This window comes from Lethenteron reissneri, chromosome 23 (assembly GCF_015708825.2).
Source record: "Lethenteron reissneri isolate LAM-NWPU_2019-01 chromosome 23, ASM1570882v1, whole genome shotgun sequence".
Classification (NCBI taxonomy): Eukaryota; Metazoa; Chordata; class Hyperoartia; order Petromyzontiformes; family Petromyzontidae; genus Lethenteron; species Lethenteron reissneri.
The window spans coordinates 19,332,801-19,476,979 of NC_083801.1; the positions used below are offsets into that span (position 1 = coordinate 19,332,801).

Sequence of the window (144,179 nt, forward strand, 5' to 3'; positions counted from 1 at the left end):
CTGATTAATTTTTTCTCACATCCTCTTACAGTTTTCCCTTCTCATGAAATGTCTTCACTCGCAACTTCTTCTGCCCTGTAATGTGCCTCATGCGGCATTCCCTGAATTAAAAAATATAATTTTTCTCCACGAGTGTCCCCGGTGACACATTTCCCTCTGATTATAATTTTTGATTAGCTCGGTTAACTTTGTGCACGTGACTTGTTTCATTCGTTTTTATCTTGAGCTGGGATTTTCCATCCTTTTCTGTTAAGATTCTTCAATGATTTCCTGCTAATAACATACTAAGAAGAAGAAGGTTAGTATCACATCGCAGCGTTAATGCAAATTGCATCTCACACTGCTGAGGAATCAGAGCCGGTGCCAACAGTTGCCCAAGATCTGCAGTCCTCTATATAGTAAGGTGTTTTCAGCCAGTGTTTTTTGTACATGCGAGATGAAACCAGGGTGCCCGGAGAAAGCCACACGTGTGAGGAGACAACGATCTACCCCATACTTTGCCTCACCGCCCTCTCCTGGTGAGCCAGGGTATGGCACCTTGGCGCCCACGGGAATGGCGTCTCCCAACATTTGTGCGATCCACAAACATTCGCATCCGCGGTTGTGGATTGCAGGTGCGTGCGCCACCACTCGTCCGGCAAATCCTCATCCTTCAAATGATCCTCAAATCACTTCCTATGGTTCATTTACATTGGCACTTGCAACGACCACGTGTTCAGAAGATCTGAGATTGCCAAACTTGTTTTTTTTTTCCCATTCACGGTCACGGTGTTATTTTTCCCAATCCGGTCAATACCCTTCGAATGTCAACGCCAACCGCCTTGGTAAGAGCGAATATCTCTTTTTTTTTGCCCGACTCTTTCGTTATTTGTTTGTTGATACTTTCTGTGTGCAATCTCGTGCGTGTTTGTCTCGCTCGCAAAGGTAAGCCTGATTCCCTTCACAATTATACAAAAGGAAAATATAACAGACCAGATGAGAACCTCTCTACTCGCTCTCCTCCAGTGGGCATTGATCTTAAGAGCATTCATTAGGGTATTTAACCCCCCCCCACCCCTTTCCCCTTCTTCTGCAGGGGTATCAGAGCTTGGGAAGACACCCAGGGAGTTGTCGAGTTTATTGAAACGTGCGATCTAGACAGGTTTCCACTGCACTGTAATCCGTGATGTGTGTTGTGCTGGTGTCAAGCTCCTTTCATATCCTCTGTGTTGTGTACCTGAATCGTCTTGTGAATAATAACCTTTGAATTAAAAAAATTGAATAACTGTGAACATAATCAAAGGAATAGGAACAATTATTGGATGAAATCAGTGGAGCTATGTATTACATGTATGTAGAAATGTGAAATTCCTCAGCTGTGGAATGATGTCTTTTTACTGGACATCTGTGAAAAAGAGCTTCATAGCTCATCGGATTCCTCCAATCTAAACAAAGATTTTGATTCTCATTTAGATGCAAGGAGACAAACACTAATTTTAAGATGTACACACCCATTCGCTCTTATGGCGAATACACATATATATCTCAATTATTCTCAAAAATCAAAAATTCTAGGAGTAATGGTCAACTTAGGGGCCAACCGATCACCCGAAGAAAAAGAAAACTGCTACCGCACGCATACCAGTGTGTTCCTGTAAAGACAAATTAATATCAAATACCATTGTGCCAGGCTTTTGGAGACGTACGAATAGACATTTGACTCAACGGGCACTGACACAGTCATCCAGGCTCTCACGAACCAACGTCTTGATAATACATTTACAAACTTGAAGCGTAGCTATTCTCATCTTGCAGCGGTTCACTGGCAAACAAAGAAACAACAACGTTCATTCGACGTCAGCATATTGATCCCAAATAACATCACTCCCTGTGACAATTCTCACGGGCATTGCAAACGTTGATCTTTCGCACCTCCTAAAAATATTCCGGCTTGATTGTTTTTGTTGCGGGCGGTTTATAAATGTGTTTTTTTTTCTGACCTTATCTAAAGGTTTGAGATGCGTTGGCGTGGCCTGGTAAATAAACAGAAATTGCTGCTTCCAGAGTATTGCGAAATAACCCTTTGGCATTTGGATTGTAAAAAACAATCAAATGCGAGACGAGGTAACTCACACTTTCAGAAATTGTTTTGTTTAAATTCAACATGTGGTTCAAGAGGTAAGTAAACAACAAAAGAGAGAGGTTGACTGTGGATTAGAATCCATGAGCAACTACCCATCGATGTCACCTGAAATTGAAATTTGTCAAGATCTGGCACTGTTGCAGCCTTTCCAATTGTGATAGAATAGCTCAATAAACAATTGACTACGCCAATATATGATATGAAAACTACATTGTTGTAAGTTTATCCTGCAGAGAGCTTATATATTCAAACAGGGATTATATATATGTGTGTATCCAAATTTTCTTTAGCCGCACATTATCTACAAAAAGGTTTATATCAAATGAAATGTCTTCATCTCCAGTTGTAAAATGTGGAAATTTAAATCCTGCACATGTAGGTAAATTTACATATATATAAATTCACGATAACACAAGCGGTCGTCATCAGGTTCATCCCCTGATGATGACCGCTTGTGTTGCGATCGAAACGTCGTAGTTTTTTGTTATTTCATTTTAACCTATCTACGTGACTTTACCGAAAGACCCAAAGAATACGAATTCCTGCAGTCACTAAAGTCAAGATTCGACTTTCACATAGTTCGAGCACCAGATAAACACGAATAAATATATAAATGAATATTATTTTTTATGTTATGGTCGTGGACGTCAGCCCAAATAGCCACCGAACCACGTGACACCCTTCAAGCACGTGGAGGGCAACCAGCACGCCCAGAACGCCCCGACGGACTTCACAGCTGGGAACGATCGTGAGCCGTGGTCTCCTGCTCCCCACTTAAAGAGCATGTGCTCTTCAAGAAACGCATGCTTGATGCACAAGCTACACACTTGCGTGGTGAAAAGATCCGCAATTGGTAACGATTCTGAGTTGGAATGTTATTTATAAACGACATTTTTCGTGATGTAATAATAATAATGATGACCATTATCATCGGTCATGGGCAAGGTGCTCCTGAACAACAGTAACTCTCAGGCCTCCCTCCCCAAGTCTCTATCACATCGCGTGATATTGGTCAGTTATAATCCACCTAGCACCTCTACACGGAATTATTGCATGGCTCTATCACGTCAGTGGATATCGACGGATGACACATTGTAACACGGCAATGTTATGGAAATTTTAATCAGAATCGTAATATTTATACTGTAGGAATCCATCCAATGAGCTATAAAGTTCCTTTTTTACAGATGTCCAGTAGGTGGGGGGTAAGTAAGTTACACCAACAAACAGCACAACAACATGATAGAGTGCAAAGTACAAGAAAGGTAAACAATACAAGAAAGGTAAACTGATAATTTCGATTTAAAGCTTTCGTGACTGTAGGGATTCATATTCTTGGTTCTTTCGGTAAAGTCACGTAGAAGGAAATAATAAAATAAAAATAAAAATATTAAACAATAAAAACATTTCTTGCTGTGGATTTCACACCTGATGATGATTGTTTGTGTTGCAATCGAAACGTCGTGAGAATTTTTATTGTTTTATATATTTCTTATTTTATTATTTCCCTTCTACGTGACTTTACCGAAAGAACCAATAATATAATGATAATTTCATGACATTTCAATGAGATTCAGCGCAAAATATCAAATGCCAATTCCGTAACTGGAAATACTGCTGCTATTACCACAAATCATCGCATTTATCCACGATGAGTTTCTTATGTCCCATCCTTCCTCCGCATTGTAAACACTGAAATAAAATTTTAACCTCCCCCTTGCGTTGCTGAACAAGAACGGGACGTCAAGAATGTTTTCAATTTGTTGGTACACTTTTTGAAATGTATGGTATTTAGTATTCTGTTAAAAAAAAGGGTTGGGCCGACACACATGACTGCCTTTCAATAACCAGTTGGCGCATACGAGTCTGTGAATCTTTGCAGTCCACTTTTTGACGACACCATAGGCTGGATTCTTTTGACATCAGCCCAATGAACGAAGGGTCGTTAAAACCCACGCCGTTTAACAAGAACTGTTTAACAATACATGAATAATCTGAATGCCTCTCTTTAATGTTTACTTCATAGATGTTTGTGGCCTTCCATGTTTTGTACGAGGACATTTGTTTCCCTGATCCGTACCGCGAATAAGCTAGAGGCACCAATCGAACATAACTCTCTTTTCATTCTTGAAATTCTCCAGGTGAGTGGGCTAAGAACTCCCCCGAAAGGGAATGTACCTTGACTACTCGCCTGGAGAAACTCGTAAATGTGCCTCGATTTTTAAACCAAGATAGCGCTCCCTGCTGGTTTGTGGAATGAATATTCACTCAGAACATCTCGGTCATAAAACAGAATGAAGGCCACGTGTCTCCAACACAACTTCTTGCAGACACCGTTCGATTTGGAGCATGGGATCAAGTTACGCAACGATCAGCGGCTAAACCAGAAAAGTCATCTGCTCCAATGTCTTGTGGGCTGTACTGCGCGTTGTTCGGTGTGATGTCCGACGTTTCACCCCATGTGCTGGGCCATGCCACGAAGGCAACATGATGCAGGTGTGATACTGTGGAGTTCCATTGCACTATATTATTCCTTAGAAGTGACTTTAAAATATATATTTTCAGAGGCCACCAACCGAGGAGATGGAGTGCTGAAATCAGCTTGTGCACAGGTGCTAGGCGACGTATTACATCGGAGAACTGTGAGAAATGGTGGTGGCTTAGGGAGGACTTCATCCAGCAGTGGATTGACCATGGATGATTATGATATATCTCTCTTTTGCATAACTTTTGAAAGAAAAAACCTGCCAAAATTTACAACCGTATGTTGAGTTTGGTATCCATTCGATGGCATGGAGGAGTTGCTTAAAGATAGTGTCTTTATCGTTGTCTTCCCTGTCACGTGTGAAAACACGACATATCATCTCCCCAGCGCCGATCGTCCGCCGATCTTTTTTTTTTGGCATCTGGGAAGAAATAAATTTTGTGTGCTGCCCGTATATCTCTTGAACCCAACTTTGCAGCCCTCTTTTCTCAGAAGTTCTACAACCATTTCCTGTAGTCTATTCGATTGGTCGCTATAATTGGGAAGTTAATCTGAGATGGTTAATCGTTTCTTCACTTTACACGTATGCCTTTATTTCTGACATGTATCTTTTTGAAAAATAGCTTCTAAAATTGCATAGCGCTCAAAAAAGCCTAATCATATCACTCAAAGCCAGAAAGAAACGAAGCTATCAACTGGTTTGACCTATATAAATTTTTATTTTAAAAAGCACATTTTTTTAGTATTCATTTCGTGTGCTATTTTGTTCACAGAGATGCAGCAACCACTCACCTGCCTGAGTGTCAATTATGCCTGCGACTTTGAAGATGCATCAAGCACATCTGTGTAATGCTGGGACTGGAAGAACCAATTTGAGATTATGAAAGCAGGCGCGTGTCACTACACGTGGATGTTGGCCTGGGGTTATTTGCTATGTCTAATACGATTGCCCCTCTCACCGCACTCAAACGAAAACAAACTCAAAACATTGATAAATAACATTGTGGCCTTAAAACGAAAAGTATACCGGTGACGTTCTGAGCAATGTCCCTTCTTCATTGCACGTAAATAGAGGGCCTCTGCATTCACATTTGAAAGAAAGTGGTTTAAAAAAAATAGGGCCAGGAAATGGTAGTACAGGAATGGATAATTGAATATCTGTGTTATCCCATTGTACGTGTGGGTTTTCACAAGGTACTCCAATTACAATCAGTTTGCTAAACAAGCAAACATAATTTTTGGATGAGCACAACTGAAAAACACAGCGGGACACTTATGCATATGTAGAACTGATGCAATTGAGTAATAATAAAAATTACGAAACCCAAGAGGTGAGTGATAGCTGCATGCACAGTAATTCAATAACAAGTGATAATTTATAAGTATTCTATTTTTGTTTTTGCTAACACTTTACAATTTATTCCAACGTGCGCTTGAAACGTAATCGCATTTTCGTTTAGCAGACACCCCCGTGGACTTGACGGTGTGAGTCTGGGCTAAATTGCAAACGCTCGTCTTGCGTGAAAGGAAACACAGCTCCATGCGAGCTTGCATGTCACAGCAGCACACGGCCAGTACAGAGGCTGCCCCAGGGACAGCTGGGACATGGCCAGTGCTGCACGTTTGGAGAGAATAAACAACTCCTTTCATGAGCATATGTGCACTCGTAACGGCACCACTTTTGCTGGGAATAGCATTTCTTTCATTCCATTTCGAACTTCCTAATGTGATAAAAAAAATGTAAAAAAAATAACTAAGTGGGAAAACTGTCAGTCTCAGGGGACAAATGCTATTCAGGTTTTTTTCGTGTGTAATTTTAGTACCCGTTTTAACGTCGGATGCTATATACAGTAGGGGCATGCAGATAGATGGAGATAGTCGAGTTAAAAGCACATGTGAAATGTCTTCTTGTGAACGTTGTTTAGTTTTATGTCCACAAGCCATTGGAGAAGAAGAAGAAAAAAAACCGAGATTCATATTTGGCAGTTGCTCCTTAAAGGGAATTGATCATTCTAAGAAATATATATGCATAAACGCTACCGGATATAAATATAAGTGCGTGATGTCAGACCTTGGACGTTTTACGGTACAGCACAGCTGTTGTGAAACCGCACTGAGACCGTGTATAATCTACGACGAGGAGGGGAGGCTGCTCACTCACGCTACTATCTGTGTCTCATAAAGGACATGGACCAGCAACTTGGTGCATCCAAAACTCAAGTTGTCTCGCTGACAATTGCGGTAAAATGTTATTAAAATAGAAACGTACAAAGAAGTAATTTAAACCATGTAATGGAATTACATCACCCGTATGATACGGATTGAAATGTACAAAATGATCGTCAGAGATTTGGAAACGTATATTTTAGAGGTAAGAATATACGTAACTTGTATTATTATTATTGATGCTTGTGCTTTTGTTATAACAAATGAAGTTTGTTTTATATTGTTCTTAAATTATTATTTTAACCCTGATTTGTTTTTATTAGGAATGTTTAGTGCTAACGGATATTCAAATTATTCACAGCAATCACCTACGAAACGTTTTGCGATCATTTTTCAGCATGTGTTTTTGCTCAAATCTCAGAGCAATTCCCCAACATCCTGACTATATATAGTAAGGAGACTCAAAGGGCATGCTTGCTCAACAAAGATTTGTTTTGTGAATTTCCATGGAAACTATGCTGTAGGCATCCAATGCAGTCCAATGAACTCCTTGGTAACTTGTCAATGCATGTGTTTTGCATATTGCAGGCATCTTAATTTGTTTTTCGTTGGCTACATTTGTTTGTATATTATGTGTTACATTAGCGTACTCTGTAAGTGTCCTGCGTCGTTTAACATCTTTAGTAAATTACTTATGTTTTGTAAAATGTACGTTCAGTGTGAGTGTGTGTGCGTAAGTGTACATTATATTAGAAACCTGATTTTGAGATTGGAGCCACAGTCTGTCTCATTAAAATACCACACGTCTATATTTATACCTGAAATTATACCGCGTAACTTTATTCATTAACACCTCACTCCTCCTACCTGCCAGTCTCTCGGAGGGCTTCCACTCCGCAGAGGTGAGGCAGGAAGAGAAAGTGCGAGGTGATAATGGATATCACACCGTTAGTGTGCGCAATAAAGTTGCGGGTGAAATCCGCTCTGTGTGTCGGTGGCGGGGCAATTTAGCCGCACCGATCTCTTCTGTCACCCCAAAAATCAACGAAGTCACGCGACCTGCAAGGAGACTCGTGCGCATCTGCACAATCAGATTATTCTTTTTGTTTGGAGTTTTAAAATTTGACGGAGGCATTAAACCCCACCCGACTAAACTACGCGTGTAAAGCAGACACTCTCTACTTAGCGTCTTCCTAATCAGGAGCCTTGATGAGTGGGGAGCAGAATGAGAGAGTGGCTGGAAGGAAGCTCGTCGCTTGCTACCTCGGGGTGCTTGGGTTTCGTCCCAGACGAAGCCCATAGACGACATCGTTCGGCCTACATCGGACACCACCAGCAGCAGCAGCAGCCGACAGACGCCATAAAATCGAGGGAGAATCCGAGCGGCCCAATTCAGTTCCCTCTGGAGGCTCCCAGCAGCTAGAGCGAAACGTCGGACATCATGCGGTACAACCCGAAAAGACATCAGCAAAGTGCTCCCAGTGTTGCATTGACCTCCCCCATCACCACCACCACCACCCATTCCTCACTCTGTCAGCCAGTGCCCTCCCACCACACGCCCATCGTGGGTGCATTCGGGCAGCAGGTGTTCCTTGGCTTTCCCTCGGTGTGACCCACACAGATGAGGCGGTGACCTGTGCGCGCATGCATGTGCGAGGGTGCCTGGCTACGCCGGAGCTCTCAATGGCCCTTCGCAGTGCGGGCTGAATGGTCCCCCACCACTCGTCCCGGTCCCCTTTGCCAGCGTCACGTGAAAGCCCAAGTTACCACGGCGACACAGGCACTCTGAGCTCATGAGGATTCACTGCAGCCAGACAGCAAGCGATGCTAAATATTTATTTTTGGTGCTGTTGTTTTATTGCTTCAAGACAATGTGTTTTTGTTTGTTTGGCACGCGCTAACACTGAAGGCGTGGAAATGCTTGTACACGTGTTTGTGTGTGTGTGTGCCCCGCCTGTTGACATGGTGTGGATGATATGTACGTATATTTTATGCAATCTCCCATCAATGCATGCTCATATATGAACTACCGTATAAAAGTTATACCGTTATCAAACGCCGATGCTAACATTCATATCAATTAGACAATTACAGATCTTACGTTAGTAATAGTGGGCTTTTTTTTCCAACTCAGTTATGCTTTTTGACTTTTTTTTTTGCCCAGTACAATGTAACAGGTATCTGGTCGGGTGAGTGTGGCTGTTTGCAGATGGAGAGGTTTATGGCATTTGGTTGTATTCAATGGGCATGACAAAACCGAATTATGTTTAACTCTCGGTGAATATGCTGCTCAGTGTGGTGCACAATGCATGAGAGACATAAAGCCCCTCGGTTCTCAAACACATGCTAATGTGCCTCCCCCACACCAATTCAACAGTTGGCTCTTTCCATCACCGCCCATCCCCCAAATATTTGCTATGCTCATAGCACACAGGGCCACACACACCCACATCTCATCGACAAAAAGAAAGACAACGATTCCCCGTATAGCCTTAACACTGTTGGGACAAGTGCTGGTAGCGAGCACCTATGAACGCCAGAAACGACACCGCACCCGGCCGCCTTTGTCTCCCTAGTGGCGATGTTTACACATTGTACCAGGTACACATTTGAGGCTGGGTCCACATTGGCGGGGGCCCAGGACCGGTTCAGATAATCGTCACTGGTCTTGGCCGTGAGTGGGAATAGAACTCGGGTCGCCAGGTTCGCAGCACGCTAACCACTACACTACCGCTCCCCTAGACACAAACACATGTCCTCCCTCCACGCAGATCATATGCCATCACTCAGTATTCAAACCTCACATATATGCTTCATTTATTTCAATAGCGATCATGAGCCACTCTCAGCTAAAAGAATGCACATCTCAGCTAAAAGAATGCACATCAGTTTCGAATACGTATTTTGCTGAGATGTCCTCATGTTGATAGTCACCGTTCGTTCTCGAATTACCATAAATTCGTACTTGTTCACACCTATCAATGCTCAATATCATAATAAAGAAATGTCACATTCGGTAGTGTTGCGCTTCATCATCATTTATTAAATATAATTCAAAGAAATCACCTGGCTTCTGCTCACCATGTTGATCAATCAGTGCCATGTAATTAATCAAGTGAGGACCAGCTGAGTTCCATTAAATGCGTGCAATTTCGCTTATTACCAATTCCCCCCCTGCCCGTCTCAGTGCCCACCCTTCGCATATCTCACCTGCCCTTAAATAACAACCAACGACCTTCATTCAGAAGAGCGCGTTGTTGCTCATTTACTTCTGTTTCAGCAGAACCAATTTTTGCGAATTAGTGTAAACTTTTATATTTTTTATTTTGCTTCCATCCTGAATGTGACCCTCAACTGCTTGAAAGTCACTATTTTATATTATTTTCATCATCATCATTAGATCTTCTCACGTTGTCACCTAACTCTTATGGTCCTGCGATTCCATAATCCATCTTGCTCCTGCACATCAGATAATTTGATCGCTCCATCTCCACGATGATTGTTCTGTTTGGCTTGTTCCCTCTTGTAACCACCAGTCCTGCCCTAAGCCCGCTTACTTTTTTTTGTTTTAACAGTCAAAACGACGTTCCTCAATGTGCGTTCGTTCCCCTGTGCACGTTTTCCTTTTTCGTTCGCAGTATTATTTTCGGCACGCTTCTCGCCACGCTTGCGCAATTTTCAGTTTGTTGTTTGTTATCGTGTCCTCATCAGTGCTCACGTTTCCAATCAATGTCCAAGCGGCAAATATATGCAAGGATTGAAACCTTTAGGCATATTTACTGTCACGATCAAATTCAGTATTCCAAAACCATTCAAACCTACTCTTACTCGCCTTCTCAATTCATCAGAGATGGGAGGACAAAATGATGTTGTACAGATGGTCTTGCGTGTCGGCGCTCAGTGGATTCTGACACCATTGGATCATGAGAGGTGACGATAGCCTGAGGTCATCACCCAGCAGTGGATTGAGCATGACTCTTGTGGATGATGATGATGAACAGTCATTGCCACTAACAGGCCTTACTTTATATTCTTGGTTCTTTCGGTGAAGTCACGTATAAGGGAAAAAATAAAGTAATATAAATATGAAACAATAAAAATTATCACGACGTTTCTACTGCAACACAAGCAATCATCATCAGGTGTGAAATCCACAGCAAGAATTTTCTTGCTGTAGTTTCCACCATCAGGTGTGAAATCCACAGCAAGAATTTTCTTGGTGTAGTTTTCAAACCTGATGACGATTGCTTGTGTTGCAGTCGAAACGTCGTGAGAATTTTTATTGTTTTATATTTTTATTATTTTATTATTTCCCTTCTACGTGACTTTACCGAAAGAACCAAGAATATGAATCCCTGCAGTCACGAAAGTTTTAAATCAAAATTAGACCTTACTTTGTGATATATAGGGCCAGTTCCTGCCACATTAAATAATTGTATAACACCACAATGTCCTTTAATTTCCAAACACCTTTCTGTAAATTCAGCAAATTAAATAAAAAAAGAGTATGTTATTCAAAAATATATAATATGCTGACATTCACTAGCAAAACACTATGTTTTCATCTTGCACGCCTTTACCTTTGCACAAGGAATGACCTTGAGGATGTATATTTAATGTCGTGTAAGCATCTACATTCAAATGATAGATGCAAACTGCTACGGTACATAGCCATTAACAAGAAAGGTACACATGTTCCATTGTATTTATGATGTGCACTGCATACGATAGCTGCCATTCAGTACTTTCTCATGAAAACCGCATAACTTATTAATATCAGATCTATGAACAAATAACATTTTATCATTATCAACACGTAATATTGGAGGGGAGCGTTGAAGTCGTGGTGGCTGCACCCCACTATGAACGTCACGGTATTTAGTTTGATGCCTGGCCCACAGCTCATATCATTGCCGAGTGATATCTGAATCGGTCTTTGCACCCATAAATTCACCGGCCCTCACAAATCAGTGCGGTGAGGTTTGATCAACCTTGCCAACACAAAATGGGGAGCCTTCATTCACAAGTGGTTTGACAAAAAACTAAAAAAATATATATATAATGAAACATCTCATTGATTGATACCTCTCATTGTTCGTTTTAAACTGAGCTTATTTAACCGTATTTATTAGACTTATTTCGTAGTATTTCAATAACTTATTTTGTTTGCTTAATATTTGATTTTTAAACGGTCTTCGTATTCAGTGCAGAGTGAAAAACTGCACCATCAATTCGCGAGTGTCAATGTGTGACGGGGCTTCATTGTGCTGCTCCCTGCTGTCAGCCTTCGTGGATGTGGCTCGTGCAGCCCACTTAGTCCATGGCGCTGAGAAGAAATAGGTCATCGCCTAAGGCAGAGTTCTTCAGTGCAAGGCCCGCAGGCCACTGGCGGCCCCTGGTGGCCTCTAGTGCGGCCCCTGACATGCGGCCCCCGACAACACACAACGAGTGAAAACACCACCACCCCCATCATCATCATCATCGTGTTGCTGTCAAACACCCCCAGTGGTTTCACAAGTGTGGCGGCCCTCACACATCCCTGCTGACGTCTTGTCGGTGAAAGTGTCTTCCCTCTTAAAATGAGTGAAGAACACTGACCAAAGGTGACAGAACTGGAATAGTAGAGGTTTATTTCAATGCCCAATATCTGTGTATGTGTGTTGGACTTATTTCGCACCGTACGTAACCAACCGTGCTAATCAGAGGTGCAGGGGGAAGGACAACAACTAAACACAAAAAGCAGTTCTAAAGAAGTGAGTTTTCTGTGTAGATTTTGAATGGGAGCAAATCATTTGGTAACTTTTTCATTGGACACGGTTACCGCATAATTCACTGTTGTTGACCAGACTACGAAATTGGAACCGCTAAAGTAATTCCACCTCGTGTGGCACTGACAAGTTCGATATCTGACCGAGAGCTCTAACTTCTCTATTGTCTGTAGCTGTGCACTCTGACGCATAATCTGTATGATCAAGCACTTTCATAATATTTGTAATTGCGGCACCCGTACAAATGCAGATTATTAAATTGAACGAATTGACTATTTTAGTGGCAGTTCTGGCAGACAGCTGAGTTGGTAAAGCAGTCACGTGCTCTGAAAGAAATTTAAACCCGAGAGATTTAAACAATTGCTTTGAGGATGGAAAAACGTGGATTGCTTAATTACTTCTTCGAGAGGTTATGCCCCTTTTAAAATGAGGCTTCTTAACCCCTACCCTTCACCAGAGTGTCTAGTGTTACCGTTACTGCCAAAGTATAATAATACTGTATAATTGACAAAGTAGCACATTTAATAAGACTGTTCTGAATTGCAGTTAGGTTCCACATTCAGACTGCAATTGTTACATGTGCGTGCCGAAGACGTTGTAATTCAAATAAATTCCACCAGGCGGCGTAAGCCAACTAATGGGGCATTTAAAAATAATATCACCTACTTTAACCCAGTCAAGCCTCACAGAGTCAGTCTCGTGCAGTGTTCTTTACTCGTTTTCAGAGTGGGTAGAGGGGGTCACTTTCACCGATAAGACATCATCATTGTGAGGGCCGCCACACATGTGAAACCATTGGGGGTGATAATTGTTTTTTTTACCCTTCTATCTGGCAACAAAACTGACACCATTTTTACGAGGAGTCATGTTTGCATAGACCACAATACCTGCAGTCGTAATGCAAACAAAAAACATAACTCTGACAATGTATGCACTGTCCTTGAAGTTGATTGGTCCACACCCGAGACAGCTTTCCTTAGAGCCTAGCCTCACATGGTGTTGGACCAGATGACGCCAAAAGGCGCACAACTCAAAGACAATGCACCATCAGAGTATGAGAGTATACCATTGGGGGTGTTTGACAGCAGCACGATGATGATGATGGGGGTGGTGTTGTCACTCTTTGTGTTGTCGGGGGCCGCACTGGAGGCCACCAGGGGCCCCCCAGTGGCCCAGGGGCCTTGCAATGAAGACCAACTGGTTTAAATTACTACTTTTTTTTCCAGGAGGCTCCTGCCAAACCCTCACAATAGGGTGCGATTATTGCTCTAAATACTCTACGGTATATCCCAATGAAGACATTTTCGTTTTTTTTTCTTTCTAATTAGCAAATTTAGACCATGTCAGCAGCCTGCTGTTGCGAATCACGTCACGGGATCTCTGACGTCAGCTTGTGAAATAGACAGCGCGTAACTTTAATATGGTTAATACAAACAAAATATTTGACAAAGATCACCCGTGTAGCCTTAACAGGTTGTTGGGGCAAGTGCTGTTAGCGAGTAGCACCCAAGGAAGGCCGGCACGGCACGCGAGAGGGTGGGTGGCCAGAACCACTCCCGGCCGCCTTTGTCTCCCCGGTGGCGATGTTTACACACCGCACCAGGTACTCATTTGAGGCTGAGTCGACCTCGGGGAGGAGGCCCAGGACCGGTTCAGATAATCGTCACTTGGTGTTTGCCGTGAGCAGGAATCGAACTCGCCGTGGGCCGGAGTTCATAGCGCAGTGCGCAACTTGAATGGTTAATTTCATACACATACAGATCGTCCATTGATTCATCATAGTAATCATCAGCCATGGTTAATCCACCGCTGGATGAAGGCCTCCCCAAGCCACCGTCACCTCTCAACGTGTGTAATACTGGTAGGAACCACCTGGTTCCACCAGCCCACAGGGGATTATTGTGTCCGTCCGTCGTGCATCTAAAAATGGGAGGGGTGGGGCTGGGTCAAGAGAGGAGGGTGGGGAGGGGCTGGGTGGGGAGGGGAGGGTGGGCTGGGTGGGGGGTAGGAGGGGTGGGGCTGGGTGGGGAGGGGCTGGTCACCCGGTGGTGCCCTTATAAAACTCAACGTTTAACCTACTCACGCCGGCTTGTGCCCGCCCTCACAGTCGGGCATATTTGCGGAATACACCACGCCGCCGTTGACCCTGGCCATTGACCGAGCAACCCCGCAGGAATTTGTTTTATACTGAGAAAAAAAGTTAACATTTGTGATTGTTTTTTTCTAAATAGTTGTCAACGTGGGGTGTGATCGTATTATCAATATCTACGAAGTAATTGATCCGATTTCCATATAAACAAATGCCAACAATTTGTTTCCAAAAGGAGTTAAATAAATGCATACACTTAACATAAACACATTTATTTTCTTGATGTGAATAATACCAATGTAGATTTGCTACATTATTCAGGACACGCCAAGTTAACCCTGAAACGTGCACGGCGACCCCCAGCGGCGGCGTGCAGGAACTGCTAAAAGAGAAACATTTGGTTCAACACGGAGTCGTCGGCTTTCGAGACCAAAAGCATCCAAAACAATGTCAGATTATACATTTTGAGGATTTACTCTCCAACACACCGGTGTGCTGCACTAGTAACGAATTGGCATGTTCTCTTTACGTGACAAACCTTACTAATTGGTTGTGTCGGATGGTGGCGGGTTTAACGACATATTTACACGATGGAACCCAAAAAAAAATCCTCTATTAAAGATAAACATTTACTAACCCGTACGGGGGCATTGTTAACGAGTCGCTGAACAGAACACTATTCGTAACCTTTCCCCATTCATAACCTTAGCAGAGACATTCTGCGACATTTGTAAGTGCACTTAATTTACGTCTTAGAATGCCGCAAAGCATTGTTGGCGCACCTTCCAAACCAACAACACGCCTAGCAAAATACAATTACTTGTCGATGGGATTACAACACCGATTATAGCATCGGATCCAAGCTCCAGTAATTACAATAATGCCCAATTCTTTGCCCAGAGAATTAAGGCCTCGCCTGAGTCTCGAGACGTTTTCTTCTGCATGGGGTTCTTGCGGATGCCGATGTTTGGGCCAATTGCAAACGTTTTTGTTGTTGATTTGGCCAAATTTGTTAATGCAATAATCAAATTCTAAAAACCGTTATTGTAGAGTCAAGAAGTCTGTGTCACATAATGTTCTAATTTGTGGTCAGATTTTGTTTCCACCCCCCCTTCCCCCCCCACCAAGTTTATAGAGATGTGTATAGTCACATATTTCATTACAAGTTGCGGTATAAATCTATTGACTGGCTTGGTCAAGAACTGCATATATATTTAAACAATCTTTATATCCAGTACGGTATATCCCGAGCGTAAGCTGTATGGTTGGACTTTTAATTGACGTATATTTATACATTTAGTAGACCTATAAACGTTCCCCGAAAGCCAACTAGTGCCTGTAATGGACCACTATCAGTAGTCGGCATATGTTTTAAATAAGGCCATATTATATAACCGTTTGTGCAAGTCAACGTTTCACTTTGCTTGAGCATAGAGGAACACACCCGTATCAAATTATGTGTAGGTTTGGATGCCAATAAAATAACTATACTGGATGTGTAGCATGGTACATGTGCAGAGAGTTCTGTGAAATGCGTTCTAACTGGTAAACAATCATTTGATTGGAGATCAGAGGATGGCCTGGCTCCCGCCATAGGCACATGGAATTTGCACGAGTAGCTAATTATCTCCAACTGATTACTACTTGCTCAAGAGGAAAGCCAATTGAGTCTTTGCATAAATGAGCCGATGGTGATGCTCATCTGCGTTGGTGGCAGTGAACCTAAAGTCAAGGTTAAGAGGTCATCACAACCAACGATGTTGATGCCCCCGAATCTCGGCATCAACTTCCTTCCTTCTGATATATCTTGCAGCTCTTTCAAAGGCCACACCAGGGCCGGGGCTAGGCGGGTGCTGGGGCGGACCCTGTACCACTGAATGTCCCATTGGTGCCACCCAAGGTCACTCTCCGTGAGCAGTGAATCAATGTTACGATGCCCCCACTGACCCCCCCCCCTCCCAAAAAAAAAAACAACCCCCAGCTCAAATGGGCCCCCTCAAATTCGAGAGGACCTGGAGTCACGTCTGACCCACACGCGTCCTTTGAGGTCTGCTCTCACTATATCACATTGCCACCATCCGTCTTTAGATCTTCCCCCTTATCCACAGACCTCTGGGGTGCCTCTCCAATGCCCGTCTCCACAACATCAGAATCTTCAGTCGACAATCATTACGAGCCACGCTCTATTCCAAACTTTCGAGTTGTTTACCCAACTCTGGCATTGCATTCCTAGCGTCTTCTGAAATCAGCTGTATTCAAAGGTCAGAAACCTATTTGGTAATATCCAGTAATAGAAATGTCACATTCCCGTAGCAGTGCCCAGTGTGTTCATGATGCCTACTAAATATTGTCGATGTATTCCAGAATAACTTCCTTTATTGTACGCAACCAGTTGTGTCCCTCCGACAGATGTCTCCAACTGTTTGGCGGATTTGTTGTACGCAATCTTTGTTTTGACAAAGTTCATTTCCGTTAGTAGTTTGCGTATTGTATGTAAATTGCAAATGCAACCCGCAATAGTCACTGATCGTGGATTCTGCGAGTTCCCACGCACGTCCGTTTGGTGGTGGTGGTGGTGGTGGCGAGAATGATGATGGCATTGCGAAGTTGACTCACACGCTACTCTTGTGCACACACCACCCGCCTCCCCCCCACGAGTGTGCGTCCATTGTCTCACACCCACACAACGACAACAAAAATACAAAGATCCCCCGTTTAGCCTTAACAGACTTTTGGGGCAAGTGCTGTTTGCGAAAACCAATGAAGGTCAACGCAGTACACCACGAGGCTGGTGTGGCCAGTACCAATGCTGGCCGCCTTTGTCTCCCCAATGCTGATGTTTACACGCCGCATCAGGTATTCGTTTGAGGCTGAAATCGACCTAAGGGAGGCCCAGAACTCACCGGTCCAGATAATCGTCACTGCTTTTGTCCGTGAGCGCGAATCGAACTCGTATAGCCGAGTTGGTAGCGTAGTGGGCTAACCACTGCGCCACCGCTCCCTCCTCCACAAAAAGACAAAGATCCCCCGTATAGCCGGTTGGGGAAAGTGCTGTTAGCGAGTAGCACCTATGAAGACCGGCACAGCACACGAGGGGGTGACCAGCATCACGCCCTACCGCCTTTGTCTCCTTCGTGGCGATGTTTACACACTGCCCCAGGTACTCATTTGAGGCTGAGTCGACCTAGGGAATGCCCAGGACTGGTTCAGATAATCGTCACTGGTGTTGGCCGTGAGCGGGAATCGACCCCCCCCACCCACACACATAAAGACACACACACACACGTGCACTCTTTTGGCGGTAATTCACAATAATTCAGGCGGTATGACCACAGCTATAAAAGTGCGTGTGCATGTAAGTTCACGTCCAGCAACAACACGCGACTTAAAAAAAACCCGCTAGGGCTGGGATGAGAACAACATTTGGCAAATACAAACTCATCTAAACCCGTCCTCAATAACTAATGCATCTAACGCGTATGATGCATTCTCCAGATTATAATACGCAAGTTTTATTTTCAAGCAGAAGTTATGGTTTTGGGTTTTATAATCCGGTCGGTGTGTGTGTGTGACCAGGTTTGTTTCCTGTTACAGTATATCGGAGTGTGCGTCTTACTTTCCAGAGCGTCTTATATTCCGGAAAAATACGGAATATATCGCACTCTGTATCATCTTACGAACGGCATGACTACTGCGAAAATAAATTATCCAGAGAAAAACTGGTCGCCTGGTAATATATCCGCAAACCTTTACGCAGATCGCTTCCCCGCATTTTGCGAATTATTTAGATGGCAATATAATTATACGGCAACGGATCGATGGCATATCTAAACTCACTATCATCATCAACCACTGGTCAATCCACTGCTGGACGAAGGTCGTAGTCCATGCCAACCATTATACCCCTCCACGTGATCCGAGGTCGTTGTCCTCATCTCCACTGTCGTTAGCATCGACCAATGGCCACAGTCAGCATACGGGTGGCTGTGGACTAAATATATGCACGCACACAAGATGGACCCATTTAGCCTGGGTATCATAGGCTGTTCGGAGCAAGTGATATTGGTGAGCTCCCTATTAAGGTCCGCACAGTAGTGATGCGACCAGGCAGAACTCTGCACGCATCTGCTATGTCCATTTCTGTTCATGACCACACCGCCACAGCAGCCGAGAAGCGATGAGTCAGAATCAGAATGTGTATTTATACTGGAGGAATCCGGTGAGCTGCAAAGCTCTTTTGCACAGAGGTCAAGTAGGTTTTGCGCAAATGTCAAATTGTTGTCTTGCAGAGTCCATGTTACATGGAAGGTCACTTCCAAACAAATGTCATTACTACAACTAATAGTAATGGCGTTTGGGTTTATTTGTGGATTGACGCTCACTGGTTTGAGATCGCTATACGGAGCCACAGGTCTCGTTCATTCATACTCGAGGGCGGAGTTAACAGACATCAACAAACACACGCACACATCTCTGCCGAGAGCAGTGTGGTTCTTATAACCTCCACCACAGCCTTGCACCGCTTCGGTTCTTTTTTTTTACATATATAATGTTAATAAATACATCGGGTTTGATGAAACAAAGTAAGTTGTACTGACGTGCCAGTGCCTAATTTGTGTTTCGATGGTTTTACCTTCGAAAAAAATCTGGCCGCGTCTCGCACCCCCAGAAAGGGCATCTCGCTGCAGAGAGATGCCCCAGGTGAAGGACCACCGGTTTAGACGACAGCAGGGAGTTGACACGCAGTTACACGTACACATCTGGCTTAGTTAGGAGAGGGGGGGTGTGGTAATAGCTCTAAGGTACAGAACTCTGTGTGTTCCTTGCGCTCAATCACTCTTCTGTCCGCACAACTTTTATTGTTCCGTTCTACCGCGCTTTCCAATTTCAACCGTGCATTACGTGAAATGTGTTTACATGTACAAGTCCTCTCTTGAGAGCCCAGTTCACGCGCGCGTATCCCACTCTCGATTAGCACGCTTGGCTGCGTACGGCGCGAACAAAGTTCTACGTGCACAGTGTCTGTACGAATACACCCCCACATACACACTGGATCGTGGCGAGGGTTCACACACACGCGGAGGGGTTCGCTGACCAACACCATTCCCGGACGCCTTTGTCTCGCCAACTGCTGAGTTATACACCCGCACCATGTACTCATTTAAGGCTGAGTTGAACTAGGAGAGGCCCGGAACCCGTTCAGATATTCGTCACCGATGTTAGCCTGACAGACCCAGGTGTTATGGGTTAAGTCACTGGGATGACTGACAGAGGCCGATGTTAACGCAATTCCCGTACGGCGAAGTCAATCTCTTCTCCAGCCCGTGTCGTTCCAGTTTAGCCGCCTCGATCCGGCCAAACAGAAGTTGTTTGGGCACGCGGTGGCTGAGCATGCGGGCTACATGACCCAGCCAAAGGAGCCTCGCCTACCGTAGGAGCTGGCTGACACACACGCTGACGAGTGATGGGGGCTCATACACACACTCGTGGTAGGGGCTCACTCACACACTCGTGGTAGGGGCTCACTCACACACTCGTGGTAGGGGCTCACACACACAGTAGTGGTAGGGGCTCACACACACACTCGTGGTAGGGGCTCACACACACACTCGTGGTAGGGGCTCACACACACACACACTCGTGGTAGGGGCTCACACACACACACTAGTGGTAGGGGCTCACACACACACTCGTGGTAGGGGCTCACACACACACACACTCGTGGTAGGGGCTCACACACACACACTAGTGGTAGGGGCTCACACACACACTCGTGGTAGGGGCTCACACACACACTCGTGGTAGGGGCTCACACACACACACTCGTGGTAGGGGCTCACACACACACTCGTGGTAGGGGCTCACACACACACTCGTGGTAGGGGCTCACACACACACTAGTGGTAGGGGCTCACACACACACTCGTGGTAGGGGCTCACACACACACTCGTGGTAGGGGCTCACACACACACTCGTGGTAGGGGCTCACACACACAGTAGTGGTAGGGGCTCACACACACACTAGTGGTAGGGGCTCACACACACAGTAGTGGTAGGGGCTCACACACACACTCGTGGTAGGGGCTCACACACACACTCGTGGTAGGGGCTCACACACACACACTAGTGGTAGGGGCTCACACACACACTCGTGGTAGGGGCTCACACACACACACTCGTGGTAGGGGCTCACACACACACTCGTGGTAGGGGCTCACACACACACTCGTGGTAGGGGCTCACACACACACACTAGTGGTAGGGGCTCACACACACACTCGTGGTAGGGGCTCACACACACACTCGTGGTAGGGGCTCACACACACACACTAGTGGTAGGGGCTCACACACACACTCGTGGTAGGGGCTCACACACACACTCGTGGTAGGGGCTCACACACACACTCGTGGTAGGGGCTCACACACACAGACTAGTGGTAGGGGCTCACACACACACTCGTGGTAGGGGCTCACACACACACTCGTGGTAGGGGCTCACACACACAGACTAGTGGTAGGGGCTCACACACACACTAGTGGTAGGGGCTCACACACACACTAGTGGTAGGGGCTCATTCACACACTCGTGGTAGGGGCTCACACACACAGACTAGTGGTAGGGGCTCACACACACACTAGTGGTAGGGGCTCACACACACACTAGTGGTAGGGGCTCACACACACACTCGTGGTAGGGGCTCACACACACAGACTAGTGGTAGGGGCTCACACACACACTCGTGGTAGGGGCTCACACACACACTAGTGGTAGGGGCTCATTCACACACTCGTGGTAGGGGCTCACACACACACTAGTGGTAGGGGCTCACACACACACAGTAGTGGTAGGGGCTCACACACACACACTCGTGGTAGGGGCTCACACACACAGACTAGTGGTAGGGGCTCACACACACACTCGTGGTAGGGGCTCACACACACACACTAGTGGTAGGGGCTCACACACACACACTAGTGGTAGGGGCTCACACACACACTAGTGGTAGGGGCTCACACACACACACTAGTGGTAGGGGCTCACACACACACTAGTGGTAGGGGTTCACACTCACACACTAGTGGTAGGGGCTCACACTTACACACTAGTGGTAGGGGCTCACACACACACTCGTGGTAGGGGCTCACACACACACACTAGTGGTAGGGGCTCACACACACATTAGTGGTAGGGGCTCACACACACACACTAGTGGTAGGGGCTCACACACACACTAGTGGTAGGGGCTCACACTTACACACTAGTGGTAGGGGCTCACACACACACTCGTGGTAGGGGCTCACACACACACACTAGTGGTAGGGGCTCACACACACATTAGTGGTAAGGGTTCACACACACACTAGTGGCAGGGGCTCACACACACACTCGTGGTAGGGGCTCACACACACACTCGTGGTAAGGGTTCACACACGCACACTAGTGGTAGGGGCTCACACACACATTAGTGGTAAGGGTTCACACACGCACACTAGTGGTAGGGGCTCACACACACACTAGTGGCAGGGGCTCACACACACACACTAGTGGTAAGGGTTCACACACACACACTAGTGGCAGGGGCTCACACACACACTCGTGGTAGGGGCTCACACACACACTAACGTTTGTGGCAAGTGCTGTTAGTGAGCCCCTATTAAGGGCGGGCAGGACACACGTAGCAGTCGGGCTTGGACCAGCAACCACCCCCCGGCCGCCTTTGCCTCCCCAACGCTGATGTTCACACACTGCACGCACACGGTGTTGCGTCAAGGCTGAGTCGACCTAGGGGAGGCCCAAACCGGCACACGCGCGAGCGATGGGTGGTGCTGTGGTGGGTGGCGGGGGCTCTCCGTGGCTCACGCTCGGGGGGCGGAGTTGAACAGACCGCAGTCGCGAGCCTCGACATCGGCGACTCTGCTGCCCACCCCCCTCCACCTCGCCACGGCTCGCACGCATTCCCACACGGAAGTTGCCACTCGTCGTTGCCATTCACGTGGCGTTCTAGCCCGAGGCAGGGCTCGCGTGTGTGTGTGCTCCCCCCCCCCCCCCTCTGCACGCCCGGCTCGACCACCACCTCCGCCGATTTCCCTTCGTAGTCTTTAGTCCGTGCCGAAGATTTCCATCGCTTCATTGTCCTGCTCCTGCTGCTGCTGCTGCTGCGTGTGTGTTCCTCTCGTGTCGCTGGCGCGGGTCACACCGCGCGCGTTTGACCAATGCGCAAATCGGCACCCCGGCGTGTCGCGCCGCACGTGGTTTCATCGCGCTCCAGAAGCGGCGGCGTCGTCATCATCCGGTGGTGTTCGCGTAGAGAGGAGGACGACATCGTCGCGGCTGCCGCGTTGCGCGAGGACATGCTGTGGTGGTGGTGATGGTGATGATGATGGAGGAAGAGATGTGGAGATGATGATGGTGATGATGTTGGTGATGGATGGGAGCGGAGTTTGGTGAACTGTCGGACACTCGACAGCTCCCCTAGCGGGCAGGTGGAGAGAACAATACGAATCGTGGGACCCACATTTGTCTCTTCCGTTAGAAATAAAAGAAAGAACGAAAACACCCGCCCGCAATCGCTACCGCCTACTCGTCGAGCACCTTTGAGGGCTGTGAAAACATCGAGCACGGTGGCGAACTAAAGCAGAGGAGGGAAGGGAAGGAACGCCGAGCGTGGGTGGAGTTCCCGCGGCGGTGATGATCGCCGGCAGCTGGGTGGTGGGAGCGACTTCGACAGCCGAACCTTGGATCGACCGGACACACCTTGAGAGTGTGGACACACCTACACCTGGGTGACGCAGCGGGGGGTGGGAGCCAGCCTCTCTCTCTCTCCCTCCCTCTCTCTCTCTCCCACCCAGACGACCCTCTTCCTCTCTCTCCGTCGCATCCCTATGCACAGATCAGTCGGTGGCACGCACGGGATCAGCGCCTTGTGACACATACCTGTCTGATGGGACTCGTATACACACGATCTACCCGACAAACGCCTTCTTATGTAAGTTCTGCTCGAACCAACCATTTGTTCTGCACTATTCAACCAATTCAATGTGCTCGGTTGGGTTTGCGTTGTTATCTTGCGAAAATGACCGTATAGTTCGTTTCAAAGTTGTGTACCTGTTCAATAGGATGCATCGTTTTTGTTGTTTTCCTTTCAATAAGTTGTATCGCTTGTGTTTTTTTCCCCCCGTTGTCAGTCGTTAGTAGCAGTGCCTTGGCTTGCTTGGATGCCTTTATGAGACCAACAAAAACATCAACTTCACCTGCGCGTGTGTGTGTGCGTGTGTGTACGTGTGTGTGTGTACGTGTGTGTGTGTATGTGTGTGTGTATGTGTGTGTATGTGTGTGTGTATGTGTGTGTGTGTACGTGTGTGTGTGCGTGTGTGTACGTGTGTGTGTGTACGTGTGTGTGTGTGTGTATGTGTGTGTGTGTATGTGTGTGTACGTGTGTGTGTGTGTGTATGTGTGTGTGTGTATGTGTGTGTGTGTACGTGTGTGTGTGTGTGTATGTGTGTGCGTGTGTGTACGTGTGTGTGTGTACGTGTGTGTGTGTGTATGTGTGTGTGTGTGTGTATGTGTGTGTGTGTGTGTACGTGTGTGTGTGTGTATGTGTGTGTGTGTGTATGTGTGTGTGTATGTGTGTGTGTGTGTGTACGTGTGTGTGTGTGTGTGTACGTGTGTGTGTGTGTGTATGTGTGTGTGTGTGTGTATGTGTGTGTGTGTGTGTACGTGTGTGTGTGTACGTGTGTGTGTGTGTGTATGTGTGTGTGTATGTGTGTGTGTACGTGTGTGTGTGTGTGTGTATGTGTGTGTGCGTGTAACGTGCCCCGCACAGGCACGCAATATGTTGATGGGAGTGGTGCGTGCGCTCATCTTCTGGTTTGGAATCATCTCAGCGATCTCAGGTACCGTGTGTTTGATTTACGGAGCATGTAGATCTTCGCTTGAAGTTGTCCTATTTCGCTGTGTGTGTGCGTGAGTTACAATAATCCCTTTGTGGAAAAGAAAAAGAAACAGCTCACTTGTCACCCAGGTATGCGGTTACATTACCTTTCGGCTCTGGGGTTGGTAGAAATAATTCTTAACTTGCCCTGAGACATCCCACACCTGCAAAATGTTGTGCAGTTGCGCTATGCCGCAAACATTTAACGTTGGGGCAAATTGTATCTACGGTGTCATGTATTGCTGTGGGGCATGCAATGCTTTTTTAGTGTATAGCATACCGATTTCTCTAAACGTGTATTACATAACTAAGACATACCAGCACGACAGAGTTTAAGAGTAAGGGCTTGTTTTGTGAAATCAAAACCCGAGCTGCATTTTTTGTTGTCAAACAAAGGGACCCAGGCAGAAAGGTACAAGTACGAAAACTAATTATCAGCATAAATATAGGGTTGGGTTAGATCGCGTAAACATAAATGTGTCGTTAAAACCCGCCACCACCCAACACACCCAATTAGTAATGTTTGCCACGTAAACAAAACATGCCAATTCGTTACTAGTACAGCACTCCGGTGTGAATTGGCATATTTTGTTTACTTACTAATGGGCTGTGTCGGGTGGTAGCAGGTTTTTACGACACATTTCTACGAACGCGATCTCACCCAAAAAAATAAAAATAAACCTGTATTGTGGATAACATTTGTCGCGCAAGCCTCCTACGTGTTAAACTAATTCTCAGCAGTCAGACTACAAGACCGCTTCTCCATAATCGCACACCACGTGACACCAATGCCTGCGAGCTCTATACACTATTAATCTCTGCCGTGGTGCCTTGTGGGGGGGGGGGGTGGGGGAACAATCAAACAAAAGTGCAGCCTTTTATATTTAAATTGACACCAAAGAGTGCGTGACGTTTCTTTTTTGTCCCAAGAGTGGGTCAGTGTCCAATGTCATGGTCACATTTCGAGTTAAACGACACAGCGAGTGAATGGTCATGGCTCGTCTCAAATTGTCGATGAAGCAATTCGTCCCAATATCACGTGTGCACGTTTAACTTTCGATCAATCACTTATCGGTCGGATAGTAGTGTAACGTTAGAATATATGTAATTTTTATTTTCTTGGTTCTTTCGGTAAAGTCACGTAGAAGGTAAATAATAAAATAATGAAAATAAAACATAAAGATCTCACGACGTTTTGGCCACAACGCAAGCAGTCGTCATGATAACTTTATTATCTTTTATTTTTATTATTTTATTATTTCCCTTTTACGTGACTTTACCGAAAGAACCAAGAATATGAATCCCTGCAGTCACGAAAGCTTTAAATCTAAATGTAGTTTTTTTTTACTTAATTACCATGTTTTAACCCGTCTTGAGCCCACATTTTTCCAACCTGCACTAACCAACGTGTAACCCCGCCCGCCCATTTACGTGGTGTGGTGAGTCCTTCAGCAGTATATTGACAACAGGCTGTAGAATATTACTGTAATCATGATTACATTACACTCACGGTCCAACACATGTTTAAAGCTGCAGGTCCCTTGTTGAGTGCGGTGAGCAGTGTCAGAGTAGCCGTGATGAAACTTGCCCATGTGTTGACTCAGTGCCACATCGTTTAAGCCGGGGCATTCGTGATTTCGTGCTTTAAACGGAGGACTTTACACCTATGCACTCCACGCTTGTTCGGAAGTAATGACAATCTTAACACGTAAGTGTTTATTATATGATCGGTGCATTACAGTCGGGTTTCATGATTAGTCTGGGCATGGGATGTGGGTGGCTTTTTATTGGCATCACTAGCGATTCCCCAAAAAGGTTTTTGTACGATATATTTTTTATACTGTACATATATATTTTTGTCAGATAACAGGAAATCCCCCCCTACCTCCACATCACGAATTGGTAGAAAAAAACCCGAAAATAAGACACATTGTATTAGTTGCGACTTGTGGGGTAATGTTATGAAAGTAAAAAAAACACAAAGGTAGTTTACAAAAAAATGAGAACTGAAAAACTTTGATTTCCTAGCAAACACACTACTAAGGTGATTGAACCTAGTGGAAAACAACGTGAGTCATACGATGATGGCACAACTGGGAACCACCACCGATGACTTTACCTGTGCATTACAGGGTATTTCCTGAACGTGTGTTGTGGCGTGTGTGTTGATAATGTCCGCATTTTTTTCTTGTTTAAATAGATTATATACTATGTCAACAGTATATACTTAATTAAAACTTACTCAAGTACTGCATATTTAATGAATGATACAGCGTTTTGTTGCTTGATAGATCGTGCTTTAAACTGATGGTTAAATCATTTAGTTTCAAAATAACCCACGTGCCATAACATCAATGGTTTAGTACGGTAGGGTAGTTATAACAGACACATCATAACAGTAAACTATTTAAATTAACTTTCAGGTAAGATAAGATTCATAAAGGAATGATCAACAACATTTAAACGAAGTCTTGACCAAACATATATCTACGATAAAAGTCTTTGTTTGTATCGAAGTCAGGCTGAAATTAGTTAAAAGATTAAATAAAGTACATTTGAAAACATCGCCATGTCGTTACAACTTAACATGCAGTGCAATATAGGTAAGGAAATCAAAAACATTATTCATAATATACTTTTGGGTCACATCGAGTAAGTAAAATGTGTCGTAAAATACATAATTGGATATACATGAAGCAGCTTTTTTTTCCATTTCATTGTGTAGAGCATTGTCAAATTGCAATGAGGTGAACAGCAGCAAGTGTCAATACAACAATAACGTTTTATTGCTTTACCAGGTAAGGCCCACTTGAGCAATACAGCGCTTTTTCAGAAGGGATGTGGCCACAAATGATGGCTCAATACAGTGGCTTATCACGTGCAAATGTACACCCGCCAAATACTCTAAACGGATGATTTTAAATGTGGAGGGAAAACTCGGAGGGCCCAGATAAAATTCCACGCGACCACGGGTAGAACACGCAAACACCAACTATACAGCAGCAGGCGTCAGGGTCGGGCTCGAACGTACGACCTCCTGCACACCAGGCGAGGTAGTTCACATATCGCCACTGTCAACGAGTGACAGTTTCCCAATGAGATCCTGATAAAAGCGAATGCAATCTGCTGTGTCTGGGATTTTGAAACATTCTGTGACCAGGTTGGGGATTCGAATATTCCAGTTTGCTTACACACTGTGAGGGGATATAAATAAACAGTCAAGGGGTCTTTCTCAAGTAAAAGTGTGGAAGAGAGTATGATTCTCAAAGGGCATCTAGGTTTAGCGGTATGGCTAAAATGAAGGCAATCCACTCTCTAGCGCGTCAGAAAAGTGAAACTTTGACTCAGATATCTGTTTGTATAACAATAACCATCGGTTTTTATCAGGCCGACAATCATCTGGAAACTTGAAAAAGATTAAATGCATTCATTTTATACAGTACAGTGAATAAAAACAATATCCAGTACGATAGGATATAGTCATAACATGTTAACCATAATGTTGTTTCATGTCCTATCTTGTATAATCTTCCTTGGGCCTCAACATGTGCCAAGCAATCCGTTTGATTACACTCACACGATGAGACATTCGTGGTATTAAAAAAAAAACTTTGGGTACAAGATGCTTCAAGAAAATCGATCAAAATGTAAAGAAGCAACGACCTTAGGTTGAGTGTGGTAGCATATTCGTGGACGAAGTGTCAACTAAAGCCCTTAGAATATAACTACTGTATCTGTATGTTTTATTTTAAACTCAACAAGGTGTTTTATTTATTTGCACCTCCCATTAGCAACGGCTGGCTATTCATTTATTTCTGTTTTAAGTGAACCTTACTGAAATTTTTTTAAGTTTTAGAGAATTAAATGGGGGTCACAAGACATCTGGAGCACGCTTTAAAGCAGGTGTGTACTATTACTTATGTGTGTATTATTATTGTTATTAACGTATGTGTTGCACATAACGGAGTGCAATAAATTATTGAACCTGATGCCCACCACAGTTTTTGCTTCACGAATGCCTTATAAAGAAGTTACTGTGTAACTCAAACTTCTTGGCAAAGTCTGATGAGTAGCCACATTTATGTATTAACTATCTTCAAGTGGTAGTGGTGATGATGATGATGGCAGCTTTTCACATTACACTCCAGTGTCGTGCTGCGTATTGAGAGTTTTGTTTTAAAATATTAAGTGACTTTTAAAAACACGGATTGAGTGAGCAAAAAAATAGAAGTGGTACATTTAAGAAAATAATCTGATTTTCTTAAAAGGAATAAAGTATAATATAAATGGAACACTCTATTTTACATTTAATTTGAAAATGCATTAACTTGATCACGCAAGGACTTATTAAACTTTGAAACACTGAACATGTCAGTGATTTGTAGTCGTGAAAGAAATGTCACGTAGACATGAACAACCTCGGGATGATTTCCATCAGCTCAGAGTGGTATGAGATGAGTGGTTCACTGGGCTCGGCTGAAATCGACGAAGACAGTAAACAAATCGATCGACAACAATGAATTAACCAAACAAATAAGCGGACAACGTCTCCACGTGTCATTCCACATCTTCTCTGCTTATTTGTTTTCTTATTTATATTCCCCACGGCGATGCCGAGGATTATTTTGAGCAACGAATTAACATAATCCACTGCAATGAATACGGCAGTGCTTCCCAAGATGTATTCTTTGTGCTTTGCTAAGGTCTGCCTTTCTGCATTCACCAAAGCAACTCCATTCAAATGCAAATTAAGGCGTTACACACTGGTTGAAAAAAATAGAGAACCTCCCTGGTGGGTGATGAAAAAGAGAGTTTTGGACACCCGAGCGTACAGTTATGTATGGCATCATTGAACCATTTTGTAATTGCTCTTGGTTTGCCTGCGTATTTGCAGTTTTCATGTTCTATGTCTCCCCGTGGCCACGTGGATTTTTTTCTCCGGGTTCTCCGTTTTTTTCCCTCCACATTTAGAAACACGCGTTCACGGCATTTGGCTGCTATCAATTTCCAAATGATCAGCCACTTCGTTGAGCTATCATTTGTGACCAGGTCACTTCTGAAATATAGTAGCTCATTGGGCTTTACCATGTGGCCCTTGCTGTCTACGGCAGCAAGGGCGACACGTGGGCATTTTGAGATGAAATGATCGTCTTAGTCACACCAACAATCAATTGAAAATGTAATCCCGTCTCGTGTCTCTTCAGGGCTCTTTTGTAGACCGTCACACAATATTATAAACATTAAATATTTCCGTCACATATTTGATACATACATTTATAATACTGTGCTGATTAAAATATGCAAAAGTTACAACGTGTAATGCACATCCATGAAAACACTGATCGCTTTGCTCCTGCCATCTCTATTACTACTTTTTAACTCGGACGCGATACGCACAATTTCTTGACAATGTTGCACTGTTTACTGCTGAAGCGTGCATTTAAATGTGCTGCTGCACACAGTTCAGTTTTCTCGCAGAATGTTGCGTGACCTGGTTTTAAGAGTTATATGAACTTCTGCACGAGAGCATAGTTTCCATCTCAAGGTAATCCTTCTCGAACCTGTTTTCTCACGAAGCATGCCGGCCACGTTTATTGCCAGATTGCAGAGTCGGCGCTTGGATTGGAGGGGGACCAAAAAAACCGACCTGTGAACTCAAGGTTCTAGCACTTTTGTGAGGTGACAATTCGCTTTTTGATAAAAGGGTAGTGAGTGTTTGTGAAGGATCAGACCACGTGATGCATGGAAGCATAGCCCAAATTACTGGTGCTGATAAAACGGTCATAACCATCGTATAACTGCCCAGAGTGGATAGACTATGGCATCGTAGAATGGAGGTTCTGATAAAAGACAAGTTTCTTCAAACCTGCAATGCATTATTTCCAAAATGACAGATGACTGAATTTATAAAGGCAGTCTGGGAAGGATGTTCCTCTTGATAATAAAACCTGTACTTTGCAGTTCCCTTTCAAGGCAGATGTGTTCAAGTGTTCTTTACAGCTTCAATGACTTTGTAACCATAATAGCCACTGTTACAAAACCCTACCTAAACAGGAATGTACAGTAGAGTACTTTAGTTTCAATATTAGTGGCAGCAATTAAGCCAACTCTTTTTTTGTATATTGCAGAGGGATTTTTTTCATTGCTATGTATTGTTAAATATATAAATGTAATAACCTAGGTTAAGGTTACCCTGTCCTGGAATCAAGCCTGGACTGTATCTGTAGCCAGGCATTTTGAGACAGTTTTTTGGGGCCCCAATACTTAATGTTGACTGGGGGGCCCCCCCATTGCCTTTCTTGTATATATATTGTACATTTTGGGGGCCTCCTTGTGCTTGCAGGCCCCAATTTTAAGGTGCCACGGTGGCGAGATGTTAACTACCTCACCTATTATCCAGGAGGTCGTGGGTTCGATCCCGACCCTGACACCTGTTGTATATTTGGAGTTTGGATTTTCTCCCCGTGGTCACGTGGATTTTTCTCCGGGTCTTCTGGTCATTCCCTCCACGTTTAGAAAAATGCATAGAGTATTTGGCTGCTATACATTTCCACGTGATAAGTCACTTTACTGAGCTATCATCTGTGGCCAGGTCGCTTCTGAAAAAGAGCTAAGTAGCCTTACCTGGTAAAATAAAAGATAGTAAAAACTAGTTTAATGTTTTGAAAATAGTAGTTTGGAGATCCGGTACAATTGTACCAACGCCCCTCCCTTCTCATCAGGCCTGTCTGGGGCCCAACCTATATGCCCTTGAGTCCGATGGCCAAAACTCACTTATGAATGCTAACGATGCAGTATTGTACTCAGAGAATTCCACTTGAGAGGCAGGAGTGGGGGAAAGTGGTCGTCTTCGAGATTGAATGGTAAAGGGGAGCCTCCACTTCTTTCTTTTCTCTCTCTTAGAGCGATAAACGGCACATTTAAAATCTCAATTGGGCGGTGCGAGGGCAGTGAGGGGGCTGCTGCCTCCACTTTGTCCTTGCTCTGCATGTGTGGTTCCATGATCCCATTAGCAATAGGCATTTTTGACTGCTGGATTATGCCAGGGGTTCTCATATTCATTTCTACTGGCACATCTGAGCTGTGCCATTGCAGGGCCCTCATCGTTACGGTGGTTTTCCACTGGCTATTTGCCAAGCTGAGCCAGAACCAAATTGTGTAACTTCGGCCTCACACATACGAGGCCAAGCAGAATCAGAAGTTTACTTCCCAAGCTGAGCCAAAGGAGCACGGTCGGTCATTTTCATTATGAACGTGACATCAGCGGCATGGCTTGGAGTCTTGTAGTGAAACAAGCAACCGAAGGTATCCATCCGCTCTTGGTCTCTTCATCACCATGGCCAGCAGTGAGCGAGGAACTGTCAAAGGGCTCTGTGGGCTCCCATGCAAGTTTGGTCTCGCGCACCTGGCGCGGCGTATAATCATTCTCTGAAATAATCTCAGACGCATTGTTACCTAACCGAAGCCTTTTTTTTGCCCTCCGGTCTGTCTGCGGAATAGGGTTTAAAACGGCCACCCGTGCAGGTATCTGCAGAGACTTGTTTATGATGATGGTAAAAATGCGACGACGTCATTCGTGCGTGCCCAGCCGCCTAGTAGTGCTAACGGTAAACTACTGTACTCTATCCAAAATGTGTACTGCAGTCACAACATGTAAAAGATACAGTCAGCGTCAGCAAATGTAAAAATAAAAATACAGATACACTTATTCATTTGATAATAAAAAATTTACTTTGTGTAAAATCTGGAAAATGCACGTGAAATGTAATCCATCCCGAAACTCTATTAATCTATCCCTTACCATAGGTGGGGGCAGCTTAAGTAATGTGGAGAAACAGAAAAAGACAAAGATCCCCTTTATAGCCTTAACGGACTGTTGGGGAAAGTGCTGTTAGCGAGCATCTTTGAAGGCCGGAACGGCACACGAGGGGGTGGGTGGCCACACACACACACAAACACCACATGTAAACACACACACACACAAACAATAGTAACTGGCAATAAATGGCGATAAAATCACGCCAGGCTTTGTGCCAGCTTAGGTGCGTGGGACAGACCCAGTTATTACAGGTGAACAGAGGTGATTGGCATTTGAACCACCTGCGTTCCCCTCTGACCCAATATGTGAGGATTTTAAATAATCATTCTTAGGACCATTTTCAGCATGTTGAGGATGGAAATGTCTGAAGTAATTGTTACAATTAAAATGGTCCCGGTTGTTATAAAGGCAAGCCATTATCGCATCGTTCTAATCCTGTGGAACTCTTCATGCGGTTAAAGAAATTGTAATGTTGCTTTGAAAAATCAGCCTGCACACGATCACCACCCAGTTTATTGGGTAGGTCATCCCTGTCTGATGCCCTACCCGGACCTAATGCTCAGCAGCACTCTTTATTACCCATCAACAAAGGGCACCTCAGCCAGTGGCTCAGAAGCCCCACAACCTCTTCATCAGCGTCACATCCCCCTTTGTCCAACGGATGCCGTTTGGGCTGAGAATGGCTCTCCCTTCTCTCCCTTTCTCGAGACCACACACAGAATGCTCCTCAAATTTTGCAGACATAATCCTGGGGAGTTCCCATGAGGATGGCAATGAGGGTGGGACTGCAAGGGACGGTTTTGATGGCATGAAAGAGAGCTGCATGATTGCGGGCCACTGAGGCAATTTTCATCATCTCAGCAACCTGCGGCCACCACTTAACTGAATGGATCTCTGAAAAAAAAGGTTGCATTAAGCCTCCTCATTCTCAGATGATGGAATTCAAAACGATGATGCTTGGAAAGATGAACGGAGTTCAAACGAACTCACAAACAGACACCTTGTGAAAGACCCAATTGCAGAAGATCTCTGGTTTTGATCTTCCACGAAGCTCATGGTCCACCATAGATCGCATGCACTGCACAAACCATGGCAGATGCGGATACCTGATGCACAAATGGAACAGACCGTACAACATATAACGACACAACGCCCGATCCACAAATACGAAGGAGACATCACAGCGATGCACTCCGCTGTTCCTGACACGGTTATCTGGCTTGACCACCTGAATGTGAAAATGTAGTTGTTGCTCTGCATCTACATCAGCCATACGACAATAACAGAAGAACAGGATGATTCCCAGGTGTAAACAATGAGAGTGGACAAGTTACTTTCTTGGCATGCACCGTTGATGCTGTGTGGATCTACCAGTGATGGAAAAGCATGTTTGTAATTACCAGCCCATGATGCTGCAGGCAAATTTTGCAACCTCTTCTGTGGGGGCGAAGACAACCACCACCAACTATTCTTCGCCACCGGTTGATAAAGAGGCAAACCCACAGAAGCCTTTGACTCAAAGTCTCCCACAGTCTCCCACACCTTCCGCTACATTCCCAGATCCACTTCATTATTTTATTCAAACACACACACGTACACTGCCAACAACAAAACACACCATGTGACGTCACTTTTGAATTTCTTCTTCATTTAAAAAACAAACTATTCCCAACTGTCAACGAACAAAAATGAAAGAAACGGGAAGAATGTTTAGAAATGTATAACACCCCGTAAGATTAGCGTGGGGAAAAATGTTCGGTCATAATTTCTTGAGCTGTGTCAAAGGGTATAAGTTGTACAAACCATATGTCTCTTGGTCCTTACATTTAGAATGAGCTCTTATATGACTCCTTATGACAATAATTACTCAAGCGCTGTGGTTTAATGACACTCTCGGACAAGAATATTACATTTCTAATGGTGTAGATTGTAAAACAAATATTTTAAGGTAATCTTTTTTCCCATTAAAATCACCACTAGGGCACAAAGTCAATCAAAAGTCAACATGCTGTCTAAATAAATGTATCTTTGGTGATGTATGTCTATGTCACGACCAAGATGTTCTCATCTATACCATGGTATTGCTTTTGATTTGTGTTCAAGCCTCAAGTTGACCTTTGGGTTGGTATGTGGAAATGTGGATTTAAGAACACACCCAGTAATGGTGTTCATAAACTTCCATGCTAAGGATGTTGTGTTGTGATAGGGTTAATGTTTAACCATTTGAACAAAAAAGTAAGAAAGTTAAGTTTGAGCACACACGGCAATGTTAGTCTGTATTCACAACATAATATGTGAACAATTTTGTCGTTGCTTTATAGTTTAATTATTTACATTGGGGTTCTTCTTCTGAGTGACTAAAATACCATTTGCTTTTGTAACTTCACAACATTTTCAATTCTCCCTGTGAAATTAATCTCTACACGCGACCATTTAAAGTCAAGCCATATTGGAACTCGCATTATTAAGTGAATGCATACCTTGCCATTTAATATTAACAATGCTGTTTATAAACATATTTCTTTGCGCATTCAAATATATGCGAATGTCAAATCAAAAGAAAGACCACATAAGCAAAGTTCAGAAAAAGGGACACAACGCTCAGGGTGTTTGTCCAAAACAATGCCGCCTGTATTCTGATTACAAGTAAAAACCTTGGGGTTATACCCTCGTGCGAAACACTCACACAGGCCTCCCTTGAGCAAGAGCTAGGCAGCCTTAGCTCACGCACCGTCTCAGCTTGGGCATCGCCCCTCCGATTAGCACACGGTTGGCTACGTACGGCGCGAAAGAAGCTCAAGGTATCGCACACACGCGCACATCTGTATCCCGTGCGGTTTTATGTTGTTATGTCCCCAGGAACAAATTTGTGCTCATCGGGAGGCGCAAGTACGTGTGCCGAGTGCCTCCTCCTCGGTCCCTTCTGTGGCTGGTGCAGCCAAGAGGTATGGAGTGTACTTTGGCCTTTGCGATTCCATGGAAACGTCGATCGGGCGACAGAAGCACGCCCGCTTCGGCTTGCATTGTGGCGTGGCCAAGGCTCTTTTTTCTGTTCATTCAAATCCAACGGATTTACAGCGCTTCAAAAAGTCGCCGCGGAGTTTGAATCCCTGCCCATTAGGCAGCGCTCTGTTCATTGTACTGAGAGCTCGATTTAAAAAAAATTCGGATGCACGTCTGCCACGAGTTGGATTTAGTTACGTGTGTGTGTAAAAAAAAAAAACTGCCAATCCAATACACGGTCTAATTGGGACTTGTGATACGTTACCGCGTGGTGATTTGATATTTAGACATATCCGAATACAATAAGTACAGAAAACCTCTGATCTACAATGATGTGGGGGCACCGCATATATTCGTGGGTCCTATTATCTCTGCATATCCACCAAAATAACTCTTATTGCCCACACAGCTGGATGCGGCCATGGTTTCACCTATTCGATTCAATCTACCGGTGTGGCAGTTTAAACAACGATCAAGTTTCTTAAGTCAGCCCACCTCTGTCCACGCAGAAATGTGTAATGGGTACAACCGCAGTTAATAAGTCGTCAGATCGCATGCGGTGTGGAAAGCGCGCTTGTGCCCACCTCTTCATAGAGGTCTAACGAGCATCGTGGAGGAGCAGGTCAAATACCCTGAAGAGGGGGTTCTCTATAGCGCCTTCTAGTGGAGGCCTTTCCGCTAGCAGTGGTGTGAGAGAGTACGGTAATCGTAGGGCTGCACCTTTAACCCGCAGATAAACGCATAATAATCAGATGAATTTGTCGAGAAGAATCTTTGTGCAATAAAACTAAACTTAACTTTTTATTTTGAGCAGGTAAGGCCCACTGAACTATAAAGCTGTTTTTCAGACGCAACCTGGCCACAAATCATAGCTCAACGAAGTGGCTTATCACGTGGAAAATTTCTCGCAGCCAAATACTCTAAACACATGTTTCTGAACGTGGAGGGAAAAACCGGAGGACCAGTAAATAAATCCACGTGGCTACGGGGAGAACATGCAAACTGTAAATATATAGGGGTCAGGGTCGCGATTGAACCCACGACCTCCTGTATACCAGGCGAGGTAGTTAATATCTTGCTACCGTGGCATATTAATAATAATTAGAGCCCATGGACAATGAATCGGGTCATGGATAAGAGGTGTTTCACTCTGTTTGGGTACACGGTCATTTTGTCGTGTTTGAGGTGCCTTATTTCTCTTTGCAGAACTTTTCTGAGGGAGAGCATCACGACAAGCGCTGTGACGTAGTCTCAAACCTCTTGGAGAAGGGCTGTAGCAAAAAGTATATTGAGTTCCCAATGAACCAGCTGGATATCATTAAAAACCATCCCATCAGTGGAAAGGTCGATGGCAGCTCATCTTCCATTATTCAGATGTCTCCGCAGAAGATATCCCTACGTCTCCGGCCGGGTGAGTGTCACCATTATATGCGAGTGAGCCTCTCTCTCTCTCATGGTCTGCGTTTAATTAATGCTAAGTAATGCCAGGTTGTTTTACTGCTTGTATCAACTCATTGTGTATTCGTTCATGCTGGAAATTAGATTATAAAAGTGGTGTTTACTTTTTTGTTAAAATATAAATAAAAACCTTTCCTATGATATGGCAATTAACAGGCTAACTACTTGCTTGATTGTTTTATCTACATTAAGTTGGAAAACGTTTCTTGTTGTTTGGTATTAATATATTAAAAGATGAAGTTATCCCTTTCCCCTTTCGATGACGTACGTGCACATCATAAAAACGACACCGGAATAAAAACTAAAATAAAATATTGTTATCAGTACCGAGGCTCCCACAAGGCCATGCGGGAGGAAGTGTGGCACAGTTTGGCGCCAGCTATCATAGAGTGTGGTTGTTTCGCTACATTTCTCTGCGGTGAGTAACAATGTCTTTAAAAACAATGGCGCTGCGTCTCTCTAACTAAAATTTACGCTGAGCCGCTTACACGTTCCGAGATTCAGAGGTGAGCGGGACCCCACCCTGCAACTTTGAGACGTCGCAGAATGGGAAAGGGTTAACTGTACTTTCAATATGTGTGGTACATTAAGGTACTGACGTGTATATTACCTTGTTAAGATGGTCACATGACCAGGTATGCCTGTTTAAGGCCACCTGCCTAGAGTGGGCCCCTAGACATCCGAAAAATTCTGTCGGGACACAACAATAACATGCAAAACATTTGCTCGGGACCCTTCCGGAATAGAATTGCCACTTCGCAGCATCGCTGCGGCACGCTGCCCGTGCACTCTGCCCGTGTACTCTGCCCGTGCACTCTGCCCGTGTACTCTGCCCGTGCACTCTGCACGTGTACTCTGCACGTGTACTCGGCCCATGTACTCTGCCCGTGCACTCTGCACGTGTACTCTGCCCTCGTGACCAAGCTGCGCGGTTCTCGTGACCAAACGCCCCCGGGGAGATCGGGGAGTCATGCGAAACGCTCGTTTGAGTTTGCCCCGCTGGTACTCCGGCTGCGCGCTTGCAGGCAGCAGGGAGACCTTCCAGGTGGAGGTGGAGCAGCTGGAGGGCTACCCCGTGGACCTCTACTACCTCATGGACCTGTCGGCCTCCATGTTCGACGACCTGCAGAACATCAAGAGCCTGGGCACCACGCTCGCCACCAAGATGGGGCAGCTTTCGCGCAACTTCCGCATCGGCTTTGGCACCTTCGTGGACAAGCCTCTGTCTCCCTACATCAAGACGTTGCCCATATACCAGGCCAACCCTTGCACGTAAGCCCAGGTCTTTGTCCCCCACCCCCTCCCCCCCATCTGATAGGAGGATTGCTCTGTTGTTCGATGGTGCTTGGATCGGTGACCACCGAACTTACTGGGTGTGCAGGCGTTGGGCTGTGAGGTGGTCAAATATGGCAACGTTGATTGTCACCCCCACCTCCACGTAGTGTTTCTCCCGTTACTGCAGTTCCCTCCCACAAGCCAATCATTCGTTCATGGTATTGGCCCAACATCACAATGCGGATCCTTCTGAAAACGTCTCAAGGCTCAGTGAGGCTTTTTGGGTAAACAATTGGTATTTTCGTTGTGTCATTGGCAAGGGATGAGGGTTACGTCTGTCAAGCAAATTTTCCCTTTTCTTTTCTTTTCAACACAGTAACCATTAATAATACCGTACATCCCTGCACGTAGCAAAAGAGATGCTTTACATATCAACAGCACGTGTAAAAATAATATTTGTGCGGTTGAAGGCAAACTGATCGAATTTTAATAGTCAACAGGAAAGACGTTTGCTGGCCTCGGTCGCGAGTAATCGTACAAAAAGCGAGCACTCCGCCGCGTGTCTGCTCGCGCCATCCTTCAGGACATGGCACACAGCAATCCCAATGGAACGTCGCTCCCCTTACCGTTCCGAGGGAGCGCCCTTCCTCCTAGACGATGCTCGACCCCCCCCCCACCAATGCCTCCGCAGCGGTTGAAGGCAATTCGCTTGCCTTTGGACAGCGGAAGGTGTGATCTCTCGTGCTGCGAGTCGGTGCGTCCTCTCCCTGCACCCGCGCGGTGCGGCACCGCTGCGGGACAACGACGAGCGGCCAGTGTAGCGGCGCACCCCCCCCCCGCTTGAACCCCCCTTGAACCCCCCCACCCCTTGCACCCCCCCGACCTTGAGCCCCCCTCACCCCTTGAACCCCTCCCACCCCTTGCACCCCCTCCTTGAACCCCCCCACCCCTTTCACCACCCCCCCCATGAACCCCCCACCCCTTGCACCCCCCTTGAACCCCCCACCCCTTGCACCCCCCCCGACCTTGAACCTTCCCCACCCCTTGCACCCCCCCCTGGTACCCCGCCACCGCCCCTTTCACCACCCCCCCACATGAACCCCCCCACCCCTTGCACCCCCCTTGAACCCCCCACCCCTTGCACCCCCCGACCTTGAACCTTCCCCACCCCTTGCAACCCCCCCCTGGTACCCCGCCACCGCCCCTTGCACCCCAACCCCCCCGACCCCGCGCACATCTGGCGGCGAGTGACGGCGAGGTGCGATGTGCCCGCAGCGGCTACATCGATTGCCTGCCGGTGTTCGGCTTCAACCACGTGCTTCCCCTCACCGGCGAGGCCACGGAGTTCAACGCCAAAGTGAAGGAGCAGCTCGTCTCCGGGAACATCGACTCTCCGGAGGGGGGCTTTGACGCCATCTTGCAGGTGGCCGTGTGCAAGGTAAGAGGCTCGCATGCGGGCGGCGGAAAAAAAAGAAAAAAATAAGAAGTCAAAAGTTGCATTCTCTTCTGGCTCCGGTGGACACCCCCCCGCCCCCCCCTTCCCCCTCCCCGAAGCCGTCGTCGAAAATTTCGGTCTGCGCTCACGATGTGTTTTTTTGGGGATGCTACCGCGTTTCGTTCGGCACTGTGACCCAAAGTTGTGGCGTGTGCACGGTGCGTATGTGTGCTGAGCTTCTTTCGCACCGTACGTAGCCAACCGTGCTAATCGGTTGTGCTGGGAGCTTCTGTGGGCAATGATTTCAGTTCCTGAAACGTTGGACATCATGCCGTATGACACGCCATGCAACCTAAAAAACACATATCCGACAGCTGCACAGCACAACCGCGAAATCCTACACGGTAAAATTTCACATTCCTGTAGTGAGGGTCAGCCTGTACCTCGGACACCTGCTGTTGACTTCCCTCAAAGAGGTGCTCATTCTATATACCTCCAAAACCTGTATTTGCACTTCCAATTGCAATTCACATACTCCAGTCACGATGCCACCCAGCTGGTCGGGATTATGTTCATTTGATGGTAAGATAAGGCATAAGGTAACACTGATGATGAATGCTTAACATTGACTGTGATGTGGAAAAGGCAACGTGATCACCTGAGTCGAGGGCGAGCATGCCTCCCTGCACGTTTTGCAGCGAACACCTGGTTCCAATGTCAGCAGTAGAGACAGAACATGATCCGACTTCATACTGCATTTAACCACGTGGTATTCCAAAAAATACGGTCCTTTTGTTAAGTTAATCCACTGCACTGCAAGATGAAGGCCTTTCTGTGCCATATCAGACTTTGGGGGGTTGTTTCACCATACTTCACCATGCTGGTCAATGTGGGATGTTGGAGGGGAGAGGTCGGGGGGGGGGGGAGACACAGGACTGGTTCCAATACCTACCGTTGGAAATTCGTTTAACCGATAATGTGTATACTTTTAAGTCGGATCTCAACACACATTTTCTTAAGTCTGTTTATACTATTTAGCTCTGCTTCTCTCTTGCCCTTTCATTAACCATAATCTTACAAGACTCCTTCAGACATTAGGGGAATGCGCCTTACAAATAAATGTAAATTATTATTACCATTTGCACTGTTGTTAGCCATGCCTGTGAATTGAACTCGGCTCACTGGTTGCATAGCCCGGTGAGCTAATCACCGTGCCCCCGATACGCTCACGTGTTATTCGAACAAATGATTAACAAATCTCCAAATCATTTTCGGTTAAAATTATTTTGGAGCTTCAATTGTAATGCTGCATTAATTATTTTTCAGTTAAAATGTGTATGTTTTGGGATACATTTAAATTCGTGTTTTCCTTTTTTTATCAAGCCTTTGTGATATAGGATGTGCTTGCCATTTACCAGTAAAGGTGTCCCCTTGCGGTAAACTTGTGCCATCACAAAGTTCCCCAAATAAGAACACTTCACAAGAGCGAGGCGATTGTCCTTAATCAGTGATGCATGCACGTTAGTCACAAGGTTGGCAAAAAAAAATTGTTATTTTTTTTCAAGACCGGTCGAACCAACTTCTGTAGATGGAATCGGGCAGGTGCTGACTTTCCCAGGAGATAGAGAATTTAAAAACCGTCGCCATCACCTGCATCTACTCAGCGTGGATAAAATGGAGCATGCAAAAAGAAATTTATCATGGTGAAACTGTGACCCTTTTACCCCCTGAGATTAAAAGTAAGCCTTTATTTTGTTGCATTCCTCGTGGTCACTTGGCCTTTATCAAAAGGCAGGCTTGCAACAACAACAAAGAAGGGGGCCACATTTGTACATTGAAGCGACTGCCCCCTTAAAAAAGGCAGAGTAAAGAGTACATTTTTTTCCCCCAGGTAAGGCCCACTGAGCTATATAGCGCTTTTTCAGAAGTGGCGAAGTGGCTTGTCACGTGGAAATGTATCGTGGCACAATACTCTAAACGTGTGTTGATCTTAAACATGGAGGGAAAAACCGGAGGACCCCCAGAAAAGTCCATGTGACTGCGGGGAGAGAGACACGTAAACTCCAAATATAGAGCAGGCGTCAGGATTGGGATCGAACCCACGACCTCCTGCATACCAGGCGGGGTAGTTAACATCTCACCATCGTGGTGTAGGCGAGCTTTTGGCACAAAGTAAAACTGGTGGCATTTGCCATTGAGAATTTTGTGTGGATGATTGTTTTGAGGGAGTGGGCTTGGTCCTTCGGCTCTTGAATGTCACCGCGCGTTCCTGCGAAATGTGAACACACACGGAGCTTCGTTGTAATGCGGAGCAACTTAATAAATCCCATTGTAATCCACTTGAGCATTGACGGATGAGTCAAGGGAAAGCAAGTATAACATTGCACGAAAAATACTTGTGCCTCACTTAGCTGTGGGTTTCAGCCACATGGGTGTAATTGTGGGGCATTTCAATTGGTTTCCATAATATGTTTCTGTTAGGGCTCTTTAACAAATGCATTTATCAATGTGCCTATGTGAGTCATGGCATTGTGTTTATGTTTACACTTTTTCTAGTACCAACGCATGAAAACAACTTTTGATAGCTCCCCGATGTGTTTTTTGGGTTCTCATTACAGCATGTTGCTCAGCACGATGTCCGACGCTTCCCTCCTGGTGCTGGGAGCCTCTTCAAAAGGCTCCCAGCACCTGAATTAAGTTCCTGAAGGAGCTCCCAGCATGGAGAGTGAAACGTCAGACATCTTGCTTAGCAACACAATGTATGCAGCACAACCGATCAAACCTACCATGCAGTGGTATAACAACGTGTTGATGATGGCTTGGGTCACATCTCCGCCCGACACCCTTTTGCGAGTTCAGCATGAACACGTCCCTTGATCAGCATCGCACATTGTAATAGACTATACGGTGCAAGGGCAGTACCCTAGCCTCACGAGGAATGTGAAAGTGTGAGTGTAGGCGTGGTCTGTGCACGTTCAGATATGTACTGTATGTGCATGCGTGCATGCATGCATTTTGTGTGAATACATACTCTACACCGTCAGTCAACTTAAATTTGAAGCAGGTCAGAGCCCGGTAAGGACATCATCAGGTCCTCCTCTTTTTGCAAGGGAAACCCGGGGGAAATGCACGAATTGCAACGTGTTTCAAGATTCTGTGCGCCAGCATTCTGGCGTGTGCAAGCAGGTATTCTCCTGGGCTGGATATGTAGGCACACGTGCTCAAAGTGTGCGTTCAGCTAATGTTTGTGTGTTCACTCGGGTGCCTCCATATGGGGCTTTAGTAAACAAACCGGAAAATAAATAAACGTCCAACACAGGTGCATGTGGAGAATGATAGGAATTTCGTGGAAGGATAGGGCAAGCAATTTGGATGTTAATAGTAGAATGTGGCAAGAAATAGCTGCAGATGTAATTAGGAAAAATTTGGTTGCGATGGGTGAGACACGTGTCTATGATGACAGGCAGGTCACGGAGACAAGCACCCAGAGAGAGGTTAGTGACCAAGGGGAAACCAAAATCTGGATGCTTGAATACTCTTAGAGCAGACCTTGCAGATCGTGTGTCAACAACAACTGTGGGATACAGATGAAGGAAGCGATGATGAAGCAATTTTTTATTTCTCACCTGTAAAACATATCTTCATAGCTCATCGGATTTCTCCAGGATAAATACAGATTCCGATTCTGAATTGTGCAGAATAAACTGCATTTGGCCATGTTAACCTATTAACCACGATGTGTTTCCGGCTCGTACCGCGTGCTGCTCGGCACGTTCTTACGTTTCTCCTCTCCCCGTGTGCTGGGAGCTTCTTCAAGTAATCGAACGCGTGCCGAGCAGTTTGTCGTGCCGAAGAACAACGCGCCCGCGGCACGACCCAAAAACGCGTCGGCCTCACCCGCGACGCCTGTCCCCTCTCCACCCAGGACAAAATCGGCTGGAGGAGCGAGGCCATGCACCTGCTGGTGTTTGTGTCGGACGCCGACTCGCACATCGCCCTGGACGGGCGACTCGCCGGCGTAGCCGTCCCCAACGATGGGCTGTGTCACCTCGATGAGAAAAACGCGTACACGCACTCCACTGACATGGTGAGCTCATGGCACGAAGGAGTGGCGCCGCGGTCGCTAGGAGATGTTAACTACCTCGCCGAGTATGCAGGAGGACGTGGGTTCGATCCCAACCCTGACCCCTTACATTTGGAGTTTTCGTGTCTATCTCTCCCCATGGTCGCGTGGCCTTTCCTCCGAGTCCTCTGGTTTTTTTCCCACCACATTTGGAAACGACACGCGTTTAGACTATTTGGCCGTGGTAAACTCCCGCATGATAAGCCACTTTGTCGAGCTGTTCTTTGCGTGGCCAGGTCGCTTATGAAAAAAATAGGTATGTAGCTCAGTGAGCCTTACCTGGTGAAATAAAAATTGTGTAGTTTAGAAGGCACGTTATGTCACCCCCCCCCCCACCATCTCCACCAGCCTGCCATCGGCGTGTTCTGTCTTGTTAAACGGACACCACCCTCGCCGCATTCGTGGGAATACATTTTATTACCGAGACGATGTCTGTGAGATTCACCACCACGTGCCGTCAAAGCAGCTCCTTGATGACCCTAGAAAGTGGAAGGGAGCAAAAATAAAACAATCCCTCAGGGAGGAGGTCTTTTTCCGATTTGCACGGGCACGTGTTGAAAGAGCTCAGGGCAGTGATACACGATGTGTGCTGTTAGACATAGTGAACCGTGTTGTTGCACGTCATGAGCCGTGCTGGCCAAAAGTGCAGTGACGTTTCAAGTTTCTGTTTCACATGAGAATTATGCTGAATACCCTCGTTGATTATACAGGTAAGGTTGTACACTAATTTATGTGTTTTAACAACGGACAAGTGACAACATTTTATACAACCTCAGATTTTATTTTGATCCCCCAGCAGATTTTATTTTGTATATTTTCAGCCTTATTCAACACTTCTTGCTATGCCGGTTAAGCATCAAAATCTGGTCACTTAATAAGACCCTAATTGGATACTGTAAGGTCCTTGGTCCTAAACGCCCATGGACTTTCGACATACTCTGACATGTTTATATGTTGATAAATGTAAATACAATTTGTTTAGGCTTTTGCTGGTCAGCTTTATGAGCTTGTAAGGCAAACAGAAGTCCGGCACAAAAAACATATCCTGATAAAGCAAGCAAAGTGTCTGTTGACATTTTAATTAACGGCAATAGGCTTCTGCACACTCCTTGAACAGCAACGCTTGATATATTTACTCGTCTGTGTCAACTTTATTGGCCGTATTATGATTTGGAAAGGCAGCAGCTGAAGGCGAACCTCTGTCTGTGCACAACAAACTCTGGGCATGATGTACAGAGGGGGGGGGGGGCATGCTGGCTCGGTGTAATGATGAGCACACTCGACTTGCAATCCAGGGGTCCGCCAGCTTCATTTCGATCACCAATGGGAACGTTTCTAAAATCCCCCCGAACCACCCACCACTTTTGTCCACCCATCAGTATAAAGCAGCATACATGGGCACACCACAGTCGTTCGGTAGGTCACGTGTGGTGGAGTAAAGTGTGGGTACTCCTACTTCTTCTTCCAAGAGTATCGGACTGAATGCCCTCCAGAGGGGCTCTCTTTAGCATCTCACAATTGGATATCCTTCTGCCGGAATTGATGCAAGCAAGCAGTTGCAGGGCTGCGCCCGTGCCTTCATCATTTAACTTGACAGTGTTTAATGCCGATTAGGTAACAAAAACACGCAATCATGTTCTCGCTTACCTCGCTTTTTTTATTGTGTCACTACTTTGGGTTGGAGTAGGTGGAGGGGGGAGATGTTTTAAACTGAAGCTGCTGGTGACATTATTGCCCAGGAATTGCTTATGCTGCTATCGGGAAGCTCATATCACAACGGAATGTGGTTAAGAAAGGAGGCTAAGACAAGCACTTGGGTATTTAAAGAAAACAGCCTTTGCGTAACAAGCCTGTTAATGACCGTTGATCATGGCCTCAGTGCCCTGGGCTTTATTTTAACTATACTGTACTGAGTTCACAAGCATACAAATTGCTCCACTGTGGCCAATGTGTTGTTGAAAACATGCCACCCTGCCTTCTTCCCTGTAGGTGGGGAGGAACAACGATCTATATCTTGAATTAAAAAAATAACTTTCGTAAATACAAAGATTCTGGGGTAAATGAATGGAGTGTGTTGCTGCTCATTGGATTGTTTTGTTCAGCTCAAAGGGCACATTGACATTCACAGATGTCTCAGTATTTCCAGCTTCCCTCAAATGACATCATTGCAGAAAACAATTGAGCAACATGAATGGATGCACAAATGGGAATTTTTAACGTAATTTTTATTTATTGTTTGTTCAAATTAATTATTATATGGTTTATTACAATATCCATGAGGACATTATTGGCTTGGCCAAAGCGAAGCCGTCCTAGTTTGGCACGAATTAAAATAATTTTTACTTTGGCAAAACACCAAGGAAGGCAAAATGGACATCTGATATTAGGAAAAATAAAGTGCGTAACACGAATGTACACGCCGCCAGCAGACGTGTAGTCAAATGAACTGTACAGTTGTTACATTAAAAAATATATTCATGGTGCGTTTGTTTACACGCCATCAATGTTCACCTGTTTCCATGTTGGAAATGTATACAGCAAGGGTTTGTCAAACAAGTGTTTGCTCCAGCTTTAGAGGATTATCTGGGCTGTACCATCCTACAGGGATATGCCATGATTATTAGGAAGCCACTGGAGCTATGCACTTTGAAATCTCGATTGAAAACGAATTTCTTTAAAACTGCTTTTTGTGTTTAGTTTATTGTCCGTCGCCCCTCACATTCCGATTAGTGCGGTTGGCTACGTACGGCATGAAAGAAGTTCAACAGACATACATGATACAAAGAGGGGCATATGCTTTCTACAATATGGAACAAAACAATGTGTTCAATGCCACGTCTGTATGCACACCAGCCATCTGGCTCACACTGACCACTGTATTGAAGTATGGAAAATGTTGCTATTTCTCTCATGCCTTTATGGAGATCACACATCTATAAATAATTATAAGACAGTGTTGTTATGTATCCGCAACCCTTGCTATACAGTACAAGTCCCTTACACTGACCTCAACAAAGATATTTGTAATCTTTGAGTTCATTATTGTACGTCTTTAAAATCGAATTACTGTGCAAAACAGCATTGGGCTACAATGGTGAAAAATGCTGCAAATAAAATTCCATTTTAACTCCAATTCAAATCTGGTGTAAACATGGTAAAGATTAAGGTGCAGCCCTGCAATTTCTCTGTCCACCAATGCTGGCAGACAGGCTCTACAGTGCCCCTCTTTCGTATTTTGACCGACTTTTCCACTCTGTCCAGATGTCTTAGGAAGTTGTGGGAGTACATTACCTTTACCCCACCACGTGTGTGTTGTATGTTGAAATTCTTTTGCACTGTACGCGGCCAACCGTGCTAATCGGAGGTGCACCGGACCACACCGCACGCAACCCGGCGTTTCGCTAACTTTGTTCTGCCCATTTGTACCTCCAAGTCTGTGATGTAGAATGATAGTAAATGTTTTTTTGAGAGAATGTGTCTTGATTGCAATTGCCGAGCACTGTGCCTCCGCCCAATGCCAATGACTCTGTGGTCTGATTCACAGGACTATCCGTCTCTTGGGCAGCTCATTGAAAAGCTCACCGACAACAACATCCAGCTGATCTTCGCTGTGACCGGCAAGTGGCTGGACCAGTATGCGGTGAGCATTGCTAAACAGAATAGGCATATTATTGAGGCATTAACACCTGCCATATCATCCCCAGTGTTGGTTAGGACTATTTTTGTGTGCATACTAAATCGCAGTAGCTGAGAAACAGATCCAGAAAATGGCACTATTGAAATAATTCATATGTTAACCGAGGTTGTACATTCATCATTGACTCGTTTGTTTTGTGTATGTTTTCTCCGATCCGAAATGCCCAGAAACAAGATGAAATTCTATCAGTCCATGTCTGATCGTCGTGCGAATTCTAACTCACCAATTGTCACCTTTGCAAAAAAAAAAAAGCTTATTTTTCAGCATGGATATATTAACGTCTGGTTTATCGAGCAAATGTTTCGCGTTACTTTTATTCGCGTCAGATCGGTCTCTAAAAGGGAGAAGGGAATTAAAAAAAAACGGACAAAAGTATTTCAGACTGTATCCGACAACACATTGCAAAGTGGTCTAAGTGGAGCAATGAGACATGCGCCCAGTTTCAGGACACTGCTCGTTGTCGCGGAAGTTCGCCGTTCAAATCTGGCATGCCACCCCTGCCTATTATCACCTTGGGCGTATTAACCATAACATACGCACCACATGCCACAAAGTGGGACGTTAAAGATCATTTAAAATGAGCAGGCCGTTGCGTGCCGGGGCGTCGTGGTGCACATTTGGCAAAATTTCTAAATAGCAACTCGCAAATGACCAAATTGGGATGACACAATCAACATTACCGTGAAAACTACTGCGAACTGCGTCTGTGAAACATAGCGCGTTCACGATAGCCTTGCGCGATAGAGTTGGCGCGCGTGCCAAAGGTACTAATTGTTATTATTGTTAAAAGTGGCCTCGTCCTAAAAGGGCACTGCCCCGTGAAAGTGGGTGATTTTTTTTTTCCATGATGGCAAACCCTCATGCAGGTGTCTCGGCCAGGTGCATCAACACCGCAGCAGCAGCAGCAGCTTGCTGCGGTTTGCACGAAGTTTAATGCAATGTGCGTGGGCCTGAACGCACGCCATGTGCTTCACCTGAACGTTGAACCTGACAGGAAGTCAAGGTGCTTTTAATAATAAAAAAAATCCATCATTTTAAGTGTTCCAGCTGCAATTTGTACACATCGTCAAAACTAGGCGTACGCTTAATTTTACGTCGCTCCGCGTAACATCGCGATATCTGGGTGCTTTTAGAGGTTCTGCATGTCGTTTGAAATCCACCACGAACAGATGGAGAGAGAAAAAAATACGCACCTACAGTGTACGACAGCTTGCGCTTGTGATATCTCGCGATCGTATTTCGTGGTCGGTGAACATGAAATACTGTTGAGTTTTAAGGTAAAAACCGTCCAAACCCAGTGGTGAGAACGATGGAAAAAGGTCAGCGTTCGAGTTCGAGTATCGCGTGTGCGGATCGCGCTTGGGTTTGCCTCCGGTGAAGGAAAACCAGCCACCACAATTCCTGCATGCGATGCTCAGATAACGGCAGGCGTGCAAATTGTGCATTGTGCATGGCCGATTAATGCTAATGTACATAGTGGCCATTTGCCTGAGGCACCGACAGATTCTTACACTGTAAATATTGAATTATAAATTTGCCTGCTTTGATAAACTGCCAAATTTGAAGCTTGTTCTTTTTTTTACAGAATCTCTCTATATTTTTGTGACATTTCAAATTACAATTTTTTTTATGTTTTGTTTGATTTTTGAGTTACCTTGGTTTCCATTGTAATCATGTTCATCTATATTTCTAACAGTGGAATACTGTATAACATGATTTGTATCAGTCACGGCTGTTCCTGTTACCCTATATTTTACATGCTCTGCTCATGTTTGTGTGTTGAACACTGCATTCTCTAGATTATTAAACGTACTTTTTCCACACGTAATTTAAAGCAAAGTTGAGGGTGCGTGTTATAATCCAGGTTTTTGTGCTTGTGACCAAATTTTGTTTCACGTCATTGATACCGAACACAAGATCGGAGTGCATTTTACCTTTTAATTCGGAGGATACAGAGAGTATCAATTAAAGCAACATCTCTGCTAAGTTGTTTTAGTTTTATCACAATATAGTTGTGACACAGTTGCGGTCACATAATGTATGTACGTCGAACTTTTTTAGCACGGTACGTAGCCAACCGTGCTAATCGGAGATGCGGGGGATGGAAAGGCAACAAACTAAACACAAAAAGCATATCCACGGGATAAAAATAGCATTGCTTATAAGCCAGCGTGGCACACACACACACACGTGCATGTGTGCTGCAGTAAATGCGCCGAAGAATTACAATGCAAGCAATGTGCAGGTGGGAGTAATTTTGTAATTAAATAGTATTTGCACTGTAAACGTGCCCTAACCGTGCCCTATTCATGACTTATCGCACCCACAGAACTACTCTACTCTCATCCCCGGGGCAACGTTCGGGCAGCTTAACAAAGACTCAACCAATGTCCAAGACCTCATAATTAAAGCGTACAAGGTAATGACATCGATGGTAAAGTATGCACAGGCACACGTCCTTGGAGACGACAACTTTATTCTTCACAGTGAAATTTAATGACACACCGGCTGAGGCAAGACATTCAATGTCATGATCTGCACGAGGAATTGTCAGTTTCACGTGCACAAAGCGTACTTGCGACACGTACACTCGCAAATGGGCTCCCAATATTGCTGCATCATTCTGAAGGCCGTTGCAGAGGAGACCTCACATTTTATATCACAATTGAGCCTGCACCAAACAACAAAAGATGCACTGTGCTTGTGCCAGGCGAGGTGCACTTTGAGGCCATGTGACTTGTAGAAGGCTCGCTGACAGGAGGTCACGGGACAGACCCAGGAGCCATGGGTTGACTGACTGAGATGACTGACCGATGCATCGCCTGTGCCACTCGGCACTCCGCTCGTTGTTGTGAGTGTCGCTCCTCTGCTTCCGTTGGTGTTGGAGGGCGACTGTTTTCAATTGTCCAGTAGCATCCTTTACGAGCCTCCGCCATAGAGGCCGATCTCGACACCGCTGGTACCAGTTATCAGCAAGTCCACTAAGCTCCACCTCCTCCCCTACCACATCAGTCCATCTTTTCTGTAGCCCATACCATGTCCATTTAGTCCCCTTTATCATGCCAAACAGAAGCTGCTTGGGCATGCGGTGGCTGGGCATGTAGGCTACATGAACCAACAAATGCAGCCATGCCTTCTGGATGAGCTCACCAGTTGGAATATGTCCAGGTCATTCAAGGATCTGTGAGCTCCTCACACAATCCAGCCTGGTTAAACTGAGGATAGATCGTCGGCAGGCTAGCCTGAATGTTTCAAACCGACGCAGAATACCTGAAGCTTTGTATGGAGTGATAGGCCAGGTAGCTTCCACACAGCATTACACAGCCGATTAAAAGATAATTCTGCTCAACTCTTTTGGAATGATATCTCTGTTGCCACACATAAGCACACTGCCCAGACATTGGAAATTCTCCACTCTCTCCACAACCGCTCCATCACTCATGGGGATTTGAGGGCTTTGACTGTTTGATGACATACAACACCCAGACAGCTGCTTTGTTTTTGTTACCAGATCATCAGCATACGTAACATAGTTGACCAATAGAGAGCCATGCCTTGCCCGCACCCAGGCATTGATCAGCCTCCCGTTGTATCTGTACCAGGTAGATATTATAAATGGGTAAAAGCTTCTCGATCTACGTGATGTAAAAAAAGAGTTAAATCATGTAGGAGCCTGTCACCGCACACACACACACACAAGCATCATAAGCCACACAGCGAGAAGTGGCACCGACGCATTCGGTTACTTGCACATTTATCAATTCACGCAGCCTGAAACAAGGCCACAGGCACTTAGAGCAAGACAATAGGGCACTGTTCGTGAGCAAGACCCACGGAGGGCTTCCAGTAAACAATGTTAATGGCAGCATCAATTATAAAGATTTGCTTAACATTAACTTTCTAGAATTTAAAGTTAGCATGTTGCAATTGAGATGCAATAATTGGATGCTTGATTTGATCAAAGCAAATTTATTTATAAAAGCCAATTTTATTATATATTTTAAATTAATTAATGGACTCATTTATTTGTTGTGATTAAAATGTTTGTTGTTTGCGCTTTTTGATGGTATTTCTTAATTAATTAATTAATCTACAGCATTATGGGATGCTATTTGCATGAATGACGCTATATAAAATAAAAGTTTTATTGTACACATTGTTGGAAATTCCACATTCCCATTGTTGTGGCCAAAGTGTGTTTACAGGACTACCTCTGTGTGTTTGATGTCAATCAAATAGGTGTATCAAGCATTGCAGTTTGGTTATGGGTAAACCCAGTTATTAATTTGGTGCAGTGCTACACATGCCCACACATGCACAAGTGTAAAGTGTCTGTTTGTGAAGTTGGATTGCATGTCAGTTGTTTGTTGAATCCCGTTGCATTATAGCCCGTCCCTATGCCAGTTGATGTGTTTCAGGCTGACTCAGCCACAAGTTTTGGCAGTGGCAGCCAGTTGGCTGCTTTGTAAATTCGTGATTCATTTTCCCCTTGTGTATGGGCTAATCTGGACCTGTAAATCTTGGAATATTCCAGTGTATTTGCGTGGATGCTGTGAACAACAACCCATTGTGGTGTACGTGAATTGGCCCACGTGATAATTCTATCCGCAAACACAAACACTTTAATAGAAGATGCTCAAAACATAGAGGGACAAAGTTTATTTAAGCATACGGCAGTGGATTTGCTACTCCAATTCTAGCCAGCATGAATTCATATTCCTAACATGTTTAGTTGTTATATGGTGGATGTACAAAAATAGTTCAAACTATCCCTTGGTGTATTACTGCGAGTGTTGTTTTATGTTATGTTATCAAATTTGTCCTCGTGAAATTAATCTCTTTGGTAAATGCTAATTGAAGCATTACCAAACTTTTACTTTCAATCTTTCCACCTGTTTTGCCTTAACGGTGTTTCATCGCCTTTGGGGTGAAGTGGTTAAATCAATAGCAAGGTCTTTGTTTATACCACCTGCATAAACACGGGGCCCGGCTTACATGACGACAGATTCTGTATCCGCACCATGCCACGGTGAGCAGGGAGAGCGCTCTCAGTCACTTCTCTGACCCAGCTTTGAACAAGCCATCTGCCCATGGTGTGGCGTAGCGAACACAGGGCGTCCCGACGCAGTGCTGAAATGACCTAAACAAGGCATCGCTTCACTCGCTGTGCCTGCATAAGCTAATCTTTGCAGCCCACGAGTGAGAATTTGCAGGGATCCTTCTTAGACACACCACTGAGACTTGGCAGATTGATGCAGTCATGCGTCTATGAAATCCCCAAAGCCTGGTATGGCCTAAAGAGGTCAATGGAAAAGGACAATGATACCAGCGCATTTGCTGCTCGCAATAAATCAGTGAGCCGCACCTGGCTTAGGGAATTAGGAAAACCCATTCCTGATAACGCTTCTCGTACTTAATGGGGACGAGGAGTCGCGAGGGACATTCGAATATGCAGCTACACTAACTGCCTCTAACCAAATGTTATGGCAGCATTATTTAACTTGAAGGGTTCACCTTGGCTTACAAATGGCTTGGGAAAACCGCTTCATGTTGTTTGTCTCGAGAATTGCTATACTGTAATGAAAAAGTACAAAGCGTTGTTACGTGATTTCAAAATATATTCGTAGAAATATATTGCACCAGAATTACACAGAATGTCTAATTACAGCCAAGATATATATATATAGCCACCAAGTAAACATAGATAATATTTCATTGAAATGAACATCATTTATTGCTGATATAATTTTGAATGTGCTATGGCAAAAGGGACATTGCCAGAAATGTCACCCATTTTATATATATTGTTTTTTAAGGCGGTGTATTTTGACTAATGTGTTCAGTTTTCATGCTCACTAATGACAAACATTCCACTGATTGAAAACAAGTGTTTGGGGAGGAGCAGTGATTGAAAAATGTTCAATCACTGGCTTAACGAGTCAGAAATATATTAGCTTTTTTTCACTAAACAAATCGGTTTTTACCTCAATAAAGTTTAATATCATGTTAATAATGACATCAAGGTGAGCATAATCAGATGATGCAAATATGACACCTTTATTTCTCGAATGCAAAAACATTCAATGATATTTCCATCTACATGGTACTCGTGCAAAACTGACACAGGTTTCTAAAGGTAAATAAATGATTAAATACGTTTAAACTAAATGTGCAGCTCACGGTGAAACGGCCGTTAAATATTTTTTGGGTTGGACCGCGCGTCTTTGGGCACGATGTCCGACGTTACGCTCCACGCGTTGGGAGCTTCTTCAACAAAAGTACGTTGCGGAAGCGAAACCTCGGACACCTTGCTGCACAAACCACGGCACCATCCGACAAGCTACGCAGGGGGTTACGGTTACATTTCGATGAACGCATCAAACGTGTAAATTGACAATTCATCCCGGGTTTTGCGCGAAGGTCAAAAGCAGCTGCTCTTCCACAAGGCGGGGGGAGGGGGGACGCAGCGATTAAGCGTTTTGAGTGCTCTGCCGTCGGTACATTCCTTCACCGTCAGCCAGTGGCCATTGTGATGGCCGTGAGGAATTGTGGACTCATTGTGCTGCGGGATTTCCCATGGCAACACTGCCGGGCAGGATTATTCTGTCGCGAACTTGATGAAAAGAGTGAAAAGAAATGAGGCCTACACAGCAGTGCGCGTGCGTGTGTGTGTGCATGACAACTCCCTGTGTGCATTGCTATGCAAAGTTTTGGCATAGTAATTAGAGCACATCGAAAGCAAACAACACTTTTTTTTTGCTTTGTAATCATTTTGAATACATTGTCCTTGAAAATTCGTTTGGCCGATTACAATGCAAGCAATGTGGTGTAAATATTTAAAAGTTGTCTTTTTGCTAATTGTACGAACGTATTTGCAACGCGTGTTATTATATCTGTATTTACGTTGTGGAGAAAGTAAGACGAATGGGTCTTTTTTGTACACTGCACTGGGCTGTGTCCATATCAGTTTGATTGATCACAAGCACATGTCAGTGCTCTGGTTATTTAGACCTTGGGGAAAGAGGAGAGAGAAGGAGACAGTTAGAGTACACCGATCACTTGGTTAATCAACAAATACATACATCAATCAATCAATACGTGAATACATCAACTTACAAGGCAATCATTGCAATAATAATCTATTCAAAGACAGCTGGGAACTTCTTGAAACAGCCAATCTACTTTGCGAGTTAAACCTCGGGTACGAGGAGCTGAAGCAATGACAATAGTTCGATATATCATAAATGTTCAAAATCACATGACAATTTAAAGCTTTCGTGACTGCAGGGATTCATTCATCTTCTTGGTTCTTTCGGTAAAGTCACGTAGAAGGACAGACCTGTTCTCCACCTGAAGACGGCTGCTTGCGTTGTGGCCGAAACGTCGTGAGAATTATTTTATTATGTTTTATTTTTATTATTTTTTATTATTTTCCTTCTACGTGACTTTACCGAAAGAACCAAGAAGATGAATCACATGACAGTTACATGAATTCTCCATTTATCTATAACGAATTTGGGGGGGGGGGGCCCGTTGTGTACTGTATAGTTTTATTTCATTAATGCTCTCCATTTAAACTTTCTAAATTGTCAACATATCGGGAAACTGGCTTCCGTAACCAGGAAATAGTGTGTCGAAATTCAATATTGTTTTTACAAGGCAACCCTGGGTAAATGTAGTTGCATAGGGGAATTGACTTGTATGTTTTAGTACATGTCGCAGATAATTACGTAATTTAACATTCGTGCTTACGGGTATGTAATGAATTACTCTTTAGAATCATGTCACAGGGTCTTCATTGTGAAATGCATAGCCGACTAGATTTGAAGCTTTCGTGACTGCAAGGATTCATACTCTTAGGTTTTTCGGTAAAGTCACGTAGGTAAAAAATAAAATAAATAATAAATAATAGAAATAATAATAATAGAAATAAAATAATAAATCACGACGTTTAGGAGGCAACACAAGTCTCCGTCATCAGGTGGGACCGTCACAGCTGAATTTACTGTATTATTATTTCTATTATTTATTATTTCTTTTATTTTTTACCTACGTGACTTTACCGAAAAAACCTAAGAGTATGCATAGCCGACTCCATGCGTTGGTAATAATGCCTCATTAAATTACCGGGTTGTCGCGGCAACGGAACTGTTGAGCCCGCAGTATCTCAATGACTAACGTACCGAGTGACCACCAGGCCACTGGAATTATGAGTGACCCCGTCATAAATGGCAGCTACTCATTGCATCGTTGACGTTAATGCTGGAACGCGTTAAACGAAAATGTGATTCGAATTCCTGGAACTCAAAACACAATGAGGTTAACCAATAAAAGCGACGTGGTCCACCGTTTTAATGCAATACTACACACGTGCAACTGATTTTATGAGCTTTGTTTACTCGTTTGTGTGTGCGTGCATATGAGCACGGCTTCATGATATGGAGATGAATGGCATCGTGAAAAATGTTGGTTTGTCAATGTCGAAGAAATTGAAATTCTTGTGGCTGTAGAAGTAATATATTGGCCCTAAAGGATTACTGGTATGCGAAATACATGTTTACAGCAGTCAAGGATTACAGCTGCTTGGTTGAAATTCAGATGTTTTGCATGCATGCAGGTTTTGAGGGATCTGCCGCAGACTTGCTTAATTGCAGGATGTGACTCATGCCATGGCAATACGCGTGTAGGCGCACACGTACACAAGGCGCGCGTGTCTATCAACATCTCACTTTATCCGCTGTATGTTTGTGGAACTTCCTTCACACCGTGCGTAGCCAACCGTCGTGCTAATCCAAGTTGCGTGGAATTGACAACGAAGTACACACAAAAAGTAGTGACAAAATAATGAGTTTTCAATCTAGATTGCTCCAGTGGCTTCCTAATATCGGAAGAGCATTCCAGACAGCCGCAAAAGCGCACCTGAACGCGCACGATGCAATAACTGGTCAGGTTCGGTATTAATTCATGCTCAGCCACTGTGGTTTTGCTATTTAGGAAGGTAGGTACTAAATTTCGATTTAAAGCTTTCGTGACTGCAGGGATTCATCTTCTTGGTTCTTTAGGTAAAGTCACGTAGAAGGGAAACAATGAAGTAATAAAAATAAAACATAATAAAATAATATAATATATTATGTTTAATTGTTATTATTTTATTATTTCCCTTCTACGTGACTTTACCGAAAGAACCAAGAATAAGGTAGGTACTGTACTTATAACAAGAGCTGGGACGATTAATCGACTAAAACTTGCATCGACTACTTTTTTTCGTGGCCAATTTACTTGGGTCCATTTAAAAATATACGGCCACCCAAACACGCTGCTGCCTGAAGGTGGGAACCCCCCTGACAGGGCACACCCAGTGGCCGATGGCCATTGCGGTGAGGAATTTGACAGCGATCATTTGACAGAACACAGGTGACACTTCCTCCCCCCCCACCTCTCCCCCTCCCAACTATTCTCACATCATCTGATCAGTCGAGTATGTCAAACCGATAACGGGTTGAGAAACGATCACTTAAACAAATCGTCTAACCCAACGTTGGCCGCATGACGGCTCTTGCAAAAGGACACATGGGGTGCGTTACCCCGTAAATTTCACGTATCGTTCCGGAGTCTCTGACACTTCACGCAGGCGAGCGGCCACTCTCCATCGCTGCCGTCCGATGAGCACGGTTGGCTACGTACGGCGCGAAAGAAGTTCAACGTACACACCGCACGTACGTGCGTCCACAATGCTTGCAGTCCCCACCGTGATGTTGGCCACAGACCGTGCCGTGTTGGACTTTGCTCACAGCAGGGTACACCACCACCCCCCACCACCCCCCCCCCCCAACTTGTTCAACGTTGTGGGCTCTGGGAATGTCTAGTGAGCGGCTTAGACAGCTCACTCGACTGGAAAAACGACTCGAAACGTTGACACATCGTCGCATTCATTCGCGGATTTGGCTTTCAATTTTTCCCTTCAAAGCAGTGCCTAGAGGGTTTCGCCCTAAACTCGCGTCCCCTCACCTCCACCCATCGACCGTAAATAATTACCGCTGGCGTTTGCTGATTGCACTTGCACACCGCAAGCTCAGTGGCATCGCCAGGGCCCCCCAGAACCTGCGGGCTTGGCCCCCCCAGAGTATTGCCCTTGGCAACGGCGCCGTGATCATTGCCGTGGCTACGGACATCGGCCGGGCCCTCTGGGGAATGCGAAATGATTCCTGGGTAAACTTTTTAGTAGTTGTTTGAGCTCGCGAAATCACTTGCGGTGGAGTTACTTGCGTGTGTGGAGCTGGGTGGGATCGGACGCACGCATTAAACCTCGTCGTTTTTTGTTGACTGGAATTTTGTGAGTTTGGTGTGTGTACGCTCCATACCGTGTCTCGTTCTACTCTTGAGTATTTTTTGTTCGTGATAAACGTTAAAGTGCATCCCCGCTTAAACGAACTTGGCACAATGCTGGTTTTCACTCGTGGCCCAGAGCTAGTGATGGAAATTACACGTTTCTATGGCGACGAGGAATGATGTATTACTGTTGCACCAGGGAACCCAAACACACACGATTTTGTTTGTCTCACTGGGATGTTTTCTTTTTACAAATATTCGTAGTAATTATATGTCCTATAATGTATAGTGCACGGGGTTAGTGCGCCAGTGTGTGCTTGTTCAAAAGTTCAAGCTGCGTGATTATTACCTAATAGAGCAGGAATGTGTACCACTGAGTATAAAAGTGCATAGTTGACCCGATGATTGATAATTGCATGTCTTTGTCCTGGACAAAGTTACAAAACTAAAATCTGGGGGGGGGGGGGGGTCGAAATATAAATATTAACAAATAGCTCCTTCCCATCAAAGACAATCTATTTCAACGGGTTGTTACCCGGTTAGTAGTTCAGAGTCCGCAGGCTGTGTGTGTGTGTATGGATGGTACTTAGGTGAACAGAAATCCTGAGCTTGTTTAGCTGGGATTCCAGCTCAAGTACGAACTGCCATAATTACGGTAAATCCTCCATCGTCCCTTAACGAAGTGGTGACGGATGTTTTTTTTATGCGTGTGGATTTTGGCCTGGCAGGGCCTACGCTCGGAGGTGGAGCTCGAGGTGAAGGAGCAGCTCGAAGGAGTGAAGCTCTACTTCACCGCTCTGTGCCACGATGGCACCGTGCTGCCTGGCCAAAAGAAATGCACCAACCTGCGCGAGGGCGACAAGGTGACAAGGCTGCACGCACCGCACGCGCAATGCACCGCAACACACGGCACACTGCGCACGCACCGCACGCGCAATGCACCGCAACACACGGCACACTGCGCTCGCACGAAGCGCCAGCACCGCACGCACGGCATGCGCGGGGTTGGCGGTAGCGTAGCGGGCGGCGCGGCGCGGCGCTGCGTCGCGCTATGAACCCGGCGACCCGAGTTCGATTCCCGGCTCACGGCCAACACGAGTGACGATTATCTGAACCGGTCCTGGGACTCTCTAAGGTCAACTCAGCCTCAAATGAGTGCCTTGTGCGGTGTGTGTAAACATCGCCACGAGGGAGACGAAGGCAGCCGGACATGGTGCTGGCCACCCACTCATTCCCTCGTGTGCCGTTCCGGCCTTCATAGGTGCTCGCCAACAGCACTTGCTCCACAGCACTGGCTGAATCACAATGCTTCCTCCTGGCAGTGCTTTCCAACTCCTGAAAGTGTAAAGTCATAAAACTAACCGCAAAGAGACATCTCTTAGCTATACCTTCCAATGTTGCCGAGTTTGTCACTTACAGAGTACACCGATACAGGATCCTTAATACCCAGCACTCCTCATTCTGCATGACATCCTCTTCCCAGAAAGTCGCTCGCTTCGTTGCTCTTTGCTCTTTGTCGCTCAGGAAACCCAAAACGATGGTAAGCTTTAGCAACAAAATCACTCTGTTGTCGACAGTGCCCCTCGCGATTCTATGAATTGAAACAATTAGGGGTCATGATTCAATGCAAGAATACATTCCTTTTTTTATCGATTGCATTGAATGCAGCAGCCTCTAGTGGCAGCAGGGGTCACATAAACCCATTACATACGACATCTAAGAATCGAAAATACTCTTATCTCTTCATGCGCTCAATTGTATGCATCATGAGCGTAACAATCAATGTTTTTGTATCGATCAATGCAGTTGTTAAACCCCTGCACGGCATGCAGAGCACACACACATTGCTCGCAGACGCGCGTGCAGCACACAAAACCTGAGCAGCAGACGTAACATGCACACACATGGCAGCCACAGCGCCTGACTCACTACAACAGTTCCCTGTTTAATCACCAGCAGCCTTCTACATTTAAACCCTACATTCCTGCACTCAGACATGGACATTGGCTATCCTGATGCACAAAGTCAACTTTCATTTTGCTAAGCACTTTGGCACAGGTTGTTTTTTTATGTGTTTGATTCGCTCCACCAAGGCTCGATGGCGAGTCTTGGACAGTAAGTCTTAGAAAGCGCCAAAGTCATGTTAGTCTGTCAAGCACCTTAGGATGAGCCAGAAGGCTCAGAGCCCAGAAATGGGGCAGGCACAGGAGGCATGTGAGAGTGCGCGTATTGAGTCTTTAACATTGGGAGGGATGAAAATTTTTCTTTTTTTTTCAAAGGCAGCAGAAGTAGCGTGAACATCAGATGGGGTCCTGGCCTGCGTTAACCTCTGTCACACGAGAGGCTCTGCCTTGCTCAGCTCCCAGCTGAGACCCGGGCTGCATTACTCACTTTCATTGCTCCCAGCACGGGTTTCCTGTGTGCCGTTTTAGCTGTCATCGGGGCACTAGCAAAATAATTTATAGGCATCTGCGTGTTCAGGCAGGTATGTCATTTGCGCATGACTCTGTAAATAGTTGCTACGCTATGTGCATGACGAGTGTGCATTTCTGCAAACGAAATTTGGGGCAATGGTATTAAAATAGGAAATGTACATTTTCAATTGCCTGTAACGTAAATCCCATGTTGAAATACTGTAGGTTGAAATGTTCACGAATAACTTTAAAACCCTTTGTCAATCCATATCTGGACGAAGGTCTCCCCATGCCCTGTCAACACTTGGAGGCCTCCCCATGCACTCACCCTGCTGGTCAGTGCAGGTTGTGAAGGTGGCAGGCCCTGGTCTAATTCAGACATCACTTGCTATTCATGTTAGTTGTGGCCAGGAATCAAACTAAACAATAAAGCTAAACTATTCTTTTTATTTTACCAGGTAAGGCCCACTGAACTGTATTGCTCTTTTTCGTAAGTGACCTGGCCGCAAATAATAGTTCAACAAAGTGGCTTATCATGTGGACATTTATAGCAGCCACATACTCTAAACACATGTGTTATAAATGTGGAGGGAAAAACCAGAGGACCCGGAGAAAAATCCACGCGACCGCGGGGAGAACATGCAAACTCCAAATATACAGCAGCAGGCGTCAGGTCGGCATGGAACCCACGACCTCCTGCATACCAGGCGAATGCTGACAACTGTGCGACCTACTGCGGCACCGCACCAACCCTGAATTTCTGTATTGTTGTGTGTGGTGTGTGTGGTGTGGCGCTGGGTTGAAAAATCCTTTTCCACTTCTGGACTTAACAGCATCATTGCTGAGTGGCATCTGAACGCATCATAGACGGCTCCTAAGTTAACCCGGTTTGAAATGAGTACCTGGTACAGTGTGTGCCTGCATCAACACTGAAGGGACAAAGATGGGTGACAGTACCAACTCCCCGTGTGCTGTGCCGCTCTTAATAGATGCTCGCCAGCAGCACCTTGCACCTGCAGGCTATTTGTTTTCAAAAGTAGAAGGAAAAAGGAGAAGATGTAAAACCATGCCGATAGAAGCAGTGGTATGAGATCTAGCAGAAAAAGATATTGAGAATGAACAAGGCAGTTGTAGGCACTAGAAAGTCTTTTGGCCCCGTCGTTATGTTTGTCTCTATGTATGTAGCATTTCTTTCGCGCCGTATGTAGCCAACCGTGATAATCGGAGGTGCGGGTAAAGGACAGCAAATTAAACACAAAAATCTATATTTAAAAGTGCATAGCTCCAGTCACGAATGAATGACCTGACCGAAGGAGCAGATGATGATGATCATGACGGTGAGTATTTTCACTCTCTTCTTGGTTCTTTCGGTAAAGTCACGTGACTTTACCGAAAGAACCAAGAAGATGAATCCCTGCAGTCACGAAAGCTTTAAATCGATATTTTCACACTGTCGCACACATTCCTTCAGTCTTTGCGTGAACACACCTAGGCCTGCACGTCATGTTAAATAACACTTGCCCGCACGTGTCCACGCTGCGCTGCTCCCCCACCACCACCACCAGGTTCGCTTCAACGTGTCGGTGGAGCTGACCTCGTGCCTGCCCGGCAAGCACACGCTGCTGCTGAAGCCCGTGGGCCTCCGGGACGTGCTGCAGCTCGAGGTGACGGCGCAGTGCGGCTGCCAGTGCGAGGCCGCACCGGAGATTTCCAGCCCTCGCTGCACGGCGGGCAACGGCGACTACACGTGCGGTGTGTGCGCCTGCTCGCCGGGGCGGCTCGGCCCGCGCTGCGAGTGCGCCAGCGGCGGCGAGGGGGGACCCGGCGGAGGAGGAGACGGAGGAACGGGCGAGTCGGAGAGAGAGTGCCGGCCCGAGCCTGAGGCGCCCGCTTGCAGTGGGCGCGGCGACTGCTTCTGCGGGACCTGCCAGTGCCACAGTAGCGAGTTCGGCCGAATCTACGGGCAGCATTGCGAGTGCGACAACTTCTCCTGCGCTCACCACAACAGCAACATCTGTGCAGGTGCGCGCCCATTCATTGTATAGGCCCCACCCCTCTCTCAATGGAGAACCAATATCTGCATGTGCTGGATATGGGAATGTTCTTATCGTGGTTGATAACACTCGTGCCTCACAGCAAGAAGGGCCTGGGATCGATTCCCCAATTGGGTGTCTTTCTGCGTGGAGTTTGTATGTTCTTCCCCGCCTTCTGAATGGGTTTATCCTGGGTTCTATGGTGTTCTCTAATAGCAATATATATTTCCTGGTATCGGCCATACACCTGAATGCTGACATTGCCCTGAACATAACTCAATTGGGATTACGCAAAGCAATTTTCACTCACGACTGTGAATACTTAGTAAGAAACTCCTGAATAAGAGCTTTGAGACTCAGGCTTTCCTGGGTAAATGTAATGCATAAATAAATAAAGATTCAATACCGTGAACAAATGCAATGAATAAATTATTCGGACAGGCGATGCATAAATATCACAGCAATAAAGATGTGAAGTGAGCATGGTTGTAACGGTGAATCAGTGTTCACGCTGGCAGGATCAGGGTGAGGGTGGTTAGCCCTGTACACCTGAGAAATGGAGGCCGCTTTGTCTGCGGCAGGCTTATCACCATGAGTGGCAGTCGGACAGACTACGGATGGACGATGGTATATGAAGGAGAGGGCAGATTGAGAATAATATTCAGATCCTTCAAGAAAGCTGGGCATTTTTTTTTGCTAGGCTAGGCACGCCTTAGTTACCAGTCTGTTGATAATCTCCTCAATTACCAGATCTGATCGAGATATCGTTCATCCTTCTTCGAAGAGTCAGTGACATCACAAGGTTGGAGTATTTTATTCGTGTGCTTTTCCATTTTTTCCATGTGAGGTATCAATTATAATTTTTTTGGACGGTTGGCCAGTGTCCCCTCTAAATTCCCGGCTGAATGCCACCAGCTTTGCTAAGATCCTGGAGAGATCTTTCACCAAATGCAGAGGTGAATTGAAGAGGCTGTTGCTGGGCAGCAGAGTCCAGGGAGGGGCGGCCTACCACTGTCATGGAAGCCATCCGTGCCCAGCAGGCGGAGGTCAAAATGGTCGACGGACACACACGGACTTCTGGAACTTTGTTATAAGGCCTGACGGTGTTCCGAAAAATAAAGAGAATATAAAAAGTAAATAGGTTGTGAAAAAGGGGTGAAAAGGCTGGCCTGCAAACATGTAGCAACACCACTTGAGGAAAGGCTGACAAAGAGGCTGTGTGCATTCTGCACATTTTGGGTAAGTGCGGTTGGGTTTTCAGAAGATAAGTGGATTTGAAAGGACGTCCCAGAACCATTATTTTGGAGAACAAAACTAGCAGACTGCCCAATGCCTTTATAGGAAGGTCTATTTCTCAGAAACTAAGCTGTATTTGTCAGCGGGAAGCGCTTTCATTTTTGCCTATGACGTATATATGTATCTGCATTAACAGGGTACATTAATGCAGTGTGAACCTCAGACCTGCCAATAATTACATCATTAACAGACATAGTCCTTGAACCTTTGTAAGGAAGGCCATGTATACTAATGGGAGGAGGGAATATACATTTATTAATGTTACCTCTCATCTCAGATCTATAGTTTGTACTAAACAGCAGCAGCTTAATTTGAGTTTCTTACGTCCCACTTGGAGGTACTGTTTTTTTAGATACCGATGCGTTATTTTAATCATGCAGGGATATTTTAAATTGACATGTGCCTTAGAATTTGTAATATGTAATTAAATACTTCCTAAACTGATAGTTGCGTTATGAAGAAGAAGAAATAATAAGGTGACACTCCTAAGGATGATTCTCTCTTTTTAAGGCAGCCTGAGCATGAAAGTAATGGGCTGTTTAATTCCGAATAAAAAAATAATGCAGAAAAAGGCATTCATATTTATGTAAATCCATCAAAAGTGAATTTGACCATTACCAATGGAAACTGACAATGGAAACTGTATTTAAACCACAGTGTATTCTGTACCATAGCATTTGTTTAGTATATGATAGAATGTGTGAAGATATAATGGAATACCACTGCCATTGTTTTCTTCTAAATTGTTTACAGCATGAGAACCTTGAGCATTAAATCCCTTATTATGCAATCTTATTTAAAAATAATGCTTCAAAATCCACCAAACATGAGGCTGGCGTGACTTGTTCTGCCCGTTCTCAATATGGATGGTATGACATAACTATGGATGGTGTGCCGTAATTGACTAAACAATGAAAGTCACTCAATTAAAAAAAAAGCATACATTCATTTCAATCTAATCTACATACGTGGCTTGAAAAGCACCTCTGCTCAAGAGTTTTAAGCCGTTGATCGGGAAATTGTGGTCGTTTGCTACGATGCACAGGAGGGTGGCACACAATCCCTGACACACGCCCTTCCACTTAACGTTTGATATATGGTATTGTCATAATTTGGGGTGACGATGTGATGCAATAAAAAAATTTTCCCCCCTAAAAGATTATACATTCTAAAATATATATATAACAAGTGATGTTTGATATCCGCACCTCTGATTGGCTATATACCGTGAGAAAAGAGTTCAACATACATACCATGTCAAAATAAAGGTGCAGCTCTGAAATAGCCTGCTAATGCCACTGCTGCTGGAAGGGTTTTTTTAAGCTGTCCTTGGCCCTAATCCTTCACCAACCCACACTGACCACCATGGTGAGGTAACGTTAAACAATACCCACGAAACAACAGAGCAATTACAATAATTAATTAACACAACTTTAGACACTACACTTCATTCGAAATACTGTATGCTAATGTGTTAGCCATAACTTGGTTTTGTGCATTACGGTACTTTGGATATAATTTGGAATTGATATAACTTTGATACACAAAGTAATGCCTGTTTGTGAAGTCTCTTCCAATCAGGCTGACAAAATATCCAACGGACAAAAATATCCCTTATCGTGAGGAATATACTTAGAAAAACAGAATTATCAATTGCTATAATAAAAAAAACTCCCACTCATAACAAGAAAACACATTTTCTAAATTGCATCTGTGCAGGGTTTGGGAGCGAGTGCATGCACTTGAAACCTTGTGAGTAGCGTCCCCTGTTCTGCGCGAATACCTGGTAAAAAGGGGCCTCTATGCATGCACATGTGGTCAGAGTTAATTCCACGAGTCCCGCTAATCTAGGAGGGCCAGATGAGAAGGTGGTTTTAAAACGGGGCAAGTGAGAGGCTCCTAATCGGGCTTGGCCACATACATGCACACGCGCACACGTGAAAGAAAAAAAAGACACGAACACGTCACCGCATGTTCCAGAACGCACCCTTCAGAGAGGAGAATGTGCAAAGTTTGTGGAAAGCTTTGGGCAGGAGGGGGGGGGCTAAGCTGTTTATATATGAACAAAAGTAGTTCTTGTGGGGATGTGGGCAGCTGGGATTCCTTCATTATGATACACGCAATGTAACAAAGGGGCACGGATGCGGAACTAATGACGAGGGACTTGACACAGGGGGCGCGCGGCACACACTCACCAGCGAAGCCAGGGAGAAAATTGGGAAATGAATGAATAAAATAGAACTCCGTATTTTTGTTACTTTTGACGATATGTGAATAAAATGTCAAACTATTATTGACCAAACATGACTGAGTCACTGTAGAGTATGAGCAATGGCGTTATTGGGGGGAATTGATTGTACATTTCTATGACGGAAGGAAAAGAAAGCAATGTGCATTTTATTATGAGGCTCTGATGCTACAGTGCGTACCGTTCACTGGATAGTGGTCATCATGGTGTTGTGAAAAAACATTTACGGCCACATTTGTTTGGCATGATGTTCAGTTGTTGAATCAGTTGAGATTCACAATGTCTGGTTTAAAATTCTGGTTGAGGTTGAAATGTGATCCTGACTCTACTGCACAGTGTTTCGGGAAATGTAACAATTCTTTCTCGTGGCTGCAAATTATCTACACATTTATCAGCATCAGATGCAACAGTGGCCACTAAGAAACCTTCCCACACCAAGAACAAATATATATATGAGTGTTTGTTGATAAATTATGTACACTGTTACTTTTCCAAAAATAAAGGCATCTTTAACCACAGTCGACTTAAACCAAACTGTATATATACAAAACGATTACAAAGTTCTCTCTGCCTAAAACGTTCTTGTCATTTTTCTTAACGAATACAAATCTATCTGTCTTTGGCCAAAATATATTTATTGCAAAAAAATACGTCTTTAGGGTTAAGGCCACAGCAGTTAATGTTATCTTGACGTTTTCAGATTAAAACTGCCATACTGTGCCTACCAGCAGTGCTATTCTGAGTGGTAACAGCATCCGCCTTAGTTGCTGGAGATTGTGGGTTTGATTTTCACAGCCAGTGCTACTACACCCAAGCATTTAACCCCAGTACATCCGGGTTCACACTCTGTGTAAAACAGTCTCCACGAAGGTAAAATTTGCATTGTTCAACTCTATGTTGGCATTATAGTAGTCGAGAGAATAACACGAGATGTGGGGCAATTTTGTTCCACCGTCATAGAGAACATTTATGCAAGGAAGTTCATTCTCATCTCAATAAATATTGGTTATGACCGGAGGGCAGAGAGGCTGAATGTCAGGCGGTGGGCGTTCACGCTGTGCCATTTAAAGATATTGACATTACACGGGCAACAGTAGTGCTTGAATCCATCACAGTTATCAGCAGCTTGAACTCGTTAGGAGGAGAAAAAAAAGCCAATCGCAGATTGCATTTACCTCGTCACCTGGAAAGCTGACTTGTCGTTTCTGTAAATTGGACACTGTATCGTCTCCAAGTGCCCAAATGTACGTTAAGAGGCCCTTGGCCCCTGCTGCGGCCCCTCTGGGAGTCTGATAAGAGAAGCAGTTGAAACAGGAGAGAACGCAGCGCGCCCAGTTTGGCAATTGACACGAGCCCCGTGGAAACGGGGAGCTCAAATCCCCCTTGCACGCACACTATAGTGCCATGTTAAACTGGAGCCAAGCTGTCCGGTATCACACCGATCATCACGTGACTCTCTCTAAAAGTCAACACGCTCCGGTACACCCGCAAATTAGACAGTTGTAGTGAACCCAGAATCCAGGAGCTTTCTTCCATCTTGTCAATGCACATCTCTAAATATATGTGTACTGCACTCTGAATCCAATAACCCGAGGTCAATTCCCAGCCAGAGCTAACATGGTTGGCGTGTGATATATGAACTGGTCATGCCCCCCCTCCACCCCCTCACCAACCCACACTGACCAGCATAGTGAAGTATGGTCAAACAATCCTCATGACCAACACAGCGTGGGGAGGCCTTTATCGAGCAAACGGTCAATTGACAAAGGGCTGTAATTGCCTCGTTATTTCACAAATACCCGCAACAGCGCGGCCTCAACTTTAAGGAGCAGTAGAACAAGAAACGGCGTAATCTAGGGCAACAGCAGCACGACTCGGGTGAGATCAGTGTAAGTGGCCCCATGGCTCCCCGTGAGAGAGGTAATAGAGCAAAACCAGCACTGCAGTGCTCTAAAACCAGAGAGTCTGAACATTTTGATGGGTCAAGACTTGCATCTGTGGCCTGGAGTAAAAGGATCCGTGATGTGTGTACACATGGATATGCCGGGTATTTTTTTAAGAGTGCGGTATTTGCTTATTGTAATTATATCTTCGAAGGATATTTCACCGTGTTTTAATTTCCCTGTTTGCCGCTCATTTGGCGAATCACAATTACAGACATAGCATTGTTTTTCTGATAATATCATTATCTGCAGTAGCATAAATTGTTCTGAATCCACAAAGCCTTTACATGCTTGTGCCACCTACTCTGACATTGTGCAGCTGTTTATCCGTCTTACTCCTACACACTCCCTGTTTTCACATTGATAATAAATCATTAGGAAGAGAACACAAAAAGGATGCCAAAGAATGAACGAACAAAGGCTTTGGAATCGTAGCGTCCATTTGTAATGATATTTGATAACAAAAAAATGTGATATTTCTGATGAACAGTAATGGTCCGTTCGAGGGTATGGTAGCTAAAATGACCAACACGTTGGGAGTATCGTGGGGGGGAGTCAAATGATTGTTGAATCTTGATTACAGCACTAAATCTTGGCACCTCAATTCCTAGAAAGGCAATGACATGTTGTTGTTCAGCATGGCTGGTTATTATTATTGGATGAAAATAGTTAAGTTACATCCGATGTGTAAGTACAGTAAGTATGTATGTACAGTACCTCAAAAGATGGTGGATCTTAAACTGTGCTTTGAGCAAATAGGTCCCTGTAGGAGGAGGTAAGGAGGTAAGACAAGCAATAGGTTTAAAATAATTGGCCAGTCGAGAATTCTCTCACATGGCAAACACAATTAATAACAGAACCTAAAAGTATATAAAAAAAATGTGACACTCAATGATCTAAGATGGTGGTGTAATTGTATCTTTGAAGGATATTTTCTGGGAAAGTCACGGTAACTAAATGACTATTATTAGAAAAAAAAATCATTACCTAAGGCACATTACACACTGCATATCATGGCAATCATCATCAGCCATTATCAACTGCAGGACGAAGGCCTGTTGATGCCATCACCGTACTGAACAATCCTGCAAAGCCATAATCTCATCTCACGTTTGCACAAACTTCATTTCCGCAGTGGGCACTCTTCTCTGATGCGTTCCCTCCTTTGTCCGCTATTCTGTCACCAGTCTCCTCGATTTTAGCATCACCACTTGGAGCGGTATGCCCATATCCCACCGAGAATATTCACAGATAACAATGTCCTCGACGAACGGCCGGGTTGGTCACTCTCAGATGTCGTTTCCGGTTGTGCCGCGCGTTGTCTGGCATGATGTCCGACGTTTTGCTCCACATGCCAGGAGCTTCTTCAGGAACCCAACGACATGCGATTCAATCCACGAACAAATCCGCACCTCCGATTAGCAGTTGGCTATGTACGGTGTGAAAGAAGTTCAACATACATACATAGTGATGAATTTATTCATCAATTAAGTATTTATTGTTATTTTATTTTAGAAAATCATCAAGTGTGGATGATGACTACCGGCCGCCCTGTATGTGGGTCCACGAAGCAATGTTGTTTAACATGTTGGAACTTTTTTTTTTACTTTCCCCACGAATCAGCATAAACAAATGCAGAAAATGAATAAAAGTTTACAGCATTTCGCATTTCCAGTTTTCATAACTAAAATGTGTTTACGTGTCTGCAAAACCGGGCATCTAACAAATAAAAAGTGCTTGGCTCTACGGCACAACCACAAAAATAACTTACACCACGGCCAAATGGACCGTCTTGTGTCATTGCTTAGTTGTGTTGTTGCGTCGCTGTGTCGTTGTTTTGTTGTGTCGTTGCGTAGGTGTGTTGTTGTGTCATTGTATTGTGTCATTGTATTGTTGTGTCGTTGTGTTGCTGTGTTATTGTGTCGTGCCATTGTTTCGTCATTGTTTTGTGTCGTCATTGTATTGTTGTGTCACTGTGTCACTGCTGTGTGTCACTGTGTCACTGTGTCATTGTATTGTTGTGTCACTGTGTTGCTGTGTCACTGTGTCACTGTGTCATTGTATTGTTGTGTCACTGTGTCGCTGCTGTGTGTCACTGTGTCATTGTATTGTTGTGTCACTGTGTCGCTGTGCCGCTGCACGGTGGGTGTTGTTGTGTCGTGCCGTTGTGCCATTGCGGTGTCGTCCTCCAGGGCACGGGGAGTGCGAGTGCGGCGAGTGCCACTGCCACGAGGGCTGGGCGGGCGAGAGCTGCAACTGCTCCACGAGCACGGACGCGTGCGTCACCCCCTCGGGCTTGCTGTGCGGGGGCTGCGGGGATTGCGTGTGCGGCCACTGCGTGTGCACCACGCTCGGCGCCTCCGGGGACAAATGCGAGCGCTGCCCGTCCGACGCGGACCCTTGCTCGGCCAAGAGGTGAGCACCTGCCGGTGGCTGCGTGCGCGCTAAAGCACACCTTGAAGGTGAAGGTGCAGCCCCGCAATTGCTTGGCCCTCGCCGCTGCTGGTGGAAGGGCCTCCAATATCGAGAGGTCGAGAATGGTTCCCTCTAAGGATGTTTTTTTGACCGATTCCTCCGTGCCAGCCAGATACCTCGGAAGAGGTGAGAGCATCGATACTTCACCGCACCAAACGTGACCTTCCGATCGACTACCTGTGGTGTACTGTTGCGTGGGAATAGGGAATAGGAGGGAAGACTTCACACACTTGCTCATTATTTCTATTGCAGTGCCAGGAGATTGAATCGGACCGGTGACCTCTGGATTGCAAGTCCAGTACGCTAACCATTACATCACAGCAGCATCCCTGACCAAAGAATTATTGATATCAACAGTATTTTACCTCATAATATAGATTTTTTTTGGGGTCAGATCGCGTTGTAATTATCAGCGAAACGTCGTACTCAAATTTTAAAATGCTGTTGATTCTCTTTTCAGCACACCGGTGGGCTAACGAAGTGAATTATTTTGTCCTTTGAAAAACGTGACACATTTTTTTACTGTTTGGCCGTGTCGGGTGGTGGAGGGTTATGACACATTTATAAATAATGCAATCTGACCCAAAAAAAACCCCTATATTATGAATAATATTGGTTGCGAAAGCCTACGTGTTACATTGAGTATTTTACCTTTTAGTGAAACATGTTTTCTCTCTTGTCATGATTCGATTGTTTGTGTGTCCTCTTTATACACGTCCAGTTAAGTTGAAAAAGGGGTAAGCTGTGCACAACAATCGATTTACCTTGACTCTATTAAAGTATTCCTTGTAATTTAAACGTTCACATGAGGTACCGATGTCAAGTGGCAGTCAACCAGTCACAAACCACAAACACGTGCATGGGATGATATGGCAACAGTACATGTACTGTTGCAGTGGCATATTCCCCAACATCTGTTTCATAGCAATACAGGACTGAGTAAAAATAAATGTATTCCACGATGGTACACTTAGCAGGCCGATATGGGAACAAAAATGAAAATGCTTTTGGAAAATAATGTGCAAAACAATACATATGATGGAAAAAGGCGAAACAGATGTGATGCACTTGCGGAGTTTTGGTTCATTTAAGAATCACTGTGTGTACATATGCTACAGTGATCAAAATGTAAGTCAAAGGTCTCTCCTTGCATCAGAGTTCTTGACACTAAAATGTCTAGAGTAGCTTTCAAGTTGTATAAACTCACATCTGTGCATTAGGACAATAATCATGGCGTGAAAATACCTTCAACAGTTTTACCCAACAATTCACTCCTAATTGTACGTACCTGTCTTCAAGCTATGTTGGACGTATTTCACAAAAAAAACCCACTTCCTTCCTTAAACATGTGGCTTGGCATCGGCGTTGCGAGGAGCTGGTTTGTTATTTTCTCACCACACTTCATGCCACTGTTCTTGTTCTTGGTTCAGACCAGGAAATTGAAAGGTGGGCTCCACTTCCAGTTTTGGTCTTAGTGCCTTCACGTAGGTGAGGAAATAATGTGTCTGGGTTTTATTGTTTCTCTCCTGCCACCAGGGACTGCGTCAAGTGCATGCACTTTGAAACCGGGAGACTGAATGAAACTTGCGGGCAGATGTGCAAGTACATGCTCAGTGTTGTGGCCCAGCTGCCCGGTATGAACCTGCACACGTGACCGAAATTATTGCATCTCTCTGCAGAGCCTTTGAAATATTTATCTCGGTGCCTCACGTTCAACTGGAAGAGAGAGACGAGGGCAACGTTAAAGTTATGGGAGAGAGTGCCACCGTGCGGTGAAAGTAATGTAATGGCCTAAGTTAAAACGTGCTTACGACAAAGTATCTTCAATGATTGAGTAGATATACTGTATACGCACACACACAATACTTACGCAGCCACTGCTTGTTCGTAATGAAGTCTGCATGTTGTGTAGAATATAATACTTAATCATTTGCCGAGTAGACAACCTGCCCTAAATACTGTTGCAAGTGCAATACTCGTCATTATTCCCATTGTTATACGCTGTTTGGTAAATCTACCTACGCTTATGATGAAAGAAATATGCAAAACTATTGATTGGTTTGTGTTCAGAGATCTCTTTCAGCATGCCAAATATATCAACCTTTCAGTACAACATAAAGTTATTTTCCAAAAATTAGTGTTCCTCAATATATTATGTAAAATATGCCCATATTCATGGAGCAAAATGATTAAGAACATACGTGTGTTATAGCCACATGCCTCTGAATTATTCTAACAAGTGCGCGGATGGTAGAGGAGGTGGTAATGAAATATAATGCAGTATGTGCACGTCTCTACGCATTACGAATATCACATTCTCACGATGGTTTGACCACCCATCGTCGTGTGTGCGCACACACAATATCACACAATATATTTTCCAAAATTTAATTAAGCAGATGTGTATTGCGGTTTTGCTTCGCTCAGCATCACGCTCATGGTGTCTTATCGATTTGGGTATCCAGACATTGTGAAACGGGAGCACAATGGGATATTGAGTCATCTGGGGCAGCACTGCAAGGGTGAACCCCTGGAAACCCCAGTGCTCTAATTTATTTTCACCCAACTCCAGGCACAAATTTTCAGCGAGCTGGGTTAGCTTATTTTTAAATCCTTTATATTAAGTTCACTTGCTTGCTTACAACCGTGCAAATCTTTCGGTCGTTTTTTAACCCACTTCCCGTGATCCAATCGAGCTGACATTTTGCACACAGACTCGTTGTGCATGACAATGTATTTTCGTGAAAAAATTTTCCAAAATTTTACACTTTTTAGGAAAAAATAAATTATATTTAATTACCAATTTCTTAATGGTGGCAGCCATTCATCTGACCCATAGGTGGCAGCCATCTCAAGCCAGAGGACGAGAGGACTCTAGCCGCCACGCATATAAAGGATTTATATTGAAAAACTTTGTTTTTACGGGTTAATTTTTTCTTGACAATGCTGGAGAGCTCTCAGCAGTGGCAAGATGCCTATAAAGCCCCAGTGCCACGAAACCTCTGCACTGTAGAAACGCTGTGCCCAGATAGAGGACAAGGACCATTGTGCTCAGCCTTCTAAACTTTGCGGCACGAATGTGGGAGGGGAGGATGTGGGGTGGAGGGTAACGTGAGGAGATCAGATCTCTGGAATAACGAGGTGGCACAAGGTAACTCTCCCAGCGCCTGCGAACGGTGACAAACACACACAGAGTCACTCCCTCTCGAAGTGCAGGTGTAAATTTGACTTTCAGAGAAGCCATCATGACTTGTGTATATTTCACAGCGAATGCTTGCCATGTGCTTGATTTCAGATTCTGAAGATGTGAATCCCAATGTGTGCACTTTCGCAAATGAGAACAACTGCAGTGTGCAGTTCATGTACAGCAAGGAAACTGCTATCCTCCCTACCCTCTATGTGCTCAAAGAAATGGGTAAGCACACACCGTATTCTCTATGTACACGCTCAAACATGATCTTGGCAAATAATCTTAATCCGTGTCCTATCCGCGGCTGGATTAATGCCCGTCCACGTTATTGCCGTTCTGCACGGTCCTACGATGCCAGGATCCAATTTTCTCCTGCGCACGAGGCGACATCATCGCTCTACGCCTATTGCAGTCACCCTCTCGGGAGTCTCCCCTATTTGCTATTCTGTCACCAGTCTCATACATCCGCTGTCATCACTGCTGGTGATATGTACTGCGTAAGCCACTTACTTTTATTAACAGCCAACATGATGTTTAATTTGCATTTGTTCACCATTGGTTCCTCTCTCTCTGTCAGTGTAACGCCCAAGAATGCATCTCTCCACACTCTGTTGAATACTTTTCTAATTTTGTTCCATGTTCTTTGTCAAAAAAACATTATTCCAATGCATGTCATGGCAGGCAATACGCATTAGATTGTGATTCCTTAAGCACATTGATGTATTGATTCTTATTTTCAAAATATTTTTTTCCAAAACCACTGCAATCTGGCTGTTTATGTTATTTAGTTTTGACGCCCACAATGGTTGCCATAGGTAAACATACTGGCGTGTTTTACAATTGTGGTTAGTTTGTTGTCCTTCCCCCGCACCTACCATTAGCACGGTTGGCTATGTACGGTGCGAAAGAAGTTCAACATGCATACACGCAACCCATCACTTTATTTTGTTCAGTGAAAAGCTACGTGAAAAAAAAATACTTGAAACATAATTGCTAAAAGTAGTTTCAAGGGCCACAGATAGAGTTGAGAAAATAACTTTAAACGTTTTACCTAAAGCGCTACTTTACATATAGGACAGTGGTACAGTACTTTAAATCGCTCAATGATGTTTTATGCAAAACAATCGCAATTCCTTGAAGCAGCGGTGACTCAGATTTTAAAGTTTTCAGCCAGATGATAAGAGGCTTGTATCCAATCAGTTTTGTGAATGTATGCCACGTGTCTTCTAACTCACTCGTGGCTATATCTCTGATCCTTTTTATACGCTTTAGTGTTATCAACTTATCACTAAAGGATTTAAACTTAGGCAAATGTTACCGTGTCTTTGGTCAATTTTGCTTTGAACAAGGCACTGGATAAATAACGATGAGAATGTCATGCGAAAGTTTGCCCTTGCTCAAATGTTGTGTTGCTTGCAGCCCTAAGCCATTGGTGACAATTCCATATTCCCATTATGGAGGCCGCTATATACATTGGACAACCACAGACTAATTTCTATTCAATGGGACTGGATTAGCCGACCGCAGAGGGATGATAGTGCCGCATCAACAGCCGACCAGGATTTGGTCTCCCAGATTCTCATTATATATGTCAATTGTTCTGCAATGCAAGCGCCCGGATAGCTTTCTGCATTAATGCCACACTTACTGTGTTTTGTAATCAACGAGGTTAACGCATTCTAGGGAATGGCTGTCGGGCAATACATAGCCGGTGCTTTGGCCAACGTGAGAAAAAGTCACTTTCGACATCTTAGACGTGAAAATACGTAGAACATATTCCCACGTCCCTTCATGGAAACGACAAAAGAAAAGCCAAGATGCCGCGCCGAATTAATGTATCTCACTTAAAGTGCGGGCAATTTTACAGGAGCATTCGCCATTCCTTACACAGTCACCTCATGGTGAGTGTGAGCCAGTGGGTTCCTTGCTTCACTGAATGAGAATGATGGAGTGCTCTGTCACAACGCAGGGCTCTGTAATCATTTGTGAGTTACAGTGAAGTGTGTAACCTGACACGCGATTCATTTAGCTCTTGCTGGTTTTAAAAGCATAATAACCATAACACGTAATTTGTTGTCTGTGATGCTATGCAATATCGCTTGTTTTGTGGCTGTTTAATATCAGACAAGATTTACTGCACAACAACCTTCAAATAGCAGGGGGATGCAGCGTGGCCCAATCGATTTGGAACACAGGCTGCTGTGGGATGGTGTTTTTGAAAATATATATTTCGTTTCAAGATCTTTGATATATTTCGATTTAAAGCTTTCGTGACTGCAGGGATTCATATTCTTGGTTCTTTCGGTAAAGTCACGTAGAAGGGAAACAATAAAAGAATAAAAATATTAAACAATAACATTCTCACGACGTTTCGATTGAACACAAGCAATCATCATCAGGTGTGAAAACCTTCTACGTGACTTTACCGAAAGAACCAAGAATATGATAATTGGTTCTTTACCCTTCTATCTGGCAACAAAACTGACACCTTTTTACAAGGAGTCATGTTTGCATAGACCGCAATACCTGCAGTCATATTACAAACAAAAGAACATAACTCTGATAATGTGCACTGTCCTTGAAGTTGATTGGTCCACACCCGAGACAGCTTTCCTTTGAGCCTAGTCTCATATGGGTTGGACCAGATGACGCCAAAAGGCGCACAACTCAAGGACAATGCACCATCAGAGTATGAGAGCTCGGGGCAAGCATCTACACTATGGGAACCTCATTTGCCAGTAAAAATATGATAATTGGTTCTTTACCCTTCTATCTGGCAACAAAACTGACACCTTTTTACAAGGAGTCATGTTTGCATAGACCGCAATACCTGCAGTCATATTACAAACAAAAGAACATAACTCTGATAATGTGCACTGTCCTTGAAGTTGATTGGTCCACACCCGAGACAGCTTTCCTTTGAGCCTAGTCTCATATGGGTTGGACCAGATGACGCCAAAAGGCGCACAACTCAAGGACAATGCACCATCAGAGTATGAGAGCTCGGGGCAAGCATCTACACTATGGGAACCTCATTTGCCAGTAAAATATGATAATTGGTTCTTTACCCTTCTATCTGGCAACAAAACTGACACCTTTTTACAAGGAGTCATGTTTGCATAGACCGCAATACCTGCAGTCATATTACAAACAAAAGAACATAACTCTGATAATGTGCACTGTCCTTGAAGTTGATTGGTCCACACCCGAGACAGCTTTCCTTTGAGCCTAGTCTCATATGGGTTGGACCAGATGACGCCAAAAGGCGCACAACTCAAGGACAATGCACCATCAGAGTATGAGAGCTCGGGGCAAGCATCTACACTATGGGAACCTCATTTGCCAGTAAAAATATGATAATTGGTTCTTTACCCTTCTATCTGGCAACAAAACTGACACCTTTTTACAAGGAGTCATGTTTGCATAGACCGCAATACCTGCAGTCATATTACAAACTAAAGAACATAACTCTGATAATGTGCACTGTCCTTGAAGTTGATTGGTCCACACCCGAGACAGCTTTCCTTTGAGCCTAGTCTCATATGGGTTGGACCAGATGACGCCAAAAGGCGCACAACTCAAGGACAATGCACCATCAGAGTATGAGAGCTCGGGGCAAGCATCTACACTATGGGAACCTCATTTGCCAGTAAAAATATGATAATTGGTTCTTTACCCTTCTATCTGGCAACAAAACTGACACCTTTTTACAAGGAGTCATGTTTGCATAGACCGCAATACCTGCAGTCATTATACAAACAAAAGAACATAACTCTGATAATGTGCACTGTCCTTGAAGTTGATTGGTCCACACCCGAGACAGCTTTCCTTTGAGCCTAGTCTCATATGGGTTGGACCAGATGACGCCAAAAGGCGCACAACTCAAGGACAATGCACCATCAGAGTATGAGAGCTCGGGGCAAGCATCTACACTATGGGAACCTCATTTGCCAGTAAAAATATGATAATTGGTTCTTTACCCTTCTATCTGGCAACAAAACTGACACCTTTTTACAAGGAGTCATGTTTGCATAGACCGCAATACCTGCAGTCATATTACAAACAAAAGAACATAACTCTGATAATGTGCACTGTCCTTGAAGTTGATTGGTCCACACCCGAGACAGCTTTCCTTTGAGCCTAGTCTCATATGGGTTGGACCAGATGACGCCAAAAGGCGCACAACTCAAGGACAATGCACCATCAGAGTATGAGAGCTCGGGGCAAGCATCTACACTATGGGAACCTCATTTGCCAGTAAAAATATGATAATTGGTTCTTTACCCTTCTATCTGGCAACAAAACTGACACCTTTTTACAAGGAGTCATGTTTGCATAGACCGCAATACCTGCAGTCATATTACAAACAAAAGAACATAACTCTGATAATGTGCACAAAGATTTTTACTGGCAAATGAGGTTCCCATAGTGTAGATGCTTGCCCCGAGCTCTCATACTCTGATGGTGCATTGTCCTTGAGTTGTGCGCCTTTTGGCGTCATCTGGTCCAACCCATATGAGACTAGGCTCAAAGGAAAGCTGTCTCGGGTGTGGACCAATCAACTTCAAGGACAGTGCACATTATCAGAGTTATGTTCTTTTGTTTGTAATATGACTGCAGGTATTGCGGTCTATGCAAACATGACTCCTTGTAAAAAGGTGTCAGTTTTGTTGCCAGATAGAAGGGTAAAGAACCAATTATCATATTTTTACTGGCAAATGAGGTTCCCATAGTGTAGATGCTTGCCCCGAGCTCTCATACTCTGATGGTGCATTGTCCTTGAGTTGTGCGCCTTTTGGCGTCATCTGGTCCAACCCATATGAGACTAGGCTCAAAGGAAAGCTGTCTCGGGTGTGGACCAATCAACTTCAAGGACAGTGCACATTATCAGAGTTATGTTCTTTTGTTTGTAATATGACTGCAGGTATTGCGGTCTATGCAAACATGACTCCTTGTAAAAAGGTGTCAGTTTTGTTGCCAGATAGAAGGGTAAAGAACCAATTATCATATTTTTACTGGCAAATGAGGTTCCCATAGTGTAGATGCTTGCCCCGAGCTCTCATACTCTGATGGTGCATTGTCCTTGAGTTGTGCGCCTTTTGGCGTCATCTGGTCCAACCCATATGAGACTAGGCTCAAAGGAAAGCTGTCTCGGGTGTGGACCAATCAACTTCAAGGACAGTGCACATTATCAGAGTTATGTTCTTTTGTTTGTAATATGACTGCAGGTATTGCGGTCTATGCAAACATGACTCCTTGTAAAAAGGTGTCAGTTTTGTTGCCAGATAGAAGGGTAAAGAACCAATTATCATATTTTTACTGGCAAATGAGGTTCCCATAGTGTAGATGCTTGCCCCGAGCTCTCATACTCTGATGGTGCATTGTCCTTGAGTTGTGCGCCTTTTGGCGTCATCTGGTCCAACCCATATGAGACTAGGCTCAAAGGAAAGCTGTCTCGGGTGTGGACCAATCAACTTCAAGGACAGTGCACATTATCAGAGTTATGTTCTTTTGTTTGTAATATGACTGCAGGTATTGCGGTCTATGCAAACATGACTCCTTGTAAAAAGGTGTCAGTTTTGTTGCCAGATAGAAGGGTAAAGAACCAATTATCATATTTTTACTGGCAAATGAGGTAAACCAAGAATATCTTTGATATAGTTAAGATATAGATTTCAGTGGGGGGGGGGGGGGGGGCGGTTTGTGCGTGCAGTTTTGTTCCTGCAATGGAGCGACGCACGTTAAGAATATGAGGACTCCGTTGAAGTTACTATTTAATATCTACATCTGGTGGGGGCAGGAGTTCCTACCCACAATCACAGCAGCTCCTTATTGCCCAACGGGTACAAACAGCACGACAAGAAGCTTTGACGTTTGATTCAGTGCCGAGAGTCTCACTGCTAATGTTAATTCCTGCTATGAAACAGCTCCATCCACTGTCGGTCTGTTCGTTATTAGTGGTTTAAAAAAAACAGCTGTCCCAGAAAGATCAATGATTTATTTGCTTTTTAACTCTGGAATTTCTAAAAGTGCTGCTGCAGTGTTGGTAATTAGCTGAAAATGGCAATGTTGCTCAATTTGATTCCAGTTATTTGTGATGATTTCCACAAGGCATTCTGAACCACTGCCTGTGTAATGAATAACCCTAATGGCTGTATCGCCAGTTTTTGCAGCCATGGTGAGCATTAAAATGCGCTCACACAGTTTGTCGTCAAAATCAGGTGGATGTGCACCAACATAGTTGAATTAAAAAGATGAGCGCCTCCCATGCAGGACTTCAGCCAAATTAAACTGAAGACCAATATTCCTCACTAAACAAAATTCCATTGCCATCAGAGATTAGTTTTCTAATTATCTTTTTTGCATTCACATTAGGCGATGTCCCCTCCCTACATTTGCCCAGTCCTTGTTTGGCATCGACGAATGTGGACTTGTTTTTTTCCTCCTTGGCACACAGACTGTCACAACCCCCCCTCCGTTATGGGCATCATCGTGGGTGTCACCGTGGGGGTGGTGATCATTGGCTTCATCGTCCTGCTCCTGTGGAAGATGATGGTGACCATCCATGACCGGCGAGAGTTTGCGAAGTTCCAGGAGGATCGCTCGCACGCCCGCTGGGGAATGGTGAGAGCACCTTTGATTATTATTAATATCCATTCATTCACCAAGGCCTGTGTCTGAGCCAGTTCAGTGGTGGTGTTAGCAAAGTTGGAGGCGCTGACCAGAAATGAGTACGGCAGTGCCAACCTGTCCATTTATAAAACCTCGTGAGATAACGGAAGAGGTGTAGACATAGTGAGATTAAACAAACGTCGGCAAAAAATCGTGACGGAGTAAGATGAGAGGAGAAATACAGACACCGTAGAGACTACATATATTAATTGTGGGTTTTTTTATTTTAGTTAGCTTCTCGTGTTTATTAGGATACAAATTTGAGATTTTAATTAATGCATCACTATTTTGAGGCTCCTTGAGCTGCGTGGGGACCTTGAGTCTTTTCCTAGTGTGCTTGCGCCAAGCACTGCCGCTGGTCAAAATAATTGTCTAAAAAAATAGACTTCGATTAGAACCATTGTGCCAAAGACTGCATTGTTTGGCTCAGATTTTTCCTCCATTTTTCCGAACAAATTAGCTTTAAACTCTCACGATCATTTCACGAGGGATCATGATCATAGATACTAGGTTAAGCCAAGGTGGCAAGTGGACAAAAACTTCACAATGGTATTTTTGTCTCAGGAGAAAAAAATATAATTTGGTAACGGCCACAAAAAACAAACAATTATAGTAATTGATTATATGAATTTATAATCAGACTTTCTCCCATCCCATCTCCCCATTCCGCACCATTCCCTGTTCAGAGCACAAACCCATTGTACAGACCCACGACGTCCACCTTCCGCAACGTCAGCTACCGGGGGACGAAAAGCGACGACAAGTCGACAGTCGAGATAATGCGGCACGATGAGACACTGGACGCGAATGCGGTTCCCTGGAAAATCCGCGGATAATGAATCGGGACTCGTTTGTGGAGGTCAACAGACAAGTCGTGGTTTTGACGGAAACAGCACCTTGAATGAGAGCGGACCCGAGTACTTATTGCGAATGAACTAACTGTAATTAGACGTACCTCTTTTCCACTGACACAACCGAGCTACGCCAGGGCCATGCCGAGCAAGCCCGGCATAGCTCAGGAGGTGCCAGGTTGTTATTCCACTGCGGAAGCTGAGCCGTGCCGTGATGTCATACGCATTTAACATATCATTTAGGCCCAATCCTGGCCCCGCTTGGTCCTATGCAAGATTCAGATGTCTTTTGAGGCCGTCATATCACAATTTGGGTTTGGCTGGACTTAAAAAATAACCAGCAGAAAAAAAACCCATCTGCACCATGAGGGCCTGGTCTGTCTCGGTATGTGCTACAGTGGAAAAGGGATAACGATGGTGAGTAGTAGAGTGGAGCCATATTAGGGTTACGCTGAAAGTAAAATTAGGAGGCATATCACCCCCAGGTCCTGTGCAAAGTGCACAGGTCATGGCTATATACCAACCTTCGCTCCACCATCTCTCATGCACTGGAAAGACTTTGCTGGAAAAGTCAACGTGGTTCCAATACCAATTACACAATGTTTAAGCAGATTGTCTCACTGAGTACAATGCATGGTACTGTAGCTTGCTGCTTAGAAACGGATAAGGCACTAATAATCCACAGCATTTAAGCTGGATGAAAACTGTATTGTACATATCCTTTTTTAAGAACAAAAAAATTCCTTTGATTTTTAGCTTTACGGAAATTGTGCTGTACTACTGTATTTCCAAATGTAACTTATTAATTATATGTGGATTTAAAATTGCTGCTGGGAATACCGCCGTGCACTTGTGTGTGTGTATATATACTGTATCGTGTGTTCGACTAACGCGATGGTGTTTTTTGCGTGAGGGTTAAAATCCTGCTCGTCGCAGTGATAGGAATGTTGATGTTTTCTAACAGTTCTAACCAGCACATTTGTTGAATAAAATGGGTGAGGTACATTTAAATGGCACTAAAAGCTTATTTTTTTTTGGTCATTGCCACTAAAGTTTAAAACTTGACAATAAAATAATTTAAAAAATGTTGTCTGCAGTAGTTTGATTGAGATCTCAGTGGGTGTGTAAGCGTGACACGTGTTCACGTGTGAAAGCAGAGTGTCTCACTGAGTACAATACATGGCACTGAAGCTTTCTGCTTGGAAATGGATAAGGCACTAATAAATAACACTGGTCAACAAAAAAAACATTTTTTTCTGGCCTGGACTTTTGCAGCTGTTTTAGACTAATTTCAGGGTGCTGATTCCAAATCTGATCTCAGATTTGCTCTATCACATCTAATTTTTATGCTATCGGCATACCCCATTTTCATTGATTTTACCCGAAATAAACTCTGTCACTTATAATTGCAAATTGTTGCGAGTCAGTGACTGCTTGAGTGTTAGAATATGGTGCTGTATTTTTAGGATAGTGTGTTTATAATATAATTGTATGTAGATATCCACATTTATTTAATATTTTTCTTCTGCAGTTTTTATTGAAAATGCAATATTTGATATCTAAAAAACCTGATGTGATAGACAAAAACTGATGCCAGATTTGGAATCAGCACCCCAAAATTACCTTAAACCCGTTGGAATACCTTATGCCAGAAAAAGTGTGTTGACCAGTGTAATCCACAGCATTTAAGCTGTCTGAAAACTGGAACGTGTGTAACACGCGTGACGCATGTTCCACGTGTAGCGCGTGTATACGTGAGAGGGACAGCGCTCATTGTTTAGGGTGACCAGTGGGACGTGTTTAACAAGCATCGGGCAAATGCAGTGTGGGAACGAGTTGATTTCGAATTGAGGATTTCATTTGGTAAACATGGAAATGCGTAACGTGGTGATGGGTCCCGAGTATGTTCCGTTCCGCTACAACGCCGCGTGTTGTTTTCGTAACGTGAATTGGATATAACACTCTGAATGTATTAGTGAACACATTTTTCATAACGTGGATGCGAATTGGATATAACGCGTTTGAGTGAAGAGAACTACGTCACGCGAGTAGGAATAAGCGGTCGTATAGCATAGCATTACACAAGGCGGGATGCTGCTGGATGCTTCGAGATGCTACCCAGACACGCCTCAGTCTTTGTTAAGCCTGCATCCGCCTTCTCACGTGTATTCGCGGACTGTGCTTTACCCTATCTTATATATTATAACGCGATTTTTTCCATAATGCGGTGTGTTCTTCAAGAACACGACTGTACTGGAGTTTGGGAAACCCCGGGCGAGGGTCAATGCGCCAAGAATATATGCAACCTCGTTTTATCTTGAGCACATTTTGGCGTCAGTATTTCTGAAGCACAGAAAAGTAACAGGATTTGTTAGGGTTTCTATCCTGAAAATGATTACCTGTTTTAAAGTGAATTACAGTACTGTATTTTCTTACCGAGATCTTGGAACAAGGCAAACAATGGAAACATGCTTCATTTGCTTTCAAATTATACACTTTTTTTGTCTCCCATTGCACTCAATTACCTTTCTAATGCCATGTGAAAATGTTGCACCGTAATTTAATGCCATACAATTACAAATGGCATAGAGTGGATCGTGTAGAGAGTATACTGTAGAGTGGAAACAACCATTCCCCACAATCGGATGTCGGTTCCGCTTGTTCCATATGTAGCACCGAAATTGAGTGTGGCACTTTGTAACTGCATAAATTCAGGGCTGTATCTAGAAAATGCCATGCCACCTAAAATGCACCACGCACCATGGAACATATTGCTCACGCCGCCGTGTGCATTGCAAGAAAGATTGCAGGAGAGATAACCTTGCTATCCAGCACTGCATGTGTAAAAAAATAATCATTGACGGCACAGTCAGTTGACCAGTGTATGGAGATAATGAAACTTGGAGTGAGGAAAACCGTATGAGATTTCCTGTAATTGCCGGCTGTGTAAGGTAGCATACAACAATAGCAACAGAAACATATGCTGAATGTTTACACAACACAACCGCATATGTTTTGGTTTGCTACATCGTTCCGAGTTTCCACCATGCTAAACTGAGCATCGGATAGCATTCATCCACAGTATAGTGGTATACTTAACTCTGCGATGGATATTCCATATTTTACCATAACACAATCACTGGCAAATATATATTTTCTGCTATATTAGCATAAAGGTGCATACAACATTTTGCATGCATTCAACAAGTAGTGTTTATTACTTAAAACGGTAAAATCTGCCTTACCAAAACGTTTCATACCTTATGTAAATATGTGCAGGAGCATTGAGAGTACAGAATATGAAATCTATTCTCCTGAATCCCATATATTAAGCAAACATTGAACCTCGTTTCTAATCCAGGAGATGTGCACAATACAATTCAAAACAATAAAAAATTTGATTTGTATAATAAATTAGATATAATTACTAGTCAGGGTACAAAATTGTAGGTTTGGGGACAGGATTTGGCTTCGAGCAGTGGGTGAGTTAATGGCTAAGGTAGATCATCTTTCCTCTCTTGGATGTTTGCCTCTGGGCAGCATAGTTAGCGTGGGGCTTGGCCCTCTTTTTTAAAATATATATACGATCCCAGCCCACCATTCCAGTGTCAACCCAAGGTGGGCTTTGCACATTCAACAGTACACACGCGAGTGTGATCACGCATACATTTGGAAAAGCACACGTCTGATCTTTCACCCCATCTTCCAGTCAAACCTGCTTTGTAACATCCTTCAGGTGACACAAAGCAAATTACCACCGAAGAGTTGGCCAAAAACCACGAACATGTACAGAAGCCCCACTTTCATCGATTCACTGCTGGATGAGAGCCTCCCCCATGCTGTGGGGGCTGTTACACCATACTTCACCATGCTGGTCAGTACTGGTTGGTGAAGGCGGGGAATATTGATGTTGGAGCATGGTACAGTGCAACGTTTGATTTTGCTCCACTGCCCTCTACTGACCACGTAGCCTCGCAGTACTGCACACGTGTATGCAGTACTGGAACCAAAGAGTGACCAACATAGAAGGTTGCAGATAGAAGAAGACCAGTGATGAGATGGAAACTGGCACTATTTGGACACATACGGAGGATGGACAACAGGGAAATTAGAAATGTGTTGTTCGGAAAAAAAATGAATAGGAACCGGAAAGAGGCCTCAGAGAGAATGTCATGACGACGAAGACATGAGAGGTTGGTGCCAGAAAGATGTGCGCACGCCTTGAGCACATTGGCACGAGACAGAGGAAAGTGAAAGAGTGCAGTGGACACCCACGTGCTATCTGCCCATCATGGATCGTCATGATGATGGCACTTGACATAAGGATTGGGATTTGCCTATGTATGTATTGTATATATCCTTATATAAATGTAGGGTGAAAATGGTGAACGTGACTTTTTCGAACAAGGATAAAAAGGATTTAAAATCCTTGAAAAAATTACGACTCGTGCGATTCTTGGCGGTACGAATTCGTTTCCACGTGAAGCCGAATTTTTACCGAGTCGTCTGTGATGAATTTGCTCACGTGTCTCTGAGGCTGTAAGGGAAAACTACAGGAGAAACGGAGTGAAAATTAAAATTCCACAGGTGCAGCTGCCTCATCTCAATTACATATTTTTTGTGTGGACTGCTACAGTACGTGGGCTGGCTGATCGCCAGAACGAGGTCAGTCCATCCCCACGACTTTTGTAAGTGGGGTCTGAGTAATCGGAAACATACGAGAAATATAGGCCTGCCCACTCCTTTTAACAAGAGATTTCGGATTCGTTAAGCTCCAGGATTAGTTCAGCAGGCTGTTGACATCACGTCCTCGTTTCTCAGCTTTGTTGTGCTTTCTCTTTCTGTAAGTGCGTCTGTTTAACTTATTTCGCACCCAACGTGGCCAACAGTGATAATCGGAGGTTGCAGATTAGAACCCTTTTAATCGGACAAAAAAAACACAACGCTTTGATCTAATTAAGTAATATGTAAATCTCAATGTTTAAAGATTGTGAGTTGTTTTACCCGCCGCGGTCTCACGTCAACGGATGGAAATCGTGGTGCTGGGCCATCCCTGGAACAAATAAAATACCAAAATGAATAGTTTGTTTCACAGAGGTGGAGGAAAGCAGACTTTCGGTGCCTCGTAATGAGTGAGGTTAACCAAGTAACTGAGCCAGACCTGTGGAGCCTCATTGTAAAGGTTGTTTGTAGCTCGGGGAGGGGTGGGGGACAAATGCCAAAGGAAAGATCTGTAAACAAATGACTAAATGTGGAAATACCAAAAAATGAAAGTCAACCTCATGTAAGCTCAAAACACACTTGACAATTGAAGCGACATAGAAGAAAAAGCTGGGTTACTGGATATGCACAAAATAAATGCTTCACAGCTCATTTCAAATTCCCTAATTGCTGCAACGTTTTTAAAAATAGTTTTTTTACTTTGCATGAAATTAATGGGCATTTAAGCGTGCAGAAAGTGAAAGTACGTTGCTGTGGCAACGTGGGGAAAAGCGCTTCAATAAACAACAATTGGGCGCCTTGTCAAGGCGCCCTTTCCCCCCCCTCCAACCCAGCTTATATATATATATATATGTTCCAAGCACGTGCGCTGTTTCATTCAGACGCTGTCGCCTCGACAGACCTGGTTTTCACCTGAGGACGGCTGCTTGCGTTGTGGCCGAAACGTCGTGAGAATTATTTTTTATGTTTTATTTTTATTATTTTATTACTTCCCTTCTAAGTGACTTTACCGAAAGAACCAAGAAGATGAATCCCTGCAGTCACGAAAGCTTTAAATCGAAACAATTGCATACTCTTTGGTTCTTTCGGTAAAGTCACGTAGGTGAAAATAACAATTAAAAAACAAAAGAATAAAAATAAAGAATAAAAATAGAAATAACTCAATTAAATCACGAAATGTCGTGAAACGAAACTTCGTGATTTAATTTAGTTATTTCTATTTTTATTCTTTCTTTTTATTCTCATCTTTTTATTTTTACCTACGTTACTTTACCGAAAGAACCAAAGTATGGATCCTTGCAGTCACGAAAACGTCAAATCTAGAAACAACAATTGCATCTGCGAGGTGTAATGTACACACACGTGGCAGCGAGGTGCACAGACTGTACATGAGCACACTCTACACCATCACGTCTAATGAGACTACTGATATCACATTGTTAAGGTGGGCGACTACACTTCCTGCACGTGGATTCATCAACGGCAGACCTTGACTTTGCTGCCAAAGGCAACGGCACCAAAGCGTTCGCAATGCCACAAATGCACAGCCCACCTCACCGAACAATTCAGCGTTATATTCTTGGTTCTTTCGGTAAAATCACTTTTTTCAAAATTTCTTGCTGGGGATTTCACACCTGATGATGATTGCTTGTGTTGCAGTCGAAACGTCGTGAGAATTTTTATTGTTTTATATTTTTATTATTTTATTATTTCCCTTCTACGTGACTTTACCGAAAGAACCAAAAATATGAATCCCTGCAGTCACGAAAGCTTTAAATCAAAATTCAGCGTTAAGCCAGTAAAACAAAGCTCGCCTACTCTTTCTATTGCAGAGATCCTGCGGGCAACAAAAGGGGGAGCAATCACGTTTCGTGCTCAAGTTCAAGTTAATTTATTAGGTATAGCCCTGTGAGCCATTCGGCTCTTGAATCGGGTGCAACCGCAACAAACGTAAAACAAAAACACGAACAAAAAACATCTTAAAGTGAATATGTGACTGAGTGCAAACAGAAAATCCAAGAAAAGACAGCAAAATATTGCAGAAAAAGCACCGTACACCAACACTGTGTGCAAAAATCCCAGTGGGATGCAAGTCAAACAACAACAACCACAAGACAACTTAGATTAAGTCCATCAGTCTAACTCTGTACTAGAACAAACAAACATGGCCAAAGCAAAAAACTTTTCGAAAATCACCAAAATAAAGCCATAAAAGCAATGAAACAGCGGTCATAGGAACTGTGACCGAATTTTCACAATAAACGACGTGAACAACATGTACTACCAAACTCTGCAGCCATAGCTGGCTGCATGAGTCACTCCACAACAGTAGGAGCATCAGTCGGAAAACGAGGCAGCAACTCTGCAGCATTGCAGCGCATCGCTCCTTAAGGCCCCACTGGATTCAATAAACCCAGTCCACACCCAGCCAATAATTAATTTGTCATCTGCAACGGTGAACTGCGTCGCTCTAACGTAAGGGCCACACGGCCGTGTGTTGCCGCATGTTGTTCAGCTGAAATATAGTAATTCGGGTATTTGTCAGAATACACGACTCCATGGAGGTCGGTGCTGATAGTCAGTCTTCGTGAAAGTGCCTGTGCTCATATAAGTGTGCGCGCATTATTGCACCACGCACAAGGTTTCAAAGCGCAGAGGGCATGTTTTGGGTAGAGTGATGCAACTGCGGCTACGAACACCAAATCGTGACTTTGCACTCTCATAATTGTTCTTCGTTGGCCATGCGAAATGGACATCAATATGGAGGAGTGTTGAATGGAAAGGGGTGGGTGTGGAGCTTGGGGCTTACTTTAAGATACTTCTTGGCTAATTCTGATCTTTTTTTTCGTCTTCATCATCATCATTTATTTTTAGGGGCAGATGATAGCTTGCCCATGTCGTCACAAACCCGCTGCAGTGCTGCGATGCCAACATTGAACTGTCGACAGACACTGTGACTCTTTTAAGACAACAGGGGCTCCATCACTGGTGAACCAAACAGGTCCATTCATGTGTCAACGTGTGTGTGACAGCTGACTCATTGGTTAATTTCACAGAGTTTTTTTTTACATGAATTTTTTTGCAAAACCACCTCACTTCATGTTGCCTGCAGCTTGTCCTGGGCACGTCACACTCACCGTTGTGGCCAAGATTGGTCAAACAGCCTGTGTGATCGACTGGAAGGCGTGGAGAGAAGCATTCATTCTACAATGGGCTGACAAAGTGCTGAAAATAAAGCGTCCGTGATTGTCCGCATAGCTCACGAAGTGAAACAAAAGAGTTTCAAAATCGCCGTTGACTCGAGATAAAAGCAGGTAATCAATTTGGTGGTAAAATATGAACTGCTACAAAAATCAATAAATTCAGTACCCGGAGGCAGCCTACACCAACAAACACTGCTCTCTCTCTCTCCCACGACTTAACCAAGAAGCATCACTAACACATGCCGTTAGGAGTGGGTGCACTTTTGAAATAATAATAAACTGTAGGCAAACAGTGGGTGAGGCTGTAATGAAGCCCTGCATTATAAGTACATAGTCTCCGTATGGCCACATTTGAATTGGAAAATACAGTCACCACTGAATCAACGTGCAGCATTGATGAGGCGTGATGCCTACGTTGAACGAGAGTTATTTCTGCTTCACATTTTTAAATACCACTGAATATTCACTGTGGTCATCGATGCGGCTAAGCCACTCTAAGGGAAGTACACTTTCACTCACGCAGCTGCAACCAATGCCAAAGAATTGCACCTCCAATTAGCACGGTTGGCTACGTACGGCGCGAAAGAAATTCAACAAACATACATCATACACCTGCATGGCACGTTTAATATAGATCTGAGAGTGCTGTTTCCTAATACAGAAAAACACTCATATCTGCGATCCAATTATCCGCGACTACTGTTATCCACACGATCTGCAGGGTCCTCAAAACTACGATTATCCGCCTTCCTGCTCTTTCTATTATCCACTGGCTTCACCCGGCATGCATTGTGGAGAGACTTCTTATTCACAATTAAAAAAAATTGCGGATACGTGGAGTGAATGGACAGACATCTTAGATAATTATCGGTTACGCAATATATTAAAATTCTAAGTTCTACTCCATTAAGTTTAGAAGGCGATCGGAACGACAGGAGAGCGCACAGGAGTGTAAAAGCCGCTGGCTGGAGCAGGGTAAGGTGTGATTGTGGTCTCACGCATGGGGCAATGCTGCAGTGTTTCTCCATATGCAGTATTGGTGGACACAAACGCTCCACGCTCACACCAAGCTTTCAGTAAAAGGGCTGGTTCGTCACACACACACACACACCCTCTCTCTCGTGCGAATAGGGGATTCGTGTGGATGAACGATCGGGCGGATGAGATTATATCGCTGGCAAGACGAGAGATGAGTTCGACAGATTAGAAAACGTGCCAAATGGTGCTGCAGTTTTGTCACAAAAACATTTACCGTGCGCGACTTTCACAAGCACGCTGGCAGCCCAGAGGGGGGAAAATTACACGGAGAAAGAAGCGCATCAAATGACGTTTTATCGCCACCAAATGGGTGAGTTAAGTACTGCACGATTTGAACTGCAGTACGACTGTGAGAATGTCCAAAATAGATCAATGTTGAGTCACTGTACTCTGTTGTCTTTGACAGGGCCTGTTTTTATCCATTAGTGACAACCAACATGGTCAGTGTTACGTCGACTTTGATCGGCGTTAAATCTACAATGATCGGTAATACATTTTTTAAAAAATAATGGAAACTACTGCACTGTGCAGAAGCTCTGTATCCAAATTATAAACTGTCTTGTAACTTTTTTGATGTAAAGCTTTCGTGACTGCAGGGATTCATATTCTTGGTTCTTTCGGTAAAGTCACGTAGAAGGGAAATAATAAAATAATACAAATATAAAACAATAAAATTCTCACGTTTCGACTGCAACACAAGCAATCATCATAAGCAGGTGTGAAATTTTCTTGCTGTGGATTTCATACCTGATGACGATTGCTTGTGTTGCAGTCGAAACGTCGTGAGAATGATATTGATTAATATTTTTATTATTTTATTATTTCCCTTCTACGTGACTTTACTGAAAGAAGCAAGAATATGTCTTGTAACTGTATGTCGTGTATTTATGGTCAGTGTTAACGTTCCCAGAAGGCAACAGGGTGCTACATCGAACAATAAGAAAGTGCATCACAAACTCTCAATTGTCTTGTCTGAGAGCAATGGGCATTCAGTGACTTCAGGGTTCACTCGCGTTGGGAGGAACCCGTGTTTTATTTTTTCCCTGGGCATTGTGACAATTCTTCAGAATGAATACCGTGGAGTTGGTGAGTGTTTTACACAATATCTAGACTTACTGAGACAGAAGGAGATATCTTTTCATTCTCTTAGGTAACAATATGTAATTGTATAGGGTAGCCTTTGATAAGTGCACAGAGACAGGGGTGGCATGTGTGTGGGTGGTTTGCAAAATTATCCCGTGGTATGTCAAACACCCTCTTATTCAAACACCGCAGATTTTCACAAGTGGGATACAAACTGGCCGTGGGCAGGAGCTATAAATCCACCTCGTTACCTGCAGTGTCGGTGCAAAATGTCAAGGCTTGTGGACCGTGCAGAAATACATAATCCACAGATGACCACGGATAATGGCGATGATGTCGATACTGATTCATATGGGCTACAGTGGCAAAGACGGGTAGTCGACTTTAGTCGTCGCTACTCCGAGACACTGCACGAGTCGTCAATGACTGATGAGGGTGATAAACGGTGGTCCATGGTTTCCGCTCCTATTGCCCTTCACTGCCGCCGAAATATCTTGTGCTGCAGACGGGATGGCATTGGAATGTCACCCAGAGAAGTCGGCGACGATAGTGACGTGTAACACTGTACCTACACGGTGTGATTAGGGTTTGGATATCAAAGGTACAACAACAACAGCAAAAAACCCCAAGACATTTCATTGAAAGGGGAATAGTGCATCTCACATTATTGGAAGAGCAGTAAGTCTAAATGCATTGTCTTGAGTGGTGACACTCACCCTGGCAAAAATCAGGACAGGTGGCAACTCTCGGTGGGATACAGGACAAGAAGACCTTGCATCTTGGATGATGGTTATAGTGACGGTATTGTTAAGATGAAAGAGGACGAAGATGACCTTTGGGGACATTTGAGGGTGTCTTCGCAGCTGTAATAATTTCAGATTCAGAAATTTTATTTTTTCAGGAGGAATCCGATTAGCTGTAAAGCTCTTTATTACAGATGTCCGATCGGGGCACGGGTAAGAACGTTACAACAAACACTACAAAAACACGATAGGAGTACAAAGAACAATGAAGGTAAACAAAACACAAAAACACATACAAGTAAAACTAAACCATCCCCATCCTACCAGACATCCCACTGAGGTATAAGCTATTTGTTCTAAAGCGACCTGGCCACAAATGATGCCAACATGTGACACAACTTGAAAACCACGCAATTGTGCGATTAAAACTAAACGTAATCATAGACTCTGAGAGCGAGAGGTGAGACTGTTCAAAGCTGCACAAAAGCGTACAGGAAGTGGCATCAGCATTGAGTGGTCGTCATCCAGCAGTAGAGTGGAAATAGTGGACAACGGCGACAATGTATGCGTGTTGAACTTCTTTCGCGCCATACGTAGCCAACTAATCGTAAGTGCGGGGGAGAAGAACAACTGAACATGAAAATCAGTTCGAAAGAAATGAGTTTTTCAATCTAGATGATTTAAAAGTGCATAGCTCCAGTGGCTACCTAATATCGGAAGAGCGTTCCAGACGGCCGCAGGAGCGCATCTGAAAGAGTGCGATGCGGTGACCGCCGCCTTTGTCCGATGGCCAAGCCAAAGGGGGCTCTCCGAGGATGGTCGGAGTTCCCGTGATGGTTTATGCCCCTTGACGAGATCATCAAGGACAAAGAGATTACTGTACATGAATGTTGATGTTGGAATGTAATTACTGTACTGTAATTCTCAAATTCCAGTTCGCTGTAAATCTGTGCAAGAAAGACCATTAAAGCGCAGTCACGGTGGATGGCACAGCACATTGGAGCGAATTCATCTTAATGTTGGTTGCTTAACAGGAGGTAGGGTTGGGTTGGTAGCAACGGTTCCGTTTGTCAATGTCAGGCGGCTTATTGAGTGGACAGGACGCATTGTTTCATTGGCTTTCTCAGTGCCATTGGGTTATAGGACGCGGCAATGGGGGAGATGGTCTGTAAATGATCAGTGCAAGGTGTAATTGATTAACACGTACAAGTAAATAATTGCCGTCATCCCTTTCAAAGAGAGATGCATGCCTGGAATTAGTACATGAAAGAGAAGAAGAGGAAAATATTCGTCGCTTTGATAGAACGTACTCGGGTTAATTCTATCAAGCAGTTAATAAAAAATAAGTATTATGGCAGTATGTAGTGTGAATACAGGATGGCATGAAAAAGAAACTGCCCTGTATTAACATCATCAAAACCGATTATTTTTGCACCATTGCTGGGGCCTGTGCCCACAAACGGTCGTCAATGTACCGACTAAGTTGGTATGATCGCCACGAAATTAATGAAGTGAAGTTATTGACTAACAACGGATTGTGTTGTGATGTTGGGACGTGTAGCACGTATGGCGACGATCACTGCAGTGCAGAACAATGTCACGAAGAGTGAGTTTACTTTAAATCACACAAATAGTTCACTGCTTTAGCCCACCGGGAGCAAGAGCAGAGCCTCACCATTCTTGCCAATTGCCCGATGATGCTGGATGCGATTACCAGCGAAACGTCGTACTCAAAAAAATTGTTGTGGTTTCACGCTTCAACACACCGGTGGGCTAAAGCAGTGAACTATTTGTCTTTTGTCAACGTGACACTTTTTTTGCTGATTGGCCGTGTCGGGTGGTGGAGGGTTACGACACATTTATAAATAACGCGATCTAACCCAAAAACGTTGATGATGAATAATATTTGTAGCGAAAGCCTACATGTTAAACCTTAAATCACACAATTGCTCGTTCACACCACTGCTCGCGAAAGAACCTCCACTAGAGGGAGCTTCAGAGAGCCCCTCTAGATGTGACGTTGGCCCACTCTTCTACGTTGGGCAGACATCTCAGAGGTGGTGGGAGCATCCACATTTTATCCTCACCACAACGCGGCCTGTCAAGCAAATTACTGTGGCGCACCAATTCATAATGGTTGGTGGCAAGGGAATTAAAACTAAAACTTGCCCATTCATTTTAATTGCTGTTCCAGGAGACCGATTAGGCGACCCCTGGATTGCAAGTCCAGTTTCCTAACCATTCCACAATGACAGCATCAATGCCACAGACTTCAGCGTTTAGCAGGGTTTCGTTGTATCACTTTTTCGTGCACTGACCTTGCCACCACATGTTCCTTGGCATTAACAAAAATTATAAGATGCTAACAAAATGCACGATGGCAACATCGAAAGAATACCCACAATGTTATCTGAATTTTTGATCAAGCTTCATTGTAATTCGGTGTAAAATTGAGTGCCAAAGAAACAGGAACAATTCAAATGATTTTAAAAACAAAGTGTACAAGCACGCAATCATGTGCAGGTTAAAACTATTTTTTTTTGTATGTGATTAAATTATTCATACAAAACCGAACGGCACTGTCTCGCAATATTTCAAAAAGTAAATAGCCCGTGCCCTTTATCGTTAAGATTTTGTACGTTATAAAATATGAAAGCACATTTTACAATTGATTGTGTAAACATGTCACAACTGGTTTAGCTATCACTTTAGTAACTATGGTGATTAGATGTAGTGACCCACAAGGCAGGGGACTATTACACAGTACTTCTACTGTGGTCAGTGACAGCAATGAAAACATTTAAACACGTTCCTTCGGAGTGGGCAGGCAGGAACTTGGTTGGACTGCACATTCGTGCGATCCGTGTCACGCGGCGCAAGCTGCGTGGGGCGGCGCGTCACGTGGTGCTGAGCCCGCCCTATGAAATACAAATCGAGGGCGTGGCTTTGCACGACAGACAGACAAATAATTCTTGGTGGACAGTGTGGAACTGTTTTTCCTACCTGTATTACATTTTAAAGGCTTATTTCCAACTTCCACACCATACCCCAACATTGTGTACACACAGTACTGGATTCGCCTAGTAGCAAAAGTAGCTACAAATGCTACGGGCATTTAGCTAAATGCTTTTAAGCTATCAATTCCGGTTCACTGATTCTGCACTTACTATAGTACTATACTGCCTTCAACTTTTATGAACGACTGGGTGTTTAAGGTTAGCGATTTGTCGTATTATCTGGCTGTATAGCAAATGAAAAAATACAATTACTTAACTATGCAAGTTAAAAATTAGTTTTTTATATTTAGGACCCCTTTATAACATGTGCTACAGGCCCCGCAACTAGCTTCATCCGGCACTGCGTACATACCTGTTAAATATTGCACGTGTAACGAGAGATTTAACATAAAGACACCTTTAAACAGAGCCACAAATATTTTTCTCAGACTTTTGGGGACGATACATTTACATGAAGAAAATACAATCTCAATCGACAGACTCGTATTTCTTTGCCAAGATCCTGCTGTGCTCACTAAAATTGGAAACGCAATCGGTATGCAGACGTGACATGCAAACACAGATTTGGGAAAGTCGTGGTGACTCATGTTTTGATACGGCATTGTATTCTCAATCATATGCATTGTATAGGTCAGTGGCATTTGTTAATGTAATTGATGCTAACACATATAATTAATCCCCAGACAACACACCACATCCCAAGCCAGTTACACTCCCACACTGTCCCACATCACCATATATGCCGAATGGCATTGTCCTCATGTCTGTCAGCCACATCATGGTGTTTATTATGTCCTGGGAGAGCTCAGCATGTCTTGTTATGAAAATAGGGCAAGATGAGACAGTTCCTGAATTAATAACCAAAAAGAAGAAATAGGAAACATATATGATTGCTTAAACAAGTACTGGATTGAATGGTGCTTTTCTGTTGATAGCCCCTGATACACAGATGCAATATCCATATTCTTATGGCAGGGGTCAAATTTGTATCATGGAGTTGAAAAATGTAGCTGTTAATTAAATTGTATAAAGGTCTGCTTTCTGGTGTACATAAATTCGACATGCATTAATTTAATTAATTGGCATTTGATTACTGATAGAATAGTTTTTACAATGCATCTTAAAATGAAAAGACAATTTCACATTTTTTTAATTCACACTTAACAAGATTTGGAGCTTGATTGATGGCTAATAGTCAGTCATTCTGCCCAAATTTGCCAGAATAACGGTTGTTTGTGGAAATTCGGCCCAATTCCACAAATGCCTACATATTTGAGAACATCTCCCTATAACGTAGACCGTAATCCTTGTGCCTCACTCTGCTAAACAGAATTGGTCTCAGTGCGAAGTGCAAAAGATTTCCCTCTCAATTACCCTGAGCAGGCCATTCTACTGGTCGGAAAGCAGCATTTCCACACATGGGAATTTATCCACTCATAGGAATACAGAGTGGGTGTGATGACCCATTCCTCAACGATTTATACGGTGTTCCAACAAAAGTGTACGCGATTTCAAACTTGCAAGAGTGTGGTTAACGTGGTACAATGCAGCTGCTTTGCAATTGTAGGAATCAAACCGATGAGGGGAAGGTCTAGTTTGAACACAATACTCTCCCTTTAGAAATTCCTGAGACTTATTAAGACAATTGGTGGATTATTAATACGATATATATTCAACTTTGGGGTAAGCCTAGCCCATAACCATCTTTCCTCATTAAAAAATTGAGTGGCATCACTGTATGAAAAGTCAACAGTGGTTGTCCTGTGGAAGTGGACATTGAAATAGGTCGTAAACGTGTGCAGAATGGAGCAGTGCAGGTTGCCGAAGCAGTCAGAGGCCAAGGTAGTGATGCGACTACTGTTTTAGATACCCCTTTAAGAGGTTAGTTGTTCACCTTACAAATGCCGAATCTGGCAGAATAAGTAAAGCTACGCCGCGGTGTAATGCCATCAACGTGATTGGCCGAGACTTTTTGACCTTGGCAGACACATGTTCTTCAATTCTGCTGCTCTACCAATTCCCTCCCCTCTGCCCCCCCCCCCCCATGTAAGGTGCACAGCAGGTTCTACAACACTCAAAGCCTGTCGAGATGTTTGCAGAAAGGCATCGATTACATATGCAAATGCGCATGTGTGTATGTATGCCAGTGTCAGGCAGCAAAGAGCATGACTTGTGAACTTTGACCAGAGGTGGGGATAAAGTAATGGTGCCATAAGCACCGTAATCGAATTCGGGTACTCCATCATCCATAACTTGTAATTGTTGTTTTTGGGAAGGAATTGCCCAGGAAATATGAAAGCTTAGCACATTCGTTAATAGCACTGCCTTTAAATAAAAAAAAATACGTATAATAGGTGACGTGTCCGTCAAATGGCCTAGCTTCATCGAACATATGACACGCCAGAGAGGATTGGAGACTGCCCTTAACGTCAGTAATAAGCAGAGGTGTGGACTCGAGTCATGTGACTTGGACTCGAGTCAGACTCGAGTCATGAATTTGATGACTTCAGACTCGACTTGGACTTGCATAACAATGACTTTGTCCCACCTCTGAGATGTGGACTCGAGTCATGTGACTTGGGCTCGAGTCAGACTCGAGTCATGAATTTGATGACTTCAGACTCGACTTGGACTTGCATAACAATGACTTTGTCCCACCTCTGGTAATAAGTATAACCCGTAAAAACAAAGTTTTTCACTCTAAATCCTTTATATGCGTGGCGGCTAGAGTCCTCTCGTCCTCTGGCTTGAGATGGCTGCCACCTATGGGTCAGATGATTGTCTGTAGTATTAAACAATTGGTAATTAAATATTTAATTTGTTTGCCGAAGCCATGAATGAGTTCTATTTGAATATATGTAAAATAAAAAAAATTTGCCTAAAAAGTGTAAAATTTTGGAATTGTTTTTCACGAACATTAATTGTCTCGCACAACGAGTCTGTGTGCAGAATGTCAGCTCGATTGGATCACGGGAAGTGGTTTAAAAAACGACCGAAAGGTTTGCACGGTCGTAAGCAAGCAAGCAAGCACGCAAGCACGCAAGCAAGCACGCAAGCAAGCAAGCAAGCGAACTTAATATAAAGGATTTAAAAGTGGAACGTTTTGTCCAACGGTACCTCTCTCACGAATGAAGTGCGTGCCACGTGTCTTGCAGAAATTCACCGCCAGCAGAGTTTCTCAAAAAAAAAATCTCCCTTCGAAATTCGCGACTTCAGTTTTGGTGGAAGGTCACATTTCGAGGCTGTGTAGATAGCGCCTTGTAATCCCTGACAAGTGATTGAAGCCATTAAAGTATCTGTGCTGTGCCAATAACAAAATTAACATCATACTGTAATTAGGGTTGCTGGGGTCATGTAAACCAATTAGTTGCAATATACAAGAAAATATAATGATCTATTCTCAATCGCAGGAATTTAAAAGTATACCACGAATGTTATTTGCTTTAATTGCAGAATCGATGCATCTTTAACATCCCCTAGCATTTTGGACTGCGAGTGCTCTCTTGAAAATGGTCTCTCCACCATAAGGGATTTTACATAAAATAAATGACAATACTCGAACGACCATGCCATTTTAATCACGTGCACTGCTTTTAATTAGGGACCATTTCACGAACAAAGCAAAGCAGGTACAGTATCCTATGCATCAAATTTCTTGGGGTTATTTTACATATATTTTAACACTGTACAACTACAGTGGCAAAATGTAATTTACATTTAAAAATGTATATGTTGCAACCTTAGCATTCACTTTACCTCAAACCGACAGCAAATAAAGCTCCTTCTGATGTTAGTTCATAACAGGAAATGCAATAATTTTGTATTCAACAAACAGAAAACGGCTCATCTGGTTAAAGTGCTGGACAGGTATATCCATTTAGGATATGATCACACTCATTAGTTAAGTTCTCATCAAAATGTCTCATTAGTTAAGGTCCCATGTGAATGTCGTTTCTACAGCCCTTTGTCAATACACTCCTGCCTGGATGAAAGCCTTCTCATGCCATGTCACTTATGGGGGTTGTTTGACCATACTTCATTGCAGTGTCCAGTGTGATTGTCGGTAAAGGGGAGCCCAGGACCAGTTCAAATATCACTTGCCACTCAAACTCAGCTCACCTCAAGTCCAAGAAGCTACATGCTAACTACTGCACCAGCTCTATAAATATGAAATTAGTTAAATGATGCATTGTTTATTGATGTATTAATTCATGCATGCAGGCTTTAAATTAACTACGGAAATCACAAGCATAGATGGTCTCAATCACAACGCTTGTCATGTATGCAAACAATCTTGTGAATAATAAAATAATAAAAATAAAACATATTTTTTGGTTATTTCCCTTCTACGTGACTTTACCGAAAGAACCAAGAATATGAATCCCTGCAGTCACGAAAGCTTTAAATCGAAATACAAAAATCTTGTGAAGCCTACTCGCAGCTTTCTAAAAACACATTTGAAGAAGAGATACAGCAAAAAACATTTTTTTTCTGTATTACTGATGTCCGATTGTACTCTTTCACACAAACTAACCATGGACGGTTACGGAGTGCTGCCAAACATTGTTAGAGCAACCATGTTGTTGTACATCTTTGCAAGTGTGTGGCAAAAGCCCTGGATTCAGGGTGCGATCAATTCAAGTAGGCGCATTTACTTGCAATATCAATCGAGCACCATGTTGCAAGTTGATATTTGCGCGTCAGCTGTGCGGAGCTGCTTGATGAGGGCCATGCACGGTTTGGCTCGTTTTGACTTCATCCGTGCACCACAATAATTTCGTGTTCCACATTTAGTTGTCGGATGGAATTGCACTATCACCTCAAAATCACTGAGCACTGCTGGACTTAAAATTAATCTTTCGTGGGTATCGCTTTTGGGAAATTATGATTATGCAAACGCATTAGCTACTATATAGCATCGCGATGTAAGCCGACAGCAATAAATGAGGAACACATTTCACTGTGCATGAAATAAATGGCAAAGAGCGGAGTTAAAATGTTCCATCATTCATATATTTCTTAAAATGTTTACATTAAAAAATATATACTGTGTGGTTCATTACAACAAATACATGTCTTAGTATTTTAATCTCGCCAAGGGAGGATTTGACAAAAGCTAATTGATCAATAAAGCACGAGCCATTTCATAGAAATATCTGCAAAGACTCAAGAGGACACAATTCCATATTGCTTGGAAGCTGCAACTCTGATAGATTTAAGTCAGAGATTTTCACCTTGCAGTCTTCACACCTTCGCACAGTCCAGGTTTCGATAAACACTAAGCAACGTAAGTATGCAGCGTTACGTTGCATAACATGCATTTGACCGGATAATATGCATTGCTAAATGCAAAGGCACTGGGGGTAAGGCATGGGGGAAAAAAACGCTTGAGAATGTGTCCAAGTGGAAAATGAGCTTTTAAGGCTCACTCGAAGTCCTTTGAGCGTAAAACAATCAGTACTTGTAGATGTGTTTACAATAATACGCATTGTGTGATTTGAATTTGAACGTACTGCATGCCTATGTTTAAAGCGAGATGTGGAAAATAGACTTTGTGTCTGGGTGTCGATCTTATTGACGAGAGGCCAGAGTTGAGCACCTTTGGTAATGGAATCCACGTGATGATACACAATATGTGTATGCTGGGGAACACAGTATAAATGTTAATAAGACCATATTGCTCAAGGGGAAACTGAGGTGAACCCACATGGCAATGTGCTGTTGTCACCTTGGGAATAAGTGCAGTGCGTCTAGAAACACGTGGGTCAAAGGCAGGGCCAGGGTTTAACATGGACTTCGAGAATGCCGTAGATCTGACCAGACAAACATACACGACTTTTGGCGAGCGTCAAATCTCACAATCTCTCCAAATGAAACTGCAACAATGGCAGTCTAATTAAGTTACGTAAGTCCGCCGCTACCATTTTGTCTGTTGTTAAAATAAACCTTTAATCTTCATGCTCTGGAAATACGTGACAGATTCGACCGCAGTGAATTCCACGAACAGTTCACCATGGTTCTGGCATTTAGAGTTGTCAGGAGTATTGTCTGTGCATGGTATCCCTTTAAAGGGTCGCTCACAGATGCCATAGTTGCCTTTGAGGTGAGGTGAGGATATCTCGTTTCCTCGCCAGAAAAGAATCTATATATATAAAATCGTGAATCTGTCTGTCTGTCTGTGTGTCTGTGTGTCTCCGGAACATACGCACTTTCATTGGACGGCGGTTGCCCCTGGCAACGGCTAGCGACGCCTTCGCCGCTTTCATTGGACCTGGCAACGGCTAGCGACGCCTTCGCCAAGGGCTGCAGTTTCATTGGACGGCGGTTGCCCCTGCCAACCGCTAGCCACGCCTTCGCCACTTTCATAAGCTCCGTAATTAATTAAATAATAGCCATTACACAGTGTTGTTGGAGCGCTGAGGGGGGGGGGAAGGAACGCCACCCGTACCCTGCCTCTTCCAAGTCGACAATTTTAGGCGAGGCCGCAGGCTTTGCACGCTACTAGGCCCCAACACCCACCACGCCACTCTGAGGTAAATTCATCAAAGTTTTTCCTACTCTTCACTACACCCCCACCACAATGTGTGCTATTAATATTACTTTTAAACCCAACGCGCCAACAATCGATTACTTTAATGTTCACTGTACAAATACTCATTAAGCTGGGTGAGCGTACTGACAGTCTATTATGTACACTGTAGCCTGCTTATTAAGCTCTGTCAGCGTACTGCCACTCTATCATGTAGACTCTAGCCTGCTTATGAAGCTGAGTGGGTGTACTGGCAGTCTATAATGTAGACTGTAGCCTGGTTATTATAATCGATTCTTTAAATGTTCTTTGTACAAATAGTCATTAAGCTGCTTTAGCGTACTGCCCGTCTATTATGTAGACTGCTGCCTGCTTATTCAGCTGGCTGGGTGTACTGCCAGTCTATCATGTACACATTAGCCTGGTTAGGAAGTAAAGTTAGTCAATTTGTAACACGTACGCTTTCGCAAACATTATTCATAAACAACGTTATTGCGTTTAGATCGCCTTATTTATTAAGGTGTTGTCACCCTTATCCACCACCCGACACGCCCAATCTGCACAAAATTGTCACGTTCATAAAAGACTAAGACTTGACTGCTTTAGCCCACCGGTGTGTTCAAGCGGAAAACCACAACAATTACCATTTCTCATGAAAAAACTACTGTATAATTATGTTTAAACCACACGCGCCAATAATGGATTTGTTTAAATGTTCACTCAACAAATACTCATTAAGCTGGCTGAGCGTACTGCCACTCTAGAATGTACAGTGTAGCCTGCTTATATTTCTGGGTGGCTGTACTGACAGTCTATCATGTACACATTAGCCTGCTTCTTAAGTAAAGTGCGTCTTTTTGTAACACGTACGCTTTCGCAACCATTCTTCAAAAATAACTTTATTGCCTTTCGCTCGCCTTAATTATTAATGTGTTGTAACCCTCCACCACCCACACGGCCAATCAGTCAAAAAGTGTCCCGTTGATAAAACACTCATAAGTCTCTGCTTTGGCCCACCGGTGTGTACAAGCGTAAAACCACAACAATTACCATTTCAGAGTACGTCCTTTCGCTGATGCTGGATGCAATTACCAGCCAAACGTCGTACTGTTCAGTTGTCTGTCCATCTGTGTACGATCGCTTGCGAGGGATTTGCCGGGAGGCACGTCCCGTGCCCCGCGATGGGAATACGCATGTCACTGTGTATGTGTTTGTGTGTATGTATGTGTGTTTGTGTGTATGTGTGTGTCTGCGTGTATGTATGTGCGTGTATGTATGTGTGTGTATGTGTGTGTGGGGGGGCTAGACGGGCGCGGCACGGGCTGGAGAAGAGATGGAGTGATGTGGTACAGGAGGACGTGGAGCTGAGTGGACTTGCCGATGACTGGTACCAGCGGTGTCAAGATCGGCTTCAGTGGAGGAGGCTCGTGAAGGACGCTACTGGGCAGTTGGAGGCAGTCGCCCTCCAACAACAATGGAGGGCGGAGGAGCGACGCTCACAACAACGAGCGGAGCGCCGGGTGGCTAAAGCACAGCAAGTTGGCACAGTAGGGGGCACAGGTGGTGCATCAGCCAGTCATCTCGGTCATCTCGGTCAGTCGACCAGTGGCACCTGGGTCTGCCCCGTGACCTCCTGCCAGCGGGCTTTCGACACTTCACGTGGCCTCAAGGTGCACTTGGCCTGGCACAAGCATCGTGGTGACGTCACCGCCACTTAGTGGCGAATGGCGGTTGTTGTTGTTGTATGTGTGTGTCTGCAGCAAGCGCGTGTATGTGTACCTATGGACGCGCGCGCGTGTGTTGTGTAGGGGGAACGGTAGTGTAGTGGTTAGCGTGCTGTCTGTGTCTGTGTGTGTGTCTGTGTGTGTGCGTGTGTGGTGTGTGGGGAGCGGTAGTGTAGTGCTTAGCGTGCTGTCTGTGTGTCTGTGTGTGTGTGTGTCTGTCTGCGTGTGTCTGTGTGCGTGTCTGTGTGTGTGTGTCACGGCTAACACCAGTGACGATTATCTGAACCGGTCCTGGGCCTCCCCTAGGTCGACTCAGCCTTAAATGAGTACCTGGTGCGGTGTGTAAACATCGCCACTAGGGAGACAAAGGCGGTCGGGCGTGGTGTTGGCCACCCACCCCCTCGTGTACCGTTCCGGCCTTCATAGGTGCTCGCTAACAGCACTTGCCCCTACAGTCTGTTAAGGCTATACGGGGGATCTTTGTCTTTGTCTGTGCGTGTGTGGTGTGTGAGGAGCGGTGGGTGTAGTGCTTAACGCTACGCTGCGCTACAAACCCGGCGAACCCAGTTCGATTCCCGCTCATGGCCACCACCGGTGACGATTATTTGAACCTCCCCTAGGTCGACTCTGCCTCAAACGAGTAACTGCTGTGGCGTATTAACATCGCCACTGGGGAGACAAAGGCGGCCGGCCGTGGTGGATACAAGTCCCGGGCGAAGCCGGGTAGTACAGCTAGTATTTATTGTAAGTTAAAACAAGGGGAATTGGGCTAATGCCCGTATCCTCGGTAGCAAGACAGCACAAAGCAAGTAGGCTGCTGATTAATCCCTAAAAAGTGTGAGTACAGTGCAATAATATATGTTTGGTTAAACACCGCATGCAGGATCACCCTGAAAAGTATTCTTAAACGCTATCGCATTGTTTTGTGTGAAGATCATTACGAGTATTGTTAGCTCCAGTAGCAGTGTGAACAAAACGTCGCATGGGCGACGCAGCAAAACGAAAATCCTCTGGAACAGCTAAAGAGCGCATGCTAGCGGCGGACATATGGAATTAATTCCACGCAGCAAGTGCAATTCCTATTGGCCGTGTTGTGTCGTCACGATATAGTTCACTGTGACATAATAGCTCGTACGCGTAGCACGATTGACAACAATGAAAAAGGGGGTTGCTTTTTCGATTTAAAGTTTTCGTGACTGCAGGGATTCATCTTCTTGGTTCTTTCGGTAAAGTCACGTAGAAGGGAAATAATAAAATAATAAAAATATTAAACATAAAAAAGACGCTGTCTTCCCGACAGACTTGTTCTTCATCTTGAGGATGGCTGCTTGCGTTGTGGCCGAAACGTCGTGAGAATTATTTTATAATATTTTGTTTTTATTATTTTATTATTTCCCTTCTACGTGACTTTACCGAAAGAACCAAGAAGAGGGGGTGGCTGTTAAGGTGTTGTGTTTGTCTTTATTTTACAATGAATGTTGTCTTAACTCGATTATAACAATCCGAACGTCTCCAAAACTGCTCAAAATCCAAACTCCGTTTCAGGCTACACCACAGTAGCGTGGTGCCTTCCGCCCCCCCCTCCCCGTGACCAAAGCTACGAGTTTGACCCCCCTTGACATGCACCATGCGAGATATTTTCAACAACGGTGTAAAAGAACGACGACACTTATTTAAAACGCGGTTGAAATGTATTTTCATGAAAATGCTTTCATTTACGTTCCACCTTTTTATTTTCATTCAACGAGAGCAGCCGTAACGATTTGGCGACCGTGCGAGACAAATCAAAAATTGGGGCTCCCACCTGACCCATTCCCACAAACCCCTTGAGCTGATGATGCAGTTACCACGCCACTGGGTTACACCTATCCGTCCCCCACCACGCACATGATGGCATGACACATGAGTGTGTTAGTTGTTGTGTGTGTGAGAGGTCTGCTCCCACTAGCCAGGGCATGCAACCCCTGTCCGCCTTGGCCACAGTCCGAGTATTTATTTGGCGGGGGGGGGGAGGTCAAAGGCCAGGGGACAACATATTGCACTCCAGGCCACAACCAGAGCTCAAAGAAGCACAACACGCCACCATGAATACGTTTACATTTCAATGTAAATACTAAATAATATCTTTACAACAATTTACAACAAACACCGTCACAATATTTGTGTGCATTTGCAGTCAAGTGTTCCACGAGCATCTCACCGATATTGAACTGTGAGCCAAGTGAGGATCCACAAGCCGATGACATTTTTCTTGAGATTTCCATTTTCACATTTCCATCTTTCTCATGCACCGGGAGGAGAGGGGACGGGGGGGGGGGACTGGCTACAATTGCCCGGAGCTCTGTACGGCGTACCCACCTCTGCACCGTGGAAAGTCCCTTTGTTTCTAACACTTACCGATGTCCCCGTGACCAGACTGCCTTTGTGCACGAGTTCATTCAAACACAGATTTGGCAGCAGTTGCTACATATGAAACCAATACAGCATTTCGTTTTGACAACAGCAGAAACCTCCCAATGTTCTGTCACCAGCCCTTGTCACCACCCAGTTGTGACAGACCTCCCCAAGGTTCCAGCTGACACAGCAGGCAGCAGCAACAGCAAGCAATCCCACCACACTGTCAACTGCTCCTCTTCACCCTGCTGTTGTTGTTGTTGTTGGCCAAGTGACTTCTGGCAATCCCCTGTTTCCTCAGCAACAGGAGCAGAAAGAGGAGCAAGAAGCGACAGTAGCAGCAACAACAGCAGCAGCAGAAGCAACAACAGCAGCTATAACAGCAACAGCAGCCATCCCGACTGTGTTCTGTAAGCAGTGATCTATTCTGCACTGTTGCACTCAGTTGCTTGCTCACTCGATTACAGCATTACACTGATTTCTTAACCATTCTTCCACTTACACAACATTAGTAAACTAGATTTTTTGCCCATCCAAGGACGAATGTATATTGCAGTAAATCTGAAATATTCAATAGAAAAATTGTTCAGCTCATGATTATTAATGAGGGGGGGGGGGGGTTGCCCCATGTGGAGTGATGTCACCCGCTAATGGTTATTGGGGAGGGGTACGGCATGTGGAGTGACGTCACCCCTCATGGTTATTGGGGAGGGGTGCGGCATGTGGAGTGACGTCACCCCTCATGGTTATTGGGGAGGGGTGCGGCATGTGGAGTGACGTCACCCCTCATGGTTATTGTGGAGGGGTGCGGCATGTGGAGTGACGTCACCCACTCATGATTATTAATGAGGGGGGGGCTTATTTTCAGTGACATCACGCACGGATGTAGCACTGTGCTGAGCAGATTTATTTTTTACCATCACTTTCTGGAAAGAAACGTCATATTTGAAGCGACTTTGCGTAATAAATTATTTATTTCAGCTCGACCTTCTGCGTTAGTGTAAAAATCCACCCACTCATGAATATTAATTAGGGGGGTGGGCCTCATGTGGAGTGACGTCACGCGCGGGACGGACAGACATTTCTGGGTGATTATAGTAGGTAATTCATGTATTCTATAAATCTTGACTTAAAGCTTTCGTGACTGCATGAATTCATATTTTTTGGGTCTTTCGGTGAAGTCATGTAGATAGATAATTGGTTCTTTAACCTTCTATCTGGCAACAAAACTGACACCTTTTTGTTGCCAGATAGAAGAGTAAAGAACCAATTATCATATTTTTACTGGCAAATGAGGTCCCCATAGTGTCATGTAGATAGGTTCAAAGAAAATAACAAATAACTACGACGTTTCGATCGCAGCACAAGCGGCCGTCATCAGGAAACGGGGGTTAACTTCTAAAGGCAACTGTTTATAATCGTGTATTCTATGTTTTACGAGATTGCGTCCCAAGCTTCTGTCCCTACATCTCTAAATCGTCTTCTGCCTCCATCATCAGCTCCTCTTTCCCACCTCTGTCCACGTTCTTCGGCTCTGTCCATGCTGGCTTCTGAAATGTCTGTCTCACTGCTCTTCCTGCTCCCAAGACCTTTGCTCTCACGCTTCACCATCTCGACATCCTTAGCTGCGGCTTCTCCTTTCTTGCTCCATCAGTTCCACTTTCCTTGCCGCACACCACGAGGTGGGTTGGGGCCAGTGGGTAGTGGTGGATGGGGGCCAGTGGGTAGTGGTGGGTAGGGGCCAGTGGATAGGGGTGGGCAGGGCTAGATGATTATAGCCAATGAATAATCGTCCATGGTTGGTGGAAATCCACTTACAGATGAAAATAGGTGCCAATTAGTCCACTTGTTGTACTGCCTTCTCATAGCCAGCCAGGATATGGCACCCAATGGAACTTTCACTACGTTTTGTGCGATCCACCAATCCTTGCCTCCGCAGTGCTTAGATTGCAGGCGTGCCTCACCATCGCCCCCGCTAATTACCAGCCGCTCTTTGCGGGCTGGTGACTCAGTGCCCACGCGATGACAAATGTGGTAACGTAAACTGATTTCCCCCATTCAATATAGTCAGGCAATAGATCAATGCACGTTTATGGCCTAATTGACATGTTTTAAAGTATTCGCCTACGTATTTCTTTTACGCCGGCCGTCTCTACCATGGATTATGAAGATTTGATTGTATGCACGTATCTTCATAAAAGTCACATTTGCCAGTCTGACAGCGTTTAAACTGGTTGCCATAAATAACCTCAGTAAATCAAGGGTCTCAGGATAGATCAGCTTGCCAATGCTTATATATCTCGCGTGATATCACCTGTTTCACCAGGTATTAAAGTGCAAGAGATTTAAACATTCGGAAGGCAATGCAGCGGCGGTTAGATAAAGTGCATGCCTTAGAATGTAATGGTTTAGAATGCACAAAGTACCTTTGGAAGCTCACTCCTCTCGGAACACAAGCAGCTCTCATAGAGAGCCTTGTGGCAATGTCTTCGTGCTCGGTTTTAGCGTGTGGGTGGGTTAGACTCGGTTACATCATACAAACTTGTCAGATTACTTTGGTCAGTTGTGGGTAGTGCGGCTAATTGCATGATTGCTATTTCTCTGAGCAATTAACGGTTCTCCTTCCGGCCACACCTGCCGTGAGGAATTCGATGCAACTTGTTTCAGGCTCTCTTTTCTACTCATCTGGAGCGGTGCGGTGAAGTGATGGACACAGGCTTCAGAAAGATACTGAAGTGCTGGTATCACTTATGGGCACCTCCGATTTAGCACGCTTGGCTCTGCATGGTGCGAAAGAAGTTCATACATACATACACATTCATCAGTGTAACACGAAGGCTTTCGCGACCAATATTATGATGAGTTAAATGATGACGTCACCCTGCTGCTGCTGCTCTATTTAAGACCGGGAGCAAGAGCAGAGCCTCACCATTCTGGCGAATTGCCCGATGATGCTGGATGCAATTACCAGCGAAACGTCGTACTCAAAAATTGTAAATGTTGTGGTTTCATGCTTCAACACACCGGTGGGCTAAAGTAGTGAACTGTTTGTCTTTTGTCAACGTCACACTTTTTTGCTGATTGGCCGTGTCGGGTGGTGGAGGGTTATGACACTTTTATAAATATCGCGATCTAACCCAAAAACGTTGATTATGAATACACATTAATGTCTGTAAATATATGCTCTTCGTTTAAAAAATAGAATTACTTCGACACATTTGCATATCGTTTTAAATGGATATACTGTAGTCATAATTGGACAAACTCTTGCATATTATTATCCCACATTACCATCCTTCACCCCATCTTTGCACTCCTGTATTACAAATAACAAATGGTATTTGCCATCGCTTTACAATTTATTTCCAGATATAAACGTGTTTCCCGATCAGGCTTTCTTAAGTTACTTCAAGAATTACTCAGCGGATGCGTTAGATCCGTCGCGACTTTCGTGATGTGGAGTTCATAATAGTTACTCTATCGTGGGCATTTGAGAAGGTAAACACGAAAATTGTAACAATACAGAGCAAAAAACATGCCATAATTGTGCGTGGCACAGTGAAATGTGTCCCGCAAGGTTCCATCGTTGATCTTTTATTCTCAACACATCTCCAGCAAAATCATCTCCAGTTTTAATGATGACCATCGCTTCTACGCCAGACATCAAAAACCAACGTCGTCATTGACCACATGATTATAACCTCCACTCTCACACCCTGCCTGAACACTGTCGCATTTTGGTTTGGTTCAAAGCTTCTCCAGCTACATAAATGTTGCCAAAAAATGTACTCATTTGCAAAAAAATCCACTCGTGTTCCAGGTTGAATGTGCATATCTTAAACTCTAACAATTACACTGGAAAAGAGTGCAAATCAACTAAGTTGTCATTGATCCCGAGCTCTCGTTCTCTCCATATATCCCAACTTTATAGGACCTCATACCTCCATCTGCACATCATCTCCCGAATACACCATCTCTAACCCAGCTGCTGTGAATGCCCAAATCCATGTCTTTGTCAGAACTCGGCTCAATTCCCTCACCTCCAAACTCCAAATGATCCAAAATAATGCTGGCAAACTCCTTGCCCACACCCGTATGCATTACCACGTTGACCCCAGTACTCTAATCCCTTCACTCCTACCCCATCCAGGGGAAGGTCAATTTCAAGATCCCACTCATCATCTTGAAAATCCTCAGTGGACTTGCTTAATTCTGCCTACCTCTCTTCCCTCTCGTCTCACTCTACTCCCTTCCACGCATTCTCTGCTCCGACAATCAAGACCTGGGAGATCGCTCATTCTCCTCTGCTGCTCCCACAGACTGGAACTCCCTTTCCCCCATCCTTTCATGCTGTCGATTCCCTGTACCTCTGTTCAAGTTCAGGTTTTTTTCCGCTTCCTACTTCCTGTGAGTGACAATACAATATATAATGCCTGTACAGCATCTGGATACACATATAGTTGCAATGCGATAGACAGACATCCAAATTGTATTGCCCTGTAAATAAAGATGCAAACACTGGTGCAACCCTTCTACTGAATGACCTATGTGGGTGCAGACATCCAGAAATGTCAGTGATGGAAATATGGGCATCACAATATCAGCAGAGTCTTGGCCATGAAAACACAATGAGGCCTTATGCCACTACGACTCTCATTCTTAATGAGCCCGGCTGCTGTTTTCGCTGCCTGCACGAGAACAAGTCCCTCGTTGCAGCCTCCCTGCTGCACCCGCTCATTCAACAGTGCACAACAACGGCACATGTGCTCGGCTTTCCCAGCACAAAACAACTGCTCCTCTTAAATGACCCGCATGGAAGTTAAACCTGTTTTCACGTGGCAAAATGCGGTGGCTCACAGCCATACACCGCTTTAAACGTCGCGAATGAAGGGACGCCGTAGAACCGGATTGTTCTGGATCACAGTCTGCATTTGCACAATGTTGCACGTTACTGTGATCTCAAAATGGCATGAAATGGAAGTCAGTCGGTGAGAGGTGCAACTACTGAAGCGTTACACTTTTTTCTCCAAAGTGAGTCTCGGGCCGGCCAAGCAGATTTGCTGAGAATCTCTTCAGGCTCGGCATCTGCCCGGGCACATGTTGCAAACTGCTCAGGCAGACCAAAGTGCCAAGTGGAAATCTAGTTGTCGTGGTGAGAGGGAGAGGTGGGGAGAGGGAGCTGAGTGGTATGGGTGTCGGGGCAAGGATTAACCCTTTCCTACAAACCAGTAGTGCTAAATTGCCAGGTTTTTTTTCTTCTCGCAAGAAACACTTTAGGGTAGCTGTTCTACTTTAAAGGCAATAGTACAACCAGACACATTGCTAAGGACAGACATAGCAATTTTATTCAGTCATACCGAAGCCTAAAATTGACCTCATCCATATATAGCACACCCATGCAATGTGCCATTTAGCTTCTTGGGGCTGGATTCACAGAACATTTTAGACATGTTTTGGGAACCTCACGTGTTTTATATTACGTAAAAAAAAATGAAAGCGGGGCGTCTTAACGCTATGGTCATGTGGTATGTCTCGTGTTGTGTGTATGTGTTTGCATGTATTCATACATACAGGCAAAACAAAAACATAAAAAAAAATATTCTGATCAATAAGGTCAGAAAGCTAATCAGTGTTGAGCCTGGATAATGTTTGGTTTGGTGATCATTATGCATAAACGTAGGGCTTGTGTGACTACACGGTGGATAGTGGAGGACAATGCATTGCTTACTGTACTTCCATTGCTTGCAAGCCTTTTTACCAATCCGCACTGACCAGCGTGGAAAAGTATGGTCAAATAACCCTCGTGATTCACACACAAACCGTACATAGGAACAGGCACAATATTACATTGGACAACAAAGTAAAACCTGCCCTGAAAATCCCAGATGAGGCCCCCTCTGAATTCCCCTTGACGCTTGCTGACTGAGGCCCCCTTGGATACAACTGCCCCACCTGCCACCCCCCCCCCCCAACTCCTCTCTGTGGCCTGCACTTAAGGTCGTCCCTTACATGAAAGCCACGGCAGCTACAATTGTTTTCCCCAAATGGAAGCAGCTGCTCTGCATGCTCTCCAGCTATCGCAAGGGGCAGCAACAGCACTGGACACCTTCACAATGGATGGCGTGACCTCTGTGGGTGTAAACGGTCTGTGCGTCAGGTGTGGCTGTATATATGCTCACCTGCTTGATATCATAGGAGACAGGTGAAACCTGTTGGTTGTCAGAAACTACCTGAAGATGTGATACTCTGTCAAGTATATAGCGTTGTCGAACATTAGTGTGTGTGCCCACAGGGATGTAGCCGAGGGCTGGTGTGCCTTAACATGTTGGCAGTAACATGAGCTCTGAGCGCACCTGGACTTTAAATCCGTAAACACACCGGGAGCACATCATCCCACGAGATCCGCCTCCTCTAAAAAAAATCGTACCTATATTACAATGCCTTAGCAACTGTTTTATCGGTAACCTAAATGATGCAAGTGTAGATAATGATTAACAGACTCGAGTCGAATGCCTGTAGTGGTTATTTATCGAGTGGACAAATGGGAAGACTTACCATTGCAGAGTGTGATGCCATTGATCTCTGGTAAAGGGAAGAAATGTAAGTGAGCACAGGATTGGCATTTCTATAACCTTTCTCTCCCACCACGTGTTCTTTCCAAATGAGACAGAAATAATAGTGTGGCCTCAAGTTTAATACCGTATATATTTCGCGTTCTGTTTTTTTCAAATACCCTTAATGATACAATTACTGTCGAAGGACACATACTTGTACGCGGGTAGCTACGTGTGCACATTCCTGTTTCGTTGAGTTTTGTTCGTGTGCATGTTTGTGTTGGTGTATCTGGAACCTCTTTTTTGGGGGAACTCGTACTGCAAGCAGCCAGGTAAGAATGCAATACATAAACCCACACGCGACACACGAGGACACTCCCATGGGTGAATTCACTCAAGCCCACATGCACGCCTCGTGCAAACACGAGTCCTGGAGGCTACACACTTGACACGCTTGCATTCGTGTGCACACCCACATTGGTGCACTCACACACACGCACGCCCGCATTGATGCACCAACTAATATGCATGTGCAATCGCGGAACAGCACTGAAAGCACAGGACACTGAAACACATTCGGAGCTTGTTAATTTGTCGATGATATGGAGTGAATAAATTCTGGCATCTTGAGTCCACACGACCACATTTATGACCAAAATAAGGCTTTGGACAAGTATCAGAAGGAAAATTGTGTTTTGGGTCTTAAAGTTATATCCAAGCTCACCATTGATTGTAAGTTAAAATAAAACAGTGCATGCTCCTTCAACATAACATTTGACAAGATCGATCTATTACGGGGGCACTGCTTCAGTTATTCATGGAAGCCACTCCAGATTTACCACCTCGTGCAGCGAACACGTTCATTGGTCACAGTAAAATACGTTTAAATGTTGTTTGGTTTTTTTCGGTAAAGTCACGTATAAAGATAAATTAATAAATTAAATAATAGCATACGACGTTTCGATTGCAATTATTTAATTTATTATTTTATCTTTATACGTGACTTCACCGAAAAAAAACAAAGAATAATTCCTGCAGTCACGAAAGCTCCAAAATTAAGATTTTACGTTTAAATGGTTTGTCATTAAATTGTCTCATTTACTCACAATGGTACAAGATATGACATTATACTGGTAGGAACATCCTGGTTACACCAGCCCACAGGGATTATTGTGTCCGTCGTGCAGGGAGGGATTGGGTGGGGAGGGAGGGGCTGGGTGGGAAGAGGAGGGTGGGAAGGGGCTGGGTGGAGCTGGGTGGGGAGGGGCTGGATGGGGAGGGGCTGGTCACCCCGTGGTGCCCTTATAAAACTCAACGCTTAACCTACTCACGCCGGCTTGTGCCCGCCCTCACAGTCGGGCATATTTGCGGAATACACCACGCCGCCGTTGACCCTGGCCATTGACCGAGCAACCCAACGTTCCTACCAGCTCCCTCCGCAGGAATGTGTTATAGACTGGGAAGTCATCCTTAAAATCTGTAAAGTATTGGCTATACAGTCCCTCCAGAAAAACGCGATTATGCGATCGCAAGTTTCCACGCAAAATCAGCCAAAGTCCGCATATTTATGCGGGGGGCGCGTTTTTTCAAATACGCCGCACTTTCGCCGCATAAATTGCAGATTTCCGCGCGCAAAATATACGGGCTTGCATGATTTCATAATCCCCGCATTTTCGTTGCAAAAAGTCACATATATCTTAGCAGAAAGTTGAAAAATGTTGCGTTTACTTCACACAAGCGCAGCCATTTCCCCTGTTGCCATGGGAACGTTATGAAGTGACGTCACTCATTACAGTTGTAAGATTTCACTTTTTTGTTAATAGTATGTAAATTTACATTACTGTAAGACTGTACTGTTACTGTATTGCTTACGTTACTGTGCACTGAAAACACTTATTTTAACAGAAGATGTCTGTTTTGTATAGCTACCTCTGTAAAACAGGAAGCACACATTTTATTTTTTAATATTTTATTTATTCATTTTTACAGAAGTTGTAGCATATTCATTTTGTAAAGCTACAGAACTTGTTCGACTCAATGTTTTGTAAGTTTGAGCCATCTGTTTGTTAAGGTCTGAAATAAAACAAGATGAGAACTTAAATATTCCCAGCACTTTCTGTGATGTAGTATGCTTGCTTATCATAGGAAGTAATAAGAAATGACTCTTTACATTCAAGTAGTAGCCTAGTGAATAGGGTGTTGGGGGAATCACTTTTTTTTCTCTTTTTCATCAAACCGCAATTTTTGCAAGTTCCCGCAATTTTTGCAAGTTTCCGCAATTTAATCGCATAAAACTGCATAAATATCCCGCATATTCCATCGCATTTTTTAAGAAAACGTGCCGCATAATCAACGATTTTTGCCCGCAACAATCACCAAAAAACTCCGCGTTTTTCTGGAGGGACTGGCTATACAGTAGAAGGAAATGGGTGTTGGATTTAAGTTAACCTTTGTATAAAATGTAGAGCTGCAGCCATGCAATTACTTGCTCATGCCACTGCTCGCGGATGGACCTCCACTGGAGGTGCTGGCCAGACATATCGGAAAAGGTGGCAGAACTCACACTTTACCCCGTCAAACATGGTCAACCGATCGACTAAAAAAAAATCAGTACAATGTTGGCTATATAAGAAAACAGGTGCCATGATTTGGTGTATTTAAATTTGGAATTGAATCTACTAATTGAACCAAACACCATAGTCAATTATGGTGTTTTCACATCCAGTTGTCTTTTGTGACAGAAATTTTTCATAGAGCAATACAAAACAAAATAACCATGTGGCACTGCTAATCTCTGTTGGTGGCTCGGATTCATTGCTGGAAATTCTACATTCATATAGCAGAGCCATATGAATGAATGTTGACTGTTTAGATATACAAATAGTAACATTTGCAGTCAGGTCTAGTAAAAAAAATTGTGAATGAAAATAAGTTAAATCTGAGAATAGTGCACTGTCAATGAATTTAACAGAGCCAATTTAAAATAAGGAGGGGCCTCTTAAAGATATCTATAAAAAAGAGCCCGGTTACATAAAATGGCAAGTCCTGTAAATATGCAATTTAAAGTGGATAAAAAAGATGCGATTCGAGCAAACTTGACACGCTACGTTTTAAAAATCTAAGTTCCTACTTCAGTAGTTTCTCTCCGATGTGTTTTCTGTTCGTACCACGTGTTGGTTCGGCATGATACCCGCCGTTTAGCTCCACGTGATGAGAGCTTCTTCAGGAACTGAATTTAGTTCCTCCTTCAGGAACTGAATTGATCCCGTGTCCATATCTGTAAAAACTCAAACTGAGAGGCAGAGGCGATACAACATTAAGAACGGACGTGGCCATACCTTGGATTTTGACAACATTTTACTCTGTATTTAGTCATCGCAATAGTTTGTAGGCTGATAGCCGTGTTACTGCATCGTCTATTGCCTTCTTACGGGCAAGAAAAAAACCATAGTTCACATTCATCAATAACGCTGCCTTAAAAAGAAAAAGTATAAATAGGCAACGTTTCGGAAAACGACCCTGTTTCACAGCACATGAAGAGGTCAGAGAGGTAGACCATTGCAAAAATTGTCACCTATGCTTATTCGTTTTAAGGCCGTGTTATTGATAAATGCGGGGTTTTTTTGTAATTTGTGCTTGTGCACCACTGCCAATGCAGTGCCACCAAATAATTTGTGACTTACGATTTTTTTCTTGTCAACAGATGTCTGGTATATGCTTAGTCATTCAAAGATTTAATCCATCAAAGCCAGACAAGCCCCTAATATTGACAAACACACACTTCATGCTCTTCAGTTGGTGCTAATGTCTGATTGATTTATTGATCGATCAGGTCCTCGTTATAAACAGTTAATCCAGACACAGAACAAGATCCCATAGCTCCAGCAATGTAGTGTGAACTGAAAATGTACAGCTCCTTTTGTCATTCCACAACTTTGGACGAGGGCCTCCCAACGCCACTGCGCTGTTGAGGTTATTTGTCCATAAATTTCAATTCAAAGCTTTCGTGACTGCAGGGATTCATATTCTTGGTTCTTTCAGTAAAGTCACGTAGAAGGGAAATAATAAAATAAAAAATACTACATAAATAATAAAATAATAAAAATGAAAGTTTTTTAAATTATATTATAATAGTACATTATTATATTATTTTCTTGTTTTCTTTTTTTATTTTATTATTTCCCTTCTACGTGACTTTACCGAAAGAACCAAGAAGATATTTGGCCATACTTCACCACGCTGGTCAATGCATGTTGGTTGGTGAAGGAGGGGAGCAGTGATGCTAACGGCATGGTACAGTGCAATACTTTACAACATTTTTTTGCTAAACTGCTCTCTGCTGACATCATAGCAATAACCTGCAACACCGATTTCAGGCATGGTGGTCGCCCATCCAAGCTCCGTCCAAGCTCCATCCCGGCTTAACTTGGCTTAGGTTCCAAGATCTGATGAGATGGAGCGCATTCCGGGTGATTTGGTGAGAGCCAGTGGTGAAATGTGCCGTACTGTATTATCATTCCTACGCCACTTTATGTAACCATCAGATAACGCTGCAGGGTGTAATCTGTCCATAATCTCTCATCCCTTATACCTGCAGTAACAGCTTATTAATGCACCGTGGTGGCTGCAAGTTTTGAGATGCTCTCCAGATACAATAAGTGTCAACAATCAGTCCATTCTCACTCGCAGCGCTTCCAAACTATGGTGGGCTATGCCGTGCAGTATTTAATAGACATTGTGCTGTACTGTATTGTAATTGGAAACTTCGACTAAAAACCCCATCTCGTGTTCCACCATTTTCAGCAATGAGGACATATTACACAGTATGCGTTGCCGCGATTGCGTGCATTCACTGGTGGAGTGTGTGAGACAAGGAGAGCATTGCACGTAAATGACTCCGACACTCTCACTTAAACAGCCCGGGGAAATCAATGGTGTTATCTGGGGGTTCATATAATTGGATGTCCCTTGGTGTCTAATTTTACCCAAAGTAGTTTTTTTACCAAGGGTCAGCTACTCGGCACAAAAGTATGAAAATGGGACAGGTCGCCCATAATCGTTGCCTTCATCCCGTTGTTGCACAAATGCACCAGGCATTGCTCAAATGAATGAGGGTGAAACTAATGTTTACAGCAAACGATCCGAAGAGCTGGCCACGAAATATCACGAACAATTTCACGATTTGGTACGAATATGAATGAAGATGTCTCATGAAAGACTGACCTCAAAGAAAATTGGGAACAACACAATTTTAAACACGTCCCATTACCGTGCGGTCACCGGGGACACTCGACCCGCAGTTTTTGTCTTAACAACAAGAGCGACATTTCATTTTATGGTTACATCAAACAGGAATGCAGGCACATGTGCAAGAAGGGAGTGGACAAACAGGCTTGGATATAGTTGGCAGGATAAGTGAAAGAGCGGGCACACATACACAGGCTGGTCAGATCGCATTTAAAGGGACGTAGTCACGAACCAGACAAGCAGGCGGGCAGATTGGTGGTGGCGACCTCAGCCAGCAAAACATTGCATGGAGCGACTGTGTCACACAAGCATATGATTTTTTAAAATCTTTTATGGAAATGTTTTTATTTTTAAAATATGACCCCCTATTGTTTTCTCTTTCCACAGGCAGCACCCACACAACGCATCATAAAATGTAAGTTTCATCCCACCGTGAAAATCGAAAAACATACACTTTATAATAGGATGTTTTAATACATTACATACTCTTTGTTATTTACCTAATAATGTGCACGTTGCATGAGTGGGGTGTGAATGTGCATAGTTGTGTAATGAAACGTAAAAAGTACAAATTGCCGTCAAGATGTGGATAAGTTATACATTGTTTAATCGATGGCATAACCCGAGAGTTAAGAGGATTCCGTTGTCAGTGTTTGTCAGCACGATGCAAGCGCTGACAACATGCTGTTAAATTGACCAAACTTGCTCCAGTCGGTCGCGTGAACACACGTACACATGCATATCATTGGCACCGCTCTCTAAAGATGCATGTGCACACCTAACCATCTACAACTTCACACTTTATGACACTGGTCAGTGCAGATTGGTGAAGGGAGCACAGCTTGTCAAACCTCTCACAGAGTGACTTCTCTTGGTGACCCTATCCAGTACGATATAGCTACTCAAGTCCTAAAGGCTCTCCCGCTTCTTTGCCACGTCGAGGCGGTGCTCTTATGACCCCCCTACGAGGGAGAAACAATAAGATTCTATAAATATACTGTGGACCTCCAATGAGGTCAAAATGTGGCAAATGAATGGGGCAGAATGGGTTGCCAGGCCCAATCAGGCTCCCTTCAGAGGTCACACCCCACGCACTGATTGGCAGAATATTTCCACCAATGGTGTTTCTGCATTCACCATTTCATCGGTGCTTAATGGAGATTGGCAGAATACGCTCATTTCAATGGTAGAAATGGCCCTTCCTAAATTCCAAATGTTAAATTGGCCCGAGTTTCCGCGTTCGTTTTGCCACAATGTGGTGTATTAATGGTCAAAAAACCACATACATCATATCCAAAAGGTCACAAATAATTTCTCTGGATTACCGTACTTATAATGCTTGTGTAGTGAGTTCAACTGAGTCGCAGACATACACTTGGAGGCAACACATTTATTTAACACCAACACATAGGGTAACTGCCCCTTAACAGAATAACAACTGCTACTACAGACCGGGACCAACAGCTTGGGTCTGGGTTCACGTGTTGGAGACTCGTTGATCGGAGAACGTAGAGCGTAGACGAAGGTTTCTTCAGGATTAACAACAACGCCGGTCTCTCTGGGGGACCCGGCTTATATTATCTGCGGCGTGGCCGGCTCCGCCCTTGGCCACGACCACCTTCCAGAATCCTCGAGCAGGATCTGGACCCCGACCACGTGACCACCCCTAGCCCCCACTTGGGGCCCCTTTGTAGACTGAACTGGTCACGTGTCCTCTCGGATCAACCAGAGTGCCATGGACTTTAGTAACCTCATTCCTACGGCCGGCACTCCCACACCCTATCCTGCGGGGTTGGCACTGCACGCAAAGCGTGGTGCCGTCTAGCGCTATCAATCAGCGCTCACCGGGCCCCTCTAGGTCCGGCACTACACCCACACCATTGTGGTGTCCGCGATGTCATTACACCGCACGCACAGTGACATCTCGCGATGTCACTACACTTGTATAAATTGCAATAAAAATTTGTTCCACGAAAGAATGCAAAACAATGAAGTAAAAAAACATCAACAGGTAACATCAAAGTAGTTTAAATACATTTTAACATCAAGCATCATCTCCCTACAGGTTTTAATCTTGCCTCACCGATCTCTACAGTGGCTATGCCATCTGCTGCACCATCCCCTCCGTCTGTCTGTCTGCCTTTCCCAGCAACAGCCACTGCCCTTGACTCCCTTGGTGCTAATTCCCTTCAGTGGACCGCCCACTGCGTGTGCGGCCTGAACACCTGGTCCGACTCACCTCCAGCTCAAGCTGCTCGTCCAAGCCGCCACCGCCTGTCGAGATACACCATCCTAGATCGTCTTGTCACGCAGCTTCCACAGCTGTCAATCACCTCGCAGTTTTCCTGCCTGGAAGTATTTTACACATACTCTATGACTTATGTGAGCCATATGGCTTTAGTTGTACGTTTGCACGTTCTCCCCGTAATTGCGTGTAATTTTCTCCGGCTCCTCGGGTTTTTCCCCCTCCACATTTAGAAACATGCGTTTAGAGTATTTGGCCGCTATACACTTCCACGTGATAAGCCACTTCATTGAGCTATTATTTGTGGCTAAGTCGCTGCTGAAAAAGAGCTGTAAAGCTCAGTGGCTCTTACCTGGCAAAATAAAAAATAAGTTTTATGGTTGTAATATCTGCGCACACTGGCAAATGCTTATTGACCCATGGACTCACAGATGACACCATCATCACTGCCATTATGTACCAGTGACAGGAGGACTAAATGTGAAATGTTATTGCTTGTCATGCCTTAGCGTCCGTTGACGTAATATCGGTTACGTAATTAATTGATATGTTGTTATGTTTGATGTAAATAAAAAATTTGTCAGATTCACAAAACTAAATGGAACATTTATAGATGCAGAAAGATACAAGCCACTTGACTCTCATATGGATCACACTTATCTATTGCGCCTCCAATAACGCTGTTTGGTGCTGACTATTTGGCATTTTGTGTCTTTGGGCCTATGCTCAGCAACCGCAATGTTGAGGTCGACCGTCTCATGGACTGCTCATTGTCTTAGAGGGTAAGTAATAATTCATAATAGGGGTTTTGGGTTAGATCACTTCATAAGTAGCCCCCCCCCCCACATTGTGCAAGAGTGCAGAAGCGTGGTCAACACATCTACACCTCTATATAAGGAACGAAACAGTAAGACTTCTCCACAAATCTGGCTGTCGCCTGATGAAGCTAGTTGTAACTACTGGCGAAACGTCGTACTCAGTTTGTAAATGTTGTGGCTTGGCTCTCCAACACACCGGTGTGGTGCTGTACTAGTGACGAATTGGCCACGTTCTGTTTACGTGACAACCCTTACTAGTTGGCTGCGTCGGGTGGTGGCGGGTTTTAACGACACATTTATATATTGACGCCATCTAACCCCAAAAAACTTATTTTGGATGATATTGATCGCGAAAGCCTCCTACGTGTCAAATGCTAAGTAATCATTCTTGCGTCCTCTTAATATCTTTTCTCACGTCTCCCCCCTGAATTAATCCCTAGTCTCGACCTTCCTAAATGGTCCTTCGTTTTTGATAATTGCAAATATGATGCTCTCTCCCACTACCTCAATCTATCGCAATTACACGAGAAAACAACATCTCCAAAATTTAGAAGGAAATCGAGATTTATTTACTGATGCGTCACTGGGGTCAGAAATCAATCACACAACTTCAACGTTGAATTTTCTAAACAAAGAGTGTTTCAAAACACTATAGAACAATTTGAATAGTGGACAACAGTTGTAAATGACACTGAAATGAGGCCTATGTATGCGAACTAAATATGTTTTCGGAAATGAATGAACACCAAATTCGGGCTCGACTTTAGGACTGAAATCACAGCATAACTTCCTGGAATCGCGGCATAGCTTCCAATGCCGAGAGACTACATGGGGCAATGGCTGCATTAGTTCCTCGTTGCAAGTTCGGTGGTCATTAAACTCTTGAATTAGGGCCACGCCTCTCTCCCCAATGGCATTGACAGCCTTCAACCCCTTGATAATTTTCTGAACAGCTCCATAGTCATCGTCCTGAAGGCAAACCTCTGACTCCTTGTGGAGGAAGCCTTTAAGGAAGACCCAAGGCATTGAAGAGGCCTCTAGTCTGTTGCATAACAAATGGGCTGTGTCTCGAGGTCATTCCAAGATCATACGGCTGCAGCTTAATCCTCTTCAGGAGATCCTCTGTTCTTTTCACCTCTTTTCATAGTCAAAATTTAAAAGTTGGTGAGGCGCCTCTAAATACAATCCAATTTTGACGTGACTTTGCGGGCTGTAGTTTTCAACAAATTGAAACAAATGAGGGGATAAGTCGAAATATAATATATTCATGTTTTTACATATATAGGAACTACCCTACTGTACTCATATTATTTTTCCTATACATTCTTGAAATAACAACACTGTGGGTTGTAGATTTGGCCGCATAGAGGGGGCTAAACGGACACGAAACGAGCTGGAGAAGAGATGGCGCTGATGCGGTATGGGAAGATGTGGAGCTGAGTGGAATTGCCGAAGACTGGTACGAGTGGTGTCAAGATCGTCCTCAATGGAGGAGGCTCGTGAAGGACGCTGCTACTGGGCAGTTGGTGGCAGTCGCTCTCCATCAACACTCACAGCGAACGGAGCGCCGGGCGGCTAAAATGCAGCAAGTTGGCACAGTAGGGGGTACAGCTGGTGCATCTGTCAATCAGCTCAGTCAGCCAACCCATGGCACCTGGGTCTTTCCCGTGACCTCTTGTCAGCGAGCCTTCGACGCTTCACGTGGCCTCAAAGTGTACCTGGCCTGGTACAGGTGCCGTTGTGACGTCACCGTCACAAAATGGCGAATGGCGAGTATTGGTATTCGTTGTAGCTTTAAAGTGATTGATTGCACGTATCCTCCACATGCAACAACCTAGCCGAGCGTTTTGATGAAATTACTAAACCATTCGCAAAAGCTTGTAATTCTCAATGTATTCCTGCAATGTCCAGTCTGCAAACTCTGTATATTGACTTATTTGATCAACTTGTCAGGTAATTTTAAAGTGAACGGTTAAGTCAACATAATATACTGTACAGTGCTGTAATTTAACGGAATAAGTTAAAATGTTAAGAAGTTATTATGTCGCTGACAAGAAAAACGTTGACAATCCTGGCAAGATTGCAAAAAATGTTCGACACTTGAGAGATTTTTTTTTCTTTCACTAAAACACATTTTGCCAGAACTGAATTTACTTGCAGAATTGTTGACACCACAAGAATACAATTGTTGTATTTTCCTACACACTGTACATTATTTTAAATCATGAAAGCACAGCACAACAATTCGTTTTGGAAAGGCATTTATGTGTGTACCTCAGCATCGTAAAAATAACAGCGAGCTCTTTAAGCCAATTCCACGTGGGCCTGCAAACCGAAGAGAACATTTCAAGCACTTCTGTCAACCCCTTCCCACGCCCTAGCTCACTTTTTTTTTGCACCTCCCCTTAACGTCAACAATTTGGTGAACTTGGTAAATAAACACCCGCAGGAGTGAAGTAAAAACTCGTGGGCGTCCAGGCCAAGAGTGAAAAGGGGACATTCGTCAGGTGACGCGCTGTTGACATACCTCAGGGTATATTATATTACTGGTAAGAACCTCCTGGTTACATCAGCCCACAGGGGATTATTATGTCCGTCCGTCCGTCGTGAATCCCAAACTGGGAGGGTTGGAGCTGGGTGGAGAGGGGAGGGTGGGGAGGGGCTGGGTGGGGAGAGGAAGGTGGGGAGGGGCTGGGTGGGGAGGGTGGGGAGGGGCTGGGTGGGGAGGGTGGGGCTGGGTGGGGGGTGGGAGGGGTGGGGCTGGGTGGGGAGGGGCTGGTCACCCCGTGGTGCCCCTATAAAACTCAACGTTTAACCTACTCACGCCGGCTTGTGCCTGCCCTAACAGTCGGGCATATTTGCGGAATACACCACGCCGCCGTTGACCCTGGCTATTGACCGAGCAACCCAACGTTCCTACCAGCTCCCTCCGCAGGAATGTGTTTTAGTGACCCCCAGCGAAGTAAGAACTGGTAGACTGATGACAAAGGATGCAGGAGGGTCGGTTAGACGGAAAGACACAACCGGGTCGTTCTGCCTAGTGGCCGGTGAATGTTGCGTGTGTATTTGAGCTCAGTATCTCTCTGTAAAATGGAGATATCTGTATGCAAACGGAGAGTATGGTAGTGATTATTGAACATACCTTACTGCCCTTAGAGACATGCTTTTAAATCCATTACTTGTTTTTTTATTTCCAATAAAGAGAGGACTTGCTTGTGTTTTAGAGGTCAGCATTATACTTCAATTTCCCTAGGATAGGCATGCATGAAGTGTGTGCTTTCCTATGGACGTATTTTAACTTAGCACAGAGTAATGCAACTCTTTCTAGATTTGAAGTTTTCGTGACTGCAAGGATCCATACTAGTTGGTTCTTTCGGTAAAGTCACGTAGGTGAAAAAGAAAAAATATATACAAAAATATAAATAACTAAATTAAATCACGACGTTTCGGAAGCAACACAAAGCTTCCGTCATCAGGTGGGACAACCACAGCAAGAAACAACTCTATCAAGCTCACATGCCACCTGCTAAATAACAGTACTCTCAGATTATAAGATGCACCAGAAAGCAATGTCGGGCACCGACCTTAGTTCCCCAATGTCAGCACTGTAAATATCATACAAATCTCGTCACACACACACAGCAATAATAATAACAACCAATCATAGGGGCAGTGGTGGCACAATAGTTAGCGTTATGAACCTGTCAACCTGAGTTTGATCCCTGGCCCACAGCTGCACACTGGAGGGAACGTGACATCTGAACAGGTTCTGGCCCACACTTCATCAATTCATCCGCATTGGCCGCCCGGCATGGCAAAGTATTTTTTAATTATGTTTTATTTTTATTATTTTATTATTTCTCTTCTACGTGACTTTACCGAAAGAACCAAGAAGATATGGCCAAACAACTCTTACGTCTGCTGACATAGCACAGAGAAGGCCTTCATCCAGCAGTGTTTTTATAAAGGGGCTGTAAAATGTTTACTTGTAAAATTACACGATGTAACACAATTTTTGTTCCTGGATAGTAAGTGTTTTTTAGTAATTGCTTACGCCTAAAAAGTATAGAAAATGGCTATTATTCCCAACAAACCTTGCTTTTGTGACCAGGACGGTGATATTTTGATATGTACCTATTTTCAATGAGAAAACGGGCGAATTTGTGTCTTTTCGTTCACATAAAGTCAGAAAAAAAAACATGAATCAAAATTAACATGTATTTATACTAAAGTAATAAAAAATTACTACAGAAGATTTAGAAGTGAGTAGTTTCTCGAGAATTACGATTTTACTGTAAATCAATTTCACGAATCAGCCCCCAAATGTAGTCTCCCATCATGTTCTCGTTATACTGTCCTTGGTAGCGGCGTTCAAAGTCCAGTATATCCTAGTGGAAGCGCTCGCCTTGCTCCTCCGAGTGCACTCCCATGTTCTCTTTGAATTTATCAAGATGAGCATCAAGGATATGGACTTTGAGGGACATCCTACAGCCCATTGCGCCGTAGTTCTTCACCAGTCTCAACCAGCTCCACATAGTTTTCGACCTTGTGATTGCCCAGGAAGCCACGAGCCACTGCGACAAAGCTGTTCCAAGCCACTTTCTCCTTACTCGTGAGCTTCTTGAGGAATTCATTGCAATCCAGAATCTTCTTTATCTGTGGTCCGACAAATACACCGGCTTTGACCTTTGCCTCAGACAGCTTAGTGAAGAAGTCTTGAAGGTACTTGAAGGCTGCCGACTCCTTATCTACAGCTCTGACTAATTGTTTCATAAGGCCCAATTTGATGTGCTGTGGTGGCATCAGCACCTTCCGGGGGTCCACCAGTGGCTCCCACTTGACGTTGTTCCTCCCCACAGAGAACTCGGTCCGCTGTGGCCAGTCCCGCCTGTGGTCGTGCGCCTTGGTGTCTAAATCTTTTGTAGTCATTTTTGTATTACTTTATTTGTATTAATATGTTGTTTTCTTCTGACTTTATATGAACGAAAAATTTTCTGTACGTTTGAGGCATAATCAATTAGGAAATAACACTTACTACCCAGGAACAAATTTTTTTTTTACAGTGTTATTACTGTAATACATTAGTAAATGTAATATAAATGTAATTCTGTCATGATACAGTACTGTATGATGATGCAATGGACTTTCTGAATGCTAGTGACACTTCTAACGAATGCTGAAAATCACTGATTAGAACAATCTATGTATGAGGTCCTTTGCCTCATTTAATCTTGGCAAGAGCCTGATAACATCTTTAGACAAGATATGCTTTATTTATATTGAGATAAATGAAAACAGTTATGCACATTTGCTTTAACGGTGTTAAAGAGACACAATACAGTAAAACATCTACCCTTAAATGTCTTACAAGATGTTGACATGCAAATGTGTAATGAGTTTATATTGTACTCACAACAATATTAACGTCCTGCAGCATTTCAAAATGGCAGTGCTGCATGAATGATGATGTATATTTCAAGTAAAAAATTTAATAAACACGTGGTATTAAACTCCCAACAGAAAAAAAGACATAATACATAAGCTGTACCGGAATAATTATTATACAGTATTGTAGTGTATTAAACAGGCAGCAATGAACAAATATCGATAAAGGTTGTATTATGCACACCACTGCTGAAGGATGGGCCTGCAATAGAGTTCTGGAGATGCCCTCGCCGGTCTAGAGGCTATTGGGCCTTCTGTGCTTGAACCCAGCCAAGATTCTTGCACCATTGCTCCAACTGCCACGCTAGCAGATCGAACGAAACACCTCTGAGATGCAAGTCCAGTGTGCTAGTCATCATTGCATGCGTCTGTGCCAGCATCCCAAAATAATGTGATACAAAACTCAAAAGTACTTTGACCGAGATCTCAGCTACCCCACCCCTCCTCCCCCAAAAAACACATTTCAAGATTAAATTCCAGTCACTTGCTCAGAATGGCATGCATTTAATTGTGGTAATACGTGTACCGTAAAGTGGCACCTATATTGTGCACCGCAGTACGTGTAATGCATATGCCCACGTTGAGTGTTTGCAGATATTCCTGTAGTTTATTTGCCTTGCGCACCGTACAGCTCACGAGTGGAAACAGAGGGCCGCAACACGATTATGTTGCTTTGATCAGGCGCAGCAAGTGTGTGGTTGATATATTCACGGTGCACAACCGTCGTATGAATAACTGGACGGTTAAACATACCAAGGGGTGGTGCAAAAATCAGCCACTGTACGTCAAAAAAAAAGTTGAAATGTATGCACACAAACCCAAAAACACAAACAAAGATTCCCCCGTGTGGCCTTTAGCAGACTGTAGGGGCAATTGCTGTTAGCGTGCAGAACCTGTGAAGGCCGGCACGGTTCACGAGGAGGGTGGGTGGCCAGCTCCATGCCCGGCCGCCTTTGTCTCCCCCAGTGGCGATGTTTTTACACACCGCGCGAGATGCCCATTTGAGGCTGAGTTGACCTAGAGGAGGCCCAGGACCGGTTCAGATAATCGTCACAGGTGTTGGCCGGGTTCGTAGTGCAGCGTAACGCTAACCGCTACACCACCGCTCCCCACACAAACCCACACACACACACATCCTGAAATGCCTACATATACGTGATGAAACATGCCTCCCATTAACTAACAACCAACATACAATGAATGCAACACTCGCACAGAATTTAGCACATTCTCCAGCTATATAGAGCCCTAGTCACAAACCCAAATTACATGCTGTCGGTTTTGCTTACAGAGCCGCGCATTCAGTAAAACCGCAAACCAGGATACAACTCTTAAATGTATTGTAACACTGCGTTGGCTGTGGTTCACAAAGCACACGCGACGAAAAAAAACACTTTTGGTCATTAACTTGTCCAAAGAGATATCTATGCTGTGACGGAGGACCAGTGCCCAAAACGTCGTCTGTTGCATCGTTTGTGCCTCCTCTTTTGGACAGTGTGAATGGGTGCAATTTTTTTTCTTTCTTAAATGTGCAACTGTTTGATTTGCTAAGCTAAATCTTGATATTACATTGCCGCACGTGCGCTGTGTGTTGGCATGGGACATCGTTACATCTCGAGACATGCACAGATGAGCTCATCGAAAGGAAAACACAAACGTACTGCAATGTAATGTCAAGGATAACGCTCTCAATGCAGTACCGTGCTACTTTGTTTCTGGATTGTTGCAGCCTTAACCCCATAATTTGTGTGCTCTTGCGTAAAACATAATCTGTACAACGTGTATAATCCATATATGCCTTTGCTGAAGGTGTAATTGACGGAGAGCAAAACGGTTTTCGACTTGATAATAGTCCCACGCAGTTTGGATTTTAAGGATTTACAGCGTTTGGCGAAGGTGAAGCAAGCAGTCGCCTTGCACGGCACCCAACTAAAGTGGGGTCTGCTGTTGCAACGTAAGGCTGTAATGTACAATAATTAAGTTGTAGCTTTTGCTGGTAGATTTAAATAGCAGTAGGTCATGCACGGGTCACCGTTTTATTTGCACCCGGTTTTAGATGGTCCAGGTTTTTATTTTACAGCACCAAATAAGATGTGGCGATACCATTTCATGGCAAATTGAAGTTCTTCACAGTACTTGAAGCTATGTTGGAAAATTGTGTTGCACCAATGCGAATGAAAACTTCACATTTTCTATGCCTTTAAAAGTGTACAAATAAAAACTGTTATTAAAACTTACCGAATGCATTGGCTGGGATTAAATGCCGCATTAGAAAGATATTCGTAATGGAAAGAGGCTGAGTGTCGAATGGACAGGGATGGGGTAAAAACGAAAGTGAGTTTTGGAAACTGCGTTTTTTTGGTGTGCATCCATATGCCAAGTGAGGCGTTAAAGTAGGCCACGTTTAAACGCCTGTCTTGATTGGCTTGGAACCAAGTCCTAGCTTGCTGAGCATAAAAAGCCCCCCCCCCCCCCCCTTTTAGCTCGTGATATTACAGCTTGTGGTTGTGACAGGTGTTAAGGCAAAGTCGACTAAGAGGCTGCCAGCGGATTCTTGGGTACAGCTGTGACTTCATTACTTCTTTACAGTTGTCGATTTTAATTTGAGTCACTTTGCCAAAAAGCACGTTACTGCAAGTCGCCTATTGCACAGCAGGCAGCCGTCTATCATATTCTGTGTTTGGCAGCGACACCACTATCATTTAACCCACAACTGGAAATTCACAGGGAAAAGTGCAAATCAATACAAAATGTATCACTTTAAATTTCGATTTAAAGCTTTCGTGACTGCAGGGATTCATCTTCTTGGTTCTTTCGGTAAAGTCACGTAGAAGGGAAATAATAAAATAATAAAAATAAAACATTGATTGTATTTTATAATTTTTATTTTTATTATTTTATTATTTCCCTTCTATGTGACTTTACCGAAAGAACCAAGTGATGTATCACTTTAGTTACTTGTAGAGCAATTGCCTTTAAAGTACTGCGTGAATATCCTTGACATACTGTAACTGTAGCGGACTTTTTGTCTCAATGGTTTATAAGTAACGGAAATTTATTCTATAGCAATATAAAACAAACATGTTATTCTATCAGATAATTTCATGATATGAGCAACACATGTGTATATTACACTGGTGGGGCATCTTATTATGCAAGCACATGTCGGATATAAGCACATGTGTCTCTACTCCTAATGGATGTGCTTATAACCATCTTAAACTTCATTGTGTAATTTGCCATATTCTGAGTCCAGCTGGTGTCAATATATTTATATAATCTGGACGCACACAAAGTCACAAACGCACAGCAGACATACACCTACCTACATGAGTATTAAGACGCACAATTACATTTCGATTTTCGATTTAAAGCTTTCGTGACTGCAGGGATTCATATTCTTGGTTCTTTCGGTAAAGTTACGTGGAAGGGAAATCATAAAATACTAAAAATAAAACATATTTTATCATGTTTTATTTTACCGAAAGAACCAAGAATATAATTACATTTTGCTTTAAAATACCCCCGGTGGGGTGGTGGTGGTGGGGGGGGAAGTGTCATAACGGTCAGGGCAGTGCTGTAGTAAACAATATTGACTTTGCGGACACGGTATTTTGACACGAACCATACGACCGCTGACTCTCGTGTAAATACAAACACAAAATTTGCACGACTCTTTATGATGCCCCCTTTACAGCAGACGCCAACAATTTGGTAATGAGCTGCAGCACCCAATGCTTGGGCAGCTGCAGGAATGGAAGCGACGACCTTGCGCAAAAACTGCCTTCGTTTTTGGGGGGGAAAGCGGCGTTTGCTGCTCGAAAACCCCAACCACGTAAGAACGCTTGCTTTTATATACGGGCGTACAGCGAACCCATTCAACTGGACGCTTTATAGAGGCACGGGGCTGTTAAGTCTGAAATAATTGCCAGCAAGTCCACGGGCTGTTGACTGGAAAGATACGGAAAGGAGTGGTTTTTATTAACCGAGATGTTTTAATTCATTAATTGGAGAGACTGCCAAACTACTACTACTACGTTGCCTCGGCCCAAACCCTCGGTCAAATTTCTATGAATCTAAAATATTGTAACCACATATTTCCCCGTGAGCATCTGCGGCGTAAACGTGTTTTGTTGTTGCACCTATTTTATTATTTCAGTTCGAGAGCACCCCTCCAAGGAAGCGAAATGTGTCCGTTGATTTAAGGTCGCCGCCGTTCTGAGAGTTGATGGGTTTCCACATCTTTTTTTTTTGATGCTTCCAAGTTTTAATTGCAGGTCAATTCATTCAGTTCCTACTCTTAGGTTTTTTTCGGTAAAATCACGTAGGTAAAAATAAGTAATAATAAAATAAATAAGCAAAATAATAGAATTATAAAAATAAAATAATAAATCACGACGTTTCGGAGGCAACACAAGTCTCCGTCTTCAGGTGGAACAGTCACAGCACGATAGCTGTATCGAAAAAACCTACGAATAAGATGATACAAATGTGTAGTTAAATATTGTTTACATGGTCATTCAGTTCCCTCTTCAGACCCCGCCCTTTCATGATTTTGCCCCTCCCCTTTCCTGCTTTGGTCCCGCCTTTCCTTCTAGATTTGAAACTTTTGTGACTGCAAAGATTCATATTCTTAGGTTTTTTTTCGGTAAAGTCACGTAGGTAAATTTTTTTTTTTATTAATAAAAAGTAAAATAAAAATAAATAAAAATCACGACGTTTCGGAGGCAACACAAGCTTCCGTCTTCAGGTGGAACCGTCACAGCACGATTGCTGTGTCAAGTAAAGAGAAATCTGCCAGTCATCTCTGTCTTCCCATGGCACCTAGGTCTGTTCTGTGACCTGCCAGTGGGCCTTCGACACTTCACGTGGCCCCAAAGTGCACTTTGCATGGCACGAGTTCTCTGGTGCCGTCACCGTTGCTTAGTGATGAACGGCAGTTGTTGTTGTAGTTGTGTGTGCGCACAGCAGTCAATACAGGGTGGTCACAAAGCCATTTTGCAATATGTACTCTACATCAAGATGGGGCTCCGGCACGTTATGCCCTCACAATTCGGGATGAGGTGGATGATGCATCGGGAGAGAACCTGATATGATGTGGCTGCCCCAAAAGCCTGGACATGACAACGTGATATTTCCCTTTGGGGAATTGTCAAGGAGAATACTTCACACTTGTGATTGACAAATATTTTGGAACTCAAAACATCTGTGCTCAACTGCTTTTAAAGTACGCCAGCCATCACCCATGTGTCAAGGAGCTGTGTGTTGAGAATGGAGGGCGTGGATAATATTTATTGTTTTCATGCAAAGGGTCTGTGTGGCCACCCTGTGGGTAAGTATGCATTTCGTTGTAGCCAACCGTGCTAATCGGAGGTACCGGGGAAGGACAACAAATCGAACATAAAAATCAGGAAGAAATGAGTTTCAATCTGGATGTAAAAAGTGCATCACAGTTCCCAGTGGCTTCCTCATATCGGAACACCGGGACTTTTAATTTCAACGCCTCTACCGACGTTTTTTTGTATTAAGAACGGACGAGTATGTGTGTGTGCAAGTCGAACACACTGCACAACATACATGCAGATCGCGGACAATGTGGTAATGGCATTGCTGTTAAGCGCTAAAACGCACATGAATTACCCCCCCCCCCCCAGCGATTCAGACTTACATGTCCAACGTGCTGCCCCCCTCTCGTTAAAATCAAGGGCACCAGGCTTGGATAAAGCTCTCCCTTGCCCGTGCCATAGACCCAGCACGTGGTTTTATTTTGAACCAAGTTTCTCACTTGTCAGTCGGTTCAGCATTGCTGTTGGCTGTAACCTTAGGATGTGATACACAAAGACGAAATATTGTCCCCCCGTATAGCCTTAAACAGACTGTTGGGGCAAGTGCTGTTAGCGAGTAGCGCGATGGGTAGGCGCCCAGAACCACGACCCGGCCGCCTTTGTCTCCCGGGTGGCGATGTACTCGTTTGAGGCTGAGTCCACCTAGGGGAGGCCCGGGACCGGTTCAGATGATCGTTACATTGCACGCGCCTTCATCGGAGAGGAATTGGAACACTCGAGTGCAAGTCTGCCCCGTGGCAAGAAGCGTGTTTCTCTACAGCAATGTGCAGGCAGCATTTGCAGCAACACCCCCATTACATGGTTGTAGCAACATTCTGTAGGTTAGAAATGCAGGCCGTGCAAATAGCAGTGCAATGAAATTGGTACAGTATTAAAATCTAATTAATAAAACTGCTTATTTTTGGTTATTTTCTTTGAACCTATCTACGTGACTTTACCGAAAGACCCAAGAATTTGACAACAGCTGTTAGCAAAACTCAGTATTCAGGCATGCACATGAGCATGAGTCTTATGATATCACTAAGCAAAAAATTGCAGCACATGAGAGTAAATGGAATCCTCCAAATAATATTGGCTTATAAGGAAACCACCTCTGTTGGCCATTAATGCAGGCGGTATATATATATATGTGTCTGAGTATTCGGAGGCAATTTACTGCCCATTAAAGCAATATGCATAGATCCTTGCTCGAGCCCTTGTGAGACATCATCTGGAATAGCATTCACGAAGACAGATCACTCCCCATCCACAAACAGCACACCTCCCCCTTCCCTGCCCACTTCTGTCTTTCCCCCTCATCCTGAATTTTATCTGGAATAAAAATCTGCAGATGGATATGGTGATGGCAAGCATGTCTGCAAAAAGAAAAGCAACGATCTGCCCACGCGACTGGTTTTTTGTTGTTGTTGCAACACCGTAAATGTGCATGCCAGCCAATGGGACAGAGGCAACGTCCGAAGAATGAAAGTAATGCAAGTTGTTTATTTGCTGCAAAAAAAATCGATTTCTTTATTTTGACTAAAGCTAACAAACAGCCGAATACGCAAGTAGTTGCTTTTATCGGTGCTGTATTTTGGTTGCACCCACAAATGCACGTGGTCGTTTGCACCAGAGCCCAGTTTCAGTACAGCAGCACATTTAAGCTCACAATCAAGGCCGTAATTATAATATAAATTGAGGGGGACACATCCCCCCCCCCCCCCATATTCAAATATGCTCAAAATGTCCCCCCCCCCCAATATATTGCTATAAAATAGATTTCTGTTTATATGATTGTGGTTATGGTTGTAATTTATTAATCATTAATCTCTACCATTACATATAATGAAATAAGAAAAGGTAAAAAACAGACCAATGTAATACAATACACTATTAGACATTATTGTAAAAAATAATAAAAAGTCAATCTCATGTGTTAGTGAATTTTTTAATATTTTAGGCAGGAAATTAGTTTTAAAATTTAATTTTTTTCTGGGGGGGGGGAACCCCCAGACTCCCTGTAAGATTTGGTCCCCCCCCCCAATGTTGACTCCATGGCTACGGCCTTACCCACAATTATATACTCTACACATATACAGTATATTCATCCCACCCTAGCAATCACCATGCGGGCAGTGGTCCAAACTTTCCAAATGGAAACGTCGACATTTCTAAACACTGTATACAAGGCGTTACTGAAACAAGGTCAAAAGCTGGTTTGTCTACTTACACAATCATCGCACTCAGGGTCATGGTTTTAAAGCCAATCGAGTTTGTTTTGATAATTCCACAGCGTAATCTACATTCCAGTTTTTTAAATCATCATAATCTTCATTTTCCAAATATGCACTCACAGTTTTGATAACATCCCTTCAACATGCGTACTGTGCTGTAGTCCTCTTTAAAAAAATCTCAAATCGTTTCCGTCAAACTATACGGAGTAATTTTATCAAAACATCGATTTTTTTAAACCAGACTGAAGAAACAGGAAGTAAATGGTGTAACTTTGCGGTAAGATATCGGTTAAGGCGTAAACTGAAGAAAACCTATTTATACGTCAGAGGAAACCATATATTAAGAATATTGAGATAATTTAAAACACATGTACTGCTTAAAAAAAGATATTTAAAAAATAAACCTATGCAGTATTTCCAGCAGCTTGCATTACTTGGGTTACAGACCAGCAGAGCAGCAACACACTCGATGAATGCTTCTCTGACAGCTGGTTGAAATTAGTCCCAGCCCAGCACACAATTAAACGGGCAAAGTATGTGATGGAAGGCACATGTCCTGGGACAGCTGCACCCACACGCTACACTGTAGGTCCATTGTAAGTGGCTGTCATCCCTCCCCGGCTGTGTGGCCATCGTGCATGGCTTAACACCTCTCGGCAAGACACAGCACGTGCGTTCACTCAACCTTGTGTGTCCCTTTTACGGCATTTAGTGTATCAAAAATGAAATAAAAATCTGCTCTGATGAGCATTTGAGGCAGTCACTGTTTGGATATTCCACATTCCTATTGCCAGGATAAGTCTCTCCGTAGGACAACCTCTGTTGACCTACCCCACAAAAAGTGGTACATAACCCAAGAGGGATGATGAACCGAGTCAATTTCCCAGACTGTATTGGAAGCCGCAACCTTTACAATTGGGAGCTGCTTGCTCGACTGCCAAGCCACCTGGCCGGTTGCTCACTATTGCACAGCTCTGCATGACCACCCATTCACTTCGGAGTCTAAGGTTCACGTGCGTGAAAGCCAATCTCGAATATGCCAGCACCGTTCAACATTTGAGTTAATTGTCCCAGTCGTTTCCATGTGTATGCATCACATGCGTTGGCGTCGCTGCGTGGTAGTAGAGAGCAGTGCACGCCTGCCAAGCGGAATTTAAGATGCCGCCTGCTAAGAGGTGATAAATGCCACCCAATTGATGTGTTACATTGGTGCACAGCACACGCTGCCCATGTTGGAGCAAGGCCACCAAAGCGTGTGGCATTAATTGCGTAGCAAACCATTTCTAAATTATGTTGGAGACGGACGGTGTACAATTTTCGTCATTGTTATGGCCCCATGAAGTACAGTCGGCGATAAATCGGTCTCAGAGGTTACGAGGTTTGTTTGCGGTGTGCGTCACAGCAAATTAAGTGTGCATATATACGTGCATAATGAACATGCATATGTATGTATGTACATGTGTGAAGAAATACGACTGTACGTGAACAATGCAAGCCATGATGATTAAATAGTCGTCCAAATATACTTAAATGCCCATATTCTTTGCTCTAGCTGGAATAGCTGGAATTGCTGATACACAGAATTAGATTTTTTTTGTATTTGTTAAAAATATATCATACGGTACATGTATTCAAGACAGTATTACGTATAAATATCTGAATAGTCTGTAAACGCATGTTTAGGATATGTGTATGGCCCATGTGCGTATGCATACTGTACTCGCGTCATTAGAAGTCATCGTCAATCCACTGCTGGACACAGACCTCCTACACACGCCATTGCCAATCCCTCGGTCTTTTATGCGACCCAATTGATGGCACGCGTGTAGTCAACGGTTGAAGAACTTGATTGAGATTGACATGACAGTCTTGAGAGAAGTTGTTTCATTGGCAGACAACACATCGACGGGGAATTTACGCAAGCTCGTAAGCTTGTTGTGGCGGTGTGAGCAAGGCAGCTGCATTCCTAATGCTGGCATTTTGCTTCCAAAGTTCAAATTAAATCAATTGCTGCAGGAAACTGGTTGATGAGTTGACATTGGTAGGCTCCACTTGATTCTCGAGCCAATTTAACCGTGTGTCCAAAACTTCTCGCACAGTAATAATTATTAATACACAGCATGAACTTTTTTTTTACCCATGAAAGCGTCGGTGAATCTCGACATTCATTTTGGAACATTCGGGGGGAAAAGTTTTGCTCTTAAAAGTTCACTGAGTGAGCAATTCCAGGAAACACATACTACACGTATTCAACTTTTAGCTTTTTGCCAACCTTCTCCACTCACATGCAAATGTGGTCTGTATTCATATGCAAATCATTGTGGATAGTACTTTTGTTCATTGGTAGATGAGAAAATATGGGCTGCTGTTTGGTGCATAAGCACCTGGAATTGCGCACCTCTCAAAGAAAACGTAATGCACCTCTGGACCAAGGCAGCAAGATTCCCAGTGCGGGGAAAACATCCCGTTCCATCCGTTGGCCACACGAGATATTTTAGGTGCAATATTTACCGTTCCAGAGAAATATATTCAATCCATAAAATTAGTCCTGCTCCTATGACTGCCCCTCCCCCCCACTCCACCACCTCTACCAAATGGAATTTTCTGGGCATGACACTGAGGCAGGAAAAAATCACTCCCTGACATGGCCTTTACTCATTTCCTGACAGTCATGATCGCGAAGCCTTTGTGAGGCACGGGATAATGCACTCTCCTGACCCACACAGCCTAATGCATACGTTACATTTTCAACATTCGTGAGAATACCACTGGATCTATCTGCATCGCTCATACATTTCATATGCTGCATATATACCGTTTGAACAAATGCAAATTTGATTGCGAATGATTTAACTTGCATTCGGGCATTATCGCAAACTGCGTTCTTTATTTGTGATACACATATATTGGCATGCTTGGCAGATGGACATTAAAGACAATTAATTAATAGCAAACGTCAATAAATAAATTATATACAGTATAGTCGCTGGATAAAATAAGTTACCCAAATTGTATTACTAAGTAAAGCAACAATGCTCCACAAACATATCCATACAACTGCAAAAAGCTATATACTGAGAATTGCAATGAATGGTCTAACGTGGCTATGGAGCAATTGAGGTGAATATACTGTGGGCTGTTGAAATGGCAGAAGGTAGACATGGGCTGGAGGGCCACATTTTCCTCTAGTGTGTCCCCAGGTGCTCTCCAAATTGGTCACATATCTGACGAGCAGTCACTGAGACCATGCTAGGGCAAGGTATAATGATGTCTCTTTACCCCCCGACTTCAAATGAAGGAGTGCTCTCTTGTGTGCCTCCACCTTTTATAACGTGTTCCTCTGACATGCGCCTACTGTGCTGCTTTCGGCACACACATTTAGATACACGTGGGGCCAAAATGGTTGTGCTGTATGTATGATGCATGAATTGGTGGAAACGAAATTTGATGGGTTTTTGGCAATGCGATAATAATCAGAACAAGTCGACCACCAATTTGTATTCAAAATGTTCTAGGTACACTATTGAGTGCTACGCATACTGATGGGGGTAATAATCTGTTATTTACCTAAAAAAGGCACATAAATCTTTCAAGAGTCATTTTCAGGTAGGTTCTCCTTGGGGGGGGGGGGGGGGGTGGGTTAGAAATGTCTACATTGATACAACCGCACATGTTTTTTGCAGTTGTGCTGTTACAGAATATGAATTCCTGCAGTCACGAAAGCTTTAAGTCAAGATGTTACAGCTCTTGTTTGGGAACTGAAGAAACTCTATGCATGTGGAGCAAAACGCCAGACATCCTGCTGAACAACCTGAAAAAACAATGGAAAGCAACACTCAATATCCGATAGATAGGTTAGCAACTAGTTCACTATATTGCCTGCTCTGCAGGTGAGTGTCTCTTGTATTGGATGATGTCTGTGTCATCCACCCACCCATGCACCAAAGCACTAGATCATACCAGTCCATCGCCGTGCCTGGCTACAGGGCCTAAAATATGTGTAGGAGTACATGGTCATTTCTACATCGGAACTTCTCTTATCTGCGAGCATTTCGTAATAAAATCTTGTTATCCATAAAAGCAAAAATCTGAAATTCAACCACTTTGCTGTGGTCCAATTCTTCGTTTCACCCATGATGGAATAGATAAAATAGTGAGTGTTACTGGTATAATGTTAATCTTATCAATTTGACATACCACGAATGAGTCTTAGAAAATGAATCATTTTTATACGTGGTAATCTGAAGAAGATAACTACAAGTGAATTTGACACATTGCAAAGTGTATTTGTTAATCTCAACAGTTGCATAGACGTTCACGATAGCCTCAGTTAATTACTAATTAATTACAATTATTTCGTTGATTACTGACCTTGAATTATTTGTAGTATCGTAGTTACATGTATCAAGTGTAGGTTATTTTAGCTACACGAACGTACTGGGTCGTAACTGACATTCGTATTCTTGGAATTACAGTACGTGAAATATTATTTTACATTGCTGCCTTTTAACTTTAATAAGTTCGATACAATCTTTTGGCATTGGTAAATTAATCACGTTTTTTTTGTATAATCTGTAGGGTCATTGCTAAACCTTTAAAGCACCGTATAAACAGATAATTTAAATAACTTTACTCCAAGTTTAAAGCCTATATTTGAAGATTAAATCGATTTAAACGAATTCAAATAATATGTGAAAAGCTATATAATGAATGACTTTGAAGGTAAATATGCAATCGTTTTTCTTTTCTTAAAATTACAAAAGATGACCACACAATTAATGGATAGCCACTCTTGGCCACATGGACTCGTGTTGTTTTTTTCCTTCTCTCACAAGTGCCACTATACAACGAGCATGACTCATTCTGTGCGCGCACGATGCTTAATATCAATCTCTTGGCTTATTTCGTAGCTTTGATGTCAAAGGCGACCCAAGCGCACCTTAGTTTAGCATATCAGTTTACACTCACTGCACAATAGCCGCTCACGAGCCGCATGCAACTGAAATCCATCAGCACATCGTCATTCAGGCTGCTGAACATTGCTTTTGCACTTCAGAAACACTGCTGAACCTTTCATCCAACAATTCCCTGAATAGGAGAATGGTATTAAATCACAAGGTAGCCATGCAGCATGTCCATCTTAATTAATGTGCATTAAGGAAATACGTGAATGGGGATTATAATTAGGCCATCGTGACAAATAGAGTCCTCGATAACCTGCTTATTTAATTTGTACCAATGTAAACAATGTATAAAATATAAAATGTATAAACAACAAAATTACACGATTACGTATTACATATTCTTTGGTTCTTTGGGTAAAGTCATGTAGATAAAAAAATACAAAATAAAGTAAATACAAATTTTTTTTCTTATTTTTTATTCTATCTACGCGACTTTACCGAAAGAACCAAAGAATATGAATTGCTGCAGTCACGAAAGTTTTAAGTAAAAATACACATTACATATACATATTAGTTTTCATCAAGGATGCACGATGTAAGCTGCTATTCTGTTGTACAGGCACTCCGAATGTTAAACATGTTCAATGCAATGAAGGTAGACATGCCTCTTACAAAAGGGGCAAAGAAAATAAATCTACATTATTACTCATTGGTTGCAAATGCAGTCCATTCACTGCTTCGGATGAGGGGGGTCATGGGTCTTTTTTTGCAGAAGTGAAGCCCACAAACACCCAATGCACATCATGTCGCCACAATGAGCTGGGGGCTGTCGGTGTGCAATTCGCATCCCGAGCATCTCACAGCCGTACCGCGTGTTCACGAGCTGTACGTGTCCGTACACGGTTCACAAGCCCAACACTTGCAGAGTTAAGCCCTGCTTAAGGTTGACCTGATCAATTTGTATTTACGATATTTCTTTCATTCATGTTTTTTTTAATGTTACTATCATAAAGGAGGCTGCCATCGCGCAATGGTCTAACACGATGGACTTGTAATGCAGAGAGTTCGCTGGTTGAATCAGTTCAAACAATAGTCACATTTCTGAAATTCCCTCGCTTCTGTTTGCCCGGAAACATATATATGAGTACACCGCAGTTAGTGGACTGATTGGTCCTGTGTGGTGGGGTAAAGTGTGTTTGCTTCCACCTCTTCCGAGATGTGCAGCCAGGATGGACGAGTAGGCCAAATACCCTCCCATGCAGTAGTGGTATGTGCAAGTTACTGCAGGGTTCCACCTTTACTGTAAAAAAAAAATACTCGGCACCCAAACCATCATATGGAGAGCCAAGCACGACCTAAGGTTGACCAATTGCAATATTTTGTTTACGTTATTACATATTTATATCATTCTGTATACTCAACACAGTTTACTGTGATGAAAGTGAATTTGATGCATTTCAATAAACTTTTATAATTTACCCAGTGAAATCTGGTTAAGATACCGTACGATTTTAAAAACACAGAAACGTCATTCTACTACAGAATAATGCCCATCAAAGTGAAGTTGTTGTGATCCACTTTATATGATATTTAATTTAGTATGAAGAGAAAGATTGGTTGGGTTGCAAAGAGAATATAAATGCAGTGCTCTATTATATAATTCATACAAAGAGCTTCTGAAATTTTATACTGAAATGCCAGAGCCTGGAATTTAAATCGAGCAGGATTAATGAATGAAGTTATTCAGAGTGAAAATGCAAGGCTTTCCTGTGTAGCATGTGATAGAATCCAAGAGTGCAGAAAAGTGGGCATATATTACTCCTTTTATATCTCTCACGAAGAGTGCTTGTCACACAGAGTGATGAAACCACAAAGGCTTTTCTCACGCAGTTACGATGCCAGTAACTTGCAAGCAGAGTATTAATATCATATTCGTCAATTGTATTTTACCAATAGAAGAATTGCTGCACTATTATTCTAAATGTGACCCCCAAAAAAAAAACGCTGGATGGGGAACCGTGCCAGCCTGGTTTCTGTCCTCACAAAATGTTGTTGTGCAAGCCAACATATCAATGACCAGAATTTATCATGTGCAACTAAAGCTTTAGAATGTGTAGTTTTATGTGGAAATTGATGAACTGGCTTTGAATTATGGCCTGCTGTACGGGATCACATCAATATAAGGCTTTGACAGAATTAAGTGAAAAGTACCGTTACCACGAACGCACACACACGCGCGTGTATAGCGAATTAGTAATTACGTTTGATTTATTTCACAATAACTATGTACACAACTTTCATTCAGCAGATAACATTATTTCAGCTTAGTGCAGGGACATTATGATGCAGAAAATTGTTATCAAGTGAACACTGTGCACCAAATGAAGGTTTATTGCCCTTTATACTATTTGTTATTGCATAACCGTCGGTCCCGTTTGTCTGTCCGTAACGGATGGATCAAAAATAACTTTCTTGAAGATGATCCAATAAAAACAAAACTTTGGTGCAACATTGTGCCGCTATTAGGGACTTGGGTTATAGAAACCCGGCCACATTGGTAGGTTTCCCCTCTAAAACGTGGAGACGCAATGCGCGTCACTCAAAATGATCCACGAAACCACCTTCCCTCCCCTCTCTCGACGACGTCATAATGGGTGACGTCATCTCACGACATCGCATGACGCAATGGGCGACGTGCGACTTGAAACGGAACGTCATCATTGCTGTGTAAATACTTGCGAGGGCACGCGCACGTCGGAAAGTGTTACGAAAGCCACGCGTATGCGTGGTATATCTTTTCTTGGTTCTTTCCGGAAAGTCACGTAGAAGGGAAGTAACAAAATAATAAAAATAAATAAAATAATTCTCACGACGTTTCGGCCACAACGCAAGCAGCCGTCCTCAGGTGAAAACCAGGTCTGTCGGGGAGACAGCGTCTGAATGAAACAGCACACGAGCTTGGAGCATGTATATAAGCTGGGTTGGGAGGGGGGGAAAGGGCGCTTCGACAAAATAATTTGCATATCAAGAGGAATTTAGCATATTTATGGGAAATGCAGGAATGTGATTAGTACTACATATGCCCGTGCATTATGCAGGATTAGCAGCATCAAAGGGAGGGGATATATCTTGTTTATCGTAGTAGTGTTATTAGGGGCCGTCCATAAATGACGTCACGCGATTTTGGACGATTTTTGACCCCCCCCCCCCTTCGTCACACGGCGTCACAAAAAGTCAGACCCCCCCCTCAAATATGACGTCACAAAGCTGCCCCCTCCCCCAAAAAAATGCTGCAAATCGCTTTAAACTATTGTCATTGTAGTGCGTATTTAATGTGGCGCTGCACTCTGATGTTGTAGGAGAAAACATTTATCAGAAAGTCAATTTAATTAAGTAGAACGTGTTGTGTATATTTATTTAAAGTTGCGCATTTTGATGTGACGTCACATTCTCAAACTCCCCCCCCCCCCTCGTCACACATCGTCACAAATGTCTGACCCCCCCCCCCCCCCTAGGTGCGTGACGTCATTAATGCAGTGTTACGGTTCGGACAATATTCAAGAATATCTTTCGGGTTTGGGGGTATTCTGTAATGCTGTTTAGTGTACGGGTGTTAATTACGAACTCTAATCATTGCAATCATTGCACTTTATTAATACCATAGGGCCTCGCTTAATAAACTGATCACCTCACGTGGAAAAAACAATATGTACTTTCATGTTTTCATTGCATGACACACAGGTGAATGAACAGTGGCGTATCGCGCATTCCACTTACGACACGCGGTTTAAAAAAAAAAGCTGATTAATTATATGCCCGTGCTGTCACTGCTAAATATAAATGATGTTGTATACACACGCACACATTGAGATATAGTGCCACAACATAGGCTTATACTGTAATGCAACACCAACTCACTTCACTAATTGCGTCATGCCCAGACATTTGTATACTATAGTCATAATTTATAGCCACTGCTGGATGTAGGTAGGCTCGCGAACAGCACTTGGCTCAATAGTCTGTTAAGGCTATACGGGGGGGGGTCTTTATCTTTGTTGACCATACCCCCATACTTCACGACGCTGGTCGGTGTGGGTTGGTGGTGAAGGGGGAGACGCAATGTTGCAGGATGTTCCACGAAGAGAAGAATGGGGGCATTATGATGGTTATCCCAAAACAATGACCGTTTCAGAGGGTTTCCAAATGGACGCCCACCTCGAGATTATGCCTGAGCCGGGTCCCGCTGGATTCAAGTTTCTCCATGCAGCCAGAGGAGGAGCCACACTCATAAATGGAATATATTTAAAGCATCATCACGACTTCGTCAATCGGCTGCTGTGTGCAGGCACCTCCAAGCTATTACCATCTCTCGCGATCATGACGCGTAATAATGCACCCAGCACCTCAAAACGACCTGATTTCATTACTCCATCTCCTGCGGCATGCAATGTTGAAATGAACATTACTCCAAATAGCTCATGAGCCCAGGTCAGATATTTAACTTGTTGGTATCACGTGCGGTTGCATAGCTTGAGTGGTGAATGTGGCGAACAACAGCGAATTATGTGACAACAATTTGAAATAATTGGGTTATCAATTAATTCACTCGTCTTATCCATACAACTAAATCTGTACGAATAAAGTTTTACAACTTTACGAGGTACCGACTTATGTTCTGGCACATCGACTGAAATAAGCGTATTATTTTAAGCACTGGTATTTCATTTTCAAAAGCTGTCTTTTGAGCCCTGTAGAATGTCATGTGATGTCACATATATGCAGCAGATAGTTTAGTGTATAATGACATTCGTACAGTCAACTTGAAATATATAAATGTGTCCCTTTCGTCTGCAACCAACCATTATCATGCAATGTAATGATGCCAATTGTGCACTGATATGCCAGTCAAAACGTGTATGTCAATGCACAATGCATTTTTTTGCGAAGGCCAGGTTATGTTATCACGTGATACGACCATATTCAATTGCGCAACAATTGTGAATTTAGTTTTTTTTGGCTCTCACTACATTGGGGTGTAGGGAGAGGCGTTCACCAGCGTGATTTAGGAAGTGAGAGCAAATCCCTTTCTGGTTAAGGCTTTCTGGCACTCGTTCAGCGTCACATTTTAATTGCAACACAAATACAGCAAAGCACGCGCATCTCCGTGCAATGTGAGTCGAGAGAAATTCGATACTTGAATAGGCATGTAATTATCACGCGAGAGAACATTCTACATTCAAAATCTTAAATGGTGAAGGTAACCCGGTCGCGACATTTAGCAACATCGCTAACTCTCTTGGTCAACAACAAGAAAATAAACTTGACATGTATTGCACAAATCTATGGCAAACATATACGTAGCTGAGCTCCTGAAAATATTTCCCTGCCTAGGGAAGTGGCAGGGGCATCGGGGGGAGGGTCCAGAAAATATTCCGTGAAAAATTAAGCCCCGTATACAATGGCTCCACTTACGTTTTTCATTTGAACTTAAACCACGGCGGCTGTTACTGATTTACAGTGGACTGCTTCCACCGGACTCAAGTTATTAGCTGCAACGTTCAATTTGATTGACTCTGGTATTGCCCGCTGGGATTCGCTGCGGGGATTTGTGTTAAGTTGACGCGCGATCTCTGATGCCCCTTGTGTTGGCCGAGGCTATTATTGCAAGGCTGTAGGAATGCGCGCCGACGAGCCCATGCTGTAATCAAATCTCCGTGTAAATATTGAGCTGATTTATTGCCCAAGCCGCCCTACCTTTCTCACCAGACGACGGTGTAGGAAGCGACGAGATTGTGATGTTTCCGAATACACCGTTAATATTCTGCTGTCATTTTTGTTAAGGCTATGCACGGACTGTCCACATTCTTTTTCGTAATGTTCACTGGAAAAAGTCGAGGCTTGTATTTCAACACATTTCAATATGCTAACTACTCTTCGACCGATTTTTGTGCCTATCATGATTCTCGTGGTGAAAATTAAATGCATGTATGTTTTTTGTAAGGCCAATACTGTTCATGAGGTAATACAACTGCAATATAATAACAATATTATCAATCCACAGTTGTTGTTCCACTCTTAGCAGTTTGCTATCACACTTACAATGGCCAGGATTGTGTATTTTCCTTCGCAAA

General features: G+C 43.9%; 1 protein-coding gene and 1 long non-coding RNA gene across 2 annotated transcripts; both read left to right on the forward strand.

The window, feature by feature from the left end:
* The first annotated feature begins 22,678 nt into the window (after positions 1-22,678).
* Positions 22,679-81,906, forward strand: LOC133346162 (integrin beta-6-like). The gene is made up of 16 exons (XM_061557616.1): positions 22,679-23,618; positions 24,456-24,525; positions 35,242-35,327; positions 36,592-36,796; positions 37,869-38,115; positions 39,394-39,556; positions 43,479-43,640; positions 47,221-47,316; positions 49,703-49,792; positions 58,431-58,565; positions 61,682-62,138; positions 69,829-70,051; positions 71,648-71,745; positions 73,407-73,526; positions 79,759-79,925; positions 80,660-81,906. Exons 1-16 carry the CDS (start codon positions 23,574-23,576, stop codon positions 80,807-80,809), a joined length of 2,514 nt encoding a protein of 837 aa, XP_061413600.1. The 5' UTR covers positions 22,679-23,573; the 3' UTR covers positions 80,810-81,906.
* An 18,993-nt stretch (positions 81,907-100,899) lies between these two features.
* Positions 100,900-119,893, forward strand: LOC133345784 (uncharacterized). Its single transcript, XR_009755486.1, has 6 exons — positions 100,900-101,163; positions 102,466-102,829; positions 105,579-105,687; positions 116,208-116,308; positions 117,466-117,493; positions 119,228-119,893. It is a non-coding gene; the product is annotated as an uncharacterized LOC133345784 (long non-coding RNA).
* The last annotated feature ends 24,286 nt before the right edge of the window (positions 119,894-144,179 follow it).

Bases quoted from the DNA above. Each gene is read 5' to 3' on its own strand.
- LOC133346162 (XM_061557616.1), top strand. From the start codon at position 23,574: ATGGGACTCGTATACACACGATCTACCCGACAAACGCCTTCTTAT. The intron at 62,139-69,828 runs GTGCGCGCCCAT...GTCGTCCTCCAG, and splicing joins CAACAGCAACATCTGTGCAG to GGCACGGGGAGTGCGAGTGC. The intron at 71,746-73,406 runs GTATGAACCTGC...GCTTGATTTCAG, and splicing joins TGTTGTGGCCCAGCTGCCCG to ATTCTGAAGATGTGAATCCC.